This window comes from Struthio camelus, chromosome 1 (assembly GCF_040807025.1).
Source record: "Struthio camelus isolate bStrCam1 chromosome 1, bStrCam1.hap1, whole genome shotgun sequence".
NCBI lineage: Eukaryota > Metazoa > Chordata > Aves > Struthioniformes > Struthionidae > Struthio > Struthio camelus.
Window position 1 is genome coordinate 83,742,531 of NC_090942.1, and position 144,179 is coordinate 83,886,709.

The following is a 144,179-nucleotide window of genomic DNA, read 5'->3' on the forward strand; positions in this document are numbered from 1 at the left end:
CAAAGAGATTGAATTGACAGAGCAGGAACCAACTGAAAATGATCCCTTGGAACCTGCTATGAGGAGATTGCTGGGAGAGAAAGAAAAGATCATTAGTTATTCTGCCCTGCCATTTAAAATCAGCTATATGGGTCACCTTCACCAACCTGCTTTCAGATGTCAGTGGTATCCACTGATTCAGACAAAGTCTCGTTCATCCAGGGAATGAGGTTTGACTACAAAAAGAGCCACCTGAGAAATGGATTAGAACTTATTAGAAATTAACCACAGGAAATAACCACCAAATAAAATAGAAAGGAAAAATACACTGAAAGAAAAACAAACAGGAGAGAGCTGCAAGACTCAGAAACTACATTCATTTCTGCTGTATAAAAGTGTGCAAGTTTGACTTAGTTGCTGTTGGTCAGATAGGAAGCTTTTCTCCTTTAAACTCACCAACATTTGTATGCATGTTTGAGAAAGATTGGTTTTTACCATTTTAATCACTAAAATGTCATTTTTTTCAGGATGGTAATGAGGAAGAACAGAAAAAGATTCCTAATATAGATGCTTTTCTGTTAAAATTTGTCCATCAACCCTTCCATCCTGCTTACATGTTACTTTGCTAGTTATTAATCCATAAAGAAATCCATTTTATACTGTAAAGGGAGGTGGGTTTAAGAATTTTTGGTTTTGAATGGTGAGGCCTTGAACGATAGTTTGTGCAAAATCACCAGAAGAGAAGGATGAGAGAAATCAATTTTTGAAATGCCTAAATTTCACAGCTAGCCTCATATGGATATTAGATCCATATGACAAAAAGTATTAGCTCATCTTGTCAATTTCTGGACAATTTTCCATTCATTTCTTTTGGAAGATATTCAAAATGTGAGATTAATAAGAGAGCAAGCAAAGAAAACTTGGCATAAAGTGATTTATTTTAGCTAAAACTAAGAACAACATTTCAGTACTATAATCCTTAAATAAACTAAAAATACATATAAATAATAAAGGAAATAAAAATTAAGAAGGCAACAGAGGAAAAAAAAAGGTTCTTCCTTCCAACCCAGTAAGCCTGGTCAGAATGCATTTCAAAATTACACACATGGAAGATTATTCCAGAGTGTGTCCTTGCTCTGGTGATCAATGACCCAATGAAGCACCAGTAGCTTCCTGTGCACATCCCATCCTCAAATGCATGTGACCTGCATGCCACGTGTCCCCAGGATTTTCCGGCTAACTCACACTGCTGCAATGTGACAGCAAGAGGGTGTTATAATCAGTGGAAGTATTCTATCCGCTTGCATTTTGTCCGATACTTTTCAATTGTGAATTTCTCTCCCAATAGAGGCTGCCTCCACAACATCTTAGAAGCTTCCTCAGCCTAATGTAAGGACATGCTACAACTTTAGTAGAAAACAGCCATTGTGCTCCAAGACTCCATAAGAGAATACACCTTTCATGTTTGCAGACTCCCTTCACATCCACAGAAGATTGAAGAATCAATTACTGTCTCACCTCCAGGGTAATTTTCTGTGATTTGTTAAATATAGAAATAAGGAAGCAGAACCTAAAGGCCTCTCTTCATTCGGAATGTCACAGACAGCAATTAGACCCTATACTGCTAGTCTCTCATTCCTAAGTGTCATGTTTTTTACACTGTGATCAGGCATCCTTTTGTGAAGTAGTCCTAGAAAATGACCTTCTTTCTGCAGAGATTACTTTCTTCAGGCTACTTTTCTCTCCACACTCCGAAACTCCCTGCATCTGTTGGCAAGCTCAGAAGAGTGGTCTAAGCTTTCTTGGAAGAGTGTCAGAATTTGGAACTTGCTAGGGGAGAACATCAGAATACTACAAAAAACACTCTGCTTTCAGGAAGGGGTAAAAATTTGTGGGTTATGAGTTGGCCTCAGAGAAAGAAAAGAGAAAGGAAAAAGAAATGAGAAGTAAGAGGGAATAATGGCAGCGTACAAACCAAGAGAAATGAAAACAGTTTTCCTCCAACTTTATTAAACCTGCTTCAAACTTTGAATGTGTCTCCCCTTAGCAGAGATCAGCATGAGCTAGAGAGTGAAGGGTCAGGGGAAGAATAGGGGGGAACTATATCCCACATCTTTCCCTCCTGAAGTTCTTCCATTTCCCTTGGGTCGCCCAGTACCAGCCACTGTCAGATGCAGAACTCTGGACCGGAGGAGCATCAGATCTGAATGAGTATGTTGATTCCTACGTTCATCTGAGTGAACTTCAGTACAGTTAGGGTGGCAAATAGGCTTCAAATTCATGGAGCTGACATTTTGAACTAGATAATCTTTTCCATTCATTTGCGGGAATTGTGATATACCAGCATTAGAATCTTGAGAAACAGATAGGGAAACACTTTCAAGAGTAAAACCAAGAAATCCCCACTAGTATTATGGTGGGAAGTGAAGGTTTTTTCTCATGTTCTTCACCAGAAGACTGAGCAGAGGGCTTCCTGGCTATCTGTACCACATTAATATCTTTGTGATTAATGCTAAGGAAAGAATGAGAACTACAAGGAAAGCCTGGCTACTGAGTCCATAGGTGTAAACTGGAGTCATCCTGACTTACTGCAGCTGAGGAGCACTTCTTGTTAGCTTTGCTAGTTGCTGTTTTATAGCAATAAAATCCCTTTCTTCACAGACATTTTGCATTCATCCCAAGGAGAAAAATTAAAGCTGGGAAAGAAATATGGAAATGTGTTGGGGGTTTCTTCTTCTGCAGAACTTGACAACAAGCACATCTGAAACACATTTGCTGTGTTGTTCCTGGAAAGGAAAGAGTGGTTTACTCCTCAATATTTAAGAGTGTTTCAAATCTTTACAGAATAAAGAGGTTTTGTAGCCATGGTAACTTCTACATTCATTTTTAAAAAAGCTATAATATCTAAAGATTTGTGACTTGATGCAGCAAGCATGTCACATTGTGTAGGCTTATGTTATTCTTGAAAATTCAAATAACTTGATGTGACCTGGCACAATGTTATAGATATTTAAAATTTTTCAAGAGAAGTTGTAATTCTAGAGCTAAGTATAAGGGACAAGTTTTCATTTAGGGTTAGAAAAGAATGTAATCAAGTAATGTTGTTAAAGAATTCTTTAAAAAACATGCATTTATGTAGTAATTTCACAACATGGACAGTAAAGGATTACAAAACATTGTGGCTGCACAGTAAAAAGCTCTTTATCCAACATGTGGCATCACCACTGGGATTACACTGCTACTGTAGTAGGTGGGGGATGTATGTATTCTTGTCATTTTCAAGAAAGCTAAAAATACCATGATTATAAAAATGCACTGCAAATTCAAATCTAACTACTGAAAACTTTACCTTGAAATAATTTTTGAATATGTGTACTTGAAAAAGTATCATTTTTACCATCATTAGGGCCTCAAACCCTGGATCTTCAATTCAGACCATTATTATTTTAGCTGTAGGACTACCCATAATATCCAAGATCAGAAGGTGACTGCTAGTCCAAAAAGTTTTTATGATGCTGCTCAGGGGAAAGACTAAAGGGAACTTGAAGCATTTTTATTTTTCATGTACATCCCCACACTTTATGTTTAGGAATTTCCAACCCCAAGAAATGTCCTAGAGGAGGAACAGATCGTTTATCAAGGGGTCCACATGTGCAATCTGCAAAGAAGGTGGAATGTATATCCTCTCTCCTCAAGCGTTGGTCCTACAATATAACGTGGGTCATTAGACCCATGCATTGTTATTACAGGAACCATCTTTAGCAGAGGGCTAGTATTTCCAAAGAAGAATTTGTCATTATGTTACAGTAAGCCTCAGCTTAATGTAGGACACTTTTTGTTAAGTTACTATTTTGTAAGTTGCCTGAGAAACAGCAAGAGATGAGAGAGGCACTATCTGTAACCAGTGTCACATCTCAGTGAAAGCAGTATTTTGTGGAACAAACCAAAAGCACTCCTGCAGTGCTCTGACAGAGAGCAGCAACCTTCTCCTAAGTATTTGACAGAAATCAATTCTAAGAAAACAAACCACAAAACTATTTATAAGGGAGGTATTAGGCAATCGCTTACTCCAAAAATTCCCATTTGGAAATTGTGTTCCTAAAAGGAGTTGTAGAAATCTCTCTCCTAGACCTTCTGGCAAAATTTTGGAGAACTGCATTTGTAAAACATGCTGCATGGAACAGTCTTGCATTAGTCCTGGGAAGATAACCATTATTTATTGTGTTCCTTGGAGGAGCAAGATCTTGATTGGATGGAACTATTGATAAATGGCTAAGAAAGATCATCTACTGCACCCCACAGTCCTGTGGGACTGGTCTCCAGGACTAAGCCATCTTCCTGGCTTTCAGAGGCATTATTCTTTCTGTGCCAGAGATGAGCTCTCTGCACAGTGTGTTCTCTGTAGTATGAACAAAACAGGATGCTGCAGTAGGAGCAGCGGGAAAGAAGTTACAGCACGCTTGCTTCTGCTTGCTGTTGGCAAGCCAGGTTCCTGCAGGTATTTTCCACCTGTGTCACTCATTAGTGTTCATCAGTGCAGCTCAGACCATGTTTGTGCTGTGATCCACTGGTTCATGCCCTACAGGTGGGAGAACATTGAACGAGGTGAGTTAACAAGCTTTTTCTCCTTCACATGCTTCAGTGACATTGGTTCCTTTCAGGATCTGCCAGAAAATATTTGTATCATCACCCACGGGCAATAGTTTCTGCCTTAACTGCCTAAGTTTATGACCACTTGATAAACTTAAAGCAGACTTCCACTCAATAGACTTTAATAGCTAATATTTGCTTGGAGACCTTTTGTCTGCCTTCCAATCAGGACCTGCTCCCTTTTCATGATAAATCATGGAAGAGATGAGCCATAACTGAGATGAGCCATAACTGGAACTGTCCATTTGAATTTCTTTTCTTCATCTTGTGCCATTGCCTAGAACATACCATGTGCTCGTAGACACTGACAGAGATTTGAAAAATGATCTCTTCCCCAAGACAGGACAGTCTCGTCTCATATAGAAGCTTCCCACAAAGAGTTATGACTTAAAATCTAGCCAATGCTTCATCTTCCTCCATACAGAAACATCCCCATACAAGCCTTCCTCCCACTGCCAAGAACCACCTGACCTTCAAATGTAGCTCTCTGTAATGCCACCGTAGAGATTAAAAGCATTTTGATTAAGAAGGAATCATTATGATGACCTGCACAGCAATGGCCTCAAAAACTCTCTTGAAAAATTCCAGAATCATGCCCTGACAGCTGACAGTCCATTTAGATATTGATAAATCCCATCCAGAAAGAATCAGACCTTTCAATTGCTCTACAAGAGACATACTTGAGCATACTTGAGTAGATGAAAGGACCAGTGGCTATTCATCAATAAGGCTCACACCAGAATGAGATCTTTTGAGGCTTTGATTGATACATCTTGGGGGAGTGGCTGTTGAGCAAATAGACACCTTTCTAAATTCTTATCACTGTTTCCACTTTTCATTTTTTGTGATTTATTAGGCTAAATCCTCATCCAGCGTGAATTGACTTGTCTCATCTGACTGCAATATTGCTACAGCATTTTAAAGGCAATATAAGTTTGTTTCATTGTACCCAGTTTGCTCTGATATATAACAAATAAAAGAGTAAGTTTTAAGATCTGCCCTTTGAGATATTAGTTTTCTTTGGAATCTAAATTTAAACTGAATCGGTCTCTGGTCCCACCAAGGACAAATATTTTAAAACTGCAGCCAGCCATGCCTTTTAGCCTGCTGTCTCCCTTTTATAGTTATTGATGTTGGCATTATACCAAGAATCATTTTCTTGGTATATCAATAGAATTGTGTTTAATTTGACATTTTACTTTCTGAATAAAAAACTGGGCTCAATCATAGTATCAATTTCTGTGGGTATTTTCAGACAATGCAATCAATTATTCGTGCATTTTAGCAGCATTTTCCCTCCTTGGTCTCATTAAGAAAATCATTCAATAATATTCCACTAAGCAGTTTCCAGAAAGCAGGAGGTTAGTCACAACAGATCACATCATGCCGAAAGGCCAGATAGGCCTGAGAATTGTCAGTGAGCCCCACAGCTTTTTGAAGTGAAGTCAAACCTGGATTAGAACCAGACACCTGGCTCTTCCTGGCTGACGCATGCTCTGAAAAGAGGCTCTGTGATCTCAGCCTAGTTCCTAGTAGGAACATTTGTCATCACGTTCAATGGGCAGAAAGAGAAGATAATCCTTTTCTTTCACAAGCCTATTTTGATCATGTCCCCAGATTATGATTAGCTCACTCTGCCATGTTAAACTGCAAGAATTTTGGGCAACAGCTGCATAAACTATTTATTAAAAATATACACATCCACATTATATTGAATTAAATGTGCAATTCCTATTTATGCATTGTATCTGTTCTCACCTGTTTATTTTCCAGAATGTGATAACGTCACATGCATGAAGTAAAGCTCCAGGCACAACTTTATTAGTGGGCCTATGAGAAGTTCACCAGTTCTGTCTATACAGGAAACTGCACAACCCTCTGCTTTAAATACCGACATGTTTTGCCTCATACCCCTCCTATATGCTCTGGACGCTGATCTGGTCCACCCTTAACTTGAAGGTTGCCTCAAGATGCTACAAGTTACTGAACGCTTAAGGACATTTGTTCCTGGGTCTTATTTTAATGTAAGGTGGGAATAGGTCTGGATAAATGTCTCTGGTTTTGTCTCATATCTGCTTAGGCAGTTGTTCCATCATAGCCACCCTTCAGAGCATCAATTATTCACTAGATATGATAAGACGACTAGAGCTCAATGAAAACCTCAATCAGGTTTCCAGGTTCTATTCAGAGGCTAACATTAGCTTTCATCTTTTAGATAATACATATTCAACTTCATTTGCTAACCTAGTATTTGACAAAGGAACTACCGGTTACATTAAAATTAATTTATGAAATCACTTAACTGAAACCTCACACCAGCCTTTGGCATTCACCTCTCCAAAACATTAACAGGCTATATCATGTATCATTCTGAACGCTTTTGGTCAGAATCAGCAACAATACAGGGCAGCACAAGGGCTGATTTAAAGATACTCAGGTGTCAGTCAATTTAGTTTCAAAGGCACTCAAAACCTAGCTTTGCCATCGTGACACTAATTCACGAGTCATTACGCTTGCATCTTTATTTTATGACCCTGCTCTCAGGTCATGATGGCACTGCCTCATCATATAACATATTGAAGAAACATGATCAGCTTTTGATGCAGCGTCACAATACTACTGTATTAACCAACTTCTCCAGTCACTTGTCTGTATTAATGTCAAGAGGATGGAGACATAGAAAGAAGTTCTCTGCTTACCCTTTAAAATAATGTTTGTACCTTTCAAGGAGCTCACATGGTAGTATTCAGATAAGATTTAAGGGAACAGAAACAAAATTCTGTAACTATAGAAGCCTGTGCACTCTCAGTATTCCTGCACCTGGAGAGAAAAATCAGAAATGTGCTGATAGAAAAAAAAAAGGTACAAAAAATGTGGCCCATATTTGGGTGCAGCTTTCCAAAAGGAAACTTTAGGATTTCTGTCTAGTGTGTAGAGGAGCAGGAGATCTCAAATTTCAAGTATTTGCAGCTTTCCTTTCTGTTTCTGAATTTTCTGAGGGAAATTTGTAATTTCCCCCTCCTTTAGATTTTTCTCAACCCCTTAGTATAGAAATGATCTTTTCCAAAATAGGAACAATTAAGTCAAGGGACTTTCAGATGCATATGGGCTTTCTTCCTTACTCTTTTGCTGGACAGCGGACAGACAGTTGTTCATGGAAGAGGCTGAGAACATTTCTCCACTGCTAAGCAGGGCAAGTTTAGCCTCAAAATGACCTTCAAATATGTCTTGCTAGACAGCTCACACTGTAAGCAATTTTGCTGCAGTTATGCTACAGATAAGTGACAGAGGAGCTTGCTGTCTTATTTAACTTTGCCTGCTTGCATCAGCATAAGAACTAAGTTAGACTTCCTGCTAATGAGCTATTGCAACAAGATACACAGTGTGTGGACCTCCTACCCCAAAACAAATTTAAATTCAATTTATGACAATGAATGACAATAGCTGGGAATAACCAAGCTCCCAACATGCAGAGCCTTTGGGAAGCAAAAAGGTCTCAACTAACCTGCCTCACATTTGAAACATCTCTGCTTAAGTTAATGGCCTCCAAGATGTCACTTGATCTCCCATGCACTATCATGGCACAATGATGTGAAACTTTACCTGCGCTAGCTTCTCTGGACTTACCCTAAAGAATCCTGAGGACAAAGGAATGATTAAGAAGGGCCCTCATGTCCTCTGAGATCAATTGCCATGAGTTCACTACTTTCTACCTACATTGATAAGTAATTTGAATTGAGAGAATAAGAAAATTGGGAGGTAACATTCCTCCTTTGGTTCTCTCTTAACAAACACAGACTCCTTGCTGTTCACAAGACAGACATGAACCTCAAGGACCCTAATTTCTGGTCAGTTTTATATTCCTTAATGCAGACTTAAGTTCCGGGGTTGTTTTTAGCTGTTGTCACGGAGGATCTTCAGGACCTGTCTACAGCGTAAATTTTACATGGGATGAGGACCTCATCCTAGAATCCTAATAAATAAATAAATAAATAAATAAATACACACTTAAGAAAAACACACACATATAAATCAAACTTTGAACCCATTGAAAAACTTAGAAAATGGTTCACTCAGACAAGTCTGCCTGTAGGGCCACTGAAAGTTAACCTACTTCTCTATAATCAGATCAAATATTATATAATAAAAGAATGTATTAGACCTGCTTTAGCAGGGAACCGACTGATTTCTCCAGGAAACACAGTTTCTCAGAGTTATTACAAAAGGCTTTCACTTCAAGTGTATGAAATATTGAAGATCAGGTGGCAGGAAAAGAACTGGAATAAGATGAAATCCCAGGCAAGAATCTGTCTTCCTCACCCTAAAGTGAAGAACACTTGGCACAATAGAGCTTGCATATGATCTGGCAGCAGAAAAAAAAACATTGCTTTCACACATTATAGCCATATGAAATTGGGAACAGCACAAGAGGAGATGGAAACAAAAAGGCTGCATAATAGTAAGCTATTACAACAAGCTTTAATTTTCTTATAAAGTAATAAGCAATCTGCCTGCAAGCTACTGATCTGCAAAAAGAAAAATATTTTCATGGGACGCTGCTTGAAGTTATTTTTAATGAATCTTCTCTCCTAGAAGAAGAGCCCACTCCTCCAGTTCCACTCCCCAAATCTTAAGTTTCTGGAATATAAAGGAGGATTACTGCATAAAGAAGAGACCATCTGTTTCTTTTCATCGCTAAAGATGCTTTCCACTGTACAGGAGATTGCAACTCTTACGATCTTGAGATTGTAAATACTTGTTATCTAAATACAAGCAGGTAGGAATCTAACAAGGCACTATTTCCTCTTAAAATGATTGAGTGAAGCTGCATTATCAATTAGTTCTCCTGATTTCTTCCTCATACAGGGTATGGGTGCAGTTCATGTAATCCTCAAATGATTTCAATCTAATCTTTTTTCTGGCTGTAACAGAGATCCTCTCTTCTTCCACATGGTCAGCAGCATTCTGATTTTATTCAGGCCAAGATTTTATTTTGTTTTTTTCCTGGAATACCAAATGATACTGGATATTGAGGCACTTTTTCTCGTACACCTTTAGAACCATTTATTTTAAAAAGTCTTATTAAAAGTAAGCTTTCTACCATTCTAGAACCACCAAAACTGCTGAATGAATTGAAAAGTCACATCCCTGAAAATGTAGACTTTTGACCCATACCTGATTTGTTCTTGGCGCCTGCTTCAAAATCCATTGAGATTAAAGGACTTGGAAGAAGACGAAACAATGTCAGCCTATATGGACTTACAGTGTCCTGGCTCCAGGCTGATGCCTTGGAGGAAAAATTGGAGGAAAAACAGATAGAGACATTTTGCATTTCAGCTATTAGTATCAGGCATCCACTGTACAAAATATACAAATTAAAACACCTTGAGAGTCTAAGCATGATAAGAAATCTTTACAATTACAGGACCTCCATGTATCTTATACCTATTTCACTGGAAAAAGAGAACGCTTCAGAGCAGTCATTCCAGAAGGTTTCCATCTGTCTGGGCTATGGGGCCTCTTTCTGTTCATTTTTTATATCATATACTCAGGCATATTTCCTTCAGGTAGCATGCACTGACTACATGGACTCTTTCACAGAGTAGAAAGCAATGTCTGCTGTGCTCTTCTTTTTGTTTGACATTCTCATTGTGTCCCCACAATTTGTACCCCTGCCTGCTTGCCACACATACCCTTCAGTCCCTCCCTCCACTTTGAGGTTACACTTACTACTGTTTTGACTATTTGTCTTCCGGGAATTCATGACACCTTCCCTCTCCAGCCCATGGCTCTTCCCACTGTGGGAATTTCACCCTCATAGAGGAAATCAAAGGAAAGAGCTTGCATGTGACCTTTGCTGCAAGCCATTTCTGCAGATACCACTTGGGGGGCCCTGCTGTTCCTCAGGACTTAAATTGGGACCTTTCAGCAGCTCATGATTTTACTTGAAAGAGAAAAAAAAGCAGGGCTGTTGAGAGAAGTTTCCCAAGTGAAACTTAGGACTCAGATGGAAAGGAAGGAAGGTTCTTTTTTTAAAATATAAACTGTTATAAACTATAGCACTATAAACTACTCCTCTGGAATTGAGATAAATTTAGTATGGATTCATCACCGAGAAGTAACTTCTCCTGGCATGTGAGCTGCATGTAAGCTTTTGAAAATGTCTTTGCTGGACTGTATATAGGAGTAAACAGAAAGGCATGCATCTCACTGTATATAGGAGTAAACAGAAAGGCATGTATCTCACTGTATATGTGCTCTTCCATGGGAAAATCCAATTTAATCCCTGGAATTTCAGCTCTCCATGTTCTGTTCTTAGCCAGTCAGCTGCTTTTGGAAAACGCTTTCATCCTCAAGCAAGACAAGGAATGGACAGCACTGACTACAAGTGATGAGAAACAATGTTTCTCCTGCACAGGCCAAATGCCCCGAGTTGTTTCAAACATTTGGCAGATCCTAGTTAATGGTATTTTGTGGGAAGAGGACAGGGAGCAAGAGGGAAAGGAAAGAAATTTAAAATAAAAGGGCTGATCAGGAATTCAAACAGATCTCTTTATGTCACAAAGCTCTCTTTAAGGCCCTTGAGGGTTTTTGAGTTTAAAGGACAATGTACATGACAGACACACTTTGCCAGCTCAACTCAATGAGTCAAGACCTTTACATTTGCAATTTTCTTTTTCCATCTTTCAGTGCCCTGCTGGCTGTCAAACCAATGAAAATTTCATATTGGATGAAGCAAAGCACTGGAGAAAGAGGGTAAAGAGCCACCGAGGACACTGGTGCTGCAGCTGATGTATGTTAAGACAGATTTTGGTTTTGTCGGGTCAAGTTTTCTTCATGTTGTGATCAGTTCAGTATGTTTGGTCTAGAATCTTCTCCCACTCACCTGATGTGACCTGGGATAACTTATTTGAAGACCAGCATTTAAACTTCTCTAAATGTTACAATTCAGAAGAAAAGGGAGAAAAGTTTTCCACTGACCCTTGCTTTGTGCACCTATTTGCACTTACACAGGTTGAATGCACCATTTCAGTGTTTTATATTCATTGCATATTTGAAAATCATCAGATAACCTTTAGGGTGGAGAAAAATATAAATGTAATCTATATGAAACAATTGTTGTTGGGCCACCCCTGACCACCATAACTCAGTGGGGAGCCAGAAGAATTCAGTCTAGGCTTTCACAGCAATAGATATAAAGATTATTCTCTTAAATATGAAAACATGAAATGCAATGAGTAAATAAAGAATAATGCAATACAAATGAGATAGGGAAATGTCATGGTATACAATGTTATGACAATGTCTGCAATCCGTGACTATGTAGAGAGTAAATAAAAATAATAGAAATATTGTTTTTCCTTTCATTTTTAAGAAGGATAGATAACTAAAGTTGAAGGGAAAAATCAATTTGAAGGACATCAATAAGGGATCCATCTGTTAGGGCAGAAAATTTTACCTAATTTGCCAAAGTTCATAGACTAGGTTTTAGGGAAGGCTGGTGCTTCTGCAGGTGGGACCATCTGCATAAACAGTAGTCAGTGTCAGAACGCTGCCCTGGTGCCAGGATGTTCTTATCTTAATCTACATAAGGGAATGAGTTGCAATCACACCATTTTATCTTAATGTATATATGGTGAAGGCATTTTTGCTGCTTATTTTGTGACCAAGATAATTCTTCTGACCTGTTAGATAATTCTTCTGGCCTGTTAGAGTTCAAAATAGCATGAAGTTCAAATTAGATCAGTGCTATTTATAGTAATTTCCTTTATTTACATGAGTTATGTTCTGTGGTATCTGACATACCAAAATAAAATTTCAAATACTAATATAAACCTCATCTCCCATTGAGTCTTCTGACAATAGAGGAGCACACACAAGTTCTGTAATGCTAGGATTAGCACACCAGAGCTGTCACCTCAGCAAGGCTAATATTTTTTCAATCCTATTCGTTATTCTTAACTCCACCACTAGTCTCAGCTGCTTGATATTTTTTCTCCCTATAGCACTGCATGGACAAACACTGCTGGAAACACGGGGGGGGGGGGGGGGGGGGGGGTATTCACTTTTTTTAAGGCAGTTGGGAAATTATACTGTTGGAAACAAAGGATGCCATTCCCATAACAGAGATCAGCAATACAAGACTCTTGTCCTCACAGGTCATTCTTCATATTTTCACACCACACCTCCAGCACAGAGTTAGATTAGCATTTTCAGTGCACGAGTGGGTTGCCTACCATTTCTGGAAGTGTTTTGAGATGACAAGGACAAAGAAAAGCCTACAAACAGGCTGAAAGGCATTGATGGATATGATCCACAGAGAGCTGACCAATGACATCACACCAGATTTTCTTCCACAGCATAATAAATGCAGAACCTATTTACTATCAGTTTCTGACTCAGTCATCACCGTGGTTTTCTCAGGCTTTATATCCTGGAAAATATGAGAGTAGATGTCTTATGCAATTTTGAATAGATGGAGACCTAGCAGAAGAACATGGAACAATGTTCTGCTGGATAATGCGGTTTGGGTGAATGGGGAAGTCTCATCCTACCTAACAGCAAAATTTTGTTTCACCCTCTTGGTATGATTTCTATGACATGTAATATAAATTACATTGTTTAAGTGTAAGTGTAATTTTATACTCATTCTACTCATGGCATTCAGGATCTTTTTTCAATTATGAAAAAAAGGTTATTTTAGAAACATTTCAGTTTGAGCATTCAAAATAGAAATGTTTTCAATTCCCTTCCCTAAAATATTTTGACTTCTGTCCTAATTTGGGACAAAATATATAAAAAAAAAATCAAAATGTGAAAAGTAAGAATTTCCCAAGCAATAGAAAAGTAACTGTCTATACAAGACAATGTGATATTGTATACCACATCAGGAGAAAGCCAAAAGTCTTTCTGGGACAGTTTGTGTTTTAGGTCACACAAACTGTGATGTGTCCCACAATCAGAAACGTTATATTAGAATACAGCCAAACTCTTCATATTATTTGTAGTCTGTCTTAAAAAGTGATTGTATTAATAATGTGACACTTGAGTGAAGCTGGTTTTTGTAACGTCTTTCAGGAAATACCATGAAAACTGATCTCAGTAATGTGGTTATTAGGGGCAATAGATTTATGGAAACTGTTCCTGTACAGACAATGGCTCTTTCCCTGAGACATTATCAGCAGAGCCCAGTTCAGAGACACTAATATGACTTGCACTCTGAGACTTTACTGAGGGAAGGAATAAGCTGATGAAATCTGTCTGTCTTGTGAAAGCAAGATAATACAGTGTCAGTCTTAGCCTCCTCATTCATTGAGATTAATTCATTAACTGTGACTTTTCTCCTAACAGAGTCTGTTGCTACAACTCCCAGCATTGTGCATGTGTGTGTGTTAGCTCCTCTTAACCTTCCTCTCATTTTAATTTTCCCCTCAGGGTAAAATTACAGAAGACACACTGCTGCTGTTGCAGATGCAGGGTTACAAGACAGTATTCACTGTGTAGCTGAAGTGCACCTCCCTAAATCTGTATCACCACCTGCATGAACCACCTCCAGTGGTCTGATACTGGGCATGCTACAGCACAATTACTGAAAGTTCATTGATTCTGACTAGTGTGTTTGAAATTGGGAGAAGGTGGTTTCATTCAAAAAATACAGGCCACTGAACGAGCACATCTGGGTTTGTCTCTGCATATGCAAAGTCCTTTGTGGAAAATGCATCCCCTAATAACCACAAAGCTCTAGACGAGTTGAACATCAGGTCTTGTTTCCAAAAGAGATGTTAAAGAGATTGGCTTTGGAATATAAGTTGGTATGATTTTCTCAGTTTCCACTGCTCTTGCATGCATTGTTCTGTGACTAGCAGACCACATTTTCAGTGTAAAGTAGTGAGACTCAACAGCTGTCTGACTCAGAGAATTTCAGGACAAAGATAGTTACTATGCCAGTATGGTGGGAAACAAGTTTGAAATAGCTACTGAAAGCACTGCACCTCCACAGGGTTTGAAGTAGTAGCCTTAAGCCACAGGATCGAATAAAGTCTAAAGAAATAGAAATCCAGTTCCCCCCCAAACCTACTTAGATCTTGGCAGGTTCAGGCTGGATATTAAGAGAAGTGTTCCACTAAGAGGTAGTGCAGCCCTGGAACAGGTCACCTAGAGGGGTGGTTGAAATGCCATCCCTGAGGGTTTTCAAGACTTGCCTAGACAAAGATGATCTGATCTAATATTGGCTGTGCCCTACTTTGAAGCTGGACTACAGACTTCCTGAGGGACTACAGATCTCCTGAGGGCCTTTCCAACCAACACATCTGTGATTCTATGATATTTACAAATACATCTAATAAAAACTGTTATACATCTTTGGTGTCAATTACAAGAAACAATAAGGTTGATTCAACAGCCTGCTTGCTGCCTTCAGAACACCCACAGTCCCATGCTATTTCTATATTAACAAGCACAGAGAAGGGATTTTATTGACTTTATTCCATCATCTATGACCCACCTATCTCTTCAGGAATTTGGTACATCTATTTGCTAAGCTGGATTGTGATATCTTTGGTGCTCACTTCTACACAGAGAAATAGAAGTGTTTTGTAGCCTGAAAATAACTTCAGTTCAACCAAAGCAATTTCTTCAGAATAAACCTGCCATGTCCTAGGGGAAAACCAAACAATATTCATACCTGATTTTCACCACACACCTGCTTGTCAGCCTTTTCTGGTTCTTGGCCCTCAGTTTTAAATGCAGAAAAATCCTTAGTTACTATCCCATATCTCATCCACCCTCTTTAATGTCTTCCTGCTTCATATATATACTTGTACTATAGTTTACCAGAAGATGACTTTCAAAAGGCTTCTCCTTGTGCCTACAGTGGACGCTATGAAAATCATAATAAAAATGAGCAGTCTCTAAACTAGACAACCACAAGTGTAAATAAGACAACTCGAACTTCATCTTTTTGAGGGTGGGTCGGGAGATAAATTGATGTTTTCTTATGTTTCATATCACTTTTATACATTTCTGAGGAGTAAATTGTATTCTTATTTGCACTGGTGCAGATCCTGAGAACAGTAATTCTCTTCATGGAGTTCTTCAGGACATACACCACTACAATAGAATAAGTGTTTGTCTCAATGGAAGATAAGATACTTAGTCTTACCAGCAATTCATATAGACAGAGTCTGGGAAGTCAAAGTTTTAGCCAAATGCCACATTTACTTACTTGCACTAACCTAGACTGCTAGTTTTAGAAAACTGCCCCGGCCTGTTATTTGTTTGTTTGTTTGTTTTTCCCATCAGCTCCTGTTTAGATTCTACACAGAAAATCTGTTAGATGATAAACAGTAAGTCATGCAAGCTGCCTCTTAGGTGTTTCAAAGTGCATCCTGGTGCACTAGAATGTTTTAAATAGAGTTAAAAAATAAAAAAATAAAAAAAAGAGAGAAAGAGAGAGAAGGAGAAATGTTCAAATTATTTTGCTATCAGACTTCTCTCCAGGACACCAAACCTTGCTTAACAAAATCCTAGTTTAAGACAAGATAAGCTTGCTCAGTTATTAACTATGGGACTTTTCATGATTATCTGTACTTTGAGGTTTTGTTTTCAATACAGTCTTTATTTGCACAGAGATTTCCAAGGAACACTGACCTGGGAGTGCCCACTTGGCACAGCACGCTGGAAAAAGCCAACGAGAGAAAATAAGTTCCTCAGCATTTAAATATCTTTACTCTTTCCTCTATATGTACATAAAAAATACATGCAGGGAGCAGGGAGGTTTTTGTCACGCTGATGAAACAGGAAGGACATGGAAAAATTGAACAAAACCCTAAGCAACCCAAAGGCTCCCTTGGGACTAGTGCAGAGCCTGGGAATTCCACACCTGCACAGCCAGGCCCATGTGTGCACACCATGAGATGGAGACAAGGCACTGTGAAAGCTCTAGATGAGAAAGTTTTGCCTCTAGTATCTTTCTCATAACTCATCACTGAATAAAAGCAATTTTTTTTTCTTTAATCAGACAGGAAAGGGTTTGCTGTTATATGCTGTTTGCCTCTCTGCCTAAACTGTAGAAAGAGAGAGACAGTTGAAAGAAACTCACAGTGCGTCAGGATAACTAATTCTAGCATACACTGTTATCAGGAAAATGTTATTCTGTTTTCCTGCATGGGAATTCTCCACTAACAGATAGAATTTTTTTCAGTCTTGTCTGTGATTGTCTGATGAGTTGTTTACATGAATAGCTCAGCTCCAAACCCTTGGAGGCAATTGTAAAGTTTGAGGGAGCTTCTATTTGTAACTTGGTAGCCACGATATGCCCTGGCCACCTGAGTTACACGGATCTTTTTTGGTTACTCATCTAGATAACTTCTACATCCTCAGCTGTCAAGACAGCTACAATAACCCTTCTAGTGCGCAGACCCCTGATCCATAATTATAAATCATTATAACCTTAAGATCTACAAAAAGTTGAATCGTGCAAATATGTGAAAAAAGCAGAGTTCTAAATACTTGGGTGAGTACACAGAAAAGTAAGAAAGACACCTGGCATTTTGGTCAGCTTTTCATCTTTTTACACTGTAGGGATCTGCTCTCCTCAGAATGTCATTCTGCATTTCTACTTCCAGGGAGTGATCTTGTTTAAGATAACCTCAATTACTGGCTATCCTTCCCAGAGGTCTTTAACCTCTATGCATCTGAGGAATGATACCTGTAATTACTTTATAAAATAGTTCTTAGCCATATATAAATAGCAATGAGGCTGCCACTACACCTTCAGCTCCCAAAGGCTGTTCAGCTCATTGCTCACTCCTTGGTACTGCTTTTCTTGAAGCTTCACTGCCTCACTGCTCCTGAGCTGAGCCAGTATACTTGTGAGAAAGAGTAGCGCTTTCTTCCCAAAAGCTGCTTTACACTTTACTCTCTACGGAGAGAAACTAAGGGCCCTTCATTCCACCGGGACTCAGCACAGCTCAATGAGGTCCTTACTGTCTCCCTCCCCTGGTCAGCAGAGAGGAGAATTAGGGGTTATGTTCACCAGAGGACCCCTCTGCAGCATTACTGGTCTTTCTGCTGCCAGAGTGGGCCAGATTTTGCTCTTCACATGCACTGAAGCTTCCCCATGGCCACAAGCTTCACAATAATTTAGTACTTACTTAAAATTCAGCGAATCAAAACATCAGGTTCAGCTATGGCTTGAAAGGAGATGTTTTTAAACCCAGAAGAACATGAGCACAGAGCTGCTCTGCTCTGATATTACTGGGGAGATAGACAGCTTCAAGGCCTGGGCCAGAGGTGACTTTAATCCAACTTTTGGAGTGAAGTAGGAGGCTCACTGCAGAACTGGACCTGCTAATCTTTGCAGCTAAGAAGATCACCCTGACCCCATCTAGCAACCTTCTGTTTTCCCCTTCTGCCTTGCTATGAGGCATTATGTTATGAGGGCACTCCTCTGGAATCGGAAGAGAGGGCTGCGGCTGCTGCTGCCTGTGAGGGAGGAGGGAGCAGTGAGTGAAAAAGCCTGGCACAAGCGAGCAGCTTTCACCGCAAGGAAAGTCTCTCCAGCCAGGTCTGCATGAGAGAGAGCAGGGATTTTACTGGGAAGCAGAAAGGTGGAGGTTTTGCTGGGATATGTTTTTGGTTTTTTTAAGCATGATCTAATTCTACTCTCCAGTCGCCCCTTCCTCATATTAAGCTCTCAAAGATGAAGAGTCCATGGGACAAAGGATAGGTTACCAGACTGAGCACACAGGGGTTGTAGCAGCAATATCTCAAGCATTTTAAATCAACACCAAATGTTAACATCCAAAAATATCCCCTTCCTATCATTAACAAAACATATTTGGTCATTATTGAATTTCTCATCCTAAAGGGACTTTGTAACCTACAGAGCTAGAAAGTATATGCAGGTGCATGCATTACATATAGAGAAAGGACAGTTGAAATCATTTTAAAGTTGCAGGATTCCAAGCTGATTTGAAAAGGAAAAAAAATTTAAAAAGAAAAAAAGAAAATCAAACTCCTTATATGTCTTGCCCAACCTCATTCTCCAGAAATAAGCAAAACCAAGCAGTTATTGTTTGGGCTGTGACAGAACCCCAGAATCTGGCCACACTTAATGAACAGAAACGAAAGCCCTTCTCTCAAGAGCACTGCGTTAGTATTTTCTGCCTGCATCTGCTGTACCCAGGCAAAAATGCCTCAAGGCCTGCCCCAGCTGTACTTCCCCCACAGTGCAGTTAATCTGCTGAGAGGCACTGTTTTGGTCTACTAATCTTGTTCACACATGTTTCCGCTATATTTTATTTTCTGCATGCCTGTGCTGCAATCTTGTTTACCAGCTTTTCAGCCCCAGAGGTAAAAAAATAAAATGAAATACCAAGAACAAAAAAGAAAAGGCTGGAAGCTCACAGGAACATCTTTGCTCATCTCACATAGACAGTAGTATGCCCTGTCACTATTGTCCTTACTTCCACGTGACAAATTACACCTCCATACTGTGTTCCCTGAGTGTTCCCTGAGTCCTGCCTATTTTTTTCCACTAGGCAGCACACAGCAAAGGGATTTGTGGAGTGACAATTAATTCAGATAATTGTATTTTTCCACTGTCCATGTCACGGAGATGATGCCTGTGCTCTGAATGAAGAGGATCAAACGTGCCCATGCATGCTGTATGTAGTGTACTGTGTTCCTGCAGCTGTCCTTCTCTAGTCCCATCTGTTGGAAATTCATGTTGATTTTGCTCATCTTGCCTCCTAAAAACCCAGCAATAACAATGAATGAACTTTGTGTTCAGCGGAGTGTTGGAAGCCGATAGCTGGGCATATTGTGGGCTTGGGCTGTGCAAGGTTTCTTTCTGCAAACACAAACAAATTGATGGACCTGAATCCCACACTGAAACATCCCCTGGTAGTCAAATCCTTGTATCATATTCAAATCTATAGATTTCAATCTATTACCTTTCTTACTATTATGGGGCTTCTGTGCTGTGTTTCCTACCTATCTTGAACTTTTCTCCCTGTAATTATAGGCTTAAAGCCCAAGGATAGTGCTAGAGCTGGTTGGGGAGAGAGTCAAAGGGCTTTTTGCAAAAACTTTTTTATCATTAGAATATGTTAGTTTATTAAAACAAAAACCTGTTAGCAAGGAAGTACCTCTGGAGTTTGTGGTGTTGTCAAATGACAATTTATTTTCCTATTTTCTCTGATAATTTCTAAAAAAGATGATTGTATTTTCAGATCAAAGATACTTTCATTTCATCCAAATTAGATTTTCATTGTAAATTAAAAACTGATAAATAGAACTAAATTGATCTGATTCATTACCCTAGTCTGACATACCAGCTTTCTGAACCATGAACGTTTTTGATATTGTAACTTTTCATTCCAGCTCAAAGTGAAAATCGTTCTCAGAATCTCTTAATTGTCAAAGAAGGAGTAAACCCACGTCTGCCACCAATGTGCTCTGATCTTGGCATGTAATATCTCAGGCACTCAAATCTACCACGGAAATATTAATCCATGTAGATATACAACTCCTGTTGTGCAGCCCACATAGCTAAGATTACCAGTCTTCAAATTAAAGGCTTTTGTTGTTATCCTTTGCTTGAGCCCCCTTCCCACTTTATTCCTTAAACAAGAACCTCTGTACGAGAGCAAATCAAAATCTACTCATCCCATGGCAGATACTTAAGGAAGAATGTTAGAAGCAGAGCACATCCTCCTAGCCTCTGTCAATTAGAGGGCTGCACCCTACAGTAACCCTGTTTCTAACTCAAGATTTCTATCCAGGCAGTTCTTTTCTGGCTTTACGATAGCAGGAAATAGACAGAAAGTTCTGGGTTTTTTACCATGCATATTTTGCAATTCCATGCATTTGTCAGAATTTTGCAGAAGTTACAGCAGTAAATTAATTATAAAGAGAAATGTTCTCTTTGGATTGTGCAAATAGAAAACACTAGGCATGATAAACAGTGACTGTCCTGGCAGCACGCATCAGAGGAGTAGGGCAAGAAAAGAAATGAAGTGAAAGGCCATTGGCTGTCCGTAAACAAAATAATCTGTGCAAGTAAACAAGTTCCTCCAGGACGTCAAAACTTGCTTTCCAACTTCTAATAATGATAAGGACAAGTTAGAAATAAATTAATGAATATGCTTTTGGCAAAATAGAAGCAGTCATTCACCTAAATGAAAGAAGACGTCATATACTAGTAATTCTAATTATAAGCCAGCCCCAGCTGCCTGTTTATATGAATGTATCATTACTGGATTGCAGGTGTCTAGATGTGTGTACTGTATCTCTGAGATGCAATGGGAGTGAGAAGCTGTCATTTCTGTTACAGGAAAAATGTGAGTGCAGGCAACAGTGTGGTGAGGAAGATAAGTCTTGCTGGAGGTGAGTCAGACTAGTCACCTGTGCAGTCTAAGGTCAGAGCTGTAGCATGTGTACAATCCTATATCAAGGTGCGCACCTGGAAGGTAGAAGCAAAAGCGACCACAGTCATTTCTGTCAGTCCTCAAACATCTCTCTGGAGGTCCTATTGCCCTTCACCTGTGACAACTATACTGAATCAGTTCAGACTTCATTTGATTTAAATGAGGCAGTTTTCAATTTATTCAGAATCCTGAACACAGGCCTGGAGCACAGCATTAAATGGACAAGGATGAGAAATGTCTTTCCTTCTTTGAATGCTCTGTAAATTAACTATATTTGATGAAGTCTTATCTACAGCAAAGATGTGTTCCCAACCCAGTGAAATTGATAGAAAATTTCCCATTGACTTCATTAAACTTTGGAGACCCAAAGGAATATTGTGGCAGTAAAAACTACCTTAGTACAATGGCCTTGACTTTCTACTGCTAGTAAACATTTTCTAACAAATCTGCCAAGAAAAGCCACACAGCAGAAGAGACATTGGAGGGTATGTCCTGCTGTAAGGGATTTTAATGTCTATGAATGCTCATAACCCATCGAAGTTTGACAAATTCACTCTAAGATCAAAGCCTATTTCCAGACACTCAAAAATCTACTCATTAAAGTCACAGTCCTGCAGCTATTTGTGCATCTGTGTAGTCTGTTCACATCAGCTAGGGCTACTCTTAAGCATAGAATTGAACACCTCAGTCGTCTTCCACCACAAAAGAGAAGCAGAGAAAATTAAGAGAGTGGAAAAGATGTTGAACATCCACATGAAAAGGATGCAAGCCTACCAGTTAAAGGACCGAGGCTTGCATCAGCCCACAGATTTCCCATGTCAAATTGCTCTTTTACTTTTTCCTTGCTAGAGGTTAAGAAAAACTTGCATTCCTTTAAAAGACTGTGTTTCATATAAGCAAGTTTCAGTTAAATGCAGCTAAGCTTTCAGGTCCTCAGTAGGTATAAATCAGAAAAGTTCCACTAATGTCGAAGAAATTAGGCTAGTTTATGCCAGCTTAGAATCTGTCTGAAAGACTCCAAAATGGCTGAGCCAGGTTCAAAAAGTGGCACAAGAAAGTATTGTCCTCAGACAAACTTCTCAGGGACTTCTCTTTTGAGTGAACTTCAAATAGTGAAGGAAAAAAACCTCCATCCCTTCGGTCTGCTGCTTTGGTGCTCACTGAGCTTGTTCATTGGAAGACCTTGATATTGTCCGTGCTCTGCCTCAAAAGTAGGGTGCATGAGCAAGTAAACAGGATTAAGATTCTCACAGATATTTTATGTACCATACTCAAATTATTCAGTTAACTTCCAATGAGAGCCATATGCTTGAGGCTCATCTAAGACAACTGCTCACTCTCAGAAAGAAAACCCATGCTAGTCTGTTCAACCTAACCCAGGTCTTTGCTATTCCAGGCCCATGGTTGAGCTACTGGGTTACATTTCTTCTTAATCTTACAAAGACTGGAACTCCAAAAGGTTATGCTGACACTCCTCAGAAACTTCTATGTTCTGTAACAAAGGACCTACTGCGGTCTTTTATTTATCTCTGAGCTGCAGTGACAAAACAGACATGCAGCATGATGAGATGGGTACTGCTTCATTTACTCACATGGCTAATACCAGTTCTAAGCCTTAGCCGTGGTGCAAAATGTAATAAACATACACAGAGAAATCTGCTTTTCAGATCCAAAATAGCCTTATGGAGACATATTCCTGAACTGAGATTACTGGTCACTGCTATATTGTCACCACTTCAAACCCTGCATCAGGAGACTTTCACGCTGTGATAGATAGATATAGATTAGATATAGATGTAAATATAGATGTAGATTAAGCCATTCATAATTATCAATCGTTATTATTCAAAAACTTTTATCACTGCTATGCACAAACAATGTGGTTCTGCAGGAGGGGGAGACAATTTTATTGAGTTTATAGACAGAGCAAAAGGCATAAAGAATACAGGTAATGCACATTTTTCCAACAGCAATATAAACAGAAAGAAAAATGTTCAAGTCAAAGTCACATGAAAAATTAGACTAATCTTCAGATGCATTCTAGACTTGTATGTACATCATTTTTATGCTAAAAGTTGAAATACTAACTCCAGAGATGCAACATATCTCAAGAATACAAAATAAATAAACAAAGATGAGTACCAAAAAAGAAAAAGCACAAATACTTGAACTTTCCTCCAGAATGATGAGAAATTTGGATATGAAAGAGCCATGGCAAAAGATACCTAATGTATGAGAAGAACTAATTCATGATATATTTCCAAACAAAATCTCAAGTAATAAAGCCTCCTTGTGCCTGAGAGTGAGTTCACAGTACTTTTTAAACTTTAATGGGCCTCAGCATACTCCTTTTGCAATGTTGAACAATTTCCCTATGAGAGAAACCTCCAAGCAGAAGAGATTTTCAACAATTTGAGTAAAGAAATCCAATTCACTGAGAATGTATTCTTGATGGAGTCATCACGGTTATTTATCCAGGTGAAAGTTTTTCAGCAACATCTCCTAACTGAAGATGGTTTGAGAACAAGGAATTGGTTTCAGTCTCTGCAGTCTCTAATGGTCAGCATCTGTAGGAGAAAAGCAATGAGCCTTCTGTAATGTAAAAAGCTATAGTCAATATCAAGAACAAATCATTAGGATCCACAGCAGATACAGAATGATGGTTGAGTACAAATGAAAGATGCACCATTATTTCACTTTCTTTACAAGAGAGTTAATATTAATTGAGTGTCACTAAGCACCACAAGGAGATTTCCTGCTAGAAAAGTCTCCTTTACCAGTTTGTTTGCATCACCAAATATCCTACAGAAAAGCTTTATTTTTCACCTCTTCTTGCAAGTTAGATTTTTATGGCAGTTTTTTTCCAAAGAAAAATAGTTCAATCTCCCTGAAGTAATATATACAAATGAAGGCCTATGTTTCTGCTTGCCACGAATACAGTGACTGCAACTATCCCTTCAAGCTGGGTATTTGCACATGCTTATTGATTCAGGTGGTCAAATGACTATTTGCAATGGACAGATTTCTCCTGACTTCAAAGTTGAACTGAGGCCTAAATACTTAAGCTTTTTCACTTCCAAGCGCCCTCTCTGAAAACATGGACCACAAATATCCTCTCCCATGAGATTAGCCCTGGAACTTTATTAGGCCTAAAGTTATGATCAAACAATGTCCTAATAAAAATAGTGGCTATTGAATAGTAAATAAAATGTGTTCCAAAGACAACAAATCATGATTACAATGATTTTTTGCATAATTAAAAAAAAAAGCCTTGTCTATTGGAAAATAAAAAGACAGGATATACAAGAGTAAGTTAAATAGATGAAAATATAAACATTAAAAAACCTAGAAGATTGGTTAAAACCAGAATATATATAGATATACATATATATGCACATGCATATATACACACACAGAGTATATACGTATAAAGATATTCCCAAATAGCTTCCCAGGCAGCCTCTGTAAGAAAAAATTGAAAAAAAAAAAAGGATTATACAATGTAGCTCTAGTTTAGAGGATCAAAGAAATTTTTTTCAGTGGGATCTGAAAAGCACGAAGTATTCTGATCATAACTGCACACCTCAGTCGTACTACTTCACGTACACGTGCCTGACATAAATCTTTAAGTGACCTGGGATGCCCTGATTAAACAGCATCTTGTTTCAGTACGTGTGCAAACACCTCACTCTATCAGACACCCTGAAAAGGTAACAAGGAAGAAGAGCTGCACATTTACACGCTGAGCACTGCAGCCCTGGAACCACACAACCATCTCGCTGCTGGTCAGAAAAGGCTGCCCTGCCATTTGTCTCTTCCTCCGTTTCAGCAATGGTTTCCACAGTCCTGACAAAGCCCAAAGATGACTTACATGAAAAAAGGCAGCTAGAAGTCCATCTGGAAGATTTTTAACTGAATCTGTGCAAAATAAAATAAACATTTCTCCTTACCCCCAAATAAGAGAGACACTGAGCTTCAAACAAAAGAGCTGCCTATGTGGTAATCTGCAGGGAAAACTCAGTGCCAGAGCTGGTGCCCTTTGAAGCTAAGGAAAAGCTCCAGCTGCCCTTTACAATGCAGGAACAAGACCCGGATTCCTGACTGAATTGAAAAATAATGATGGTAGTAGCCTTCCTAAGCTCTGAATAGCTCTTTGCAAATCACTATCTTGCTCCATTGACTATAGGAGATATCAAAGTGACTGGGTTCCTAACTTAGATGTTTTACTTAAAACTAGCCAAGCTGAAAATAATAGCTGTGTAGAAAGCCTCCTGATTTTCTTGTGACTGATTACCTCAGAATAAAGCTCAGCCAGGCCAGCATGGCAGATTCGAACAGAAAAATAGGGAATGATATTCCAAAGTTAAACACTTAGCTTTTCTTCTGATTTTACTGATTCTATTTTTTTTATTTCTTTTCCTAATGATTCATGTTAGCTAGAATCAAATTTGAATATTTTGTCAGTTTTCCAGGGTATTTTTTTAATTTTCTTCTTCCTTTTCTCCCTCTGAAGGAAAGTATGAAGGAAGTAATATAAAATGAAAGTTGGAAAAAGAGAGGGACTCTAAAAGAGAAATAATTCCAAATTCATTCAATTGATGTTAAATTAATTGGAACCTTACATTTTTATATAAAATATAAAAATTCTGAATGCTGAAGAAGTGGTATTTTTATACTCTTTGTTTATATATTTTCTATTGCAGCATCTCCTTGATTAAGAATTTTCAGCCAATTTAAGCAGCACAAGTATTAAAAAGCCCCAGCAATCTGGCATCTTGAGCCATAATCTTTCAGAGTGGCATACAGAGAGATCTGTTTTGGGCAGTAGAGCATCTATGGTGTGACATAGTAGTATATGTAGTACAAGCAAGGATAACATGGGGTTAGAGATTAATATTCTGCATCGTACTGTGCCCTGTTATTTTTATCCTGCTGTTTCTTTCACTCACCATCCCATGACTCACACCCTCCCCACACTGGAATTTCTATCCCAGTCTCGTGGTTCACTAGTGCGCTGTGGAAGATGATGCTGTGGAAAGCCATCTGAAGAACAGCACAACTGCATGAGCTCCAGGTCACTAAAAAACAGAGAGAGACAACATCACTTACTGCTTTGGCCCACAGCTGCTCTGACTGTTGCAGTGTCTTTAGCAAGCTGTCCTCAGTATTTATGAGGGTTGCTGTTTGTCCTGTGTTTATTGCCTTGGTAATGTCCCTGGACAGGAAGGTGGTAGGCATGTTCAATTTACAGACAGTCATATGGGTAGCTGACACCATACAAGCTTATAGGGCTCCTCCTGTGAGGCGATGAAGTCCTCCTGTGAGACAGGTTTGTAAAATTCAATATCAGTAAATCAGTTGGGATAAAAGTAAAACTCTCCTTTACACATTTCTTCATTAACTATATCATCTCAGGACATGATCTTGAATGCCACGCTAGACAGACCACTTAGGATCTATGCTTCATGATGCCAAAACACAGTTACCTGATGTGGGAAGGAAGGTAAAAAATACCTACTAATTGCATGTGTAAGCATCATAATCCAGAATGTAAAACATCACAATCCCAAGCCAGTCTGCTGCTGTATAACCTTGCATTCATACTTCTTAGACGACTCGGTTTCTGGCCTCTCTTTGACCCCAGAAGTGACAGGGTGTTCATCAGTTAGGACCCTGAGCTCTATCAGGGCCCAGAAATTAGGATGGTCAGAGGAAACATAGTTACTCTCTCTTATAGCCCAGATGAGTGTTAGAGCTCTTTTTCCAGATTCCCAATTCCCGCCTTTGGCTCTATCTGAACTTTCATCTCCAGCTTCCTGGAGGCATTTCCAAAGCAGTCAGAAGCAATGATCACAGAGGGTTCACAGTTCGTATGAATAAGTGAATATTCCCTATGCTAGAGGGAGTACCTCAACACCATTTGAACCAGTAATTAGACAACATACCACCCTTACAAAAAGATTTTTACCAGGAAATGACAACTGACTCCAAAGCTAGAAGGCCATCTTTTTTTCCTTTTTGACCTCATTACTTTAAAAAATGAAATTCTTCGCTAGAAGGAGTCAAAGATCCCTTGCCCACAGAATATCTACAACCTGGTAGAAAAGGCATTTTTGCAGGGAAAGGGAACTAAAATCCTAACTCAGGGCTGTGGAGTCCAGTCAGTAGTAAGACTCCCATTTACTTACTGGAGCAGTGAGCTCTCCGAGTACTTTTTTAGTTATCTAGCTGAAGTAATTCTACTCAAATGGTAGGAGTGGCTTGCTTCTGGAGTAAGGCGAGCAGAGAGATCATTTGTGCGCCAGTTTGTTGTTCCAGCTTTCAAAAAGAACTTCACTAGAAGGTCTCAACAAACTTTTCATCTCATCTGTTTAAATTGCCTGGCCTCCTGCTTTTCCATTCTCTCAAAGCTAACAAGTAACACTGGAGAAGACAAAGCATGTTCTACTCCTATGTCTGTTTCGTTCTCCAAATTAGCCTTGGGGCAAACATATCCTGTCACCTCCACTCAAGTCTTTCAATTGGATTTCTGATGGTGAGTCAAGGAGCAATCAATGAGTCCTTTGTTGGTGAAGTAGCCTAGACACTTTGCAAAGTGTCTAGGCAAAGACACTTTGCTGTTCAATGTCCAGCTGCCAACTCAAGTCACTCATCACATCCTCTGCTCTCCTCTATTGTCCTTTCCCAATGTGACTGGCTACCTGGAAGGCAGTGAATATGCATGAGAAAGAAGGAAGACTGAAGGCTTGTACATCCTCACCACATTCAAATGTCAGGTTTTCCCTGAACACAAAGGGCAGAAGCTTCCCTCAGTCCACCCTCAATCTAGAAATGTGACCTCAGCACACGAGTCATGTCATTTCCCCGAGACAGTTCCTCCATCTACAGCAAGAGCTGGAGGAGGATGTGACTAGTGACCTGAAATGAAACCTGAGTAAATTGCAAGAGAAGCTTCCACCAGAATGTCTTCCATTAGAATCAGCACCTCAGGACAACAAATGCTGTTGCAGTTTGAAAGATGATTAAAAAAAAAAAAAAGCTAAGGGGAATTGGAGCAGACAGAGAAAAGCTTGTTAAAGCAGCAGCGTCTTGCTGTGAGCAGCTATAAGTTCAATAGATAATATCCCAGGCTTCTTGGTATTACTGACTCAAATAACAAGTTTTTGCTTGTCAAAGTCATAACAGCAATCCTTTAGAGTAATGTTTGTCCTGAGCTGCAGTCTCTTGTCCTGAACTTGTATTTGTCTGGAGCTGTTCTAAACTAACTATGAATTAAACAGGACTCTGACAACATATTTCTTTCCTACCTTGTCTTATCATCTGAGAGGCATGAAAGGCCAGGAAAGCAATTGCTCAGAACAGCTGAGAAAGTACTGGAAAAGAGGACCTCTCCATTCATACCAGGTTGGTACTGGGTTTCTGTACTTTCTCGCCCTCACCTCTTCCAGGTGATCCAAACACCAGGAAAGGAGAATGCAGGGACATACTCCAGTGAGTTCATTTGGAGTCAGCTGGTATATGCAATAGGGGCAGGGACTTTTTCAGTTAATCATCCTCTTTGGATGACGTTAGGTCCTCAGAAGAAATATTTTTTATGGAAACTGTTTCAATTCAGTGTTCTCTGGGAAAGTTTTTCTCGGTCAGATGGGAACAGAGGCCTACAGACCCAGTTATTAGCACATCTAGTAAACAATACCTTGCAGTTCCCACAAGCTTAAACAGACTGGTCCTATGACCAGTTTTGGAGGGTTGTGGTTTCTACCACCATGAGACCCTGTTTGAAGATTGACAACTGATTGGGAGAGATGGGATCCACCTCACTAAGTGGGGCACGCATGTCTTTGCCAACAGGTTGGCCAGTCTGGCAAGGAGGGCTTTAAACTAGGAAAGATGGGGGAAGCAGAGACTCATAGAGACAGGGTAGTCAGCAAAACGCAGCTCAAGTCAGGATGCCTCCAGCGGGTGCATGTAGCCAGGGAAATGTGCACAGCACATGGCTATGGAGGATCCTCTTGCACCTCTCCTTGCACCTCTCTGAAATGTCTGTACACCAATGCACATAGGAGGTAGAATAAGCAGGAAGAATTAGAGATCTGTGTGCACTTGCAGGGCCATGATCTCATTGCAGTTACAGAGACATGGTGGGATAGCTCACAGGAGTGGAATGCAGTCATGGATGGCTCTGTGTTTTTTACGAAAGACAGGCCAGGAAGGCGAGTGGTGGAGTTGCTCTTTACGTGAGGGAGCAACTGGAATGTACTGAGCTCTGCCTCGGGATGGATGATGATCAGGTTGAGAGCGTATGAGCCTTGGCTGCAGTGACCATGAGATGGTGGAGTTCAGGATCCTGCAAGGAGGGAGCAGGGCAATAAGTAGGATTGCAACCCTGGACTTCAGGAGAGCCACCTTTGGCCTCTTCAGGGACCTTCCTGGAGGAATCTCATGCGGTGGGGCCCTAGAAGGAAGAAGTGTCCAAGAGAGCTGGTTAATATTCAAGCATCACCTCCTCCAGGCTCAAGAGCAGTGCACCCCTCTGAGTAAGGAGTCAAGCAAAGCGGGCAGGAGACCTGCATGGATGAGCAAGGAGCTCCTGGCCAAACTCCAAGAGAAGAAGGAAGTCTACAGAATGTGGAAAAAGGGACAGGCCACATGGGAGGAATATAGGGACGTTGTCAGAGTGTGCAGGGATGCGACAAGGAAGGCTAAGGCCCATTTGGAATTAAATCTGGCAAGGGATGTCAAGGACAAGAAGGGCTTCTTCAAATACATCACTAGCAAAAGGAAGACTAGGGAAAACGTGGGTCCGCTGCTGAATGGGGCGGGTGCCCTGGTAACAAAGGATATAGAGAAGGCAGAGCTGCTGAATGCCTTCTTTCTTCAGTCTTCTCTGCTAAGGCCAGTCCTCAGGAATTCCAGACCCTGGGGACAAGACAGGAAGTCTGGAGAAAGGAAGACTCTCCCTTGGTTGAGGAGAATCGGGTTAGAGCTCACTTGTTCAAACCTGACATTCACAAATCCATGGGCCCCGATGGGATGCACCCACAAGTGCTGAGGGAGATGGCAGATGTTCTTGCTAGGCCACTCTCCATCATCTTGGAAAGGTCCTGGAGATCAGGAGAGGTGCCTGAGGACTGAAAGAAAGTCAGTGTCACGCCAGTCTTCCCAAAGGGCAAGAAGGAGGAGCCAGGAAACTCCAGGCCTGTCAGCCTCCCCTCCATCCCGGGAAAGGTGATGCAACAGAGCTCCTCCTGGAGGTCCTCACTAAGCATGTGGAGGACAAGAAGGTGATCAGGAGGAGTCAGCATGGATTCACCAAAGGGGAAATCGTGCTTAACCAGCCTGATAGCCTTCTGTGAGGGAATGACTGGCTGGGTAGGTGAAGGGAGAGCAGTGGATGTTGTCTACCTGGACTTCAGCAAGGCTTTCGACACTGTCTCCCATCATCACATCCTCATAGGCAAGCTCATGATGTACGGCTAGATGAACGGAGAGTGAGGCGGATTGAGAACTGGCTGGATGACAGAGCTCAGAGGGTTGTGGTCAGTGGCACAGAGTCTAGTTGGAGGCGTGTAGCTAGCGGTGTCCCCCAGGGGTCAGTCCTGGGTCCAGTCTTGTTCAACTTATTCATCAATGACCTGGAGGAAGGCACAGAGTGCGCTCTCAGGAAGTTTGCTGCCGATACTAAACTGGGGGGAGTGGCTGACACACCAGAAGACTGTGCTGCCATTCAGAGGGACCTGGGCAGGCTGGAGAGGCGGGCGGAGAGGAACCTCATCAAATTCAACAAAGGCAAGTGCAGGGTCCTGCACCTGGGGAGGAATGACCCCAGGCACCAGTACAGGCTGGGGGTTGACCTGCTGGAAAGTAACGCTGCCGGTACCGCAGAGAAGGACCTGGGTGTGCTGGTGGACAACAAGTTAACCATGAGCCAGCAATGCACTCTTGTGGCCAAGAAGGCCAAGGGTATCCTGGGCTGCATTAGGCAGAGTGTTGCCAGCAGGTCGAGGGAGGTGATCCTGCCCCTCTACTCAGCCCTGGGGAGGCCTCACCTGGAGGACTGTGTCCAGTGCTGGGCTCCCCAGTCCAAGAGAGACATGGCACTCCTGGAGGGGGTCCGGCAGAGAGCTACCAAGATGATTAGAGGGCTGGAGCACCTCTTCTATGAAGAAAGGCTGAGAGAGCTGGGCCTGTTTAGCCTGGAGAAGAGAAGACTGAGAGGCCATCTCATCAATGTCTACAACTATCTGAAGGGAGGGTGTCAAGAGGATGGGGATAGACTCTTCTCCATGGTGCCCAGTGACAGGACAAGAGGCAACAGGCACAAACTGAGACACAGGAAGTTCCATGTGAACCTGAGGAAAAACTTCTTGACTGTGCGGGTGAGTGTGCGCTGGAACAGGTTGCCCAGAGAGGTTGTGGAGTCTCCTTCGCTGGAGATATTGAAAACCCGCCTGGACGCGATCCTGGGCAACGTGCTCTAGAGGGCCCTGCTAGAGCAGGGGGGTTGGACTAGATGATCTCCAGAGGTCCCTTTGAACCTCAACTATTCTGTGATTCTGTGATTCTGGGACATCTCTGTCATATCTACTTGTTCCTATGTGGTTGAAAGAATTTCCCCAATGACACTTTAGGCTGAAAGACCACATAATTGCTGGCAATTGCTCTTGGTCAGTCTCACTGAGCGCAAGCAAACTTTGTCAGGCTTGGTCAGCCTAACTGAAACAACAACAAAAATTGTCTCACTCAGTGTGACTTCACAGGCCAACCACGAACACCACTAAACATACAGTAGAGGATGACAAAAGAGAAGTTTAAAGGGAGGATTGCTATGTCTTGCCACATTGGCAGATGCATCAGTCAGGTGGTCGAATAAAGCTTGACATATATACTGTTCTGTGTTATGTGTCAAGCACTGGGTGGGATTCCCTGTGAAAAAAAGAGTACCAAAAGTACAAACCCACTCTTTTTGCAGATATCTGCTTGGCATGTTGAAAGGCCAGCTCAAATCAAGTTGGCAGCATTCTGATGAGTGACTTGAACCTGAGTCTCTCGTGTTGATTAGATGTTCTCTCCTTTCCTTTCACATGAAAAATTGAGTGGTTGAAGCTTATGCAGGAAGCAAACCAGAAATTATGGGGTGGAAAGTACAATATACCCAGTCAACTTGACAGCTGATAGATCGTAAAGGACTAAGTCAACTGGCTGTCAAATAGAGCAGCCTACAGTGTTTCCTCATTACCGTCAGCCTCCTGGAGGGATTCGTCATCTCTGATAGCTTGGGAGGCCAAGATCAACCCTCCATACCCTTCTCCCCTTACTGCTCTTTCAATGAGAAGGTCATTAAAGCTCTGATTTTGTGGCTGGTGGTTTGTGTCACTACAGCCTTCCAGCTTGGCTATTTACATCCTTACCTAACAAAATGTCTTTTGGCACTGTTAAGCCATAAAACCATGAAAGTAACTTTTTTTTTTTTTATGAATTCACCCCATTTTAGGCCTACACCTAGCAAGCTTCACCCTAATCTCCTAGCAAATGTCCCTTATTCATTTTAAACAAGATTTTTCCTAGATATTCTGGAAAAATTAAAACTAGTATGATTTTATTTTAGTGATTCACGAGAAGGAGTTGTGACCTAGAAGGTAAACTAAATCCTAAAATATATACAATGATTATTTATTTCTGGATAACGTTGATCAAATCATCTGACATCTGTACACTGCATTCCCTGTAACTGCACCTTCATGGGAAATGGATGCCAACCATTGGATATGAATCCTGTCTGGCACTGAAAGCAAAATAGAAGGATACTAGTTTCTTGCTCAGTGCATCACTGGAAAGCACTTAAAGTAACTGATGCAGCCTTAAGGATAGAACTGAATCTTTAAAGTCAAAGAAGTCTGCCTCATATATAAAGTGCAATCATTTTCATGACAAGTATTATAGTCAAGTATAGACAAGTAATATAGTAATATTTGGAACAAGAATTAACAGGAAAGGAATCTGTAAAAAACAAACATCGCTTCTTGATATTGTGGCATCAGAAATGTGTGAGAGAGAATTTTTCATCTTACATAAAGCTCCTGCCTTAAGATGAAAGGTTTATAGTTTACTTTTTCAAGAATCTACAAGTATATTTTGGACTTATTACTATTAAGAGATTTATGCAACTTTTATTCTTATTCTGTACGTGAATTAATTAGTGGCCAATCTCACTGTAATTTAAGTAAGATCAGCACCAGATGGAGAGCAGACTTCCTTATTAAGGGATTTTATCAAAAGAGCAATTCAGCAAATGCACCTTTGAAACTCAATAGTGATATAAAAGATTGTAACAGGCTTGCCTAAGGAATTAGCTGATGGCAATTGGAATCAGTATTAAGTTATTGACAAATATTCTAATTTCATAGAACAGGGCAATAGCAAGCAGTTTGTCAGTATCCTACCCTTGAACTGCGCTCTTGCTAAAATAGGATGCTGAGCTCAGTTCTGATCACTGTGCAGCTGATGGCACAGCACCAAGAGTCTTCAACTGGATCAGGACCGGGACTATTGTTTTTAAGAAAGATACTGATAATTACTGAAACTGCACACTTCAATTGCCACCATAAGGTAGTCTCTTGTCCTGAATTTATATTTGTCTGGAGCTGTTCTAAGCTGACTATGAATTAACCCATTCCATGCATTCAGTTTAATTAAATCATACCTGGTATTTTCAGTTACATGAGAGCCCTCATTCTGTGGCTTCATTTTTCCTCTCTCCCTGCTTCTGCACGGGCTGTATGAGGGCAGACTTCTTTCTCTGTGAGCTGGGAAAGAAGTTCAGGAACACAGGATCATAAGAATAAGGCAGAGACTACTGAAACAATACCATCCCTCTCAGTACGAAGTAATATCAGGTCATGTTCCTGGTCCTACAGCTGCCAGCTGCCTGTCAATAAGGGCAGATGCAGGCTGGTGAGGCAATGTGTCTGACAGAAAACAACTTCAACAGCCACTGGAGGAACCCTAGGAGGTGATGTCTCTCTGACCCTCACAAAGGCTGTCAAAACTAGAATGACAGTTTGATAAACCAAACTCACTCACGTTTTTGGTAGTTGTTCAAAGAATCAGGCCATTCACAAATTTAAAACAAGGAAAAGGATATTTCGGTAGAGTTCAACACACATTCACAGCCAAGAGATGCAGCTATACTTTCACTATAACACTTGAACTTCTCCTCAGAAACAAGATTATTGACACCGGAGTGGCTAATGGAGCCAGTCAGTGCCCTGTGGAGTCCTTAATCATTCACTGTCATTCCTCCTAACTTATGTCACTTGCCAGCCTTAACTTGGCCTCCTAGGAACTACAAAAACATGCCGCAAAATCAAAACAACTAAATCACAGCAGATCATAACAGTCCATTTCATACTGAAAGGACTGTCTTCCAGTGACTGCATTAGTCATTTCTTTCTGTGAAGGCTGCACCTGCTTCAAGGTCAGCTGCCACTGATACCTCTGGTGTCCTCATGGGAGAAGACCAGGCAAGGGTCCCCAACAGTCTTGTTTCACCAAATATGTATAATTTCTCTGGAAAGGTAGAGATGAGATAGAGAAGCTGGCAAATGCCCAATTCATTTACAGTAGTCAGGACAAAATGGAGTTTTTAGCAACTTCAGAGAAAGAGGAAAGAGCTAGATGAATACACAACAAAATGGCCAGTGAAATTTGTAGCTATATAATTTGGAAAGGAAAAATACTCACATGAATTACAGGGATCTAAATGTTTATATACATGCTGAAATATGTATATAAATGTATGTGAATATATGTGAAAAAACACACTCAGTTTAAAGAGATACTAGCCGGAATGTTCAACATCAGCTTCTAAATCTGAATGAGCTCAACCTTTACCACAGTGATTATCCAGGGGCTTTGGCAGCAACCACCTCAGGCTGACGTTCCACTTGAGTCACAGATAGAAAGAAGCTTTTGTTTTTTTTTTTTCTTTGTCAAAAAATCCCAGAGACAGTCAATAAAATATAAGGCAAGAAATTTAAAAACCGGAAAAAGAAACACTTTTCTACACAGCATATAATTAAATTGTGGAACTCAGTGCCAGAGGAAATTTTCCCAGACAAGAACTTAACTAGATTCAAAAGGGACAGGACATTTATGGGAATATCCAGATTATCCAGAGTTGTTATAAACTACAGACAAAAAAAATATGGAATAGATTGCCATTCCAGCTACCTTTCTAAACACTCATCCCATGTACCGCAGTTGCATGCTGTGAGATTATAGAAGGCCTTTCAACATCGGATTGTCACTTGTAACCCCTCAGACACATTTTCTTAGGGAAAGTCCAGAGTTCCATTTGCCTCAAATTCTGTCTACCTTCTGCAGCTCCCTTTTTCCAGGTTAAGCATTACACACTGCCGGTGACACCCAGTCTTATATAATGCAGTGTGATACCTTTCTAGAGAGCACAGAAACAGACTGAATCATAATCTAGGTTCAGAGCTGACAGTGAATAATAACTATCTCATCCTCAACCTTCTCCCAAGTGCTTTCTTTGTGATTTTTTTTCACTAGTCCAGAGCAAGGCTCAGACCCATTCCTACTCTCTCCAACAGTCCCTGGGAAAGGCTCCTGACAGCAGCAGGAGCCAGTTCTTGATCCTACATGTGTTGAAACCTGTAGCAAAATCCTCATTCTCTTCTATAGCAGAGGATCAGTCCTTTGGTGTCCAAACACAACTCAAAACAAAGAAAAGTTGAGCAAGCTTCTCTGTGGCCCAAGTTCTAGTCGTCGGTGAGTTTTGCAGGTAGGAATGGTAAAGAATGTTTCAAGTCCTATAAGATTAAATTGCTCTCCGTTCATTACCCATGAAATGTGATGACAGCTATGATGTTATCTGCGCATCAGGCAGCACAGGTCATTCCCAATGTTTCTTTGGATCTGATTCTTCAAGATACTGAACTCAACCTGAGAGATACCAATTGCCTTCAACACCTACAGGTGACAAAAGGAACTTTGCACCTAAAAAAAAAATTGCTCAGCATCTTAAAGAATTATGCTAATTGCAGCAATATTATAATAATGGCATGTCTCTCTCAATGACTTTCAATATCTTTCCTGAGTGATGAGATGACTTACAAACATCAAGACTGTCTACTTAGGGAAAGGCCATATTTAGTCTGGTTAGTGCAATCAGACCAAGTCCTTGCATAGTCAGTCGCTCCTTGAAAATAATACAGTTTTAACATGTTCTCATATTCCAAAGTGGACTAAGCTACACTGAGTCAGGCTTACCTTTATTCCAAGTGTGACTATTCATAGAGGAGCCTGCTCTCTATGAACTCATCACATTTCAAAATCAGCCTTTTCCCCATTCATATTAAATTTCCCAGGTGTTCCAACCTTACAGCTTTAAAAAACCCATCTCCAATGCCTGATCTTTCTCTACAGCAGGAAAATTATTGTAACATCCTGATTGTAAGGTCTGAAGGGCCATAGTAAGGTCCCTGTTACAAACGTTGCCTTTTCCCCAAACAAATATAGCTATCACAAACAAATGGCAAAACTGTGCCATAGAAACTTAGAGATGATTCTCAGAATATACACATTTTGTGGCAATGCCCCCGATACGCTTCTGTCCCCAAATAGCTTATAATTTATCACCTTGGGGAAAAACAAAAGGTAAAGCCCAATTATGCGGGGATTTGGCCTTTTTTTCTGTAAAAGATGCTTTTCTAAGACAGTCCCTGCTTTTAGTCTGTGGTCATATAGCATTATTTTGAAAAGTCGCTACGCAGCTGGTCCCCAAATGTGAGTTAATTACTTGTAGGTAGCTTTTGGGGAAGCTTTTGAAAATCCATTCATGCAAAATGATTTCACAAACTGCCTATGTGCTATTCTTGGGCTATTATAGCAGACTATTTCAAAATGATCAAGAGAAAATGGCAGGTTCTGCTCTATTTGGTTTGCAGCAGACTCCATTCTATTTATTCTAGAGTGAAGGAACAAAAAGGAAGACAAAATCATGCACAAGCTTTTACTGAAGGTTTTTCTACAACTTGGAAGTCTGCACTTCACACAAGGCCAGGCAATTTGGGCCTCTGCCCCTCTTCTGCAGCCCTTCTGCAGCAGTTCTTACCATTCAGAATAAGGCTGTTTTTTCAATGAATAAGACAGACTCAGTATTTAATAGCAATAGCAAAAAAAACTCCACAACATCATAAGATTAACTTAAAAATCAGATTTTAAATATGAGGCTCTTTCTGTTTACCTTCTGATCATTACAGATTCTGTCTTCTTTGCATGATAAAAAGCTAGAAATGTTGCTAGTGTCTGATCTAGTGTTCATTTTTTAACAGATGCTCGAAGAAATCCTTCACTGCACTTATGACAAATTGCTATAGTCCTTTTTAACAACGGAAGCAGATCAAACATGCCTTCTAATCCCCACATAGATTTTACCTTATGTGAAGCTATCAAGTTTAAGTGCCCTACCTTCAGGATGATCAAAAACTTTGGCCCAAAGTATTCAGAAAATCAACTAAGAGCTCTAAGTTGATGGTTACAGTCGGTAAATCTCTTCCTCACGCATAGCAAAACCATCTACCATGAAAGAGCAGGAAATAACACTTCCTACTGGACTGGGCCAAAGTTTGGAGGATAGAGAACAAACTTCAGGATGCACTTTCTGACCTGACTTATCAGACATCACATATTGCTAATACACGTGTATCTACATTTTCTTTTTAAAAACCATAGGTTCTCCACTGCTCACACCTCTCACCAAGAGGAGAGGATGAGAGAACCAATACTCCAAGGACATAAAACATGAAGGAAAAAAGTGTGACTATATGGTCCTTAGGATTAAGGTATTAGCTTCCCAATCAGGAAATGTGTCCTGTGTTCCACACCCATGCACTGTGTGATCCTCGGCAAGGTGCTTAGGGCTCAGTTATGCTTTTTAAGGACAGTTTTAAACACAGCACAGTAATCTGCTCCACTTTTCTCCCCCTTCATACTCTAAGTAGGCCAGAAGGTCCTATAGTAAATGCCACCAGTGGGCGTTACAAATATGGATAGCTGGTGGTTGAGTAAGGAGGAATCAACCAACTCTCTGTAGGGTGCTTTGTGCTTAGAAAAACAAATAGGATGAGCAATTACTCAGTTCCAGGAAATAAAGGGTCATCAGGTGAAACTGCTGCTGTGCTGGGCTGCTAAGGGGCATGCAAGACAATCTACTTAGAGCCACTCTATTTCAAGTCTAACAGTAAAGAGCTAGTCTTCTTGCAAAGTCTCCCCTCCCTTCCTCTTACCCCTCCAATCTCTCCACTTCAGTGCAGTAGCAAAGAACATAAGCCTTGAGCTGCTCACTTTGCTTCCTTAAGTTGTAAAACACCATGATGGCATGAGATGGACCTCGATGAATCTGACCCCAAACGCACTGAAGTCAAGGGGAGTCTCTCTCTCTCTCTCTCAGTTACAACAGACATTGGAGCAAGGTAGAAGTCTGAAAAATGTTTGGAAAGTACTGCTAGAAATAACTCTCTCTACATCTATCTATCTATACAAGCCATTAACTGTTATATTTCTAAACACAAGTCTGCTTCTCTCTGTTATTCGGCAAACCTCACCTAATCAGGATTTGCTACACTTCAGAGAGGAAGTCTGTGAATATACCCTGGTTTATAAAGTATTTCATTCACAATGTCTTTCCTGTACTGGTAGACTAAGAGTTCAGGGGAGCTAATATCATAACTTGAACATAAGAAGAGGGGTATTAATTTAGGTCTTTCTTGCCTCTGTGCGATTGCTACCTTCACAGAAGTTGTAAGAACATGTTTTTGTCAAGGCTGGTGTCCTTTTTGCAAAATTTGGTTGAAACTGGACAGTAAATTCAAAAGTTATTGACAAACAAAATAGAGTGACTAAAAAAAAAACCACCTTGTTTCCCTAGGAAACCACCAAATCCTTCTACAGAAAGAACCACAGTGAATCCAGTTCAGTTCAACATCCTATCTTGTGCAAAGCCAACATAATCTATTTCTGCCCTGTACAGCAGTTACAGAGCCAACCCATCAACAAATGATGTGTCCACATAGCTGCATCTAGGCTTCCTTCTAGGGCCACCATTAAATCACCATGTCACAGTGTAGGGGGCATGCATGACACGAGCCTGCCTGGAGCACCCTACCAAGGCCAGACCATGCACTTCACAGCACGGAGGTCAGCATGCAGCACCGGGGACCGCCATGGCCACGCAGGCTTGTCCACACGCGAGCATAAGGTGGGCAGAGGAGAGGTGATGCTGCAAAAGAGCACTCTGGATGCAGCAAGACACTGCCAGTCAGCAGCCTGGGCTGAGCACTGAGTCCAGCTGGAGCAGCAAGGCCCTGCCACTCACTGAGCGCTGTTTTGCCTTTGCACCAGCTCCTGGCTCCAGGCTCCCACAGAGATCCAAACTCCATGGAGCCAACAGCTCAGCGGCAGCCAGCTGTAGCCCTGGATGTAGACATAGCCAATCTGTTTTTGGAGAGCACTGATATTGCTCCCTTAGAGCATGTCCGGCACTGGTTTAACCCATGTGCAACCCTATTCACTTAGGGTGGGCTGCTTCTCTGCAATGCTGAAGTAAGGGGGATGGTGCAATGCTAATCTCCGGGAGCAGCATTTGAGCTGCACAGTGTGAAATGTTGACTATCTGTTAACAAAGCATTTAGTCTGATGAGGCAGTTAAAATGCGTACACTGCAAAGTTATTGACATTCATAGCATTTTTAATCAGTTGCACTCATCCTCCAAACTCTACCATCTCCCTCCGAAATGGAAAGCTGCAGGCTTGATTCCCAGTATATCAGCTCAGCTCTGTGCCCTTTTGTCCCTGTCATATCAGCATAAAACTGGAAGGCACAGCTATGAATCAGGGCAAGAGATTTGTCTGAACCACTTTTTTTGCTGCTATCATAGTTAAACCTTGGAAAATCCTGTTTTTGCCAGGATCTAATGCTCTAGCTGTTCCTTCCTCTGGGAAGGAGATACAAAACTGGCTGCTTATCATCCAGTCGGAACGGGGAATTGAATGCATCCTAACTGAGTCAGAACCTGTTGGAACTCCTTCCTGCCCTTTTCTTAAATTGAGAAGGCATGCATTACCCATACCTGAGTGGACGCACTTCGTGACTAAGGCTTTTTTTCAGTAACTGTACCTGGCTCACATTTTCTATGCAACGGAGCCTCTAAAACTTCACAGAATCAGCCATTGGCAGCACTCCCAGGATATTTTTCCATTCGCACATATTTCTAAAAATGTCAACGCCAGTCTAACCATTCTCATCTGGGAAGCCTGACATCAGATGTACGTTAGTTAGCTGGGGCGGGGGGGGGGGGAGATCCAAAATGAAAACTCCTTCTAAAAAGGAAAACAAATTCAAAATATGTTTCATTGGCTCCTGCCTCTAAACCTTATGCAAATAACATGAGGAAATTTTATACTGTGATTTTACAGCCACAACAGTTCAATTAGAAAAATCAAGCCAGGGAATGCTATGGGTTTTGGGGATGAGGAGTGGATGGTATAGGAGGTTTTTATTCAGGTATGATTCCTACATGTTTGGTTCATTACCAAAGAGCAGACAAAAAAGTCCTAGGCAGGGTCTTAAGAGCCATGCTTACTTTGCAATCCTGGAATTAAAACCAGACAGCTAAACAAGACTACATCTGGCTGTGGGAGAATTTCCCCAGGGAGGAAGCATTTTGGCTTGAGCATTTTGTTCCAGTCATCAACCGCAAATTATTTTCTCTTCCAAATTTGGACCCTGCACACACCTCCCCAGAATCACCTGCTTTGCCTGGGAAACAAGTGTAGAAATATAAGACATGCTACACCACCATTTTACAAGCCGAGCTCGGGCAATATCCAGCATTTCATCCTCACACTCTCTTCTTCCCTCAGCACATGCCCTCTGAATGCTATCACTGTAAGATAGATGCCTACTTAACTAGGTCTATCAAGATTCAAGTGAAAACAGAGGATATGACTGCAATCCTCAAGCCTATCTGAGCAGGATTCCTGACTTCAGTAAGGTTAATCCATAATTACAGAGTGAACAGAGGGCAGGACATGCTCCTGAATTATTTGAAATTTATATTGCGCCGCCCACATTCACTGCAATAATGTTTTTAAAAACATCTCTCTCCAGGGGAAGTCAATAGAAAGACCCCAGCCCCTTACTGGTTCCAATGGTAATTTTGTTCACTTAATTCCAAGATGTGTTTGCCTCTTAAATCATAGTTTTGCTTCCATGCCTTTTCAGAGAAATGGCCATTTTTGAATGTTTCCTGTCTCTAAACATTGAATAGTACCTAAATGTGATAAACAGAGTCTTTGAAATTACTCATTGCTCAAATAGACCTTAAAGAGGATAATGTACTGACATAAAAGGTTTCATGAAACTTCCCAGTTTGAGGAAGTTCACTTTGATCCAGTGGTGGATCTCAGCTTTCCAGACCACAAGTTCTGATGGTTTTTCTGCATTCAGATAAGATATGACTCCCACCCTAAGCATTTCTGCCCAGTCATGTGCTGGAGGTAACCCCCTCCACAGTAGAGACTCCTCAGTCAGCAAATTCCACAGTTTAGAATATTTGCTTAAATTGTCATCATTAAGCAGGCCTTCAGTATTCAGAAGTCTTGTCCTGCCATTTCTGCTAGGAGAGTATCAATTTCTGTCAGGTGACACAACGGCCAATACTGAATCATTAGGAGATTCAGTACTATGTTCAGAGGAAGATCATATGGGACTTCTGTTTCTACAAACCTTAAAAAATGAAATTCCATTGACAAATTTACTTGTTCTTAGTGCTTCCTTCAGAGAGACTTGCTTCTCATCCATTTGCTGGGGTGGCTGAGGGCGTTGACTTTGTAAATTACTGCAGTTAAAGCTGCTGAGATCCCTGAATTACAGCATCAAACAGGATTTCAAGTGGGAATTTACTTCTCAACATTTATTCACACTTTTCACTCTGACAGAACTTAACTAATGTTCCATTCCCTGGGGACCATAACAGAGCAACTGTTGGCATATTTCCCTTGGAGCTGCAGAAGTCTAGAGATGGTTCACTTCCTGCCCTTACTGGGTGGCCCATGGTTTCTACAGCACTGGAGCAGTGATAGTTGCATGTTCTTGTAATAGTTCTGCTTCCAGTATTACATCCAAAATCCCAATGCATAGCAAGGGAAATCTGGTGATGCTTTCAGATCAGTCCTTACTTGGCATTTCGTTGAGGTTACCTCACATGAATTTGAGAAGACAAAGCCATTTGGCAGCTAACAATGCCCACAAAGTACGTATTTATTTTGACTCTTCCTTATTCCCTTCTCAAGTTGTCATTAATTTAGGATCAAATTATCCTCTTAACATATATGCAAAGGGAAATAAATCTAAGCCACGGTGTAAACACAATGGACTGACAGAGAAATGCCTTCCCAGTGTCAGGACAAGCAAACATCCGCAGAGAATCATTTAGGCGTGGCTGACCATCAGTTTGGGAAGGAAGCTGGTGACACTGGGATCCTTCCAGGTCTCATTCTACCTGAATTTCTTTGCATGTAGGTAGGAGCATATCCCCCCTCCCCATCTCCTGCTCTCTCTTCCTCTTTTTTCATTTAAATTTTCAATTATTTTCCAGTGCAATCCACCTGATAGCAATAACAGAGGAAGTACTTGGCCACTAGGACCTTAATTATATCACAATCCACAAGATACTGTAGTTAAAACACAATGTATAGCCAATGGTAAGGCTGTGCAAACAGGAGGGTCAAGCAGACAAAATCCTACTCTCACTGTCAGATTCACCACTATTCTTCCATTTGCACTCAGAAAGCTGGGGGCTGTGTGTGGTGACTTTTGGTTGAGCTGCATGTGCCTGAGTATAGGTGGAAGCAGAACTGGATCATTACTTTATTATATGATTATTTTATTATTTTATTTTATTATTAGATCATTATTTTGCTACTTATTGGGACTTGCTCAGGGCTGCAGGAAGATGGCAGTGTCACTGCAGAAATACTTCTGTTCAATCAATGGGAAGTGATTACTGTGTAAGGTCAGAAGGTACCAGGAAGGGTAATATGTATAGCTTGTAGGATACTCCAAGAAATTGTTCCCACGTCCATTTTTTAAGCTATGAGCCTGCAAGCAAGATGCCATGCAGCAACCAAACAGGGCAGCCTCGTTGCCAGTGTACAAGGCACAATCTTCAGCCCTCAGTGTGAGCTGAGGTTGAGAGAAACTGAAGCTGTATCTACTTTTCTTAATTAAACAGTTCAAGGGAATGTTTCTGAGCAATTAAGTACAATCATCTATATTGTTAAAGGGCCCTGGAACACTTTCAGCCTGTACTGGATAGCTCTCTACTAAATACTTCCTAGGCACAATCTAGGAATTAGCACAGGCCAGAAACTATGCCTATTAGGCAGTCTGCCTCAAGCCACCTCATTTTGGAGGGAAAGATAATCTAACAGCACGAACATAGGCTGTTGTATGCCAGGTGGTCTCAGTGCCAGAGAATGGTCCCAGGCATGTTTCATTTGCTAATACAGATGTAGTCTGTACAGGCAGGAGAATTCCTGCCTCCTCCTCAGTGGAATATCCAGCTTCCTTATTAAGGAGAGGAGCTGCCCCATTTTCCATTCACATGAAGCTATACAAATTCCATTGTGAAATGCAGGGTGTTTCCAAGCTTTCCAGATAGATTTCACTTTTGTGCTCCAAAATCACATGGTTCTCAGCCTCCACTCCTTAATCAGTATACTTCATTGAGATTCTGCTTACATCCCTTAGTATTCTTCCAGCGCTTCCCAAAGACAGTTGCAATTTAGAATGTCAGGAAGATGGCTGAAATGTGGAGATATCAAAAACAAACACACAACCCCCCAAACAAACAAAGAACCAAGATAAGCTTCTGAACATTCTATTATACTGCCAAATGAATTCTGCACTAAATAGAAATACAGCTATGACAGCAAGTTAAAAATATTAGCTCTAATAATACATAACTTTTTCTCAATGTTTAATAATAATAATAATTAGCACTTCTATAGTAGCATGGTTCAAGCATGGTACCTGTTCAAGCATGGTACATGAGCAAGCTAAGCACAGCTCACAGTGTTCATGTGTGTTTTGTCAGTCCCTAGGACAGAGCATGAAGAATCAGTGCTGTTCTCAGTTCCAGAGCACAAAGCACTGACCAAAATGCCTTTGCTTCCTTTTGCTCACAAGGAGGTTTTGGGCATCTCTGAACAATGAACACACTGACATAAGAGCCAAAAAGGGCAGAATCTTCAGCCAAGGAGGGGATCATTGGAGACACTCTGTGAGAAAAGTGGCATGCAGGAAAATGAATGAAATTTTGCTGCTTACTGGGACATACCCATGCAGGCTTCAAGAAGATGCCAGTGTCTGCTTGGGATCCACAGTTTGGCCCACTATCCTAAGACAGATACCTATATCCTTTCTTTCAAAGCACTGAGCAGACTTTTAAAATATGGTCCTGAGTGATATTTTGCCCAATAGCTGGCATACAGAAACAGACCTGGGAGCCAACATTGCTTTCACCTTCATCCCTAGGTGAATGGCTTGACTTCTCTGTTACAGACTTCTGCTGTTTGCTTTGCTCAGGGAATCTTGTCTCCTTCAAGGCACTGTCTCAGCTTAACTAGAGGGTGTCCCTTCCCAGAGCAATATCTTTCACTCACCAGACTGATCATTTCTTTGCATCAATTCTCTTGCACGGCTGGAATTTCCCAGCACACTAAAGATTATATTCCCTAATTAAAGCATTCCAGGGTTTAATTGTATAATAATAAGATAACAATAATAACAACACGCATTTCACATTAACCTTTCTTGTCTTTAAATAACGCTACTATGCAGCACTGCCCTGAAAATTAGTGTTTTCTGAGGTAAGAAAATCATAAAAATTACTTCACAAATTCACATTAAAGCCTTCCCTCAATTACACCCCCTCAGATTTTCAAATTATTTTAAACAACAGAGAAAAAAAATTGTATACGGCTTAAATAATTCAAATCACTTTCAGCTGCTCCCTCCCAAATCACATGCTTTTCTACTTATAATTAAACAGGGAGAAGAGAGAGGAAGAGGAGGTGGAAGAGATTTAAAATTGTGTTGAACTTGCTTGAGAGAATTAAGTATGGTAGAATCTAACTAATCCCTTCCAACTCTGGAGGAAGCAAATAAAACCCTGCTATGGATTTGTGAGACTTCTGAGGGAAATTACTGACTGCTAGGAAACCACCTAGGATATCCCTGCTCCCTCTACACACCTCAGACCTTTAGAGAGTTGTGCTGTCCACCAAGCTAGAATATTTAAACTATACCTCTTTCTCCACTATCTGCACACAAACTGCAACCCTGGATAGGAGGATTTCTTATGCAGCTGTTTACTGGTAAGGACAGCTGCAAGGTTTTATTGTGCGCATCATCTACAGGAAGCAGACAACACTGCTGGGATTGGGCTACAGACATGATCTGAGTGTAGAGACCATATATTTCATCAACATTTATCTCTAAATTGGCTTTCTCAAAAAAATTTGAGATGGGTAGAATTGCTGCTGTCCGAGAAGAGAATTATTACTGATTTGCAACTCGAGGTGCCCGGTAGCTTCTCTAGCAATATATATTCCTATGTCAACTTTAAATACAACGAACTCTAGCAACATATCTATCCAAAACGGAAAGGAGGGAGCTGAGGAATTCCCAGGGCTAATCACATCTGTAGCAGGATGGCCCTGTCACTTACTGCTTTGTACTAATGGCTATTACCACTATCAAATGCCCTATGGGATAAAAGCAAAGGAAGGGAGTGAGTAGTGAGGTATAATCCAAAGGGTAAGAGCCAAGGGTAATCCAAGAGCAGAAGAATCACAGTTGGAAAAGTGCAGGATCAACAGAAGGCAAAACTACAAATCACCCCTGTTTGCAAGAGCAACTCTTCATCTTGGGTCTTCGCTTTTCAGATAATATTTGTTAAGGCTGGGAAACCCTGAATTTAAGTCTTTTCTCATGTGAGAAGGACTGCAGCAGGTGACAAACTCTAGGAGGGGAAAACATCACACAGCATGAAAAACTGCACAGTTATTATCCCTGGCTGCTTAAAAGCTGCTTCCCACGAGACAGCAAATGACATTCTCAATGGCACACCATAGTGGAAACACAGAGATGCGATGCATCTTTCACATCGCTCTCCCACAGGCCAGAAAAATGTTACAACTCGCACTGATTTCTCTGGAAACATCCTCCTTGTGACACTGAGCATGAGTAGATTACTAATACAGAGGAGAATTTACAGACTACTTTTGGTAAATTCTGAATTCTGTCCGGATAATTCATGGTGCAGTAATCATATAGATATCTGTGCTGGGAAGCCAGTGCTCTAATGGAAAACTTTCATTGCCAGCTAGGAAGGCTATTAATTTTACTATTAGATCAGGTCATTTCTGGAAATCAGATCACTTTACACTGCTGGAAATTTGAAGTAACATGGTTCCATTGGAAAGATTAACCTCATTTTCATGTCACACCAAGTCTAAGTAGGAGAAAGTGGCTGAAAACAAAGGATGTACACCCAGGCATGAATAAGAACAGAATTCAGGCCTTTAGCAAAGTTCTTAAAGAAACCCTCAAAACTGGGAATGCAAAGCTAGTGCAAAGTTGGACTAGCTATTCATTGCACCCTGGCAATGTGTCTTAGAGTGTAAAATCGCAAACTCTTTGCTGAGTCACATTTGACATACTAGCTATAAGACATAATTACCTTACAGAGGCCAGCTGAGCTGTAAATTCAAAGAGGATACCTGCATACAGGCTGGTACGAACACAGAATCAAGACCCATGCATTTACAGCAGTGGGGAATGCACAAAGTTAGGCAGTACTGATACTGTGCTGAGAACCTGGAACTGGAATTACTGACTTGGCTCCATAAGTGAGGTCAAAGAAGCTATGCTAATTATGCAGATATGCTTACTTGTAATATTTATAAAGAGAGAATAGTTTTTTTATTAGACTAACTGCTATTACCTAGTTAAATTAAAAAAAAAAAATTTGCAGGTAAACAAAATCTCTTCAAGTCACTAGTTAATAGCAGCTGAGGGCCTGTCCCTAGTTTAGTCTTTTTTTCCCCCCTATCCCCTGTAAAAATATCATACAGATAACTGGGAATCAAAACATACCAAATAAAGACACTAAATTACAAGAATGAGAAAGCACTGCAATGTATAATGCTAATTGTGTAAGAATGCTATTCTTTTTCTTTAAATAAGTTAATATTTATCTTTGTAACTTCTAATTTCAATTAATTCTTTAGCCATATCATTCCTAGCGTTACTTTTTTCCTACTCCAGTTATCATAAAGCTTCTTATGTCATGTGATTAGACATAATATTAAGGATATAGTATCCATATTTTTTACAGTATTTCATCATACAAATGTAGAGGTATTTTCTGCCCAGTGGACCCACAGGTAGTTACTAGAGAATTTCTGTGTGTATTTCTACAATGAGCTGACACACAAATGTCAAATAGCATAACCAAGGTTCACTGGTGAGTATCACTACAGATAAGTCCCAAATTAAGGCGGCAATAACAACAGAAATTCAGTAAGGTGACATGGAGGACCAGGGAGAGGTTAATGTATGCAGTAAGAAAGTGAAGAAGAAAAACTTACCAAAGATACCCAAAATGGCATGTTTTAAAAATACATTGTGGTGCTGAATATTACGTATGTCTTGGCACACGGATTCTGGCACACAGATTTTGAAGTTTTTCAGGCTATAGTATTATATACACCTTTTCTATTTCAGTTTTTGAATGTTTGTAGCTAACTTAGCCAGCCAAAGGAGGTTGGAGCTTCTGAACCTGATGGTCACACAGTGATAGCTAAAGCAACACTGAATGCAAGCAGATGCTGTCAAAGATTTAGCTCACAGCTTCCCTGCTGTCCCTCACCCCCAAGCGGATCAACCTTTAATTAAAGAGAAAGGTCTTTCCGACACCCTGACTGCCATACAATGTACCGACCCATCATTTGGGCAAGCTGCAATACTCAGGTCTCGATTAATTCTTTAAAGCCCTCCCTTCACTACTGCCGAAGTACAGCAGCAATCTGCCTGTAGGTCCTCATCAGATTTCACTATTGGTCATGACGTTGTCGAATGCCAAACAAATCTCATTCTTCACTACAGCAAAGTAGCGTTGCTGAACAGTGAAATAGTTTCCATGTTTTACCTTGGAATGGCCTGCACTGATGTTTTTCAGTGCAAGAAAGCCGTTTCCATACATACATATAGTGAGGGAGAGAGAGAAAGCATAATGATACTCCCTCCATTACCTAATTCGAGGAGAATGGCAGCGCACAGGGAAGGGAAGCTCCTTCAGAGCAGTGCTCAATGTACTGTGAGCCAGCAGCCCCTCCTCACCACCACCACCAAGGGGACGGCTGGAGGGAGCTATGTTTGCTGCTCAAGGAGCCACAAAACAGACAGGAAACGTGCCGTTTTCTCTTGACATAGTCCAAATAAAAAGAGCACACACAAGAGGGATTTAGTCACACTGCTCAAAGCAGTATTAACCGCTCCCTCTGTGCCCAGTGACCCCACCAGATGGGTCACAAGGCGTGAAGGCTGGCTTACAGCCCATGCCTGCAGAGCCACCAAGAGCCATGCTGCCACTGCTGGGAGAGTGGCAAGAGAGCAGAAAGGAGAGCACAGGGTACTTCTCTGTTCCCTTTCCCCCCTCTCTTCTCTTGGTGGCCCTTCATTTTAGATGTTACAGCCCAGGCAAACCCACTCATGGCTGAGCCTCATCCTAGCTCAGTCCCCCTATAAAAGGCACAATCCCCTTTTCCACAGTCTTTCCTCTTATCATGTCTGTATATATAGAAGATCATTGTAGCATTGTTTATAAAGTACTTGCAGACGAATGATGTTATATCACTGGTAGTTACTGCCTTATCATTTTTAAAATGACAGACAACTGCAATGCGAATGCAGTCTCCCCGTGGGGTCTGGCTGTGCAAAATAAACTTGGTGATCCAAGAGAATATTCAGTTCAGCACCCTCAAACAGGAATGTACGGTCCTTTGGTAGATATTGTGCCACTCAAAATAGTGGCACAATAGCCACTATTATTAGCCTTCAATAACTACAGCATACAGGCATGTGTGTGTAAGGAACCTCCTGTGATGTAGCTCACTAGTCATCAGAGTTTAAAAAAACGTGATGTTTTCCTGGTTTCCAATGATTTGCCATTCATTAAGCTCTGATATCTTGTGGCTTGTGATATTCCAAAGAGGTTTTATTCAGCTTATTTTTCATTCTAGGTCAGCTAACATAAAATCAATAATGGTTTGGACAGATTTCATTCCTGAAATGAGCCCAGAATTGGTATACTTAGCCCAAGCTATCTTCTTGTTTCATATTTATATGAACTTTTTCAGAGTGATTTGCTTCTCTTTCTCTCTTTTCTTTTGTGGCAGCAATTCGCATGTATATATCACTAGGCTTCTGCACTGTTTGTACCCCAGGTGCAAGTATATGGTGCCTACTCGACTCAGCGAAGGTTCTTGACACCAAAGTCAATTAGAGCAAGAGCAGGTCCTGCTGCTGGAAAGCGCAGTTACATTCTTATTCATGCCAATGTTGCAATTCTTTGCAAATTCCTGCAGAATCCTGCTACACAGCTTGGAATGGGTCATACCAAGAGGGCTGTTCTCATGCAGTGTCTGCAGTAATAGGCACTCTTTGTGGAACAACAATCTGGTGCTCTGATTCCCGTGTCCTGCAGCACCACTTATTTTTAGGCTCATAAAATGTTTCAGGCACCTAATTATTTCCACCAAAGTCCAATGGGAATCGATGGGTCTAAGTTTTCAGTAGGGCACATAGTTCATCTTTAAGTAACACTCAAACACCAGTGCATCTAAAAAACCTGCTGTATAACGCTTCACTTCAGCATGTGCTGAAGCTAAGCACATGCTAAGTGCTTTGCTGAACTGTGATCTAACCATGTTTTTGGTCCTATTACTCAGTGTCTGGCAGCAATCTCTCTCATTAGAAAGAAAATCCTTTACTGCCTTATAAGCCAACAGAAATGATGCATCCTTGTAAAGAAGGTGTCAAAGCAGAGTTCAAACTGCACTTGACAACTGTTTAGAAAGCTAAGCCAAACAAATATCTTTACTCATATTTTGAGAATAATTGGTTTTCTTTTTATTGCAAAGTTCTTTTGTTTTATTATGGAAAATCACAGCAAGTTCCAATGGAAGGCTGAGGAATGATTCAACAAGCTTGAATACAAGCCTTTGCAGAAATCAGAGTATTTTGCTCTCACAGAGCTTGACCTTGACTGCACAAGAGCCCACTCCTCCTACTGGGACAAATCCTCTCCTCAGTTCCAGCAGAGCGCATGCACTGGAACCCAGAGCTGAATTTTGTCGACTGGTTCCAGTGGGAGGTTAAGGGCCTCCAGCATCCTGCAAGACCAAGTTCTGCAGTATCTCTGCAAACACAGAGTAGGGTTCAATAAGCAGCTATGATAATATAACAGTTCACTGCCACTGAAAGGGAAAGATTTCCTGCCTCCCCTGCTTGCTCACCTTCTTCCACCACAGACCTTTTCCCCCCATCTTCCTTACACTGGCTCTGGCACTCACTTGCTTTCCATGAGACAATTATTCAACCCCTTAATGTGCCAGAAAACTATTTTTTGTTGTTAGGTTAGCTTCTCTACCAGATTAGTGAGCTCAAGCAGCTCCTGGAAGAGGAGTCTGTATCTACACGTGTACTTGCACAAGGATAGAACCAGTCCAGGGTAAGCAACAGAAGGACACACAGTAGGAGGAAGACGACCAAGGAGGAAGGAGGAAGACAGGAGCTTCCCTCTTCATCCCCAATGGACTTTTAAGATCAGCTCCAGCCGCTCTCCATAGGCCTCATCTGCTCTCCCCTACATTAGTTTTACGCTAGTGTTCCTCCACTGGATGCAATAATTACTATTACATATTATATTCACTGCGTTAATATCCAGAAGCCCTTGCCACGTGCGGGTTTCCACTGTTATGGTCCCTGCTGTGAAGTGCTGACAGGCTAACTAAGCACAACGTACAACTGGGAGAGCAATGGAGGATCAGCGGTCAGGAAGGGAGAGGCAACACTTACACAGACACATAGCCAAAGTTTGATCCTGCAAGCCTCAATTCATTGTTTGGGACTAATTCAGCTATTAGATAGGTTTAATCAGTTAAAGTCAATCAAACTAATTGCCTGATTAAAAAAAAAATACACACTCTAATTCTATGGATTTAGGTTTTAAAATTTGCCACAGGCACATTTCACCACCTCTTTGTTTCATTTTAGAGTCAGCCTCACCAAATGGCAAACCCTGGGGCAAAAAACTCTCCCTAAAGCAAACAGGAGATCTGCCTATGTCTGGAGTGCAGCAGGACTAGACCCTTAGTCCTGTTGCAGATGGTTCCTCAGCATGTTACAGCAAAATTCTCCATCTAAATAAACAAGCAAACTAACCAAGAAACCAATATCTAAAATTAATATAAAGAATCCTGTGCTCTGGTTGTTAAATTCAGCCTCTTCCCCCCAGCTTTGGACTGAGCTCTTGTGACCGTTCTTTGTACAAAGCATGAACAATTCTACCTGCCTGGCACTTGCCATGACCAATGTTTTACTGAATAGGAAGGAAAAATATCATTCACTGTTCCATTATTATTATTATTAAAAGTCATGGTAAAGGACAGGTAAGCAGGATTTGTGTCTGGGCTACAGAATGTTACAGGAGCATTTTGCAAGATCAGTTTACCACAGTGCATATATATCTCATGCACTTGGATAACTTACAATCCTGGCGTAATATTTACTTCAGTGTATTAGAAAATTAGATAAAAACAAACCTTGAGTGTTGACAACCAAGACTTCTCTTTCTGCTAGTCTTATTGTGCCACTGTACTTGGTAAAGGCAGGAGGCATCCTTCAGCAATGCAACAGGAGTTTTGAGGGGAAAAGAGAGAGAGATGTCCTTTGCAAAAAAAAAAAAAAAAGGATAACACAGCTTTTTCATCTAAAGTAAAGAAGCAACTGCATCAGTCTTGACTTGGAAGCTGCACAGTGCTGTGTTATCATGGTGAAGATGATTTGTCATTCGTCTTTCAGCAACATTTTAACTGTAAAATCCACAGCACTGAAAAGGTTTTGTTTGGAAATAAAAGAAAACAAGGACGTGTTATGGTGAAAGGTGATGCTTTCCATCTCAGTACAAGATATAAGCCACACAATGGTCATTTAAGTAGCACAGCATGCCATGTTAGATTCTTGAAGTGCCATCCGTTCCCAGTCTATGATAATTAAAAACAGTGAACCATGTACACAAATGGCATGGAAACATAAAGGTGACTGAAACATATGCCAAAGCAATCTGAAGCATACAACAAAAAAAGTTTCGCAGATACTTGATACTGCACTCATAATTAGCTTTCAGGTTATGTCTATCCATCCCCCTAACGTTTTTTTTTTATCTGTTGTGCACTTGGATCAAAATTAGTAACAGCAGGCAATAACCTTTTTCTTTTAGTCTCAAAAATTTACTGAAGGTATAAAACTGTAAAGCTGAAAAAAAAATCTTAAAAAAAAGCTGCACATACTTCTTTCCTCGGAGAGAAAGCACAGGACTGAATTATTTAGAAATTCTGAAACAGTAAGATAATTAATAAAGTTATTTAAAAAGAAGTATATCTACAATATTTAATAATTTAAGGCTCACAAGAAACTAACATCTCATTGACAACAAGTTTTCTGCTATAGGGTTAAAAGCACCAAATTCACTTCACATACTAGATAACCAGATCTGTACTGATCACAAGTGGAAAATTCTGAAAGTGCTGATCAGCTAATTTTCCTAGTGCTTTAATGAAGTCATATTTCACAGGAATAAGAAATCCCCTTTCACCCATAAATACAGTTATACAAATATAAAATATACTGGAATAATTTCAGTTTGAAACTACAGTACAAAAAAACTCAACCTCCCCACCCACCCCTAAATCCATTCACTCTCCACACACACATCCCCCAACTCTTTAATACTAAACTTGGAACAACTAAATTGGTTACAAATGACCCACTTAAAACCAACTACCATTTGCTAAAATAAGTGTCTACAAATTAGGTTTTGCACTGTCATAATTTACCAGCTCCTGCATCATGGAGTGTAGATTATTCTTAGTCTATTTTAAAAATAGGTGACCCTTTGTGTCATGGAAAAAGAACATAAAAACATGTATTACTGGAGGTCTGCTCAGGACAGTGATCAATTTATAAAATATAGCCTGATTTAAAACACTAAGTGGTACCAAAAGAGTAATATTAGTAGTAAGTTTCCAACACCACCAAATCCTTCTGCATCTCTGAACTCAAACTCTCTCCTTTCCTTACAGGTCTGTTTCCCTATTGGTGTCCAGACAGAGAGCATAGAGAGATTTTCTGAGATCTACATTACTTTTAGCTTTGATATTGCTTTTCTCTAAAGAACTGGTACCATTGTTGAACCCCTCACTGTTTTCCAAGTGCACAACAGATTTGTTCAGAGAGTTTTTACTGGATCTTCTTTTTGCATCTCCCCCAGCTGTGCTACCCTGAGCACTGCTGTGTTCATCCTTGAGGACAGCTTGCTCTTCGTGATCAGTCTCACGGTGGTAGAAGTAGTTGAAATTGGATACAATGACAGGGACAGGCAAGGCGATGGTGAGCACGCCAGCGATGGCACACAAGGAACCCACGATCTTGCCCCCCACCGTGACAGGCCGCATGTCACCATAGCCCACGGTGGTCATGGTCACCACCGCCCACCAAAAAGCATCAGGGATGCTGGAGAAATGAGACTCGGGGTCATCAGCCTCAGCAAAGTAGACAGCGCTGGAGAACAGTATCACCCCAATGAAGAGGAAGAAGATGAGGAGGCCCAGCTCCCTCATACTGGCTTTCAAAGTCTGTCCCAAGATCTGCAGCCCCTTGGAGTGCCTGGAGAGCTTGAAGATCCTGAAGACCCTGACCAGGCGGATGACTCTGAGGATAGCCAAAGACATGGCTTGCTGCTGGCCCCCGCCTCCATTGCTACTGCTAGTCCCAGGCTGCTGCTGCTCATGGGCCAGCTCGGTGCCCAGGGTGATGAAGTAGGGGATGATGGCCACAATGTCGATGATGTTCATGATGTTGCGGGAGAACTCAGGTTTGCTGGGGCAGGCAAAGAAGCGGACAAGGAGCTCAAAGGTAAACCAGATCACACAGGTGGTCTCAATGATGAAGAAGGGGTCAGAGAGGCTACTGGGTGGCTGCATGGGTGGAGAGTCCCCGGTCGTGCCATTGAAGACTCCACTTTGTGGGGGCAGGGGCACGGGCATCTCCCTCTCATCCCTGAATTCGGGCAGGGTCTCGAGGCAGAAGGTGATGATGGAGATGAGGATCACCAGCACAGAGACAATGGCGATGGCCCGGGCTGAGCCGGAGCTCTCAGGGTATTCAAAGATGAGCCAGACCTGGCGCTGGAACTCGTTGCGGGGCAGGGGCTTCTCCTCCTCCTTGATGAAGCCCTCATCCTCCCGGAACCGCTCCATAGCCTCCTCACCCAGCTGGTAGAAGCGGATCTCATCGGCAAAGACATCAATGGAGACATTGACGGGCCGGCGGAGCTTGCCACCGGACTGGTAGAAGTAGAGGATCCCATCGAAGCTGGGCCGGTTCCGGTCGAAGAAGTACTCATTGCGGAGCGGGTCAAAGTAGCGCATGCGCTTATCCGGGTCGCCCAGCAGTGTGTCAGGGAACTGGTTGAGGGTGCCCAGCTGGGTCTCGAAGCGCAGCCCCGAGATGTTGATCAGCACCCGCTGGTGGTGCATGGCCCCCCGGCTCGCCGCCGCCGCCTCCTCCTCCTCCTCCTCCCCCTCCTCGCCGACTGCTGCCATGGCCATGGCCATGCCCAGGTGGTGCCCACCTTCCTCCGGGGGGCCCATCTCCGCCGCGCCGGGGCGCGAGGCACGCGGCGGCAGCCGCGGAGGGGGCAACGGCGGCAGCAGGGAGGCTCCGCGCACCGCCCGCCCGTCGGGGCCGCCTCCACGGGGGGCAGGCAGCGGCGGCTGCTGCCCCTCGTCCGGCGGGGGCAGCGGCGGCGGGGCACCCTCCTTGCCGTCGCTCAGGCGCGGCGCGGCGGCGCAGGCGATGCGGAGCAGGTCGCCCCGGCGACGAGCCCGGGCGCTGGAGCAGCCGCCGCCGCCGCCGGGCGCGGCATCCTCGCCGGCCGCGATGGCCGTGGCGCCGCCGTTCTCCAGAGTCACCAGCGCGATCTCCATGGGCAGCGGCGGCGGCGGCAGGCGGCGGGCATGCTGCGCGGCGCTCCCCGCCCCGCCGCCGCGGGCACCTCGGGGCGGGCGCCCTCCCCGGCGCGGCGCGGCGCGGCGCGGCGCGGCCCGAGCCGCCTCCGCGCTCAGTGCGCGGCGGCGCGCAGCCGAGGGGACCGTGGGGGAGCCGCGCGGGGACCCGGATATGAACGCGCGCTCATTATTAGCGCTTGACGTCAAGGAGGATCCCGGCTCCTCCGCGCCCCCGCTGCCAGCAGCCCGCAGCCCCCTCGCCTACCCGGCTGCGGCATCCCCCCGCCCCGCCAGCCGAACCCCGCGGGGACTCCGCGCCGGCGCCTTCCGGGGAGGGGAGCTCCCTGCGGACCCACCTCCCCGCCCCGCCGGGGAAGCCGCGGCGCATCCCCAGAGGTGCCGGGGGGGAGGGGGGGGGGCTGCGCCGGGAAGGGGGGCGGCGCCGAGGCGGTGGCTAAGCCCCGCCGGGATGCGGGGGGCGCTGCGCGGGGCCGATTCCGGGCGGTCAGGGGCAGCACCGCGGCCGCGCACCGCCGCGACCCCTCCACGCGGGCTCGCGCGCCTTCCCCTCCCCCCCCCCCCGTACCCCACCAAGGGATTATGGCGCAGCCCCACTCGTGGATTACTTGTTAAAGGGAGTGGGCGGGCTCGGGGAGGGCTCTGGCAATAACCCCCCCATCACCCCCCCCCCCACACACACACTTACCGGTAATGACAATCGTAATCGGGCCAGTGAAAGCCTCGGGGGTTCCCTGAGCCTCTTGGTTCCCCCTCCCCGCGCCATATAATCACAACAAAGAAAAGGTTTAGAGGGACGTCAGTTTGCTTTGCTTTGCTTTTCCTCGCAAGCTTATTGTGATTGTGGTGCAGCCCCAAAAGCAGCTTCCAAAGCCAGTGAAAGACATGAGCCAGGCCACCTTCCTGCCTAGCGTTTTCCTGCCTAGCGTTTTAGCGTATGCAACCCAGGAGCATGCATTCACTTCGATGCGCTCTTAAATCCACATCCAAAGCTGATAAATTTCAATAGGTGTGCATTTTATTAGAGAAAAGGGCTCGAACCAGCTTTACATGATCACTTTAGTAACAGATCAGTAATACAATCAATGCTAAGATCTTATTTGTTTTCTATATCCACATCATGAGCTCATCTATTCTAGTCTGCAGGGAAATATAATACATACAAATACAAATACTATAGGATTAAAACCTATAGACACATGTATTCCATTGGAGTTTTTAGGTTTCTAACAAAAACTAGTGTAAAATATATAAAATTAAGTGGAAAACCATTTTGCCTTCCAGCTGGCATCACTGCAGTGACATTCTTACTGAGTTTACCTAGATTCACAGGTATTAATGGGTTTTCACCTAATGTAAGATATTACTTCTGTGTATGAAATATGCCCAAGAATATTAAAAACATTGCCACATATAAAAAAAAAAAGTAATTGATGGGAGAAGTCATAAGTGAGGATTTCCTAGTGACATGGTCATGTTCTATAATTTCCCTCTGATAGCTGAGCACAGAACCACTGACTTGTTACGTAGCTGTGCAGGTGAATACAGGAGCCGCTTTACTCACAGGAGTAATTCCTAGATGCAAAATTGCAGGTGTGTTTTCTAGAGCAGCCCTTTGAAAACAATGGCCGTTTGATTTACAGGAGCAGTTATTTAACAGGGTAGTATATCAAACCTGCAAGATATAGTATAATATCCTTAGGGAATGGCAAACTAATAGTAAACACAGACACCTGTGCACCCCTACCAATAACAGCTGATCTGTTGTTATCAATGCATCTCAGGGATAATAACCTGAGGAAGGACTTGCATACTGGAAAATTAGTCTTTTTTTCCAGCTCTATCAGCTGGTCTAAAGCAAGATATTCTCCCTCCAAGCCTTGCCTTGAATAATCATTCATTTCAAGAGGAAACATCCCTGGACATGTTCACATAGACCTCACGGAGGTAGTGCCAGTCCAGAATTAATAAATTGCACACCAGGAACTCTGGTGTCCAGCCAGCACTGTGTTCACTGTCAGAGCCTGCTCCATGAGCATTTCCCTTTCACAGGGCTGGTTGCACTCTTTCGTACCAGAGACATGCAACTGTGCTCTCATCTGCACATTAATATAGCCAGTAACACAGCACGAAACGCGCCAGCTCCTGTGCCTGCTCGCTCACCTCTACGTTTTTTCATTCAGCTTGCTGTTCCTGCACATATTTGAACATATACACCCTTCTTCCCACCCCCATCATTCCTTCATCAACAACAGGGAGAGAAGCCACATTCTGTTACACTCTGTAGCGCAGCACTTCTTGAATGCCTGGAAGAGATGATACTGAATTTAAATTCTCACTTGATGAAAAACAAGTTTGTAGTTTGCTTTCTCAATGTTATAGGACGGTGTTTCACATCCTGAATCTACAGGCAGATGGGATTGTGCTAAAGTGCTAAGAGACAGACTCACTCACATTCATCTCTATGAAAACCTCATTGAAAACTCAATGAAGAAAATGTGCATTATTTATTGATGTAGCCGTAAAATACAGCTGCTCTGTATAGTATTTGAACAGAAAACTACTACTTCCTCTACAGCTCTAGCAACATGGAGAATTTAGGACAGGGTATCTGTGTAAGTGTGTGCAAGGAAAGAGGAGAGGAAGGGTCAAGAGAAGGTGGGAGGGTGATATTAAAGAGGAAGAAAACTCTCCTCTAAGTAGGGAAGTTCAAAGTTCAATTGTTATGTAGCATCTCTGATTTTTCGTGTGTGGTGAAATGACTCTGAACACTTTCTTGAAGAGCAGTGCTACCGGCAGAAAGCCAAAATACTGGAGAGAAAGGAGAGCATGCAGAATAGTGTGACGCTGCAAGTGCTGTGATGCACTACTAATGTCTTAACCAGGGGCTCCCTGGGGTTTCATACACTCCAGCACATCCATGCTAAAATTTACCATTCTTTCCAGCTCCTGCTTCTATCCAAATCTGTCAGTTTTTCTAATCCAGTCATCATGTCTATTGCTATCCCCTCTGGAAGAGTTTTTTTTTTTTCTTTCTTCCCCCCTCCCCCCTATTGGTTCCTCACAGCATCAATGGTGGCTTATCCTGCAACCTCATTTGAGGGTTTCCTGTGGCTGGATGGGGGGCTAGTAAATGGGACTGTGCTAGTTTCTTAGGCAGCATCAAGAGGCTGCCTGAATGTGATTCGTCTGAGATGATACCTCATTTTACCAGCTTTTGCCTGTGTGAGGCTTACATAAGAGTAATGCTTTGCAGAAGAAGAAACTCTGTTCAAACTAGCAAGCCTCTATCCTTCCATGAAGGCAGATCTGCATCCCCAACACTAACTTACCAACCCCTCCACCAGGAGAAAAGAAGGACCACACCCTCATGCCCCTTACAATATCGTGCCAGAGACTTAAATAATACAACCCCATAGTCAGACTTATGAAATCACGTGCACCACATGAAACTTCTGCCACTGTCTCCCATCTTTCGCTCCCTCAACAGCCAGCCTAGCTGTGATGCATTTCCAGCATTGCACAGCAGCCTCTCCCTGTGCTGAGGTGCTGGGGTGGATGTAACTGGCTGATCCAGGCCATGATGAGCCGATGAGTAGCACCTATGGATGGCCTTACGCAGCAGGAGTGGTAGTGGTGTGTATGGTTGCTGTTCAGTGGGGCACACACCAGGCCTTGACCTTCTTACCAAACGAGTTACACATCCTGTGTGGGGGTCTCACATGTTGTGAAGTGAGAAACTGAGGTAGTCTGCAGAGACTTTGCATTCATCTACCCATACTCACGCATGCACACTACAGATGCTCTTGTATACCTGACTAAGGGCACCTTAGGGACACTTCATCTTTTCACAAATACTCCCTCCTGGGCCAGCCCTATCACTGACAGCTGCTGTGGAGTTGCAGCATCATGAAAATAAACATACGATGCTGAGATGTGGTGAGACATCCACTAACCTCTAGGGGCTTGCTCTGCCCCCAGGACTAGAGACTAGTAGGTGAGACTAGAAGGTTGTGGGGACGGGGACCCCACAAATGTGCATCCTGGGAGGCTACGTGTCATGCCTCTCTGTCTTCTCCAGGCACTGGCTAAATAGCACCCCCACCCTGGCAGAGGGTGAGAAAGCCATTTGAAGCGGAAAAGGACCTGAAGGGGTTAAAGGCCAATCTGTTCCCCTTCCACTTTGTTAATTCTCCAGCAGCCTGATCCTGCATTATGATGATTCAGGCCAGAGCATGAGCGAGCAAGAGAGTCTGCCGCAGTCCCTGAGGGAGATCCTAGAGCAAAGACTCTTATTTCCTGTCCAGGAGGATTAAGTGCAAGGCCATTGACAAATCACAGTAAACATCTGGATGTGAGCACTCCATCTATCAAGGCCTAATTCATGAAGTGATTCATTAATGAATTCAGCAAATTCACACTGTTCTATTTATACTGTTGGCTGATCTATTTTAATGTTTGGTTTGGAGGTGTTTTACATCTGTATCAGCAGATTTTTGTTTATTTTTACATAGCAACCTACTGCATCCTGTTTTTGCTTAATTAATTGTTTAGAGTCATTCTGCCTTTTTAAAATTATGCCATATTTTCTGGTAGTATCCAAAAAAATCCAATAGCTAAACCCAGTCATGTTCCAGTATTTTATATGGCTTTGCAATTATAAGCCTGAGTTCCTCTGGAAACTTTCCGTCATGCACTGATGGTGGGGGGAGGGGGGACATCAAATAATAATTGATTTTATCTTCTGTATTTTGTTTTGGTTAAAATAAGAATTCCTCTCATATATCTTAAGAGAGAAAGTAAGTAGTGAGTAAATGTTCTGGTTTATTCGAAGATAATTTGGTCTCATAACATCCATAACTAACACTGACTTGAACAGTAGGAAAGATGCTGCGCACTACCAGAAATCAAGCCTATTCATTCAAATAGACTACTTACATTATGCTTGACGTCCTGTGAATGCAAAGTGCTCTAAGAAGGTGTAACGACCCACATTTTTTGAGGGGGAGACTTGCACACAGCTATTCTCTTAAAAGTCATCTGTTGAGCTTGAATAACACCCAGGTCTCCTGCCACACAAACCAGGCCATGTAGCTAAATGCATCTTTTTTTGCATGCGGCTGTGCCATCTTGTTTCCAGTAAAATCTGAAGACTTTGTCATGGATACTGGTGGCATCAGCATTTGGCCCAGAGCAATTGCCACAGGATATTTTCAGCTCAAAGCTTTGGTCTCTGCCAAACAGCATGAATCGTCCGAACTTGCAATTTATAATTTCTAGGCCTTTTGACTTACAGTACATTTCTGTGATGTAATCTGTAACTCTAGGCACTTGATCTTAAAGGGCAAATCTCATTCTATGCCTTTTTTTTCCTTTTTTTTTTTTTTTAAATTCCAGGAGCACATACCTCTACTCTGGGTTTTGCTCTTGCCACAACAGGATGCCCCAAGCAGAAAATACCAACTCTGATATCCTAATCTAAATCAGAAAAATGAAGATGGAGGAATACAGTCTAAAGGAGGAGAGAATCAAGATGTGCAGAGCCACTTAGCTGTAATTGTGCAATTTTATCTTCACTGTTGCAAGCACTGTCACAAGTGGATTTTGTTTGCATTGATGCTTTTATAATGGTTATGCCTCGTATAAATACATCTGTGTATGCAAAGCGGGATGTCTCTAGGCAGACTTAATCCTTCTTTATCACCCAGGTGAAAATACTTCATTTTCATCTTATGAGCACTGCAGTCAGGACAGAAAGCTCCTGCCGGCACAGAAGTGCAAGATCAGGCCACTAACCCAAGCTGAGAGGAAGAGGGACAAGGATAGGTAGACTGAGAATTACATGACTAGGACAAATAGTAGTTACCGTGTGGATGATGGGTCATTCACTACAAGTTGTCAAATGGCAATTTGAAGTTTTCATATTTCATTGCAATCCGTGAGGCCAGTCCTGGTCCAGAACCCATTACAATTAGCACTGTCTTACACAGATACAAATTTAGCTGGATGGGCTACTTCAAAAAAAAAGCTAGTTGACATGTTTAAAAATTTAAATAAAAGGATTTGCAAAGATGTTGAGTAATCTCATCTGACTTTCCAACTCATTTCTGATTTTTAAGCTGTCCTGAATTATGAATAAATCAAGGAAAATTAAAATACTTGAGTATCACTCTGGAATAAAATTATTAGTGAAGCCCTTGAAATTGGTAACTACAAACTGAGAAAGCTTATGTGAGGAAAAACTCAGGTCAAGATCTGTTTATGATCACCTCACATACAGGAAAATGAGCTGAAATCATTAGATTTCTTTTTAAGCACAGATAATTTAGCCAGCTGCAGGAAGAGTTACGTTCTACCGTAAAACTGCATGGCCAAATGCAGTGATGATTTAAGCATCATAGGGCCATAAGTGAATCATTTAATGGACAGAAGTAATAAAATAGCTTTACTTGCACTAAGCGTTCAGTGTTGGAGAAGCCTTTGGGGAAACCTTGAATGTGAGTAGAGTGTTAGATAAACAGCAGATTATTTTCCCGCCTCACCAAACAAAGGGAAAGAATGGAGGATTCACCCAGAGGTTTATTGTTCAAAGCTCTAAAAACAGTAATATTCTAGTATGCAAAAGCAGCACAATTTATTTAGTGGGTAGGGCAAGGAAATACTTGCCAGGAAGAAAAAGAGCTAGCAGAGAGATGTAAAATAATCTGTGCGTCTCTTTTCATACTTACCAGTGAAAATTAAAAAAAAAAAAAAAAGACGACTGAAATCAGTGGAATGACGTTCATAATGTATTACTGTGGTAGCACAAACAAATCCTTTCTGTATGTGTTTGAGGGGAGGAGGCAAAGGAATGGAGGAATACTGGTTTATCTTAAGACGTGTATATAGTAGCTAAGGGAAAGGTATAGCATATGCATGCAGACTAGTGATGAACAAGATGCATTTGTTTTGCATAGCCACTGAATTCCAAACTCAGTGCAAAGCACACAATTTTTTGGGTGTACCCATTTTCTAGGTACAGGCTAACATACAATCCTCTAATTCCTTTCCAGAGGAGTTAGGCCTGTTTAAATTAAGGTGAGTTTCTCTTGGCAATAGCAATGTCCCGAAGTTACTAATTCTAAAGCTAAAATTCTCCTTTAGGAGCTTTCTGTAAAAAAAAAAAAAAAATCACTACTGCGTAATAGTATTTTTAAAATAAAAAAATAGAATAAATAAATATTATTTTATAGTTTAAAATCTAAATGTAGGATTTCCAAAAGTGCTACCATATCAAAGCTTTAGGGGTATTTAAGTGCCTGTAGATGAACATAGGGACCAAATTCTAACTTTTTAACCAATTTAGGAGCCAAAAGGTGCTAATAACTCGTATCATGAAGTCAATGGAGCTATGCAGCTTTACACTAGCCAGGGAGCTGACTTGGTAAATTTTGTATTAATACAAGTAGAATTCAGTCATGAAGGTGGTTGCTTACGGTGGTGTAAATCATTTTTACCTTTAATGAAAGATTAAAATAATAACAGTAATTACAAATTGGAGAAGAATGTTGTGAATGGGGCTCAATCCATTCTGGCTGTTCAAAAATGTGGCATCTCAAAGCAGTAATGACAAGTGATCCTTGTGCATAAAAAGTTTTCTCTCTAGCATTATGAGAGCAACCAAAGACAAATAAGTGTTCCAGAAAATGGTCTATGATGACTCTCACTACACTAATTTCTTGCTTAGGGTGAAAATGGTTGAATGACAGACCAGAGACTAATAATGCCTTCTCTTTAGTTTCAGAGCAGAGTCAGCTTTTCATACAGAATGTCCAGTTTCCATCTTGTTTACACTAATGTAAAGTGAAATCATCAGGCCTATATAGCTGTAACTCATCCTAGTCCTGGTGAGGGCATTTAAGAGGAAAGGCTGGGATGCAGCAAACAATAGAGCACATCCTGCAGTCCCCGTGAGTTCCTGACTTCTGCTGTTACCTGAACACTGCTCTCAGGCTGGAGGAACCTGACCTTGCCTGATCAACGAAGATAAGCTGAGATGGACTTATGAATGGAAACAAACCCTTTGTAGTCTAAGAAATGAGCCACGGAGTCATGGTGGGATGCTAGACCTCGCAAATTGAGCTGACAGATGGAAGGGCAGGAGGGGATCCTTTTAGGCTAATTTCACAAAGGCTGCTATGTTGATGACTATTTGGCTTGGATTTGCATCAGCATCAAATAAGTGAGCTCCTCAATACTCTAATCCCGGTTTTTTGGTATTTCCTCTTCTCTTCCTCACTTGAAATATTTTAATGCACCCAAGAGTCTGCACATATAACTCTCCCACACTCTTTCTAAATACATTTTCTTCACGCAGTCATGGTAGAAGCAGCAGAGAATGTGCAAATTCATCAAACTATGCTCACTCTCCTCTTTGGTTTTCTTTAAGTGAGCTTCTCCTGTTTTCCCCTAATGTAGGTTCGATAATAGAAGCGTAGAAAGAGAGTGATAAGGCTGAGAATGTAGAGGAAGACTGCAGCGTTGAAGCCGTTAGGGAACTGGCACTCTGTGAAGAGGTTGTAGGAAGAATGAGCAGCAATGGCCACAAACTGGCACTGAAAGAGGGGAAGGAAAGAAGCAGCCAGATTAGGTATCCTACATAAGAAATACCCAGACTGAATATTTGGCCAAGAATGAAGAGCATCACTCATATTAGTTGTGTCCTCAACCCAGAGTACCACCTGCACACCTTGTAAAACTTGTCTTTTGAGCCCAACAGTGTTTTGCACAAGATAAAGGGATATCATATGTCCACCAAATATTAAGCCTTGCCCACTGCTACGAGAAGCAGTTCTGGAGTTCAGCCTCTCCCATGTAAGAACAGACCATAGACCTTAGGTCATTTCTCTGCCACTGGCCAGCAATTCTTTTTGGACTATGGAGAGCAAAGGTGGGAGACTCCTGTCCTCAGATGGCAATCAGATTATACCTGTAACGACTATGACTGATATTTTAGTTTATAGAAAGGAAATACAGATGCTGCTTTTCTTCATTTAAACTTGTCTCAATACCCTGAATTAATGAGTTCTACAAACTGAGAATTCATTAAATAAAAACTGATGTCCTGTGCTATATTTTGCATTACAAATATCTTTTGATTTCATGCTGCCCTTTCTTGTTCGGGTTTTACCATCCAGGATAAATAAGAGTTGTGGGCCAGCCTTTTATGCACTACTATTTTACATCTACTTCTCTTCTTTGGTAACCACACACTCTGTTTCCATAATCTCTCTTTGTGTGGAATTAACTCTCCCACATGCTTACTGTAATCATTGTCCTGGTCTAGAACATTGCTTTTATGCTTTATTTTTGAAAAAAAAAAATACAGAGTGGAATTGTCAGGACCTTTTCAGAGATGAGGAAAAGAAAATCCAAGGGGATTCTCCATATAGGGAATAAAACGCACACCTTTATTTTCTTTAACTCCTCTCTGTTTGCCTACAGTTAGCCATGCCCTTCCTTTTTGAAGAAACAGAATGAAAGCTGCCCGATTTCCTGCCCTACAGACAACCCAAAGCTCTACCAAGTTACTGCCCAACATCTCAAAATCAAGCTGCTCCAGTGGAGAAAAGGCTGATACATATAACAGGAGAGAAGTATAATTTTTATTTTTCCTCTCTTTTCTTCTCATTACCAAAATCAGGTTTATTATTTGGAAGCTAATGTAGTCACTGAAGGCCTCTTGGTAGTTTTCTGAGAGTAGTATTCAGAACACATCACTGATCAATTCACCTCTCATAGGGTGACATTAGGACACCTAAGAAACATGATCATTTCCACAGGAAATAAACAGAAAGAGTTGAGCCCCCACAGAAGGACAGACTCAGAGAGCAGGGGCTATAACCAAGAAGCGAAAGTGCAGAGATGAATACATGAATTGATTACCAGCTGCATGATGGTTAGATAACGCTTCCACCACAGGTAACGCTGCATCTGTGGTCCCAGGCTTGCCAGGGCATAGTACGTGTACATGAAGATATGTACAAAGGAGTTCAACATCCCAATAAAGAAGGCTGAGGAGTAAAGAAGTCAGGATGAGCAAGACACATAAACCAGTCAAAACTAACTTTGCAATGAGCTGACATCCACAGTGATAATGCTCTCAAAATACATTTGTGTGAACCTTCAATCTAGCCTCTGCTTAGGACGTATTTCATATTCTCCCTGTTCCCTCCAGTGTATGTCCATCCTATATCTAGATTTCAGAAAACTTCAAAGGCAGAGGAGAGAATTATTGATCTGGCCTAAGTATTTCATACCATTCTGATGCCAAGGCTATTCAGTCAAAGTAACTTCGCCTCCCAAAAAAAAGAGTACCCCAGCTTCTTCTGTAGTACTTGTCTAGCACTCTGTGTCAGCTTTAGATGCTTCTGTGTAAGTGGAGCAGAAAGAAGAAGCAGTCTGGGTACAGACCAGAAAGGGAGTGAGAAATAAGCTGAGTACAGTCAAGGCAAGAAAGGTAGTCAGAATCTGGGCTGCTGAACCAGGCCCAGCTGAATGGTAATTGAAGGTCTGGGTGAGGTATGAATAGACCTTGTATACTGTGCTGTTTTTTTCTGTTTGCACAGGGAATGACTGGCACATTCTTGTTCTGGATGAGGCAGTGAATATAGCAGTCTAAATAGCCCAAAGAACTGAGCAGATGGTATCCACTGAAACTCACATGTTTTTCACACCTTTGGAAATAGGTGAGATTCCTGCCTATCAGTCAGCCCATCTGCACTGCTTATGTTATCTCCAAAGCCCAGGAAAAATTGAAGCACATGATGTCCATAGAAACTTACCTTGTCCCCCAGGAACATATTTGACGCCTGACCACCAGTTGAACAGCATCGTGCCGTGGTGATATACATGCAGGAAAGTCACTTGTTCTTGTTTCTTGCGCAGAATAAAGAAAACCTGGAAGAAACCCGGCAAAGGAAAGTCTTGAGCTGATGTGTTTAGACAGAGGAAGATATTATACCAGAAGGTGATAAGAACAGTTAATGATGCTTCCGAATCTTCCCAACCCCATTTCCTCTGCCACTGATTTAAAAAAAAAAAAAAAGATGATGAAAAGCAGCTTCACTTGCTGATGAGAACACAGAGAGGATGGGCAAACCCACTGCCAATAGGTCTGGGTAGGCTCCACATGTTGATTCACAATGCAATGTGTTGTCAACTTATCCCCACAACGAGCACCAGACTGTGGAGTCCTACACAAGCTAGAATACAGCCTTCCCTGGCCAATCAAGTTGAGAAGTGTGATTCCCTTCTTAGTTCAGGCTCAGTTCTCAGTTCTTTGAAATATAGGAGAACAACTAACGTACAAGCTGTAAAATGGTTGTGCCTTCACAAGGACTTTTGATTTCTCTTGGGATACAAACCTTTAACCTGCAGCTTTGGAATAATCTGCAGCAGCAGAACTACCAGGACACATGCAGTCCCTTTACTGCATAACTAACCACTGTCATTCATCCGGACCAGCAATGACAGCTCCTGTATAGAGGCAGATATTCCGGCAGCCTTTATCAACTGGTAACTAAGATTTTGGTAGACCATTTTTGGCAGTAGCTAAGGTTAAAGCTTCTCCCTTAGGGACTGTTTGTGATTTAAAGGGAACATCCACTTACAGAACAGGTGCTGAGGAGTGGAACGCGTATACAGTCACTGGGATAGAGACTGGCAAACTGGACATAGGTTCAGCATTTTTGTTTGTTTGGAAAGAGGCTTTTGAGGAAGCCTAGCAGCATGCTATCCAGTGGCAGTGCTGCACTCTTGCAGGCAAAATGTCTCTACGTAACCATACTCTGAAGCTGTGCCCTATTTTTTGACAGTGTCAGCTGTATTCTCACAAACAGGCAGAGCAGAACACATGAAAAAAAAGCATTTACTGAAAAGCATCACCCAAATCAATACAGGATCAACCCAGGACACTAGCTTTTGGCACTCTGCCCTTTCCTGACAAGGAAGTGATTTATTTCGGAGCCCCAGTTCTGCTATGGAGCCAAGGCCCCCCTTACCGTATCCAGCAGCTCGAGGACTTTGGAAAAGAAGAACCACCAACACACTCTTGCCATCTGCTGGGCAGCACAAGGAAATGCTGTTAGATCTCAAGGAAAAATCACTGCTTAGTTTTACTACCGTAGATTTTTAACTATTGATCCATGCAGTATGTGAAAGCTGCCCACCTGGGTTCAACAGCCAAGGCGAAAAACTAAGTTGGGTCTGTTATGGCTGTTGCTTTCCCCAGAGTGGGTGCTCAGGAAGGAGCAGGGAGGAGAAGAATTCATTTAGCATTTTAGTAGCTTTGGCTGGTTAGATGATTTGTTTGCTAAGTTGTTTGTTCTTTGGCAAGGCAAGGCGAGCTATTCAACAACAATTTCTAGCCTGATGGCAAGTACCTGGAAAGCCACAAAGCTAATATCCATGCTTGCAGCCATTTGAAGCCTGTTTTTATCTGGAGGCAAAATATAATAGCTCCAAATTCAGACAGAGAAAAAAAATCATGCGGTATTTTGAAAAGCTGAAGATGGTGAGACCCAGGTCCCCCTGTGCTAGCCAAACAAGAAATAGTTTTAGCCGGATCCTCCAGTTCACAGAAATTTTGAGTGAGATTTATGCTATGCAAATATTAGGATATAAAAATTGGTTTTCTAGTTGACAATGATCACCCAGAATCCTTACAAAATCAATAGAGAGTGCCACATATCTTTCAGAGGTAATTTGTGATACATATATTAGACATCTGTCCTCAAATGGAAGGATCACCCTCTCTCCACTGGTCAAAGAGGGAACTTAGATGGCTATATCAAATGAGGTGATTAATCTCTAGAGAGCTAAAGCTAAATGCAATTGCTAAAGCAGACAATTTAGTGAAATAAATTTACAAGCAAAACGCTTCTTAGGAATGCAAATTGCTATTTACCAGCAAAACAATCTGCATACCCAGAGGCAGAGCAGGGCCTAAGGCAAGCTTTGTACAGAACTGTACCCTCATTCCTAGTTCACTTCGGCTGTAATCCACTGGTTGGCACAGGTAGCTGTAGTTGTCCAAGACTGAAGTTACCAGAAACTGAAAGAAAGAAAAGCAACAGGAATTCATTTTCTGTTCAACACCATCCATTTCTAAAAGATGTACAAATTCATGATAAAGGCCACAGGGTCTCAATCTAGCATTCACTAACTGAAAATCCATGCAGCTTCTGTGGCTGAGCAAAAAGTAAAACCTGAAAGAAAATACTTCATGTCCTTGTTGGAATCAGAAAATGAATATTCAGTTTGATCAAGTTTGTAACTCTTTATGCAATTGCTGGATTGCTCAAAAATACTTTAGTGGGAACAGTGAATTCTAGGTTTCAGAGTTTCTCTAAAAAGTGTTTTCATTTGTAAACATTACACTATTTGGTTTGGCTAGTTGCATTTGCCTATTAACTGGAAAGCCAAAAGCTATACCAGGTAACCAGTATAACTGAACAAGCATGCATAGGCAATCAATTTTCATACCTATCCTGAGATCTAGCAGTATTTCCTCAAAAAATTTACAATTTGCTTTAACTAAACCTAAGAATTGGACCATAAATTTAACTGGCAAATTTGTTCACATCAAGTTGTTTATCAAACCTGTTCAGCCCTACCTATTTGAAGAATATTCAGTGGTGTACATAAAATAAGCCAGTGGGTCTCAGCTGAGAATATTTTAGAATTGTCCACACATCAAACCAGCAGAAAGCAATGCAATCAACACTTATGGAAGCAGGAAGCTGCAATGCACTTGATATGCTTGGAGAGGATTGTGCAAGTCTGGAAAAGAAGTTCCCTCATTTTCAGAGGTGAGCACCTTATCAGGCAGGTTTGAGACAAAATGAGGAGTCCTGCATATGCTCTGTGACTACCTGGGAGATTCCAACTTCTAGCTTGGTCATTAAGTAACCTTTCACCATTAATTTTGTGAATGAGAGGAAGATCCAGTCTCCTCACCTCATAAAACATATAGCTTGATAATGTCACCATAGCGAGGTTGTAGGTAATCAGCAGACCTTTCAGCTTCAGTGGCTCCCGCTTGCGCATGAGGCATGGCCCCAGTGCCACAACAAAGAGGTAGAAGGCAAAGAGAAGGGTGACTGGAAGTGGAGAGTAGACCAGGGGCCATGGGTCTGTCCTTGGATCTGAAAAGCAAAACACATAGCTAAACTTGGCACGTCTTGTTTGCTCTATGGTAGATATATTTCATTGCTTCCGTCCCACATGTCCTCTAGCAGTAAACTGGTATCTCATGCATCTGTACAAAGCAGATCCTTGGCTTTTCTTCCACCTTGGGACTCCATGTGCCAGCCTCTGCTAAAAGGCTTTAACACTACATTAGGGCTGGGGCTGTAGGACCTAGAAGAGCCCTCTGCTGAGTGCAAGTCTTTAGCTGTATGGTAGTGAACAGGCCTTTCCTGATACAAGCTGAGCTCCTCATGACAGGCTGCAATATTGTCCCCCAGGCGAGAAAGAAGAAGCTCAAGACAGGTTCAGCAGGGAAGCACAGAACAAACTAACCATTTCCGGGATCTGCGAGAGCTTAAGTCTTTAAAGCTCAGCAATAAATTATTTCAGTCATAGAGACTACTTCCTCTTTTCTCCACAATGTTCAGGCCATCTGAAATTCTCCATACCTTTCCTTTTAGATCTACTCATAGAGTGGACTCCCTTGAAAGCATACAGTTTCACTGGAAAATGACTAAACACACGTCTCTCTTGAAACTGCTCCTCAGTCCTTTAGGAAAGGGAAGTTCAACAGGATTTCTGTCCTGTCACCTCCCCCAAATCCTAGGGGAAAAATATTCTAGTTCTTATTTACACATTCTTCTCCCATTCCCACTGAGGTCACTGCTCTACTAAACTCTCTCAACATCTCTCTTCACTTCCTGACATGCCAGTCCCAAGCCCCAGATCCCATCTTACTATTCTAGTCCTTGGACCCTCACAGAAATCCTCTACTGAAATTCGGTCTTTGGCTCACTGGTAAGTTACATGGCACATACACTAATGCTGCATCCCCTTCCTGTGTTCTTCACACATTCTTGCCAATGGGCATCAGGGTTTTTTTAAGATGTTGTTCCTGTCCACACAACTCTATTAATCTCCCTTCCTTCTAAACCTGCAAATCCTTTACTATTTCTGCTATGATCTCTGTGTCAAGAGCTCTTTGATATCCCAGTTCTGGATTTTACAGTCTGTCAGAAGTCTTGAATTAGACTCTCTTCTGAAATTCAAGTCCTGAAACCTACGCACTTGGCCCCATATCCTTCCCCTCTCAGGGCCACCATGCAGGCCTGCCATTCCACCTTCATGCCACTATGTGGCATGTTCTGACATTTAACTCCGAGGGTGCCACAGGGCTCTGCTAAACTGGACCTGCAGAACCTCTAGCAACTGAAGCCCTGAGGTCTCCTAACTGCAGAGAGAAAAACCTTCAAACACTGAGCAATGGCTTCTATCAATATTTTATTAGATAGCACATCTTACTGACATCTTCATGAGTTTAAACACATGAAGTACTAACTCTTTGTTTTACTAAGGTTTCCCGTGATGCATCAATATGCATGTTAAAAAATTCACTTTTTTATAATATCTCAGATTTAAAAGGCAGTCCTGAACATGTCTTGTTGGTCAGTCTGCCATTGTAGGTGAGACAGAAAGTTGCCAAGAGTTCCCCACTACGGACTGGGGAAATCCCCAGCCCCTTCAGTCCTTACTGTGATCCTGCTGGAGTCTCCCTCGTACGTATTTCAAGACTTAAAGGAAGTTCATGATCATAGGGAGGAAAAAGTGAAAATCTGCCTAGTGAAAAAATGCACACTCATATAAGGATCACTTTTCTTCTAAGTTTGTTCTTTGTGATCACACTACTGTGTGTGTATGTATTGATTTCTGTTTAAGGCACTTACCTCCGCTTTCAAGGACCCAGCTGTAGTATTCCTGAGTTTTCTGCCAAGCTGAAGCCATCACAAGTCCTGGAAAGAAATCAAAATGAGCATCCACAGGATCAGTACAACCCCATTTATCCTAGTTTTGACTGAGTTCTGGGAAAGGAGGCTCCTTAGATAAAGGCTCAGGACTACAGCTAATGAAAAGCAAATATTTTGCTCTATGTATAAACTGAAATTTTTGACCAGGGTTAGAGTTATGTTTAAAAAAGGGAGAAAAAGAACACACACATACACACAGAGTGATGATTAGCTTTCTTTTTATAACTTCTGTTTCCATATTTCAATATCTTGTTGATGTTCATCACTAGAAATATTCTGACTAGCTGTACTCAAAATACCGTAGCCAGGAGCCCTGTGTACCATGTGGGGAAATCAACTGAGTGATGTTATCCTAAAACAGTACAGGCACAACATTCTGGCTGGGACAGGCAGCAGGTGTCATAACAGTATTTTCATGCAAGCATTCTCAGAGATTCGCAATGCTAGCAGGCAATCGGGGACTAATTCATCACTAGTGCAACTCCATAGATGTTAACTGAGCTGTGTCAGTTACTTGATGCCCTGTTTACCTATTAGATATGTTATATTATATATACTAGCTAAAGCAAAACCTAATATATTATAATATAGTATAATAACCATGTATAATTTGATATTCCTTCTTGTTCCTCCTTTCCCTTAGCAGGCGGACTTCTTCAATGGCATTTGGAAAGGCCAACGTTCAGCTAGAAAACTCCCTATTGCAGGTGCTGACAACAGCCTGTGTTATCTGGCAGCAAGAGCAGTAGCGTGTACATTACAGGGAAAGAAAAACTCTAGCCTACTACAGGGCCCTTTATCATGGTATAAATGTGTTTTAGGGACCTTACTAGTGTAAGCAGCTTTTTAATCCACAGATCACATACTTCAGCTAGAGCTACAAATGCTTAGAGCATGTCTGACGCTCCTGGCCAGATATATTTTGCAAATCTGAATCAAAAACTGTTAAAATTTACATGGTCGACTGAATCCTGATTATGTACAGATTTACTTGTGTGAAATGTAACAAGCAACACAATTTGGCTATACCTACTGACCTCTCTGCCTGCTAACCCTGACATGCAACTGCACACAGCGGTTACCGTGACATGAGCACACACACACACACACACACACGTATTTCTCTTCTGCAGCCAATTGTTGCAGTCAAAACACTTTTTCGTCTGTTTCTCTAGCATACAACTCAAGACCCTCACTGCAAATACCTCTGGTAGGCACCTTGGCACAGAGACACACAGCCATGTAATCTGGGCAGGATCTGCCAGCGGAGGGATTAGTCAGTGATTATCACCTGGCTCAGAGTCAATCCAGGCAGGATTTCAGACAGTTAAATACCCTCAGACACTTCATACACATCCCAGTTTACTCCACTTCCTTTGCTTCCCCCAAACCACATGCTTAAGCCTCAAATGAGAGAGAAAAACCCAGGTAGCAGGAACAAACTTACCCCACAAGTATAGCGAGCTTCGCTTCTCCCTTTCTCCAGGAACGTCCTGGAGTCTGTCCTCCTGTCACTCTGAGTACACGCAGCAGACAGCAAGGCAAGAAGCTGCAGGAGCGTGCGCTGTTAAGCGCACCGTTTTCTTCCCCACAAGTGAAGTGAGTCCATCATCCGCTGGGTCTCAAACAGACATGCTCCATCTTTGCTCCTTTTTAGCACGATTCAGGGTCTCCCGGTGGTACCCCGAATCACAGCAAGTTGCAGGCACCGTACGGTTGAACGCAGTCTCTTAACTTAGCTGGAGCTGATTTACATCACGGTCCCCTCCCCTTCCCCCTCTCGCCTCTCCTCACATGATCTATCAGATTAAGGGACTCTGGAAAGAGGAGGGAAATGAGTGCTAAGCAGGACTGAGATTCCACAGCAGTGAGCCACTGATCTCTAGCCTCGTGCGTGGGAGCCTGGCCAAATCTTCTTGCAGGAACAAGGCCAGCATTTCTTCTGCATATTTCTTCAGGACGTGTCAGGGAACCTTTTCAAACAGTAAAAAGATGAGGGATCATGCCTGGACAAGGCCTTAGAAAACAATCTGTTTGGAGCACTCCTTCAGCCCATCACAAGGGGCTGTTAATTTTCCTTTGGTATGCTCAAAATTGAGTAAGTACAAGCCAGAAAATAAGGGAGTGGAGAATGGTGGCAACACCCACCACTCACTCAGGGAAGGCAAAGACACCTCACCTGGAACAACCCCCTCATACCCAGCCTCCATCCTTGGAGGAGTCACATTTACCATTTTTAAAGATACGAGAAAATTCTTGAGGAGTTTGACGGCGATGCCAAGTTTTCCCCTCTGTGATCTCCTGCAACCATATCAGGAAACAATGCAGAGACTCGTCAGCTAGCTTTGGCTCAAGTCAGTATTTATGATGTATGGGATTCAGTGCTGTGTGTATGTACCAACTCAGCTCCAGCATCCTGGTCCTGTCCCACCAAGAGACAATATAACATCAAGAGCTGGGATTCTGCTTAGGTAACTGGGGTGTACCTGCACCTGGGGTGTAGACATGCCTCCTTATTTTCCCAGTGGACACAGTTTATTAGAAGAAGTCTGAAAAAGAGATTAGCACCATACCTTGTAGCACTGTGTTATGTCTGTCACCAAGCACATCACAAGCCCTTCTGAAGGACACAAAATCACAGCTCAGTTTTTAGAAGTGGAAGAATTAGACACAGCATGTGCTGATAGTTTTTGGTTGAAACATAGTGTTCTTTTGATTCTCCTGGATAGCTAGTATCTGTGGAAACTACAAGAGAAATTAAAGAGAGATTCTTGGAAAAGGTGGATTATAGTGTGGACTTTTCAGTTCAGGGGTGAGGGGACCCACAGAGCAGCAAAGCTTTGGAGAAGGTTTGGCTGAACTTTGGTATAATATCACTGATGATTTGTTCATCCAGGCTTCAGGGAGAGGATGACAAAGGTGTTTTCTCAAAATTTTTAATCTACTCATTAACCAACAGGATCCATTTCTCAAGTTTTTGTGCCTAAGTTCTCAAAAAGGTTGGGTGATTTATCTGGGTGAATCAGTGAAGGTAATAAATTGGACCAGCTTTTTCTATTTGACCATTATGTGGAGACAGAACTGCATTCTATTACTCCTATCTGGTAATTTTAAGTGATATTTGTTGAACACGTATCAGACTCAAATAGAGACACGAACTTTTTCAACAAACCTTTTTACCCTTGGGAGGCAAAAAAAAAATAATCAGCTGAAGTGAATTTTCACAAACACATTTCATTTTGAGCAAAATATTTTATTGCTGATGTAAACTGAAAAGAGCTATTCAAAAAACACTGATGAAGTATATTTCATTTTTTAAAAACCTGCCTCATTCCTGAAGTATTCCCAATGGTACTGTTGCAGATGTTCTATCCATCTGTCAGTCATGGTGGTGATCACATCACTAACATGGTACTTTATTCTCTCCACAAATAAGTGTCCTCTGATTGTTTTCAGTACAACTTGAGGGCAATTCAACACACACAACAGGTATCGGGGCTGTCAGTTTCTGCAAAACCTCAATAGAAAAGATAGCACTGTTCTTTCCCTGAAACAGTATTTAGTGAGCTCTGCATGCCAAAAAGAATTGTTTTTCATTTGGTCAGTTGTCAAGAAAAATGGGTATTGCAGGAACATAGATTCCAGCCATAGTAATAAGCAATGTATGCACAAAATGTGACAGTCAGCTTAGGCAAGTCAATTAGGGAAGATTTAAAAGACTACATGCTCAAAAACTATTTCAAAACCTGGATATCTCCCCTACGTTACGTGGGTGCTTACTGTGAAATAATTATCAGTAACAAAGACCAAGGGTAAAATAATTTTGAGTGCTTTTGCATAATGCAGTGTTTGTTGTTTGGTCCCTTGATTGCTGTTTCTTCCGAAAAAAACTGTATAAGAAATATACATTACCAAAACAGACCTGTTTCAATACTTGGGAAAGACATGGAGCAGTGGGCCATTTTAATCTAGATACCTAGGCTGCATCCTACTGATGCTCTCAGCATCACAGTGGGGGCTTATCAAAGATGACAGGCCTGTGTGCTTTGTGTGGCCCACCTACATCTTTTATGAAAGAAATGCACTCCAGTACATGTCTAAAGTCCAAAACCTAGCGGATGCTAACCTCATCTCTTATAGCAATGCTCTTTGTAGCTGTGAGCAATTTAGCTGACCTGCTTGCAAAATAAGATGAAAATTACTCACCCACCTAGCAACTTTATTTTAATATAGCTAAAATTTCTTAAAAAAAGACAACTGCTTCTTGCTATTAAGCAAGCTGTTACATCGAATTTAAGTCCTATTTGTAACTTTTCCAACCTTTAAAACATCATTATAATATTATTTCAGTTATCCACTGACTCTAAACCAAGTCCTACAGGGTAGGAAAGTCTCAAATCCAATATCTCATTGTAGTTAATTCCCCCACTGTTAAAAAGTTGTAAGCCACATTCATTTCTTAATTTCATACAATGCCAGTAAAGCAACAGTTAAATCTACCTGAAAAATGTGGCTGAGATGACAACAACTTTACCAATCAAACAAGCTGCCTTTCAGCTCTTAAACTGCAGAGACGCATTGAATGGTAGTGGAAAAAAATGAAAGACAACACCAGTCTCTTTCTGCTGAAGAGGTATACACTACAATAAAACACCAAGCAGTAACAGCAGAATTTTTAAGCTGGGTCAAAGAATATCTAGCCAGTTAAGGCACTCCAACCTTAATTAGAAGCACCCATTTAAAGAATTGAGGTATTTAGAAGGTATTTACCTTCTAAAACTTACATATACCATCACCCTTGGAAAACTTGAATGGCATCAAATTCACTTATTTTGCAATTTAACTGAACTCTCAAGTTTTTATGCATGTGTTAGTTACATACAGATATTTAAAATTACTTGCAACTTATGTATGAAACTTATGCTTCAGGCCACCTCACCAGGAACAAGGTCCAAAGGAGAACTTTTGCACTAGTTTGCAGCACGCATCCCTGGTGACCATGCAGTACTGCTGCTTCTTTACTGACCAGTTACATCTGGCATGGAGTAGGAGAAGGGCTTCAGTCAGATGTGCATGTGAGAGGTGCCTATGCCACAGCACAGAAAAGCCCCAAAACCCCAAGTGTCTCATTCAGCTCATGTCTACATTCTTGCTAAACAAGGTCTACAGCCATTCATGGGATAACATACCTCCTAGGGTGAGTGTACCAAAGTCATGAGAAGTTCAAGGATGACAAGATCAGATTATCAACAGTACCAGATGAAGCACTACCTAGCTCACTGGCAAGACTGTCCTCCAAGCAAAGCTTTCAACTTCTGAATTGGCATCTTCATGAGCATATTTGTTAAAGGAGGTTCATGCAATCTCACCCTTCCACTTTATGTTAATAATCACATTAGCATTTCTGTTAATGACAGAAATGAATAACGGCTGAGTACTCTCTCAATAATGGGTAACCTAATAATAGATGTTTTTACAGCAATAGAATTTCCTACAAAATAATAATTGAATCATTCAGTTTGTTGTGTTAATACACAATTACCAGCTCATACATGTCTCTGGAGAAATACAGTGAAGCGAAGTTTTTCAAGTAGATTTCAAGTGACAATCAACAAACATTAAAAGGCTCTGAAAACCTAATCAAATTCTGAATATAATTGGGTCTAGGTCTAACCATCCTCAAAACTTTTGCACACGAAAAAAAACAAACTCGCGCTTATTTAGGATGAATAGGAGCCCATTAAGAAGAACGGTCAAGCAGTTGAAGGAAGAAGTTCCTTCTGGCACAGAGATTCTGTGTCTGTATTGCATCACTGATATACCATGCAACCAATAGCACAGACCTTGGAAAGATTAGCACAGACTACAAGAAGGAAAGCTTTGGCAGAGGTACTGAGTAGTCAGCCTCTGTGCATAGGATTGGAATGGCAGATATTTAATTTTTTACCAGATATTTAATTTTACCAGCATAGATCTTTCAGCGTAATTATTCTACAAGAAAAGTTAATCATCTTCTCTATGCCTCTTTTTCAACATCTTAAAAACAGACAGAAAACTTGCCTGTCTTACAGGAGTGTGGTGAAGGTGACCTACAGTCAGAGGATGCTAATATCATCCATATTCAGGCGCTATAGATGCAAGATCAAGGTTCTGTTTCTGGCTCTGATGCTATTATCTTTGTGACCTTGGGCAAGTGATTTCAGGTGGGAATCAATTCACAGGTTAAGACATTGAAACTTAAGCGTCTACATACATGTGTCTACATCTAAGTTAGCTTCCGTTGTACTCAAGGGATGTCTAGGGACTGATTCAGCTGCCCACATGCAGGCATCTAGTGACACCCAGGATGCTCTAGGATGCTGCTCCAGTAGGCAAAAGATTCCTGCAGGTCTTGTGCCATATCTGTGAGCTCCAAATGGATATCCGAGGCATCTCTTCAGGCATCTCAAATGACACTACATAGCTATAGGTGGCTGAATTGAGTTCTCCCTGCTTCTATTCCCACCTTTTTGTCAGCCTTACCTACTTTCATGACCAGTTCTTTGAGGCAAGAATCTTCTTTCATTATATGTTTTTGTGACAGGGCCTCAATCTTTATGTAGTAACCTGAAACATTTGTGTTCGAGAGTGCATTTCTGAACAAAACCTAGGCCTAAAGAACTCAGAAACCTTTAGCTCTCATCTCAACATCTCCTAAGAAAACAGTCACTATGACTTGAATTAGTATTGCTCCAAAGCTGGTCTGATATGGAGGAGTGACTTAATACCAATCCCAAAGAGCATTCAACAACCTTCCAGAAAAAGTGGAACTGATGAGCTTTCATTTAGTCATTCGGGTGGGATTATCTCACCTACCTCTATATGCCCAGTTCTGAACTAGTGAATCCAGGACCTGTGAATAGTTGCACAGAGAAATAGGATCCTCTAGAAAGCTACTTATTTGCCATAACTTAGATGTCAGTCTTAGAGAGCAATTGCCTTCTGGACTTGCAGATCTCTCTCCATTTGCTATAGAAGGAGTCAATGATGATGAACTCTGAGTTAGGGCAATAAAACTAGGCGGGATGCATCCCAGCCCAGTGACAGGAATATTGTTCTAGTTCTAGAGCTCTACAAAACACACAGAATTAACCGGCTTGTTCAAAGCCTCTGACATTAGCTGCACTTTGGATCCTGGTACCTATCTCCAAAATAGATCTCATAACATTTACATAAGCATTAGCTGTGTGTTCAACATACATTTTGTTGCTGCTGCCACCATTGCAATACCCACATAATAAAGAGTTCAATGTAATGCCTGCCTGATCCAAAATGATGACCCGTATCTCTTGTCTTCCCAACTGAAATCAAGGGAGTATAAAATATTGTAAACCTCTCTCCTTGTCAGACTTAATCGTTTCAATTTTTTTTAGAGTTTTCATCTTCCATTTCACTCCCATGCAAAACCAACAACAGTAAACTTAGGAATGGATTCTGACTAGCTCTTCCTATTGGAAGGGAAGCACATAATTCTACTTGCCACTGAGCATCCACTGCCATTGGAAAAGGGATTTAGGTTTTCCTACCTGCACCTTAAACACTGACATTCCCACACTATGTGCACCATCAAACATGCCCATCATACTAGGTGCTATTTCAAAGGCATGCACAGACTTCGCACAGGCCGCTTGCAGATGACTGGGAACCCCACTGCAGGAAAGAGGACACTCTTGTAATTAAAATGCTGGCATTAGAAGCAAATCACATGTATTTTGGGTCTGGCCCTGCTTCTTATTCCCCTTCTGACCTTGGACAAGCAGTGCTGCTTGTGTCTAGCTGAGGTACTCCAGTTATCCAGTAGAAACAATATCTGTCTCACTACAGGGTTTGAAGATGAAAAAATTTGAAATCAGATGCAATGAATTACCACATCAAAACCTGCCAGACACATAGGGATTCTGAAGATTTCTAGATGCAACCCTCTCTTCTTCTGGTTCACCAGATACTGATTTCATCTTCTCTCTGCAAAAGTTTCTACTTCAAATCAGTTCTGCCTAAATCTCTTTACAATGCTACCATGTGTTCTTCCCGTTCTGTCTTAGTCCCACACCTGGAGAAACTTCCCCACAGAAGTTTGTAAGGCTACCGTCTTACTCCTTTTTGTCTTCAAATCTTTCTCTCTAATAACACCTGCAAATCGCTGACGTGGTGGTCAACAGGCAACTGGCAAACCAGGACGTCTCCATAGCTCTAACCACTTTATTCCTTTCGCCTACTCCTACCTTTATTCTGCCCATGTCTGCAAAGACTTCGATTGTGTCTAATATGAAGACTGCAAGCTCTGCAGGGTCCACTTCCCTGCAAAGTGACTACTTATAGTAGCAGTAAAAATTTTAGATGCAAAATCTTCTTTCTTACTTCAGTGATAATCTCATACATGTGCTCCCTGTGATCTGGAAGCAAGATACAGAAGATATTTATAGGGGCCATGAAATGAACAATTCAACTTTCCAATGTCTAATGACAGACTGTGTAGCCAATAGGTAATACGTAGTGTTCTGATCTCTGTCCCTGAGATGCAATTAGAGTTAGGGAAACAGCAGACACATTCCTAAAATTGCACTTGCATTTACAGTTGCAAAAGGTATTCATTTTTGTTACGCCTCATCCTTGATCTGTGTATCTGTGTATCTGTGTATCTGTGCAAGGCCTATGTGAAAAAAAAGGCTTTGCCTTGAGTTAATACAATCCGTAATGAAAGGCATGGTGATGTGAAACTACTTGCTGTGGCAGCACATCTTCCTTCAAACTGAAACAGTGAATACTTGCTTACTGGGAAGGACTTCAGCTGGATTTTATATACTGCCATCATATGAAAGCAGCATGGGGGAAAATGGTATTCCCCTGCATACATAGGTATAAATACATATCATTTACCTCAGAAAAAAAAAGATGCAGTTCTGACCCCAGTGCTGGCAGACTTTTCAAACTCATGATGAATCAGTCCGTAACTAGCAAGGCCATATGCAGCCAAATAGCTGCAGAATTGCATCCTAGAAGTGAGTGATGTGAGCCCTTTGTAACTCCCTGAGGTGATCTGAAGTTTAATTAGTGTTTATATATGTTTGGAGATCCTTAAATAAAAGACAATATGTTCATGGGAAGAATCATTATTATCACTGTTGCTGCTGGCTAGTACAGTCCTCACAGTGGTGACAACAAATTAGATAGAGTAACATGCAGGAAGCCTCTCTCCAGCTGCTGCCTTGTGCAGCAGTGGGAAACCTACTGCTTTGCATTCCTCTGCAATAGCATTGCATACTAGGGAAAGCTAACCTAAATTACAGTCATCTTTACAAGCTATGGGACAAAACTTGAATGATGACGCCGACTAGCAATACTGCTTTAGTAGCTGAGTAGACTAACATGCAATGTACTTCAGCCTTTCTTCCTATTTTCTTATCTACAATAAGCAGTTCAGAACTTGGAAGAGGTCTGCTGATCTGTTTGGGACTGCAGAAGCTCTTGGGCTTGCATGTTTGTCCTTGTTGCCCTCCAGTGCTTTGGAACACAGTTTTCTATATATCAGTTTAGGAAAAACACTTGCATACTCCTAACTGGAAGTCAACGCTCTGCTCTCTAGAGACGAAAATGCTGATCTCCGCCACAGGGGATAAAATGCAATGCAAAGCAGGCACTGACATTGAAAAGAAGGACTATTTCTGAGTATGCAGATCACACACCTCTGCCTCACTGTTTGCTAAAAAAGAGGATGGTGTACGACTTGTTCCCTTCATGTCTAACATACCTGGGAAGCCTTTCAAATGACTTTTTGTCATGAGAAGATTTAAACAAGTAAAACGTGACTTAATGACTGTACAGCTAGCAATGCCAAAAATAATGATATAAAGAAAGCAGGTAGAGCCAGAAGGGAAAGGACTTTTGTTTACAAAAAAAGAGTCTATATTGTCCTTAGGCTTGCTTAGGGTGAGGATGCTGCTGAAGATACTAGAGGATATCTTGACAAAGTAGAATAGAACTAAAGGTACAAAGAAGTTATAAGGCTTGCTCAAGGTTACCTAGAAGTAAGATTGCAACCCTAGGTCTCTTCACCTCCAGCTCCTTCAGTAAGTTTTCTCTGTGCACCTAATTTAGGAGAACATGCTGAGCCCCAGGATGACAATTTCCTCTCTATATCAAACAGATAAGGCAGAAACACAGATTTAAAAGTTTCCTACTGCTCCATGCAAAAGCATATCCAGAACTGCATTTAGGGTTCTGAGAAGCGAAAGTGTGTTGACAGCCTAAGTAGCCAGGCACCTGGCTGTTCTATGCAGTGAACTTCTGGCCAGTGCAGTAATAGTTCTCCAGATAATCTATCAGTTATGTAGGTTGCTCCGACCTCACTTACAAATAGATTCACTTCATAATTTCACAGCCTCATCTTCCCGCTCTTGCTCCCCAGGAAATAGCTTAGCTAAACAACAGCTGCTACAGTAAAGGGTGGCGATTGAAGGACCTAATATGACATCTGAGTGCTTCCAGTCATATTCTGGGAAGCTGGCAACACAGCAAGAAAATTCATTCTGCAACAGATGAAGGAAAGAAGGCTCCTACCCCCATGAAAGGCACTGATTGCTCATAAAGAGGCTAGACCAGTTTTGGTCCTAAATTAACAGAATAACCCACCCCTGTGTAATATCAGTGAATCACTTCCATTGTCTTCCCTGCACATCAGTTAAATGGATTATCAGAGCTCAGGCTAAAATTCGTTCTCTGTGAGCTACCGGGAAGTCAGCCATGGATGCCAGGACTCAGTTGTAGAATGGGGACTGATGCCAGTTATTTTATTAGCTGAGCATTTGTTTGCACTCTAGCCATGAGCCTTTATTTATGTGTCAGACGTCACAATCTCATTTTCTGTACTTGGGAACATTAACCAGTTGCAACTACCGCAAACATAATATGTTTTAAAAGTTGCTCTAAGTTAGTTTAGCAACAATGGCAGGAAGCCCTGAAACCAAGATTACTGTGCTAAATGAAGCAAGTTTCATAGCATATCGGGACGCTACTTAATACTACGGCAGGATTTTTTCACTTGCCCATGAAATTTCCTGAAATGAAGTGATTTCCAGTAGGCCACAGGATTTCATCTCACTGGGCAGCAACTGAATTAATTGACTCGGTGTTCAAACTTCACTACAAGCAGGTATGGGAATACTGGTAATACAAAGTAAATGAAAAACAGTGGTTTCCAAGCTCGTAAATGCAGATTGCTTCAAGTCCATGTGGGGTCGTGAGTAGAAATGTTTGAAGAAATACTGGTGCTCTGAGAAACCAAAATGGTACAGCTCACACATCACCTGGGCAAGACAGAGTGTAACAAGGAAAGCCAAAAGAGAGCAATAAAAGAATATATGAAAGGATGAGCAGGTTCTTTTTAATCTACCTTGCAAACTAACAATATAGATATTTGCTGCCCTCTCTGGTAAGTAGAGGTAAAAGGATCTAAAGAAGTCTAAGTACAAGAGGATAAATCTTATAGTATCATACTCACTTTCAAATGTGCTATTCTGACTTGAATGTCTACCTCAATAAAATTTTACCTTCTTCTGCTGTCATTTATTCCATTGCCTATGCTGCTCCTACGGTTCAAAACCCAAATGTCACACTAATACATGTGGCCAGCCTAATCTGCACTCACAAAGCCACAGAAACTACTGCAGATGAGTAATTTTTTTTAATCTCTTTTTAACAGCCTGCTGTGTGGTTGCATGTGGACTTTGCTTACCCATCCTCTCTGTCATCTGTCTTCCAGAGTTACCTTTTCCATTTTGCTTAACTTTTCTCCCCAGAGTATTTGTTCCCCAAGTATTTAGCATCTCAACTGTTCTCCTCTGAGCTGTCTCAAATTTGCCTACTTCTTCACCAGAATGTAGTAGACTAATGCTGAGGACCTACATGGAAAAAGGAATGGAATAATTTATCTAAATTACTTATAACTCTCCTCACTTATTTTACATACAATATTCCTATCAATAATGTTTAATACACCATTAGCTCCCTTAAAAATATAGTAACAAAATGAGATGGTGCATGCATTACCTATTAGAAAGCCTATATCATGATTTATACCGCTTCAATGCAGTTCACTACGATCCTACTGCCCATACCTGTCAGTTATTCCTATGTGAGCCAGGCTGCATCTACCTTTACTCTCTCACTGGCCTTATGCCTATAAAATAAGGATAAATTCCCTACATCAAGTCTGTGAGCCTTACTAGCTCACTAACGTTTATGCAGTATTTTGAGATCCGTTCATTCAAGGACAAGGTACGATGACAAGTGGCCTTGTTACCGTCAGGTTTTATCAAATATTTGCAAGTATTCCTATCTCTGTTTTTCCAAACAGACAAAATTTCCCTAATATCGCTAATCTTCCATATCTTTCATTAGGACTCTCTGCTTAATGTTATCCACAACACAGGAATCATTACCTTCACATCTTCCATATTCTCCTTCTTTCTGTTCTTCACCTACAATTCTTGACTGCTTTTGCACACACACTTGAGAAGAAAGTAGGTAATGGAAACAGCACAGGCAGCTATGGAAATGGTACAGAAGTCCCATTCCTGGGGATCATAATCATATCGTATTTATCTCAGTAATGAGGCTATGGTTTAGAGTTTTATTCTTAATATTAGAAAATATTTTTCCTTTAAAAAGAAAAAAAATCAAAACCCTGAGAGTTGATTAGTTGCCGTCTTGTACTTGGTGCAGTTATCTATCACTGGGTAAAATTAAATATTAAATGCTACCATCAACTTGGCAATATCATATGCTTCTTTTCAGGGGCTGGAAGGAGGGTATTGCTGGAGAACTAACCACCTGAAAACTTGTCAGGGATACCAAGCAGGCAATGGCCAGAATTTGAGATGTACTGGCAGGGCACTGTGCACACACAGAACTGGCAGAAAAAAGAGTGCTGGGGCTTGAGCTTTGGTACAGTGTGGCATGGTTGTAACCTGTCAGGCCTACAGAGAAAGATTGAATTGTACTTCTTTCTTCTGGATAGCCCTTGAAATTAATTGAGTAGGATTCGAGCTATTCATGATGTACTTTTTTTAAAACTAGTTTACTTTTCCATTGTGTTTTCCAGATTATCAGAAAATTGCTCCTGACATCTTGGGCCTCTTTAGAATTTCCATTTCCCTCAAGTGAGCAAACTAGCAGTTTAAATCTATAACCAGAAAGCATTATGCAGTTTTTTTTAGGCTACAATAAGAGCTATCGGGAACTGTTACACAGATAGCATCATCACATATGTATATATTCTTTATTTCTGCCACTAGAGGCCTGTGATGTGCTGCATATTCGGCAAAATCCAGATTATCTGTCAACAGTGCAACAGTACTTTGAGTACGAACTTGCTTACATTTTTAAAGAAATCTCTATATATTTCATTTTAACTTCCTAAGACAACTCTCTGCTAATGAGATAAAAAGTTTAGATAAGCAACTATTTGATGGTTTCATCATAAGATCATAAGAGAGGACCTTTAACAATCAAATCAAAATGTTATATTTATGCACTTAAATAATTTCACCCAGATGAGGAGCTCTCTTTAGAAATGATGGCTTGACCAGTCATGTAATACTCCTCAGACTGAGATTTACCAAATCAGTTCTAGCCAGCTTGTTTCAAATCAGGAATAAATAGGAGTTTAGGAATAGGTCTTCACATCTAATATGCTTTTGCATGTGATTTGAAGATACAGCTTAGCTGAATCCTCCTTGTTTTTGGCAGTCAGTAAAATGTAGCTCTCCTGTGCACAAATGCTACATTAATGCTATTGGAATAATGCTTTTTCCCTTCTAAAACAGTCATAAGAGACGGACGTTTCCAAAATAATAGTTCTATTTCTAACATTCTTTCATGTTGATTGGCCATTTGATAACTCTGCTTTGCTCTGATAGGGCTAAATTTTCCTCAGCTGTAAGTAACACTTTTCTGTGGGTTTCAGAGACCACAGTCTGTAACTGAATCTCAGTGTGTGATAACAAACCAAATAGGCTGGTGGTCGTCTAGGTCTGACATCCTCTAAGCCATCTCTCCAGGTCTAATGGTTACTCCTGTGCTCTCAGACTCTCCCACAAGCAGGCTGCTTGGGTCTGATGTAAGCATAGCCACTAACATTGCACAATATTCATTTCTCTGCTTCATACTGAAGAGCACATTTCTTCACAAGTCACCTCACACATTTCACTGGAAGGGCTTACAGAGTAAGGTAAGAGATGGCAGCATAAACTGCTTCCTGAGACGGGCTTCATCTCATCTAAGTTTAGCCACCTAGAAGTTAGATGTCTTTGACAATCCCACAGTCAGTGGAGACATATTAGTGTTATTAGAAGGTGAGTCATGATGCCTATCTGTTAGATCTATCTTAGGGTTGCATGAATCACCCTTTAGCAGTGCCTAGCTTTTTTTTTTTTTAAACTAACAAATGAAAGCGCTTAGGCAATTAACTCAGACTTTATGCCTGAGTTAGATAGTATTAGATAGTTCAAGTCAGGTGAAACGTCCCTTTGCCTCTGGCCTTGTATACTGACAGCAGTACCAAGAATATGTGCGTCTAAGTCTCTCTGCTTAGCACTTTTGATTTTTAAAAAGCAAGAGTTTGGCTTGTGAAACATTTGGGCCCACAAGAAAGGCTCTTAATTTCTGTCACAGAATTTCTGTGCTCTTAATTTCTGTCACAGAATTTCTGTGCTCTTAATTTCTGTCACAGAAATGTAGTGCAAAGCAAGCAAAGTCTAGTTGTAAAGCAATGGGGAAGCTTTGTTTTGCCAGTGCTTCCTCCCCTACTTCTGGGTGTAAATGACTGCATAAAGCAAGGGAGAGTCAAACTTACTGATGGCTCCTAGGCAAGTCCTTTACCAGATGACTGAGCACCTAGCAAAAAGGCATGATTTTGAGATCCTCGTAGCAGGAGCAATGCCTCCCTGTTCTGCTCTTCCTACATCTGTGGAACTGCCATCATCCCTCTCTGAGTAGAAAGAAACAAAGGTCACCACTGAGTCTCAGAGCAGAAAAGCAGTGGCAAAGCAACAGGAGGGGGAGTTTGGAAGATGGAAGCCCCTCCTTGCTGTCCAAGCCAAAGCCTGAAGGTGACTCACATCTGCCCCTGCACTGTTTCCTGCACTGCTCCTGCAATGCGGAGCTTCATGGGCCATTCTTCCCTTCCTCTTCTCCCAGTAAAAGTGATCCAAAAAGTTTTCCTTCTCCCTGTGAATGACTTCCCTAGCATTCCCTCCTCAGAAAACGCTCTCTTCTGCTTGGTCGCTAGCATATCTAGGTCCCATTATTCTGCTTGCCACCACATTTCTCCTTGCACCATACAAACCTTTAAGCATTTACCACAAAATAGCATAGCAAATCTGACACACTCGGTAGAATATGCATTCAAAGTCAGGTTCTCAGCAGGTATAAATGACATAGCTCCAGAGAAGAAATGACCCTCAATACAAGCTTGAGACAGCCAGTGAGAAATGCTACTATAAAGACTTTGGACACAGGCTGGTTTAAACGGGGTACAGCTTTGCTGATTTTAAACTGTGCTGCTTCTAATTCACATCAGCGTGGGTACGTCTGATAAGAGAATTATTGTGCGCTTCAGTGCACAGCAAAACCCATCTTCCCACACACGGAAAGGGAAATGTCTTCTAAAATTAAGCATCACTCTAGCTGGCATCATTACATGCTGAATTTTCACTTTGCATATCAAAAAGCTGAGAAACAAATCTTCAGTGTTAAAGCCTCAAACAGGAGAATACAGCAAAGCAGAATTATGCTGTCTTCCTCCCGCTGTAGAGTAACTCTGGGGAATAAAGACCATCTAAGTCTCAGTGTCCCTGGCACCATAGCATATTTACTTATTCTGGCAATGTAGAAGAGTCAGAGGACTTAGTGACCCTGGGAAGCTAATCAGCTTCTAACTCCAGGAAATTCTTGCCATAAGAAGTCAGCATTCCCTTGCTGGGGTTGCTAAAGAATGCATGCACTCTGGAGTCACTGAGGAAGGCCTGCTTTCTCTCTAAAAACTTGATCAGCAAACTGATGGAAACTCTGCAATAAATATGTGGGAAGTACAGAGCCATTCATTCTCTCATTTCAGAACAAGTCCTTCAGCCTGACCGAGGTGGCCTTTCAAGCAAATAGCTTAGCTTTGCATACAAGAGATTAGCTCCCTCAGCTGCTGGAAGCAGGTGTTGTTGCTCCGACATCAGTGGGTACCAGCTGAGGCTCAGGTCAGGCCTTTCTTGTGGGCCCAAATGTTTCACAAGCCAAACTCTTGCTTTTTAAACAGTCACTCAACTCATGCAGCTAATAAAAAAGCATAATTAAACGTACTGGCAGAACACCTCAGCATGAATCAGTCATGAATTGTTCTCCTGCCTACTCTGGGAGGACCAGGGGTGAAATCTGCCACCCTAAATCTAGCTTTCACCCCCAACTCTGCCACAAGCTTGCTTTGCCACTTCTGGGAATCCCTTGCCTTCCCACAGTAGGATATTCACACCGATATCCTTTAGAAAAGCAAGCTCAAAGCCCCACTCAGAGATGTTGTACAAGTATCAGCTTCTCTGCTTCTGTCCAGTCTCTTTGAGAGGGAAGTGTTTATACCGTCTAGCTGGGAGCTAGATTCCTAACCTAGGCTACTAGCTTAGGTGTTTGTGGTCTGGAGACATCTCCTCATTCCCCAGTGACTGAGCAGGGAATGGAGAGTCTTTAGGGTCAATTCTCTGAATAGCTCTCTGACCTGCTCCTCAGGAGATTCTTTTGCTCAGCAGACTTCCCTGTGCAGCCTAGACCTGCACTGACTGATATAAACAGCTCTGTATCAAAGCTAAATCATGTATCATCAGTGTGTACTTAGCATCAGATTTATCTGCACCTGATTGTGCAGACATTCCCATGGACTTCTGAACTGCTATGGTAGGATATATTTTGTTTAAAGTAGCCTTTCTGAGCAAAAAAAACTGATATACTGAAATGAAAAAGAAAAAGATTGGGTTTTATTATTTCATGTGAAAAAAAAACTTTAGAAATGTTTAAAATAGTTAAAATAGAAGTTGTCTAAGTGCAAATGTTTTTTTTCCTAAGTTTAGAATGACTTTGAGCTTCAAATTTAATTGAAAATTAATTTCATTTTAAACCAATCAACACTTTACAAGAGATCCAAATTCAAATAAAGTACTTACTTAAGAATTAACCAAATAAAATTATTGCAGCACAGCCAAGGAGACCCATGAAAGCCTAGTAAAAATATTCTGCTTATTTGATGTGGAATGGTCAGAAGCTGCAGCAGGGGATTTGCCAAACAGATATAAGGAAAAAAAAATAACAATGAGAGTGGTGCAACACTGGAACAAATCTCCCAGAGATATGGTGGAATCACTGTTACTGGGGATTTTCAAAAGTTGATTGGACAGTGCCCTGAACAACCTGATCTTAGCTTTGATTTGGAAGTTAGAAAAGAGACCTCCTGAGATCCCTTCCTGACCAAAGTACTTTATGGTTCTCTGGTCAGGAAAGATCAGCACAAGAAAGCAGACACAGATTAAAACCAGAAGGATGGTCAGAGGGATGAGGCTTTTAAGTGAGAGGACTAGGAGAAATCATCTTGTTTAAATTAGCAGAACAGATGAGAAGAGGGGCGGAACGCCCACAGAAAGTCTATTGGAGAGCAGATATCTACAACAGGAGGAAGACTCCTTAAGCTTAAAAGCAATATTGGCACAGGAGGAAATGGTACCAGTATTATCTGTCCATAAATCAGTAAATTATTGGTGGCTGGAGATTCTTCTGTAACATTGAGGAACAAGTCTCCAGAAGAGCCTTCTGACTGGTGTAACAAGGGCCAAAAACTTACTGTATTAAGCTGGCTGCAGATATGTTTAGGAAGAAGCTGATAAGACACCATTGCCTCTATTTGGTGTACAGGAAGGTCTTGCTCTTACAAAACATATTCAGTATCAAAAGCCAAGATATATCAATTTCAAAAGCTTAGAAATGCTGATGTTACAGCTTGTTTTCTTCCTTCCATCCCTTCAATATCTAACAAAGGTTTGTGTAGCAGACCTCTTCCACACACAGCCAGCTCTGTTCCACCACTTTTACACCATCTTTGATAGGTGATCTTTGGCAATTAAGTGCTTTTGAATTTTTAAAAATGTCAGCAAAACACCATTTAGGCAAATCTGATTCTTAATTGTACGAAGAAGATTCCTGCTAAGCACTACATTACATAGTATGTTACAAAGCAGCCCAACGTAAAGAGGCAGCAAAGATCTTGGCTATTCCTCTCTAGGACTTCATCTTGGGCATTGCAATCATTCCAGCCAGGACTACACTTAGGAAACAACAGTGCAGATAAGTAAAGCCCCAAACCGTACCTCAAGCAAGTGCTTGATAACTCCTCTCTATTTTTCAACCATCTGAGACCCAGGATAGTTATACTTTGAGAAACGACTATTGAACTGAGCTCTACAGATGTCACTCTTCTGTGATGCTGCATCTATTAGAATTGGTTTATAAGGTTTAACTGACATTTCTGCAAAACCAGTCAGGATCCAGCACATCTTTTTATAAAGGCTCCATAGGCTAAATTCTGTTTTGGTGACATCTATGAACACCATACATTTATACCCTGTTGTTTGGCGCAGCTGTAACTGAGAGCTCCAGCGGCAGGACTGAAAGAACCATGTTTCATGGAAAGGGACTGCGCCCATCTCCCTCTGCACCCTGGATCCATTCTCAGTCCATCCGCTGAGCTGCGCTAGCTATGCAGGGAGCACAAGAGTACAGCTGATTCATTTCAGATCTGGTACACTGGGAGCAGGTGTCATCCAAAGCAGTTCATTTTTTTCCTCCTTCTTATATAGGCCCTTTTTAGAGTAAACCACACTTTAATCCTTGCAGCAGCACTGTATCTCTATGGGGTTAAATGATCTGCTCAACATTATAAAAGTAGTCTGCAGAAGAACTCCATACAGGCTCATCGACTATTACCAAGATTACCAATAAGCTATGTCCACACCACCTGAGCAGGAGAAGGCAAGAGATGGCAGGTAGTTTTAAAACAGATGGGCCTTTATGGCTGCAACTTTATTCTCAGAGCAAAACTGAAAGGGATGGGGTAGACAACAGGAGATATACCCATTACACAAGCAAATTACACAAAAGAGTTGAACTCCTTCTGTTCATGATCCCCATTTTAATTACAATCCTAACATTTTTTCCGATGGACTTCTGGATTTCCATTTCCGCACCTGTCCCTTTATATCACACAACTCAAATTTAAATCAGTAAAATAATCCAATCATGCTCCTTCCCCCTCCAAAAATAATTTAAAAAATCTCTAAAGATTATTCTTTACAAGTATACCTAAAATTAACATTTTTCAGTGTTTATAGTGCAGGACTTAAATGAACAAGCTGTCCCAACAAAGCCTATTTAGTGATAGGGGTAATTATTATGGGACAGAAAAGACATAAAGGATAGAAAGCTGTCTTTTTGTTGTGAGTTCAGCTGATGAAAAAGGCCAGTATAAGCCAAAATAACTTTGTGAAAAGCTACCTGTCTAGAAGCAGGACAGTGTACTGAAGATGAACAAGGAGTGTGCTGGAGCTATACATATTCTGTAACATAAGGTTAGCCAGTGCTTAGATGTTGCAAGCCAGGAAATCACCAAATGTTTATAGCCCTAGGCAGGCAAAATATTTAGGAAATAAAATAGACAGCACAGCTACTGCATTAAAAACACAAACAACCTCTGCCTTTTATATTAAAAGAATCTGCTACATCAAAATATAGTTATGCAAAGACATCAAGCCTGGCAGGAGAGTCATGTGCATTTACCAGTGCTGAAAAAAAAAAAATCTGCCCAATGAATGCTTTGCCATGATACTGACAATTCCCGTGTGATCATTCACCTTCCTACCAAGAGAAGTATGACTTCCCAAGACTAGTGGGAAAAACAGAGACTTGCAAATATGCTTACTCTCATTATGTATATACTCAAACATAAAGATTTTTATTTGTTAACTGTAGTCCATGCAGTAAAACATATTTACCTTTGAAATAATGATAAGTTTCATTTTTTTCCCTTTCATTTCAGTTTCTCAGTTTACGAATATAATTAAGGTACAATTCTACTGAAGTTAACAGAGGTTATGTTTCTACTGTCTTTCCTTTTAGCAAACATACTCAGAACTCGCGCAGTTAGAGAGCAAAACAGGCTGGTAAAACACAGAGATTCCCTGCATGCACACACAGCTTACGTATTTGGTGGAAGGGGAAGACTGCAAAGGGCATTAACAATGCTCTTGCTGCAGTGGCACCCTTTCCGCTCCCTGCCAGGAGCGGAGAGGGCAGCAGAGATTCAGCCTTCAGCTCACACTTCTCATGCTTCCAGCATCCCACCCAAGCCTACACAGCAAAGTCACTAAGGGGAAGAGCTTGGGATGGGGGAGGCAAAGAAAAAAAAAAGAGGAGAAAGTAAGTTCCTACAGGGTTATGAAACCAACAGCTTGATTTAAAACTTGTAAGAAGCCACGGACTCATATTTTTCACTTGAGTCAGGTTCAGAACAGGCAGGTGCTGAGTAAACCGCCTCTGCAGTGCTGTTAATGCACTTTGCTCCCGAGCTGTGCTACCTCAACAACTTGGCAAGCATGGACTGCTCTGGCATTCGCTTCACTTGAGATCTGCTGTTCACTTGAGGCTGCAGCCTGTCAATGAACAGGAGAGCACTTTGGGGGTCTAGTTCCCTTTCCCCCCTGCTAATGACCTATCCAGACTTAGAGGGGAGATGATGATGACAAAAGTCACATGGGGCAGAAGGACATGCTGCATTTACTTGTATTGCTGCGATAGGGAACTGTGGAAAGCGGGGACAAAGGCTTGTTTAACCCTTCAGGAATCTTTCTCCTGAAATGTAGACCTGAATATCTAAGCCACAGCTATGGCTTAGATAAGTCTTTGATAAGTCTTAAGTCCAGTGCTTCATGCTGAGGTTTACTGTTGTGGTCAACAGTATTAAATTCATGTAAAGATGCTGTAAGTAAAGGCAGAATGAAAACCAGTCATTTCTTCTCTTTCCCTTTTATGGGACTATTCTGGAGGAAGGTGGGGTAGAAATGACAATTTTCTCTCCTTTTATAACTTTTGCCCTTCTTGGATATAGTCAGGTATTTGGCTTACTTAGTCTAAAACATTTTTTTCTGTTTTAAATAGAATTTGCCTAAAGTTCTTAGGAAATGAAAGAATGGTTGTTTCTGTGGAAGCTGCCATTACCTCAATTTTGATTTGACCCTGACTATGCTGGCTCTCAATTTTTTATGGGAAATGACTGCAAACCATATAAAATCTTCTTGGGTTTTTGAGCATCAGTGGCTGAGAAGAGACCTGCTACACTTGTGACCCAAAATTAAGTCACCCTAAAAATCTGTCCCCCCCTCAAAAAAACCCTGTGCACCAAGACCTTTTGGCACTTCCTTTACTTGCAGAGAACTTTCATACGCTTTCTATTAAACTGTGAAGGAATCCTATGGGCTGTTGGCATCTCAAATGCACAGGAAACATTGCTTTTGTGATTCCATATGGACCCTTATGCTGCAATTCTCTATGCATAGAAGATGACACAATTTCCTCTAAAAAAAAAGAGAGTTCTCATATGTCCCTACACTGGTAATATCCTGTGGGATTCCCACGAGAATGTGGAGCAGCTTATCTGTCATGTGTTGATCTAACTTCTTGGGATTTTTAGAGTGAAAACTGTCCTTTGAACTTGACAGTAAGTGACAGTAACTTACTTTCTAAAGCATGTAATGAGGGTTGCTCTGAGATGCTGGACAACAGGAGTGTTCAGTGTGATGGTAATTGGTTCAGGAATTTTGATCCACAGACAGGATTTTGAAGCATTTGTTTGAATGCTGTCTATACAAAATGAGGGGGAAAAGAGGTGCCGTTAAATCTACTATACACTGCCATAGAACTCGCAGCAAAAGATATATAAATGTTTATAGCTCCAGGATCAGCATCACTAACTGAATTCAGTGAGGTGTGCTGACTCGCACTATAGCAAACATGACCCCAAAACCTTGCTTTTTAATTCATTTCCCCTCTCTGCTTCATGTTTCTAAACAGCAGAGTACATTAAGGGACAAACTCTGCCTCCCCCTCAGCAGCTGTTGGATATGATGGCAAAGACCAAGCTGTTTGGTTCTCTGCAAAGAGGAGACAACGACCAGGGGCTGGGATGAGGAGAAAATGCGGATGGAGTGAGTCCATTCCCTTCATCCTTTGCAGATGACCAACAGGAGGTGGATGGAGCTCCATTGATACCAACAGCATTGACATCACCTTTCTCATCAGCCCGTATGACAATCTGACCCTACCAACTATTAACATGTTATCCTGCTTTAGACATCAACACATAATTTTATGCCTATCCCACTTCTACAGGGGCTTGCTAGCTACCTATCCATTCAACTACTCCAGAAAAAAGATGCATGGTGTCCAGTTTCAGGCATGGTGTCCTGCAATTCGAATGAGCACTGGTTAACTCTGGTAAAGCTATCTATTTTCACCTCAGAGCTGCTGTTCCTCCAGATGGCTTCTATTGAACTGTAACTCTTGTCTCCCTTCACATGACTATATCATTCCTAGAAAATGCAGTTGACTTTATAATGGAACAAGTCCCCTTTGTAGTTTAAAGGTGCTTTCTAAGACACCATAGCTTTCCTCATCCTGTAACAGAATTCCCCTGCTGATGCTTGGATGCAGAGTGGTGCAGCACTGAATGGATTTTGCATGCTCACAAGCACGCAGAACTAAGCTCCAAACCACAGGCTCCTTCCTCTGGCTGGCTGTTTTCTGGGACAAGGACAGAAACCATAAGCCACAAGTATAAGCCAAATAGCTACCCCAAGTTCTCATGTGAATCCCATCTCAATAGCATCCATACAAGGACTTTGTGGTTGTAGGTGAAATGTCCTGTGCAAAACCTTACAAGTGCAAGAGAGAGCTATCTCCTTTGCACACAGAAATTGAAGCAGAGGACACCTTCCAGTTTTCAAGAGGAGCAAGAACTGTAAGTGACATCTCAAAGGTATGTTATATGCAAGAGATTTTCCACACCTTGGTTCCCGGAATGAGCTCTGCTGAGAAAGGCTGACTTGGACTGCTACCTAAATCCTGCAGAAATGAAACAAGCAAAATTGCCAGATGCTGAATCAATGGTGATCATACTCCTAGAGTGGCCATCAGTGACCACTTTGACAGGAGTCCAGCGTTATTTGGTGGCACTTACCTTAGGGGACCATCATTCTCTGCAGCAGGGAAAGCTGTTTAAGCTTTCAGGACTATGTACGTGTTTATTACTTTGTTTCTGTTCCAGATTTACCCATATCACACCTTCTATTCTGACTCAGCTTAAATGGCCTGGGAGGAGTCATCTCACAATAATTAAGTAGACCAAGTACAGGAAAACCTGTGCCATTTCCTTCCCTTGCTTAGAGGAACGTCTAGGTACCTCTATGCTTTGGCCTGACTGTTTTTGGTCCCTGAAAGTGCCATCATATTAGCCATGATTTTTAAGACATGGCTACCACCCATTCTGCTGTCAGAGGTTACTTTCCCTGCAGCAGGGGGGAACAGAAGCAAGCATATATTGGCTCTTTTCCATTGCTTACCCGTACTATATTAACTTAAAATACCAAGAAGCCTCATCTCAGATGACCATGATAAAGATGGTATGCAAGGGTGAGGCTTTGTAATTTGTGCACCTCTATCTGTAGTCTGAGATATTAATCTGAGATATATAATCTGAGTTCCTGCCCAGAGCAATGCTTTTACTCTTCTTCTGTGGCCATGCAATGTGTTTGAAAATGAATGGAAACCGCTGAACTAGATACGAGCACTGTCTTTCAGGCAGTGCGGTCTTGGACGTACTAAGTTTAGTAAAGTGTTGAGCTGGCTTTCCCCTCATAAATCATATTTCTCATTGTACAGTCTAACTAGATTGTTCTATGAAGCAATAATGCTTCATAGGGTAGGTAAAGCTAACCTATGTAGAACAGGCTACCCTTCATTTCATTTCACAGTGCTTATCTCTTACAATTCCAGCTTTGCCTGGTATTTCTATGTCTAATTCAATAGCTCCAGATTTTTCCTGAGATGGCAGATGTGAGGTAACTATTACCAACTATTATTTATATTCTTATTAACAAGAAAAATTGTCATGTCTTCAGTTCATAGAGTGCCTGACCATCATTCCTCGAAATAAAGCCCTGTAGAAGAGTTTGTTCTCATTACTTAAGGATTAAGTGCAGCATTAAAACCTATTTCTCATTCAGATAAATTCACTGTGGTTTGAGAAAACTGGAAAAATATAGAGGATGAACTAGAATGCTTGATCCACTGGCACTTATGTGGCAGGGGTCCCAGTCTCTTTCAAGACTAGTAGGAGGATGACAGTTGATAGGTGCTCAGAACAGAGAGAAGTGATTTTCCCAGTGTATGGCAAAGATTAATTTGAACTGTATCTATATCCAGCAGAATCACTCATTCTGTCAGCTCCAATGCTCCTCCATGTGGCACATGAGTGTATCCACAGTGGCACCTTACCCATCCTGAGCAGTCCATCTCTGTACATCAGAAAGTGGCAGATCATATGGGAAGCACCAAACTGATGAAGCAAGAGTGAAAATGATAATTGAGTGCCACTTGGCAAGTGCCAGTGTTCAAACAGGAATACTAGCTTGCTGGCAAAGAGGACAACCTGTGTAAGCACATTGAAAGTTGGGCTATTCCAAGTAACCCAGACAGAAATCTGTTCTGAATAGTCTGAAAGTACTGAATAGTCTGAATAGTCTGAAAGTACTGGTGGCTTACTGGGAAGGCGGAAAGAAATTAGATTACCAAGTCAGAACTTGACACACAAGTCCCATAGATGTTGAAGGCTCTGAAAGGGCAGTGGAGAATCAGCCATCTGTTTTAACAGGCACAGCCTCAAGCCACTGGGTTTCATGTTCGACTGACAGGTTGGTTAGTGAGTGCAACAGACTTCCAGGCTCTGAACTCTTAAAGATTGAAGCTGATTCTCACCATTTGGTCCAGCATCCCAAGGGAAGGAGGGTCACAAAGCCATCTCTTTGGCTTCCTTTCCTTCACTGCAGGTCCCCTGTTCCCCTCTTGTAGAAACTGTGTTTTTCTAATGGTCTGTACAGCACATTTTAGAAACTTTCTGCCCTTTATTTCCTAGAGGAACTGTTTGTAATCTAGTGATCCTCATAGTCTTTGTGAGTGTCTTCCCTCCTCTGCCTTAGGAATATGTTCTACACACATTTTAAGAATTGCTTATGCAGGGCATAAGGAGGGAACCATGGATAGCAGAGTGCAATGCAAGTAGGAGATAGTGGCTGGGAAAAGGCCAGGACCAGAGGAAAAGAGTCGGGAAAGAGAAGGCTGTGGACAGCCCTGAGAGCAGAGCAGAGGTACTTTTTGTGTACCACAGAGTTGTGCAGCTGCCTCACAGCAAGAAATGCCAGATGGGATCAAAGACAGCAAATGATGAAGACACAACAGAACAGTACCTAAAAGCAACGTGTTTCTCTTTTCTGTGCTGCCTTCCATTCATGGTGTCATCTCACAGCTCCATGTCTGCTATTATCACTTCCTCCAGAAGTTCCCAGCAACATCTCTCTCACAGGTGTTCCCATGAGCACTCCCCTGGATTTCAGGAAGACTGCTCAAGGGAGAAGAAACCCACTGGAATTGATAGACCTTGGTGGTGTTGAGATGAAGCTCAGCACATGTGTAAGCATGGTCAACTCTCATTCACAGTGATGCATATAGCTCACCTGAGGTTAAACGCACTCTCTCACAGTGTCTGCTGAACTGATTCTCACCTGCAGCTCATGAGCTCATAGAAACAGGGATGGTGACAAATGCTTGGAGGCATTGCCAGTGACACACACACACAAGAAAATTCAGAGAGGAACAAGTGACACCCACTGGGAACCATCTGCAGTAGCACAGTCACTGTGAATGCCACTTTTTTGCCCTCATGGAGCACGTTCAAAGCAGAGGGGTTGTCACATGTCAAGAATACAGTAGCAAGAAGCTAATTGGCCCAGGTCTTAGCAGAAGAATATGTGCAGTGAAATGTCATCTAGTCCAAGAGAAGGCCTTTGAAGTTTTAGATCTGCCTGACATCTGAGAAGCCAGCTGCTTGACAGAGTTGGCAGTGGGAGCCGCTGTGTTACTCATACTCTTTCCCCACACTTGCTGCATGCAAAGCAAGGCTATATTCAGCATTGCCAGCCAGCCAGAGCTGCCCAAAAACCCTGCTTTTTGGGGCAAGAACACTCAGAGTCCTGCAGGATTAGTACTGTCAGTGCTAGGAAGACACTTTTTAACACAAAGAGCCCAGGGTTCATTTTCATTCCTGTTTCTCTCTCTCTCCCAACCAACATTGCTTCTTTTGTAGCTGGGATCCAAGAACACAGATGCAAAGAGAGCCCTGCTGTTCGTTTGCTATTGCTTTGCCTCCCCAGCTCTTATTACCATCCAACAGCCACTAGCAGAGTCCCAGCTTTGCTAAGGGAGTTAAATGCCCAAGGGCTTTCGGCTGGAGCCTGCATGCAGATCACAGATGGCAAACAAAGAGTGCCACGTCTGAGTGCAAAGCTAATCCTTTATTAGTAAGGCACTTTCTGGCTTCTCTACTTGGGAAGGTGGGCGAGATAGCTGAATTCATGACATTTTGGTTGCACAGAACTGGATCTTTGTAATTTTATGGGGTGGAAATGGTGCTGGATACTGCCAAGAAAAGGACTGTGCTCTGCTAAGGTTTCTCTGAATTAGATCCATTTTGGGATAGAGAGAGAGATGCTGTTACAAAATCGCTCCTATCCGCAAAGCCCTTGGTAACATTCTCCTTATGGCTCACACACTCTAATGTGTCCTTCATTTTTGACAGAGCTTAGAGGAAAACTGCCACTGACTTTAAAACACAAACACATGTTCACTTCAGCCAGCTGTGTCAATCCCAGAGCTTTTGCAAAGAAAATCCTTCTTAAGGGATTCAATTTAGAAGAGAACAGGAATCAAGTGCCTGGTTCCTCTTTGGATAATTTGGTCCAATCCCGTCCTGAGATCTGCATCACAGCTCCTCTCAGGTCATTTCATCAGCAATGCCAGCATCTGCAAAGTCATCTAGATTTGGCTGCAGCCTGCTCTGCTAGGCTAAAGCACATCTCCCCAGCTCCAGTCACTGCATTAGTGCTGGCAGGGCAGCAGAGAGAGCGTGGCACACAGGGAACTGAGGCAGTCTGACCATGACCTTACAAAGTTGGTGAGCTTGCACTGGAAAGGAGCCAATCTTTCTCCTTTCTTTTGTAAGCAAGTCACTTGTAGCTGGGGGCAGTTAGCAGCACTTGTCACAGGCTCCATTTTCAGCTCCCTGGTGGCTCTGCCCCCTTTTCCTCTTCTCTGATGGAGGACAAGGGAAGTTACTGCATCACCTGGTCATTCCAGCTGTAATCATGGCCCTGACTATTCTGATTTAATTCTAGGGAGTGGACATAGCCCAGCTCCAAAAGCCAAGGTCTAAAGACCATCAATGAGTCGTTTCTCTTTCCTCAAACTCAGATCATGGGCCCCTATCTACAACTCAGGTAGATATCTCAAGGTGGCTCAAACTATGAGAAGGTGGCTTCGCTTTTATAGATCACTGTCTTTTGGTCATAAGAGACAATTTCATCCTACAGGACCCTCCAAACAGGAACATCTCCAAGGGACACAGGACCACATAATAGTTGGAGCTAGAAGAAACCTCTGGAAATCATCCCTACTCAAGTAGGGCCAGCTAGAGCAGATTGCTGAGGACCACGTCCAGTCAAGTTTTGATTACCTCCAAGGATGGAGACTCCACCATCTCTCTGGGCAAACTGTTCCAATATTCAACTACCCTCAAAGTAAAATGTTTTCTTGCACTCAGGTGGAATTTCCTGTTTTCCAGTTTGTGCCCATTGTTTCTCATCCTATCACTGGGCATCACTGAAAAGCGTGTGGCTGTGCCTTCTTTACACTGTCCCTTCAGGTACCTGTACACATAGATAAGATCTTCCCTGAGCCTTCTTTTCTTGACAGTCAACAATCTCAGCTCTCTGAGTCTCTGCTTGCATGCTAGATACTCCAATCCCTTCATCATCTCATTAGCTCTTTGCAGGACTCACTCCAGTATGTCCATGTGGCTCTTGTACTGAGCAGGGCAGAACAGGACATAGCACTCCAGGTGTGGTCTCACCAGGGCTGAGGAGAGGGGGAGGATCACCTTCCTCGACCTACTGGCAACGCTCTGCCTAATGCATTCCAGGAGGCTGTCAACCTTATTTGCCGCAAGGGCACATTGCTGACTTGTGGTCAGTTTGTCCAACAGAATCCCCAAGCCCTTTTTTGCAAAGCTGCTCTCCAGCTTGTCAGACCCCAACCTGTACTGATGCATGGAGTTATTCCTCCCCAAGTGCAGGATCCTGCACTTGCCTTTGTTGAACTTCAGGAGGTTCCTCTCTGCCCATCTCTCTAGCCTGTCCAGGTCCCTCTGAATGGCACCACAGCCTTCTGGTGTATCAGCCGCTCCTCCCAGTTTTGTATCATTATCAAACTTGCTGAGGGTGCTTTTAGTCCCATTATCCAGGTCATTATTGAAGAGGTTAAACAAAATTGGACCTAATACCAAACTCTGGGGGACACCAGTAGTGATTGGCCTCCAAATGGACTTCATGTCACTGATCACAACCTTCCGAGCCCAGCAAGTCAGCCAGTTTTCAGTTCACCTCACTGTCTGCTCATCTAGCCCACACTTCATCAGCTTGTCTATGAGGATGTTATGGCAGACAGTTTCAAAAGTCTTGCTAAAATCAAGGTAAACAATATCCACTGCTCTCCCCTCATCCACTAAGACAGTCATCTCATAATAGAAGGCTATCAGGTTGGTTAAGCATGATTTCCCATTCTTAAATCCATGCTGACTACTCCCATTCACCTTTCCATCCTTCACATGTCTGGAAATAGTATCCAGGATTAGCTGCTCCATTACCTTCCCAGGATCAAGGTGAGGCTGACCAGCCTGTAGCTCTCTGCATCTTCCTTCTTGCCCTTTTTAAAGATAGGGGTGATATTTACTTTCTCCATTCCTGTGGAACCTATCCCAGTTGCCACAACCTTTCAAAGATAATTGAGAGGGTCTTCGCAATGACATTGGCCAATTCCCTCAGTACTTGTGGGTGCATGCCACCAGGTCCCATAGACTTGTGTATGTCCAGTTTGCTTAAGGGATCCCTAGCCTGACCCTCCTCCACCAATGAAGTAAGTCTTCCTTGCTCCAGACTTTCCTTCTGGTCTCAGGGGCTTGAGATTCCTGAGAGCCAGACTTACCAGTAAAGACTGAGTCAAAGAAGGCATTCAGTACCTTTGCCTTTGTGTCCTTTGTCACCAGGGCCCGACCCATTTAGCAGCAGCCCCACATTTTCCCTTGCCTTCCTTTCACTGCTTATGTACTCGTAGAAGCCATTCCGGTTTGTCTTAATGTCCTTTGCCAGTTTTAATTCCAGGAGGGCTTTAGCTCTCCTAACCCATCCCTGCATGCTTGGATAGTGTCTCTATATTCCTCCTGGGTCACCTGCCCTCACTTCCACCTCTTGTTCACTTCTTCATGGCTGAGTTTTTGTCAGAAGCTCCTTGTTCATCCATGCAGGCCTCCTGCCACATTTGCTTGATTTCCTGCTTGTTGGGGTGGTCCATTCTTGAGCTTGGAGGAGGCGAACCTTGAATATCAGCCAGCTCTCTTGGGACACCTCCCCCTCCTCGCTTCCCTCTAGGATCCTATCCCATGGGATTCTTCTAAGCAGATCACTGAAGAGTCAAAGTCAGCTCTCCTGAAGTCCAGGGTTGTGATCCTGCTGTTTGCTCTGCTCTCTCCTCACAGGATCCTGAACTCCACCATCTTGTGGTTACTGCAGCCAAGGACGCCCCTGACTTTCGTATCTCTGACCAGTTCTTCCTTGCTTGTGAGTAGGTGGTCCAGCAGAGCACTCTCCTTTCTGGCTCCACAATCACCTGTGTTAGAAAGTTTTCATCAATGCACTCCAGAAACCCCCTGGACTGCTTATGTCTTGCTGTGTTCTCCCTCCAGCAGGGTGGTTCAAATTCCCCATAAGAATAAAGCCTGTGAACGTGAAGCTTCTTCCAATTGTCTGAAGAAGGCCTCATCCTTCTTCTTCCTGATAAGCAGTCTATAGCAGGCACCCACTACAATGGCACACATTTTGGTCTGCTGGCTAAACCTGACCCACAAGCTCTCATCTTTCCTCAGGCAGACCTCCAGGCATTGCAACTGCTCTCTTCTGCAGAAAGGGCAACTCCCTCTCCTCACTTCCCGGGACCATCCTTCCTAAAGCGACTGTATACATCCATCACAGCACTCCAGTTGTGTGAGCTGTCCCACTACATTACCATGATTCCAATGTAATCATAGCCCTGTAACTGCACACAGAGTTCTTATTCCTCCTCTTTGCTTCCCATGCTGATACAGCAGTGTATATGCACTTCAGAGAGCACCCTAGTGTGCTAACTTCCTAGAAAGAAGACATGAGGGCTTTCTCTATCATGTGGTCCCATAGGTTCTTCTTTGTTTATATGCATATGCTTGCACTGGTAATCACATCAAGTCTCTACATTTTTAAAAGAAAAAGAGGTTATGTTCTTTTATTACCCACCTCTCCTAATCCAAACTAAGCTGGAAGGGAAGTATAGACAGATGTGTGAAGACATTTCACTGACCTTCAGTCTCCATATTCTCTGTATATAATGCTCTCATGCTTGCATAAGGGAAAGAGAGGGGTAAAATCTGAGGTGACAGTTGCACTATAACAGATTACTTCTTCCCCTCTCATACAGGCACAGAATTCCTACTTGCTAAACCGGGGACAGCACTTGGAGTTGAGAGATGCTGCTCTTATATACTTCAGTCAAAAGTCAGAGCTGATTTTTGTTTGAGGAGGAGGCAGAAGATGCCACATCAGCATTTCACAGTCCCTGCCACTGGCAAAAGAACAAGGAGCTTGGGAGGTACCTGACAGTATTTGACTAAAGAGCTGTGGAAAGCTACCGCTGCTGTGAATGCAGTCATTGTTACTGCTGCAGGAAATGGAACACTAGAGCCAGCTTTCTAGGGACACGAGGTTTAGCAAGGACAGATAAAAATGACAGTAATAGAAAATGAAATACAAGCCATTCATTGCAAATTTAATTCTCATCTTAGTGATGCATGTCCTTTTCATTTGTAGGCTGGTGCTGTCACCAAGGTCAACACAAATGTACTGTTAGCTGCAGCAAATTGGAGGAAAACTAAACACTTCTGATCATCCCCAGGATTTTTGATAGCTTCTACAAAAATCTCTGCAGGGCTTCATTGTCTCAGAAATTCCACTTGTACAGATAAAGAAATGGGTTTCATTTAGGCTAGAAAAGACATCCTCTCCATTAACCTGCCCTGCCTACCCCTGTCTCTAACTAAGAGAAGCTCTCCTCGTACAGCACTAACAAAAGGGTTTGCTGTAGGTTTATAAGAGATGGAGAACACTGTTCCACCATTTCAGCTCTCCTATTCCTAACAGCACCCCAGTAGCTGGGACAATTTGGTCTCCTGACTTGTAGTCCAGTTCTCGCACTGAATCATAAAGCTGGTCCAAGCCAGTTCAGTACCCAATCTCTATCACTGGTTTGTGCCAAAAGGATGAGTAACTGAAAAAAATCTGTGGAGCAAAATGGTGCCATTTCAAGAGAAGAGAATCCTGGTTAAAAACAAAAAACAAAAACAAATAAACAACAAAATAAAATCAAAAAACCCCACACACTTGTTGTTGCCTCCTGGGACTAACCAATCCTTTGAAATGTTGCTATTGCATTTTCTGCCAGCACCACGACATTGCAAAAATCTTACTCTCTGTAGGCACATTTTACAATGGGTGGGTTTCACCATCTGTCTAGTGTGTGCGGCAGAAAGCACAACAACTCTCTGCACATGCTGAGGCATGCATCAGCAGATAGCAATGGCTCCAGCCTCGGCTCAGAGTGGGCAGATGCAAACAAATAGGATTTATCAATTCATCACTGTGTTGCTTTAGATTTGCATTGGTATAACTCCACTGAATTCCACAGAGCTAAGCTGGAATAATACCTTATTGAATCTGCTGCTCCTTCCCCCCACAACCCCTTATACTCCTCACTCAAGCTACATCTTTCATGCAATAGCCTATGGACATGTAACAGCTTGTCAAGTGCTTTATGAATCAAATTATTTTAAGCAGCAAGCACTGGCAGAGGAGACGGCTTGGTGAAAGATTCTTTCTCAGTGAGGCTACCTATGAAATGGACTGGGGAACCGGTATATCAAAAATTAGACATAATATCTCTTAGTACCTAGAGAGCAATTTTTATCCACAGAACTCATTTCATCTTACAGCACAGGATGGAAATCATTATCTGTATTTAAAGAATGGATCAACAAGGTCATCCAACAAGATCAAAATCCCATATTTTCTGACTCCCAGATAGACTATTCCAGCTCCCTATAGACATGCTAACTATTTATGAAATCAAACACGCAGCTGGGTTAAAGGAGACGAGACTGGCCACCAGGTCTTCTTGTCTCCAAACTCATCCCAATGTTACATGAGTAGATGATGTAAAAGATGTCAGATTTACAAATGCTGCAGGTTTTTCTCTTAGCAACCCTGACAGTTGCCAGGAAACCATGACTCACTGTTACTACGGTGACACAGGGTACAAAAGGCACATGCCACACAACACCCACCTGCAAAAGAACATGTGAAACACTCTCCTTGATTCTCCTATCACTTCAGAGGTGAGGAGGCAGGTTAGGAACTACAGTCACAGAAATGATGACAATATACAACAGCACCAGTGTTCCTACCCTCTCAGGCCTGAAAGGGCTTTGATTACCTCGGCAGATCACCAGTAGGTTCGTTACTACAGAGAGTCCTGGCAGCACCCAGAGGATGTCACAGTGGCTGGGGGTGACCTGACTGACATGAGCACTAAGGAAAAGTTGCAAGTTCCATATGGTTTCCTAAAGGACAAACCTGGCTCAATACAGGATGGCAGAGGTGTATCAAGAAAAAACAGCACTGAAACCCAGTAGACACTGGTGTGAACAGAAGCTCCATGCTTTGGCTCTTTGAATGAGACCACAATGTATTCTCAAAGGAGCAATAGCAGGGAGAGGATGAGGCATTTTTTTCTTGGTTGCTTACTTGGCACATTTCAGTTCTTGAGCAGTGCCATACGTACCTGATAGGCCATAAAAGTACTAACTCATTTTGAGGGATTCTGCTATTCAGGCTACAGACAGGAAGAACACCACTCTGCAGTAGCAAAGATAGTCTGCTGCAGAAGGGTTTAGGAGCTGCTGCCTAGCCCGGCAGCTTGCACTTTCCCACTGTGCCAGCACACTAGCACAGAAGACCACAGGATGACCCCCTCCTCATGAAGGAAGTGGAAAGGAGGTTGCCTACACCTCCTCCAGGCTGTTGTGAGAGGAGGCCATACTGAGAACCCATGACCTTATGCAGGACAGCTAGAAGATTCCAGCTCTGAGTTTGCAAATGTGAGTGCTAACTTTGACTCCTTTGCCCAAGGAGAAACTAAGTGTCAGTCCACACAGAAGTTTCTGAAGAGCAAACTACATGCATTTACTAAAGGGAGCTCTGAGCCTGAATGCCAGCATACATTTCTGTCCCCTCTTACTAGGGGTTAAGCTGTTCCTTTACTTGTCATAGAGGAAGAAAAAGTGTCTCATGTTTCCTTTCTTGCTTAAATTGGTTGATTGTACCTCACACTAAAAGGGTAAAATAGGTGAAATTGGAGATAGGTATGAGGGCAGATCCACAGACATGTCTACTCTTCCTCTTCACTAGCCTGTGTGGAGGCAAGCCAAGAGGAACATTGTGTCCTACCCAGATAGATGGTGCAAAATCCTTCCCTCAACAACAGCAGGAGATTGCTGTTAGCTCCATGCAAAGTAGTGCAGCTCCTTACCACATTCTAGCCAGCATATGGGATCAAAAGCTGGAAAATAATTCAGACCTGCCACTTTGCCACGCACCACAGTCCGGAGGATTATTTCAGTAAACACAGATATTAAGCTCTGATCATCTTGCTTGAAAAGTACAGTTTATCATAATATGAGCCAGGGGAGAGGGGCAGGAAGGAGGGCAGGGAGAAAGAAGACTGACTAACAATAAACAGATTATACAAAAACTTTTCTCTCAAAATGGGGAAAGATACAAAAAAATGACATTTTTGATCAGTTCAAAGGCTGGTTAGAAACATTTCTCTCAAAACTCTTCACAAAATAAGAATTTTTTGTTGTCGTTGTTGAGTCTAAGCCCAAATGAAGTGTTAGATCTTTTGGTTTGATCTCCTGATGTCCCATCAACTTAAATTTCATCTGTTTGCTTCTTCATTGACCACAGGAAATATTCAGCTAAGGCTTCCATTTCCTGAAAGCCATCCAGTTTTTAAAACATGAAGAGGTGAAGAAACTTGCCTTGATCATTTTCTCTAGGAAATAACTTCCAGTTTCTCAATAAGCCCTGATTTTCCATGCACTTAAGCTGCAGATGAAAAACATTAGGTCAGTTTCGACACTAACCAGCAGAGGGCTCTAACAGACACATCTACCTTCTACCATTACATTAAAATTGTTAGAGCATTTCTAAGACATTCATCACAGGGACCATTTATTATTTATCCTGCTCTGGAAGAATATGAGCAACTAGCTGCAGTTGAGCTCAGAGGCATTCTTCTTTCATCCTACCTGATTTAAGATCAAGGGAACTCCTGGCTGAGCTTTCTGAACGTGGGACTAATGCCATTAGACCTCACTTGATGCTTCCGACAACCCTATTTATGAAGCCATACAGCCTACTTCTGTCTTGGGGCAGCTGGCCAGGAAGCTGATGGGTAGGTCAGTATTACAGTAAGTTTGATTCTGAGGTATGATTTGTGTTAGGAGTTCAGAGTTTCTTTTCTTATGACGGAAATAAGAAAACCTGCATGTTACAGCCAAACCGTAATATTTGTGAAGTACCTAATGTTCCAGATGGTCACCAGAGAAATCAAAATCATGGATTTTCAAAAGAAACTATGAATAAAGGCACAACTCAAATTCAATGAGAGTGAATTTGCTTCTTTCCTTGGGAAAGCCCAACTTGAATAGACAAACTCAGCATTTAGCATGAATCTTCAAATACCAACCAGGGGACAGTGCAACTGGCATTTATACCATGGCTTGAGCTGTCTCTGATATTTAAGGCAGACTTAGTAAGGAAAAATTCTCTTTGTGAGAAAAATTCTTGAACAGATTCCCCGTGATTCACTGTGTTCCTTGCTCCATCTGTTTCCCTTAATATCTAATGTAGCTACACATTAACCTCACATTTTAAGAATGAATTATGAAGGCTGTAGCCAGCTTTATATTCTCAAGTATATATAAAACTAAACTAGAAGTTAACACTTCTAACTGTTTTTTTGCAGCATAAGCCTGTCAAACTCTTGCAGCAGTACAATATTAACCTGTTTTAATATGCAATAAGTTGTGTCAACTGTTTGCTTTTGGTGTGTTGCCATTTCTTTGCTTCTTCTTTATTTTCCCTAAATCCTTATTTTCCACCTGTGAGCTAAACCCCAGGCCTGGGTCTTTCATCAGCCCTACAGTCACAAAACTCCACCAGGCTGTACTGCCAGGAGCTATTGCCTCTTCCTGTTGCATGCAGGAAGTCCCCTTATATGCAAGGCTAGCTTGAAGCCATCTCGATTGCTGGCAGCTGGGAGGTGCTGTAAAAGGAAGGCTCATCATTTCTAGGCTGGAGTCAGACAGTGCAAGAGCAGGCCTAACAGAAACTGAAAAAGAGCCACTGAGGCGCTATGCAGCATAGCCGAGCCCTCAGGAGGCGATGCACCAGGGGAAGAAGCTTGCTGGAGGCAGTTTTGCACATCCTCCCCTACCGCACAGCCTCCCCTACCGCACGAGAGGGAACTGGTTCTCGCACAGCCTTGAGTAGCCAGCCACCCCACCCTGTCTTCTCAGGCATTGTCCGCACAAAGGAAAGCTCGTAGTTAGCTGGTTTAACCAAGATTAGGACTCCCTTTAATTTTCACAAGAAATAATATTGCACTCTTTATTTTCAAAGAAAGCAAGTAATGAGTGGAAACAGAGGGCAAAACTGTGTTCTCCTTTACATCATCTTACATTTGGAATATAATGAATTTGTACAGACGTATATCGGTAAATAAAACTACTACTGGCTATTATAGGAGCGGAGATAGCTTGCTCAGAAAATACATGTCTACGTCTATGCTGTAGATTTCTAAAGTTAAGTGAGATGAATCCTGCTCTGGCTGCCTCCAAGATTACAGCAGAGTATTTTGATCAGATTTGTATCCCTGAAATTATAATTAAATGTTAAATGTATCACAGGTTGATTTCCTTGCCTCTTTGGAGACCTCCAAATTTAAGGTTCTACCCAGGATATTTCCTATCTAATGTCCATCTTAAGAAAAAGTTATAATTGTCAGGATCCACTACTTCATAATTTCTTTAGAAGAAAGCATTTCTAAGTACTCAGTTTAGATCACTGTCACTATTAGGCTACTGCTGCTTTCCCCTAACTTGTATCACACAATGAAATTATAATCATTTTGGCAATGTCTTCCTCTAAATTTGAAACAACAAAGCTCCCACCCCTTGAACAGAACCTAATATCTGTCTACCATCTCAACACAGATCCTGCTGCTGGATATTGGCTAATTAGTCAATTGATACCTTCCCAGATTTACTCTTTTCTAAGGTATTTATCATGAGATCATTCAGACAATCCCCAAAGACTTCATTAGCATAGCACTATTAATTAAACATTTTAGATGAATAATAAAATACAAGACATAAGTTTCTTACCACGCGTTCTTCCTACTTCCCTCCTGTGATGACAAAGCACAGTGGATGAGGCATCACAAATCTGTTTCCCTTCTTCACCCCAAAGATTGTTTCTGATTGTATCCAACTTTGATGAAGAAAACATTGCTAGGAATAAGGCTAGAAACTAGAAGAAACATCTTTGTTTCCTAATACATTGAAAGCCAATCCAAACCAGTCCTTCAATGATCTTGGAAGGTGTCAGTTAGAAGAGTTAACATCCTTGCAGAGCTATTGTGCAGGTACATCTTTGTAGGTGGTGTTGGTAGAGGGGGCTGTGAGTGAGTGTGTGAAATAATCAAGTAGGGTAAAATCTCTAATCTCATTGGTTCTTAAATAAACCACCCCACTGAGGAAGCTGGTTTTGCTTCAGAGAAGGGAGAGGGGATCTGGTCGCTGACTTCCCCAGCCTACTGGCATATTACAGAAAGGAGGGGGCCAGAGTTTCCTCAGAGGCACACAGCGGTTGAGGGGCAGCAGTCACAGATTGCAAAAAGTGAGATTTAACTTAGATATAAAGAAAAAAAAAACTTCCTCCAAGAGTGGTTCAGCACTGAAACATGCTGTTCAGAGAACTGTTGAATATTTCAAAGCATGGAGATTCCAAGTTCAACTGGACAAGGCCCAGAGCTATCTTATCTATCTTTGAAATTGGATCTCTGAAGTTCTTCCCACTTCGAGCAGATGGCGGACCATGTGACTTGTAAAGGTCCTTTCCTACCCATTATTCTATGATTCCACGATAGTAAATACATTGCACCATAATACAGAATACACAAAATGTCATCAATAGGCTTAAAATAGAAACTAGGGCATACACACAATTTCAATTACCATTCTCTGTAATTTCTGTCGATATAGCACATGGGAGGAAAGCCTGTGTATCAGACCTCAGTGCTCACAAGATGTTTCTCCTCATTTTCTCCCTGACCCATGGCAAAACAGCTGATGGACACATGACTTTTTTGCAAAGCCACCTCCTTATCCCTGAGAGGGGCTAGTCCTACAAAACTAGTATTATACAATTTTAAGTTAAGTTACCCTTTGGGATTGACCATCTTCCAGATCTCTATAAGACAAGTTCACTGGTTTGGCCCTCTAACTGCTCAATACAATCAAGTCTGATTCAGCTTTGTGAAACAACCCCATCCAGACATAATAAATTACAGGTCATATAAAAACTTGAATCTACCCACTCAGAACTTTACAGGGAACAAACTTTAGGTGAGACCCACAAAGAAATCTGCTTCCTAAGTTTTTCCTTTGATTTATTTCTTCAGCTCTGACAGAATAAAAAGGACAACACACTTTGAGCAAATTTGAGATAGAAGTGCTGAAATGATTTCCAGAACTCTCAAGGTAGAAATGAAGAACCACCCTGACAACAAACTTTTATTTTCTGAACTAAGGATAAATCTGAATACAAACTTCCCTTCATGATGAGGCACAGGTATAAATGTATGAAAAGATGAAGCTGGGATATTCAGTACTATGTAAGTAAAAGTCAATGTTGTATAATTATTTTGGAACAGCTACTAGTTATTACGTAACATCTCCTTACTATGTACCCACAGGCATGCCTGGCTTAACCACTGTCTCATACGCAGCACACAAAGCAAAAAAAGACCAGAAAAGCCAAATACACTGATGCTATATATGGCTGCCAATATCTTAAATCTAATAGATATATGCTTAGTCATGCCAAGGATGAATCTGACCAAAAGTTTCCTTCAATAGTTAAGGATTTTTATCTATCAGTAATTGTAATGTGGGTAAATATGGTTTGAGTTGTTCTCCCAAATGATTTGAATATGATAGTAGTACTTTAGTATACAGAAACTGCTATGTAATTATTTAGCTCAGAGACTTTAAATGTCTTCTTTCCAAAGCAAGAAACCCAGAAAATGAGGTCATCTGAAATACAGGTAACATAGACTTGATTCTCTCTCCTGGATTAAAAGATTTTTTTTTCTTCAATGATTACACCCAAATGTGCTGTGTAAGCCATAGGTAAGTCCACATCAAAAATCCATATTCAAACGTCAAAGAATTTAAGGAAAACTTAGAATATAAATACACTCATCACTCTAATGGGGAAGGTTTCAAACGCAGCGTAATCTTTTGCCCAGCTCTTCATGAAAATGAAATAGACTCTCTCAGGTCAGTTGTTGCTACTTCGAAAGACTTCTGCTTAAACAGTAACATAGCTGAGAAAGAAAGAGAATGGTTAAAATTTCTGATAAAGATAGGTTGATAGACAAATCTTAGAGTCCCAAAATCACTGCCATCCAAGTGACTGTGTTTATAAGTGTCCAAGAGGATTTTGGTCTCAGTAAAACTGTATTTGCCTGCTTGAATTCTGCTTAAGAACTTAAGAACAAAGTGCTCCTTGTGATGCTCAAACTGATGCCTGGACAAGCTTGGCATAAGAATAAGCCTTTTTTGCCTCAGGAGAGGTCTTGAAATCAAAGAGGAGACTAGACTAAAACAGGCAAGCAATAAGCCCCAATCTTATCTAGATAGGAGTTCATTTTGAATCACATCAACCCAGTTTCAACACATTTACAAGAAGCTAATCATCCTCTAAAGAAGAAGAGTTTCCAACTGGCATTACCAGCATGTACATCTTTCAATCCTGACAGTCTTGCATCACTTTAAGCATCTTGGTAGCATCAAGGCACTAAGATACCAGCTTGGTGGTATCAGTCACCCAGAATCAGTGATTAAACACACTAGAGTAATCCCATGCTTCTCTCATCATATGAGCCTATTGTGAGAATATTGGTCATGTAATCTTAAATTAGCCTGCTGCTGGGGAGACTCACTGAAGTTTTCCACTCTTCTTTTTAAGAGCTATTTTTTGTTTGTTGGTTTTTTTTCCCCTGCAAAGAAAAATGAAGTCACAGCTGGCTCATGCTTACCTTTCTTAAGGGAAATGGGTTTGCACAGTAAATAATACACGAGCTGAACTAGTAAAGCATTGATTTTTTTTAATGTTTATAGGAAGACAGACAAGAAATATAATCATATTGATGGCATCCTTACTTTCACCAAGTCACCTGGCATCTTGCTTTATTATTTCTTGCTTTTAGAATTTCACTCAGCTAAAAATAATATGGCAAGTATCAACTCAGAGTAAAGAGCCTTGGCTAAAGTCAAGGGACAAAGTGAGATTCTTGAAAGTGCCTAATTCTTTAAATCAAGTTACTTAAAGATATCATCATAGGCACAAAGCAAATCATCATAGTCACCAGAGCGACTTTGAAACCTTCAGATTCAACTCAGGTAGTTCGAAGTCTAAACCTTTCCACCTTTCACTGGCATTTAGGCTCTTGGATGCTTAAAACACTTTTGAAAGTGGACCTTTACCAATGAGACTGAGGCTCTTAAATACTCAGTGGCAACTGAGCCACTAGGCCCTCCGAAATGTTTAATTTAATCTCCCTGTACCACAGTTTCCACCTGTAAAGTGAGGGCAGCATCAGGTTAAGCCTGCTCCCACAGCTGGGGTGCTCATATACACGGTACTGGCTATTATACCTAGAGTTTGTACAGATACTGTGGGCCCGAGCAAGGCAAAATGCCTCCCGATTCTTCCTGATGCTTTCAGTGCAAGGCTGTGGTGAAAAGCTCTGACTGAACCTGAAAGTCAATGGGGCAAGACTGACAGCTAATGGTATCTAACAAACACCATGTCTCACTCCTTCCCTTTGCTTTAAAAGATGACACAGTCCAGCAGCCCTGCAGAGAGCAGCTATCTGTACAGAGCCCAGTGAAGTTACTGGTAGGTAGTGCTACTTTAGCACACAGAGGGCAGTGTTTAGAAACCGTTTTGCTTGCAGAAGGACTCACTGAGCGGGAAGGGCTTGGGGCTAAGACTTCCTAAGGGAAGGACTTTTGGCTTATGCAGTGTAACTTGCCACTGATGGCAGAAAGGTGCTTTTGGGGGCTCTTACAAGAGCCGTATGAACAGACTGCACTGCATTCCTCTTTTCTAGCTCCCAGAAACCTTCTCTGGAAGAGAATTGTCCCTTTCTGTAGAGATCAATACAAGTTGCAAAGTGGGCTGTCAAATTCCCCTTTTTGTTAAATAAAGACATTTTCAGACACTAAAGTCATGGAATTTCTTGTCTCCTCTGTGAGTTTATCTTGTATACAGGATGGTCTGGCATACAATATTTATTTCCCTTTATTTCCTCCCATCTAGCTGGTCTGTCATTCTAGTGGGCGATTAGTTCAGCAAAAGAAAGAACGGCAGCCCAATTTATTTGAAAAGAAGCGACGGAAAATGTAGCCTTTGCTGACAGTAGCAGCACAACAAGGGTCACACACTGGTAGAAGTGATGAAAGATCCCTTCAGGTCTATTCAGTCTGGCCACGGCCATGAGAGTGAAGAGATTTGCTGCAGGACGTGAAGCACAGAGAGTATACAAATATTGTTTCACTCCATATCAGTTACAGATTCTGGCAACTTGTGTAAGCTAATATTCTCCCAATTTCTTTTGGGCTCATTACAGCTCTTCTTATGTTACAGCTCAGGAACACAGTTCTGCCTCTGTTTCAACATGAGAAATGCACTGCCTTCTGCCCCTAATATAGACCTATAGCTGTAAAGGACAGACTTTCAAGCTTAGAATTACTTTGAATTTGCATCAGCAGAACTATCAATTCCATTCAATAACTCAGGTTTCTCATCTGCGTGGATGAGGAAAGAAGACCAACCTTCATGCATTTGTACTGACCAGTAATCTGAGCAGTACTGGCGCCCCCTGAATCAACACATCTGAGCCTCCATTCACACTAACCAGAAGATATCTTAACACCACCGTTCTCAACGGGATTCATGCTGGGTCTCCTCAAGCCAGGTACAACAGTGCTGCAAGTCTTATATTGAAAACAATAATGGATATATTCAGCAGGGAATAAATATTTGATTTTTTTCTACCTAAACTAAATAAACAGGTCCTAACTGTATGAAATCAGTGAGTTTTTCTGGTTCTATTTCTTACCACTTTTCTGACAATCTGTTCCTGCTGCAGTTGGTTAGAGTTTGGCCATTGATTTCAAGGTAGCAGCATAAGAATCATACCCCAGAGCACTGATCCAGAAATGAGTGCAATTACAATTGTGATGACAATTTTTTGCAGCTGCTGCATCTAAGCAACCAACATTCCAAAGCACGGCCCATACTTCGTAATACTGTGAATATTGTATTAATTACTTATTCATCAGTGATAATTAAGTGAAAGTAAAAATGATAAAAATGCTAGTTCTGCCTCTCTATTCAGTGCTTGTGAGGCAGTATCTGGAGTACCATGTTCCTCCGTTTAAGACAGATGGCCACAACCTGTAGAGGGCTACAAGAATGTAGCCCCGTGATGTGCACGGAGAGACTGAGGGAACTGGATTTGCTCAGCCTGGAGACGATAAAGCTTAGGGGGGACCTGACTGCTGCTTTCCACTAACTAAAGGAAGGATGGTAGGGGAGGTCTACAGAGAAGACCAATAATTTCCAATAATTCCCAGTAGAACTAAGATCTTTGGGACTATTTTTTTTCTCTGAAAAATTCCAAGTCTCAGTCAACCAGAAGATTTTGCAGATTTGTGTCATCTGTAAAGCATTGTTTTAATTAAAAAGAAATTTTAAAAAGTGAGAAAAGTATCAGCATAAGTCAACCTATCTTAATATGTTTATCTACAATATTGCAACAAAAATGCTTTGAAATTTATTTCCTTTTTTATGAGTATATGCTGAAAGATAACAGACTAAAGCAAAATGTACCACATTTCCACGTTTTCTATTTCAGAAAGGTAGGGTGAAATGTTTTATTTACCCAAGCTGAATTTTTTTCCAGATAAAAGAAGCCCAAGTGTTCTGGATTTTCTTTGCAATTTCCCCCCCTCAAATATTTGTTTTCCTGGTGCTCTAAATGACTGCTGCTTAGACAAGACTATGAACAAGTATTAATCGCTTGTAGAAGATGCAAAACATATTGTAAGAACCATTCCAAAGCAGAAAATGGAAAACATTTCTGACTAACCTAAGACAATAAGTAGTTGAGGTTTTCTATAAGATCTTTTCTCCTCTCATTTGGGCCGTAGCAATAAATATAGCAACATTTTTTAAAATAAAGTGGCTGATAATATAAAGTAAAAGTAAAAGTCACATGTTAAACCTCTTTTAAAATTCTCTGTTACAAGAGAAATTATCTCCTCTCCTGGGGAGGTACTATGGCACTGGCAGGAAGGGCAACAAACTTCTATCAACATATTACAGCAGAAGTGATTAGCTGCTTACACACAGATAGGAAGTACCTATTACTGGATCCCTCTCAAATGAATAATACTGTTCTGAAGCCCTTCAGGCCTCAAACAGGTAGCAGTACATAGCATTTAACTTCATGCACTGCTATTTTTGGAAAATAGTTTTATTCAGCATGAATAGAAGTGGTAGAATACACTCTTAGTGACAGCCATTTCTCTCCAGATGCCCATCTGACCGCTTTCAGGTTTGTAACATTCAAAGCCATATTCAAACCTGCAAGTGACACAGTCCATTTTCTACCAAGCATGGTTCTGCTGAAGAAACTTTCTTCAGCTCTGTACTGAAAGAATGGACTTTGAGTTGAATACTTATTGTACTGAATTAAAATCAAACAAAAAATATGCACACACAAAGGTAGGTGCTTTACCTAGGCATATGGTAAAATACAGTAAGGTCTTGATTCCCTGTGCAACCAGAAAAGGAAGTAAAGGCCATAAAAGCGTTTAACACATCTCACAGTCTGTGGATACTGACAGAGACTTGAATAGGCTCCCCAATACTCTTTGGCATTATACCGTTCTGGCCAGATAACAAATGCATAAATGCCTTAAAACAGGGTTCAGTAAGATGATCCCCAAGCTCACAAGCACCTTGTTGGTATGTCTATGCACAGAACAGCAGCATGCAGACACTAAGAATCACAGAATGATTAAGGCTGGAAGGGACCTCTGGAGGTCTGTAGTTCAACCCACCGCTCCAAGTGGGACCAGCTCCAAACTTAGATTGGGTTGTTCAGATTGTACTGCTGAGTTCTGAACACCACCAGCTCTGGCGACCTCTTGCAATGCTGAAGTCCCACTAGGAGGGGAGGCAAATGAGCAGGGTGCAGGCAGTGTGAGGAACCATAAGAAGTGACTTAGCCATCTCTCCTGACCTGGAGGAGAAAATGGAAATACCTTCTTTGGGACTAGCCTTTGGACAGAGGGTGGAATTGATAATGCTCGTGTCTTCAGCTCCCATGCCCTGTCTTGTGGTCATTCACTACTCTGAAGAAACAAAATACTCATTCCATCATAGGTAACGGGCATGCTGGTTGACTACTTATTCAATCCATGTGTTCAGTTTGCATTCTCTTTCATCACCATCTGTCTAACTCTATCCCTTAGTTTTATTTTGGCTTTGCAAGAAACAGAAGCAAGCCAAGCCCTTTACTTATCTAAATGCTTGTTGCATGATTCTATGCACTGAGATCCTGGGGAGATAACAAGTAACCTTCACTGGCAGTCAAATACTAATGCCAGCATCAATTAGCAACCAGCGTAGAAAACAAAACCTCTTCCAATGTGTCAATGCAATAAACAGGGATCAAATTGCACTCAATGCAGGCACACAGCGATTTGCTTTATTCCCTAATGATTTTAACGTTACAGCTGCTTAAATCTACAGGAAATGTGTTGTCTTGTTTCTAAAGAAAGGAATCAAAGAATTGTGGGTATTCAACTAAATAATCAGGAAAAACACAATTCCCTCTCTTCCCAGAGACAAATGCAGTAACCATATAATCTACAAAACAGATGAATCTAAACTAATTTCTAGGGTGCTTGAATTTTAACAGTAAGCACTCAATTCCAGCAGCAAGCTCCTGCTCAACTCTGGATTAAGTGCTGCTCTGGATCAAGAGCTCAATATTTCAGATCCATCTCAAATACAGCTATTTTGAAAAAAAGCTGTTCTCTACTGAAAGCATGTTCCAGGAATTGCACGCACAATTCTCCTTTCAAATACAGTAGTTAAGCAAAAGTCAGTCCACTACAATGTATAGAGTTATACTGATTAGTAAATGAAGACAGCAGAATTCCCTTTATGATTCTCTCCTAATCTATCCATCATGATTCTATCCAAATCATTTCCAAATCAAGTCTAGAAAGGCAGGAGGTTGACCTTCATGATGAAATAATACCACATTTTGGCCTCAATTACAGTTGTTTAAATACAAAGGTTATATATTATTTTCCCACAGAGATCACAACAGTGATGAAGCAAATCAGTTCACACTACTACAGTGTTGGTCCATTCTTTTCATCTTGATCACTTACTGGAGGTGCTACTGAAACTGAGTTCTGTCTCTGAACACCTAAATCCTCTTTACATGTCCTGCAACCTGCTTTTAAGACCGTGAGGGTAACAACAGGCACTAATTGCCCTGACCAGCCTGTAACCATCTCTTTCTGTAGCTTCCCATTGTGACTTCCCCCACATCCACAGCTTTGGCTGCCTGTATTCAATGTCCACTCTGGTATGTCTCAACTGTGTAACCTGGGATCGCACTGCTGGAAAAAACAGCTAAGCTGAGAGAAGCCTCAACTGCAGCATTCACCCATGCTCATTGGGTCCGCAGGTGTATTTAAGCTTAGGTCCTTGCCCTTGCTCTGAGCTACACCGTAGGTACACTATGCCTTGAATTATATCTTGCTGATATTAACCTTGGTCCTGCCTCGTAACTAGACTTGTTTGATTGTTCTACTGCTGGCTGACCCTAGTTACCATCAATGGATCTGCTATGCTCTTTAGGTGCTGTGCAACTGCACATGTTGTCAGTGAGGTCATGGCCTCTCCTGGCCTTGCTATCACCTTCAACTCCCAGGTTGCCTTCTTTTGCAAGATAGACCTCTCTTGCTGCTCCCTCACACCTGCAGAAGTCAGACATGATCCATTTCTTCTGTTTATACTTTCAAATGTACTAAAGCATGTTAAGCCAGAAATCCACGGTCCCCAGAGTCTTGTCCCAAATGTCAATGAGGCCACTCAAAGTGAATATACAGAACTTGCCATAGTTTTGAAAGATTAAATCCTATGCTAAATTAGTTTTGTTTAGTCTCAAAATAGCCTGGAATTGAGAGGCAGGTGAGTATTTGGTCCTCCTGAAGTTTCTGAGAAATTAAATGAGATTCTAAATTTTCACAGGTGAAGAGATTTGTGCCCAAGTTTTTGCTGTAGCACACAAAGCAATCATAACTCCCTATCTGTTCTGAGAACACTTCAGGTGCCAAAGCTGTAAGAATCTTGTATTCTTTCTTCAAAAGATTCTTGCTTCAAAAAGAATTTATCACACAAGAAATAGAACCTTTTTCCTTTGTTGATAAGTTATCACATGTTCATAGAAAGGCAGGTTTCTCCAGCATGGCTTCCACGACATCATTTTGAGATCATCCTATGCAAAATTGCCTCCACCATTTCACCAAGATCAAGTTTCACACATAGTTTTTCTTCTAAGATCGCTTCTACGTTCTTCCAGTGTTTTCTTCACAACCCATCCTCTGTCGTCATCCAATCCTGTTCTTTCTAATTTATGTCCCACTGTAGAGCTAGAACCCCAGAGTCCAGTCTCAGCACACTCAACAGGGGTCTTCCTAAACTGAATAAAATCAAGTTACGGCTTTCATTCTCTTGAGAGCAAGTTCTTCTGGTTGGATCTTTCTATAGCTTATTCAGGGCAGCCAGGACTGTAGATTCCATGGCATTTTGCACAAGAGTAGATCTATCCTAAGTCCCCTGATTCTTTTTTTCCCTCCTCATCACACTGCTTTGCAAGTGTTAAAGCTTCTTAACTGCACCTGAATCAAAGTTGGAAGATATCTTAAAAAGTGCTGTAAAACCTGTCTCCCTTGCCTCCCACAACCCACACATCACCAGCTCTCCTGTCCCATCTCCAGTACTGTTCAACAAGTGCCTTCTGTACACTTCAGTATGCCCCAAACATATTCCACAATACTGGCTACAGAATTCAACCTGCTCTGTCCAGTATTGTCATAAAATCTCCTGACAGTACTCCAACTTAGCAAGGAATCTGTCTCCACTATTCCTCTGTTCTCCCCCTTGCAACACCTTAATTCCCCTAAACATTCCTTATGTTTTTCTCTCTCATTTCTCCCACCTGCCTTCAGCCATTTTTCCTGATTGACAAAATATCCAACAGGACTCTCCCCTGTACTGCTTCCAGCATCCCCACAGTGAGTCACTAACATTTTCCCAGCTTACGCCTTCATATTTTTTAACATTCTCCCAGTATATCCTACCTGCTGATTTCCTCCACTGAAATGACCAACCATTTCTCCATCATGCCATCAGCATTCCCCTGGCATGCAGTACTTCAGGGAGCCTAAGAATTCCTCTAGCAGCATGCAAATATTTCTTGCATTAAGAAAAATCAGGGATCATAAAGCTAAGTTCCCTAGCACTGTCTACACAGATTCAGCTCAACATTTTGTATTTCAGAGGTAAATACTCTAAAATATACTTCCATTTTACTAATCCTCTACAGTGATTTCTACCTAATATTGATGTGTGTGATGCATTTCCCTAGCGTCATCTCCAGTTCTTATATTTTCTTCCACAGCTCTTCTTCCTTAGATGAGTTGTTCTTAAAGTGGAGAGACTTAAAAAAAAAAAAAAAAAAAACCAACAACAACAAAATCAGTTCCTAACAAATAACACAACAGTGAAGATTAAGTTTCTCTGCGTAGCTCTTCAATGCAATGTTACCCCATTTACTGCAACACTTACACCCTAGCTCACTCTTCTGGCCTTAGTATCCAGGAGACAGAATACAGTAATGAGAAAATTTGAAAAGTAAAGATAGATGATGAAAATATTTCTCATGCATTTCTTCTGTATTCTTCTTACATGTCCCCTTCCTACTTTTTTCCTTCCCAACAGACTCATTTGGTTCGAAATATTTCCACTTTGTAGAATCCTAGCAGGATGGATTCATATCTTGATTATTTTAGAACAAACTATGCTTTCATTTTAAAATGTGAGGTTCCGTCATACAAGACTTTAAAACCCAAGGGTCTGTCTCCACTGCATGAATGTACTAGGGATCCATGGTAAACCTTGCTTTCTTCACCCCATTGTCTCCACCAGCATCACTCCATAATCACCTCAGCATTCCCATTACATATTACTGCAGCATTTTTCCTGGGATCTCGCCAGAATTCCTACACATACCTCTGCAGTACTTCTGCATTTGACATTCCTTAAGCATTCTTGCATTTCTCAGCATCTCCCAGCCAAAACAGCATTTCCTAATGCTCTCTCAGCAATCCCGCTCCACAGAGGATATAAATTTCACTGACAGGGTCTGAGTCCCTCTCAACCTTTCATGTCATCCCCATGTCATATAAGGTGCAGTATGAAAGGGGAGAAGGGGACAGAGAGACCCTAGAAAGATGGAAAAGGAGCTGGGCATGCTACGATCAGAAGAAGCCAGCGCTCCCATTTCCAAAGCCAACAATGTCTCTTTTAACATAACCACAATTTTTGCAAACACTACATGCCTAAAACAGCTTGGTGTTAATCTCCAATGATGGGTAGAAGGTCCAAATTCAGAAATTTATATTAAACTCTCCAAGGTTTCCAAACTAAACATGTTCCTCTAGGGTCCTTTCCCCAAGATATACGAAGCCAATGGTGTTGGACAGGATGAATACAAGCAAAGGCTGGAGGACAGGACTTGCATGTCCCTTTGTTTTGTCTCAGTCTACGTTGAGGCATCTCATCTGCTCAGGCCTTGTGGATGTCTTAGGTGGCAGGCAGGCTAATCTTCCACCTGGCATAACTTCTCTACTTTCCTCTCAAACTCCTCAGCAGTTTCAAGAATTCAAAACAAGAAATCACCTTTACTATTCAGGAATTCAGGATTCTAGATCAGTGAACTTGGGTACCACCATGATTTAGCTAACCTGTTCCCTCTTGCTGTTTCTGCTGTATTACTCCGTTGGCTAGAATGTGGCCTTAGGGCCACATTCTTCTATGGCCCTGAAGACTCCCATTAACTTTTGTGCAAACACACCTGTAACTAAATAAAACATCGGGCAATGAAGAAACAAACCTTCTCTATCAACGTTCAAAAGCCAATTCCAACAGTACTGCCTTCCTCCTTTCTAGTTTCTTTGAGGAAATGTATGTACTGTTTGCAGACCAGCATAGGGTGGTTACTTTTGCAGCCATACGCCATTGTAAATCTAAGCCTGAATCTCTTTCCACACTCCTGACACATAGTCATATTGAAAGCATTTATGCTATCAATCAGTATCAATGCACACTGTATTTTCTTTAACCTTTCTGTTTTTTAAATCAGCTAATTCAGGAGGTATTTATACATCTTACGACAGAAATATCTTGATAATAAATGCATTTAATTTACAGCAATAGTATCAGCTGGACTATAATTATACTCCTGTGCATTTTCACCTCTATTTTTAGCAATGCTTTTGGATTTTCCTGTCTAAGAAAAGATTTCATTGCTTTGTATCTGAAGAAGGAAGAGTACACAGCCTGTCAAGAGGAAGGATTATTAGTACAAAGTACAGGATCACTCCCAAGAGATCAGCATCAAAGTGCAGAGGGACCCAAAAGAATTAAAAAGACAAAATCCTCCTGTAAAGGATCAGAGAGTATGCTTTTCTATTAATCACATGTATCTATTCATGGTGTTTTGAGTACAAATAGGATTTAAATTGCGGCCAACGACTGTTTTGGAAGCACTGCTGAAGTTAGTTGTATTCATGGTGTAACATAGACCAGAAGGAGCACTATAATGAGTCTGTACAGTCTATGGATAAAATGGGATGCCTACTTTCATCCCTATTAAGGTACCTCAGTGTATGGCCTGACTTTTCAATGAACTAGGAATTTGAAGATGCCAATTAAATTGATAAGATTCTTGTGATTTTCAGGATCAGAGTGTGAGTGCCAATACGAAGGTGCTTTGGTTCAGATGTTTTGAAGACTATACAGAGTCCTACAGCTTGCCATTTCCCACCCTTGCTTTCACTTCAAAGGGAGACTTCGCTCAAACAAGGATAATAGAGAAAAGATTAACAAAATCTAAGATGGAAAAAGGCCAGCCCAATTAGATACAATTCCCCTCCCTCCATAACTCATGATCATGTTTTCCTTAAAGTAAATTATTGCTAATTTGATATACAAAGAAACACAGCTGATGCTTACCAAACAAATCTCTGCTCAGGAATGACTAGACTCAGTACTGCACATCACAAGAGACTGAGCCATGCTTAAGAAGGAGCAACATCAATGGAAAAATGTGTCTGCCACATGAATGATTTTTGGATAGCGTGCAAGCCACCTAGCTGTCATAAGGAGAGGTAGATGAACTGACAGATAAAGAATGGCAGAGAAGAAAATATGCTTGTTATTATTTAAATATAAAAATAAATGGTCTCAAAGTTAATAGTACACATTCTTAAGGTGAGCAATAAAAATATATAAACAGAAATACATAGAACCAATGTCAACAACATATACAAATACTGGACATAGATGGTGAGAACAGAAAGGAGCTTGAGCAAAGATCATATCTCCCTCAAAATCCCCATAAACTTTCTTAAATGTTGTCCTTTTGACATGATCCTGGTAATTTCAAAATAAAACTTCAAAATGCACCTGTGGAGTCAGCAAAAGGAAACTTTTTATAATAATCATAACATTATGAAATGTGTGCCTCCTACCCCATTCATATTTCAAGACAGCTCTTCTAGGTTTTGCAGGAGAGAATGATCTTGAGTAAAATCTCAAGAAAGGAGAGCCCAACAGCTGGACTAAGCCCATGAAGGATGAGTTGTACAAAGTAAGAATTTCCCTTCAGTAAGGTTTAACTGGATCCCTTCCCCTGAAAAATCCTGTCTGCTTCTCTTCTTCCCATTAAAGGCAAAGGTAGAGCAGCAATAGCAGCAACAAAGGCTAGGACAGGGAAACCTATGTTCCTTAGAAAACCATCCTTTTTGTTCTTGCCCACTTTCCACGGACATAATAGGCCCTACAAAGGAGGAAAGTGCTCCCATTGACTCCTCTGGGTCCCAGGGCAGAGAATGAAGTGCAAAGCCAGCCCTTAACCCTGCTCCTCAGATATGGCAGTACAACTCCCAGACAACCATCGTTACCTCGCCTCTTCATATTTCCACACTTGGACATCCACTATGTGCAGCAGCATTTCACAACAGCTAAAGAAACCCCTTTCATTTATTCCACAACACTGTGCCCTCCTCTATCTTATCCCTAGGGCAGAGCTAGAAATGGCAAGCCGCCCACACAGTTTCACATCAGTTACTGAGATACCTTGAGCAGAGGAGGAATACAAGGTTAGAGATGAATGTTAGCCAGGTTTCACCCACGTGAAGAGAAGGGAAAACCCTGAATAGCCTGCTGTGAACAAAGCTCCCATTGAAACAAGCATGTGGTGGGGTATTACATGATTGAGCCAGAGTCTGTGAATTTCAAAAGAGTATTGATTTCCTATTGAGACATTGAAAATATCGGGGAAGAAATGTGCAACTGCATTTACATATTGTATTTGAGAGATAGAGACTGACTGTACATAATTATTTCATGGAAGCTCATTTTGCATAACCAAAATCCTGAGAAAACTCATTGCTTGTCATATACTGGAATGTCTCACTCTAGTTATCATATTAAGTGAAGCACTCATACCACTTGGAGCCCTGCTTGGGCTAGTTTTTGATCACCATAAAGAACTTTCCAGATTAACCTCACTGGCTTTAATGGTGTATAAAGACTGTGCTTACTCAAACACATCCTTTTTAAGAATATCTCAATCCCTCCCTCCAAAACTAGCCCAAGAAGTTATTCCAGTATATTCATTGAGCTATAGTAGTGCCACCTCATGCACTGAAATCACTAGCATAACTTGCTCATTACCAGGCTACATGCTGCAAGAGGCAGGAGTAAAACTAGACCTAAGACGGCTGGAAAACAGATTTGTTCATACGTAGCCACCATATCATCCCCTTCCATCAGACAATGCCCACACTCACAAACCCTACATCACATGCATAAACTAGCCCACACATCTAAACTTAGCTATATACTACCTCATGTATGCAGAGACATACTAGATATACATTCTGCTCCTGTGGGTGCTTGGTACTACTAAATTTGACATCAACAGTGAATGCCACCCCCACCAAATAACAGATAACCTAACAAACAGTAAACCCGTCTTCGACTCATTTTTTAAAAAGTGCTCTTTTCCACCTGAATCTGGTATATTTTTGATAAAGTATGGCTTAGCCTTTTATCTCTCTTAGTGTATTTTTGCTGCACTCATTTCCATAGCATTCCCTGAAAGTTCAGAAAACTGAACTTATTTACCCCTCCCTTCCACTATCCACATAGGAGTCCACAGCGCTTTCTACTTATTCTTCTCACCCCCCTTTCTCTTGTTGCACTTGTGCTTGACTAGAATCCAATGTTTACCACATAAGCATTCTCCTGAATTATGCAAAATGTGAAACCTGATGTTAACAGGATCTGTGACAGGGAATTAGAGAACAGAAAAAGTCCAGCTATGTTACCTTCTCCATCTCCCTACCCATTTATCTCAAGCACTTCTGTTGCTCCTGTTTCAGCAGTAACTGAGGACTTCAGTGTCTTCCAGTGACCCAATATACCCTTATAAGGCTCCATGTAGCAAGGTATTAATTGTCTGTTCAACACTTAGCATTATAAGCCTAGAAGTCTGAGCCAAAAAAGGGACTGTGATGTTTACAGTGAGACTGGAAAACAGATGGCCAAAACCCAAATGGTAATTCTGAAAAACCAATCCAACATGACATCCAACACTGCAGGCTCTTCAAAGTGCCTCAAAGGCACTGCAGTCTTTATTAGGCTGAAAATTTTTATCAAACCCATATCTAAGCTCTAACAGGTTCTAAAAGCTAGGAGTGAGATTTGTCCTGGTTATCTTTGAGCATTGACACAAACACTGAAACATCTCAGCTAGTCATCTAAACTCCTATTACACTCACCAAATCAAACAAGCATTTCTACCATGTGATCCATCTTATTGCAAGGTCAACATTTAAGGTGGTGAGTGAATCGCACCCAGCAGTCCTTTTCCTCTCTACTGACTAGAAAGGCAGCCTGGAGTGATCCAAGTATGGTGCTCAGAGATCAAGACAAGAATCTTCCCCTCTCCTCCTCCCCCAGTTCCTGGTGTTTTTCTGCCTAGAGATGTGCTAATGTGAACATATATTTTATCCATGCTACTGCCACTGCAGTGCAAGTGAGGTAGAGCTACAGTTTGCAGGGATGCAAAAGAGTTCATTGTGAAGGCAAATGACATTTAGCATTTTTAATTCTCAACCTGAAAATAATGTGCAACTGTTTCTGGTTTACCACAAAATAACAGTATTCTTGCATAAAAAAAACAAAAAAGCGAAAGTTAGGTAAAAAGTCAGAGAAGCAAAAAGTAAAGATGTGACCGATGTGACCTTTACTTTTCAAACTTTTGCGTTCTTACTGAATGATTATACTCCTTAACTGACACATCAACCTGCCTCTGAACTCATATCGCTTTAAAAACCTTATTGCTTGACACTGGATAGGATTGATTATATAATAATGGGCAATGGGCACAAACTGAAACACAGGAAGTTCCATCTGAACATGAGGAAAAACTTCTTTCCTGTAAGGGTGACAGAGCACTGCAACAGGTTGCCCAGAGAGGTTGTGGAGTCTCCTTCACTGGAGACAGTCAAAACCCGCCTGGACACGATCCTGGGAAATATGCTCTAGAGGGCCCTGCTCGAGCAGGGGGGTTGGACTAGATGATCTCCAGAGGTCCCTTTGAACCTCAACCATTCTGTGATTCTGTGATTATGATGCTAGATACCCTAAGATTGCTAGATCTCTATAGCACACCACTGAATAAACAGTGCTCTTGCATCTGATTGCATGGAAATGAGCATGGTTCAAAAGTATGCCCCTGCAGCAACAAAGGCCAACCATGACCTGGGCAGGGGGGAGAAATGACTATTGCCCCATATTTACCACTTATGAAACCACATCTGCAGATCTGTGTCCGGGTCCTTCCACGTGAAAACCAAGAACAACTGGAGACAATCCAGCTGACCATCCAGGACTGTCAAGATGGTCAAGGGGATGGAAGATATGAAGTATGAGGAGAGCCTGAGGGAAGTGGGTTTATTTAGGTTGGAGAGGAGAAGGCTAACAGAGTGTATGCTGAGGTGGCAGCAGGGACACTAATTGTAGTTTTCCACTTTTCTTAGACTGTTCTCAAAAACCTACAGAGAAGAGAGAGGAGAAGGGAGGGGGAAAAAAAAGAAAAGGAGCAGGTTGCAACAAGGAGAGTCCTGACTGGAAATGAAGGATAAGGAGAAAAAATTCCCAGTGAGATTGATGCAGTAATGGAACAGGTGCACAGAGGGGCTGCTGGATCTGAATCCTTGGAGATTTTTAAAACTCAACTGTACAAGACCTCGAGCAAACAGATCAATCTTTATAGTTGGCCCTGCTTTGTGCAGGAGACTGTATTAGAGACCTCCAGAGGTCCCTTCCAACCAAAATTTCTCTACAGTTTTACGACACTGATATAAGGTCAAAGTCTTGTAAGGCAGGAACGTGGTAGTAGAACGCTATACAAACAATATATCCTACCAGTCAGCATGTCCTCGTGGCATAACCCACTAGTCGCCTACAATATAAGGGCAAAGAGCAATATTAAGTCATATGGATCAATCTCAGATTATTATCAATTTGGAGTCTGGCATCATTGTCATTATCATTCATTAAAAAAAAAACCAAACACAGATGGCATTCAAAGGGCATACAAATTTGGAAACATCAAACACCAAGCAGGTCAGTGAAATGATACAAAAGGGGTTTCAGAGATTAGAATTTTAAGTAGGAAATAAAAATAAGATTCACACTTGCTCTGTCATTCCTTCTTCCAACAGCAAAATCAACATGACTCAGCTACCTTGGCAAACTCAGATCCCCAAGTATTATGTATAGCATGTAGCTAATAAACACAAGAAGTAACTTCCTACCCACATTGCAGCTCTGACTCTTTCTGCAGCTCTGACTTTTTTTGGCAGCTTAAGTAACCAGAATGCGGTGAATGTCACCAAATGCCTCAGAGATTAGTTAAGAAGGATACAGCTGGATTCTGATACATTTAAGAATTCAAAATGTAGATATTCAGTGAGAAGAAAAGAACTGGGATAGCACCAGTACTGAAGAGTGGCACTGAAAGTCAAAAATGAAGTAGATAGAGCAGCCAGTCTAACTATACCACTGAAAAAAAAATCCTAGGCCAGATTGTACAGGAGGATACTATAGTTTCTAAATAGTTCTAGAAATGGAAAACATTGAAAGATACTTAAACTATAAACACTTTTATCTACATCTTATACAAACAGACAGACAAACTCTCAGGTCATAAAGGGGAAAACCAGTAACTGTCTCCAAGCATTTGGTATAGGCACAGGACAGACACAGAATGGCGTATTAGAAAAAGGAACTATAACTAAAATTGATGGAGGGAGTTGCAAAAAGCAAAATTGTGGCCAGATATCAACAAAAATATCGCAATGGCAAGATCAATGAAATAAAATCTCCAAAGGGAAAGGCTAGAAGCAACAACACATCAGCCACTTAAAACAAATCTGAGGAACATTCTGGAAGGCATAATCCCACTATGCTTGGGAGTGCAGTGTAACTAGGTCTTTCTAATCCCAAGCTAATATCACATTACAGTTAATCATGTCTCCCTCTAAGTGCTGTCTACACCAGCTACTAAAACGAAGTAGGTGGAAAGATTGAGCATTCGATTCTTGACCCACCTGGCTGAACTCAAGTCCCTTGAGTGTATCTGACTGAGGTAAATTAAACAGCAAGGACCCACAGAAAGGATCATGCAGATGTAGATCTTCTGAAGGAGCTGTTCTTATACTTTTTCCCCTAGTATAATTGAGGGAATTTGCAGAGTGGATCTGAACAATCCTACAAAATTCAAAAGCAATAAAGAGACAGTAGGGAGAAAAAAAACTAAGGGTAACTGCCATCTCTAACCATCTTGTTGGCTGAGGCTGAAGTGAGGAGAAATCACACTGTACTCTCCTAACCCTGCTCTCCTGGGATCCCTGCAGATCCCCCTGGGCCTTTCAGCCAGGGCCTCTGCAGTGACAAGCGAAGACCCTGCTTCCTCCTTTTGCAGGTCTGCTCAGAGTGCACTTCCCATTCTCAAAAACCTACAGCAAACAGTAACTGAGGAGTCAAGTTCCACGTAAAAGCCGTGGCGAGTTCCTCTTCGTAAACTCTATAGTCTATCTGGATGCAGGATACGGGGGCCCATGAGAGATAAAAAAACAGTCTATAAACTAGTCTTGTTTGAAAACATATATATACATATATATATATAAAAAGATGTTTGATGCAAGGACATAGATCATGCTGTTACTCATGAGATGATGACTCCTGTCAGTATTTCCATTACATTTCTGAACAGTTACTGCCAGCAGTGACAGTGACGGATTCAATGATACAAGAAACCTTTTTAGCTTTTGTTCACAGAGCTGTACAGAACAGGTTTGAGGAATCTGAAATGTTAAAAAATAAATCACCCTCAGCAGAAGTCTTTTCCCTGTTGAACCTTCACTTTCTTTCAATGCACTGGAAAGAAACCCTTCAGAATATTATTACTATTAGCATGAGCAGGAAAAATATGAGGCTACTATTCTGTGGCAAGACCACAACTGTCCAGCACCTGTACTCCGTTCCAAAGGAGGGAACATTAGATCCATCTGTACAGAGAGCCAGCACAGCCCTCAGCAACATTAAATTGCTAATTTGAGGACTTAGATGCTGTGTAAATAATACAGACTTCATACTGAACTTCCCTGAAAGGGAAGTCCTGGTAGAGGCGGTGGGAAAAAAAACAACCTATATGACCTCAAAGCATATTTCAGACCTCAGAAAAAAGGAACTTTACATGATTAGTTCATAATATGAAAGACCAAAAGATAGATAAAAGTATTTCTTTTAATACATCTTTTATTTAAGAGATCTACTTTTTTTTTTTTTGAAAGTGTCTAGTTTGGAGTTTGAAAACCCCCCTCCCTGTTACTTGATTAATTTCTCTCAAAGTTTTAGGGCATAACTGAACTCAATAATTAAATCAGCTACCAAAATAAACATATGTCCTTTTGTCCTTAGGCCTCCTATCTTGCTTGCTGAGCTACTGCATTTTGTAATAATAATCTGAGTGTTAATTTTAATATCTATTCACTAAGGAATACTAATAATTTTTTTTCTGATGTTCTTTTGGCTGAATTATTTGGGGTCAGCCAAAAATCATTTTCTTCGGTAAGAAGTTTCTGGAACAAACAATCGTTCTAGGGGAGACCTTTTCATTCAAATCTATTTGTTTAAGGAGGCAAGTCTAGCACAAAAAAAAAGGCAGAAAAACAAATGAGGATCAGTTGCATGTTTTAAATGATAATATTAGTAAATTGAATTTACAGTAAGCAGTCATTCATTTTAATGTGGCCCTCCAGGCCAAAAACATATACTTTAAATATTCTTCTCAGGAATCTGGATCAGCAAACGTATGAGCAATGTATCAGTTTAAATAGATGCATTTCTTTGAATCCACTTAGAAGTATGCATAAAAATGAGTTTTGACTAGAACATATACATATTATTTGCAAAGTCCAGCTATTAGCAATCACACAGATATTTCTGCAGCATTGTTGATCACCAAAGATAACAGCTTCATGCATCAAAGTAAGAAGAATGAAGTGCTGCACTATCGTCCGTGTTTTTCTGTTTGCACCCAAAAAAAAGGGACTCAGCATTATCTAACTAGAAGCGTTATCTGATTAGCAGTAAAAAAGCCAGACAAACCATTTTTATTATAAAGTTCATAAAAATGTGCTTGGAAGGACCTAAAGCAACGCCCATGCATGTTGATGCCTTCTTCATTAATAAGGCCCTTCCTCAACATCTAGTTTTACCTTCCACATAACTCGCAGTAGAATCTGGCCTACGTAGCTTTATTAAGAGTCCTAACCCTACTGGTAAACAGCCAGACCCTAAAGTTTCAAAATCAGCCCTGCAAGAGAGAAATTCCCCATAAAACCAGTGTTCAGAATTTGTATAAAAATATTGCAATCTCAGAGGGGCTAATATTACTCCTGGAATTCAGTCCAGAGGGTTCTTTCTTGTTTACGCATGAAAAGCATATGCTTTCACCAACAGAAAGGAAAGTAGCAGCCTACCCACTTAACTAGATCCATACAGCTAATACCAAACGCAAGGGATGCAACAAAGACGTAAGTAGAACCCAGATTACCTGTGTACAATACATGCAGATTAACCACAAAATCAGTCTTTCCCAAGCAAGCCCTGATTAAGTACTGGAGATCAGTCAGATAATAAAATGAAGCATTTCTATGATTTAAGTCACTGATACACTTCTATTAGCTGTAAAGGTGGTTTTTTTTTTTTTTTTTTTTTTTTTTTTTAGATATTTCACTCTCACTGCACATTTGAAATAAACAAATGCATGAAGTACTTTAGGAGTTTTGTGCCCCCATCCCAATTCTTAAGCCACTCTCAGCAGGATGTAAAGGGAGTAAGTCTCCTGCACATCCCTCTGCCACTGTACGCGAACACTGATTTTCTTCTTCCAGCAGAATCACGCACAGGTGCTAAGTAATGAATATTGATTCAGCACTGAAAGCTCAGCAGACAGAAAGACTTGAACTATCTGGCATCAACATATCAGAAGGGGTTGATTTTACTGGCTGGTTTCCAGATTTTGTTTGCTTGCCTGCTCGCTTTTGAGCAAAAGAGAATGAAAACATTTGCTTGAGGAAGAAAAGGCACTAGGAACAGTCTCCAGAAATGGCCCATTTTCAGCCAATTCATCTTAATTTATAATACAAAGAGCCTGTAATAAGCAAGTGTGTAACAGTGAAAATGTAAAATGACCACAATGAATCACTTAATACATCTTCACATGAAGCAGAAGCAGCATTCCTTTGGCAGTCACCACAGTCCTGTTGAAGTAAGGAAGGCAGCTCACGGTAAGCCCACGCCATGTGATGGAATATAGTGCAGCAACGCCTAAAGCAAGCTCCAGCCCTACACTGGCCCATGCACGTGGGGGCCTGCACCTCTGGGCAGAGGTCGCAGCTTGGGCATCATATTAGCAGAACTACAACAGTTCACTGCCTGGCTGGGAGAGTAAATCCTGCCTCGCAGCTGCTGTGGTACCCCTATCACAGCTTGGGACTAGCACAGCCTTCCTACGTATGGGAAGATCTGCACTGGGGTTCTTTGCTCTGCTATGCCCCCAGTGCCTGAGCATAGTATTTTCAAGGTGAGGTTTCACAGTCACATTTAGCCCATCTGTGACTGCTGCTTGAGGTAGAGGTCACCCCATTTTGCCTTGCCTGTAGCTTCATCTTTCCCACTCTTCTCCCATTCCCATTTTGCACCAGCACCAATAATCATCTAGCTACACAATGAATCAGATCAGCAGGCTGATCCAGCTGAAAGCATTTATTTTAGCTTCACAAGTCAAACAGCTGCAGCCACAGTGATACACACTTAGCCAGTAGGTTGCAAACTTCTCTGGACTAAGGACCATGTTATCATGGATCTTTGTACTGCTCAGAACCAACAGGCACCCCACCTCAAGTGACACTGTTAAGCTATCTCAGCTTTTAAACATTAAATAATCATCATCATCCTAGATCTGTGCAGGTCATGACATGTTAGAATCCAGTACTTTCTCTCATACTGAAAATGGGCACATTTCATGGGTATGTTTCACTCCTAAGCATGCTCTGTCCTCAATAACCAAAATTCTGGTTCTTTTTCTTCTGAACCCTATTAGAACTTTCTGCCATCTGCTGCATCTTTGACAGATGCTTGTATAACTGACAGATTGAGCTAAATATAAGATATACACACCCTCATATGCTCCAACCATTCCAAATTTAGAAACTCCTATTGTAAGCCAGGCATAAATATAGTAAGATAAAACAAAAGCATATTTCGTATTGAAGTATTCTTCAGATTCCTGACACCTTAGCACAAGGACTCCAAAACTTAACAGGGAAGGGAGGGGATAAGATCTCCTGAGTACCTCCTGAATGTTGTTAGATTAAAAGTGTCATTTTCAAGTCTCTAACATTCCCTTCCCTAAATGATACTCATTCCATCAAGCAAAACAATCTAGTTTAATTGCATTTACCACCAGTAGCATGGATATAAAGCTAGCAAGCTATCAAAGCTTAATGTTAGAGAGCACACTGTAAACAAGACCCACTCAGCTGGGGAGGGATGGTCATATTTTCTGCTCCTGTAGGCCAAGAACAGATGTTCCTCATCTTGATCAACAGGGCAAAGTTGGCCTCTTTTCCAGGGCTCCCGGGAACAATACAGGCAGCAAATACTCTTCTGTTCTCCTCCTTCAAACACACAAGGCTCATATGTCCTAACCAACAGTAAAATCAGGCATTTGTGAAGTGAAGAGGGTAGGTGACCGATGAACACCATAACAACCATCAGTCCTGTAGAGCTTTCCATCTTGAAGTACCCCAGAGTGCTTTGCATATTGTAAGCAGCTACCATTTCATCCACCACTGAAACTCAGTTACTTATCCAGTGAGAGACAGCAGCTGCTTAACTAGGCTATCACATGAAAAAACATTTCACACCAGAAAAGGGAATGATACTACTGAGAAATAGCATCATGGGGTTCAGGGGGGCATTTAATTAAGGGAAGTGTAAATACCTACACTGTACTTTGGCCAGTGGACAAAAACTACTACAGCTACTCTGGCTTGAAAAATCTGTTACTAGCTATAAGGAGCCCAAATCCTTCATTTTATGTCTCAAAAACATCAATACAAAGATTACATGACCTTGTGGTGCCACTGAGGGCAAAGAGGCAGTATGGAGTCTGAGGTAACAGCAGAGCCAAAGCCATATAACCTCCTCCTTCCAGTTTTTGTTCAGGATTCTCCTCTTCAGGCACTGCTGGTGTTTAAACACAAAACAAGTCATACCATAAAGGGCAACCCAGTGGATCTCCCCCTATTCTTGCAGTCTTTCTCACTAGCAACAAAATTGACTGGTTCCTTCTTTTGAAGCCTCATCCAAATCTCAGTGAAGACAACAAACAGACTTTAGCTGACTTCAATGAGCTTTAGAGTGCACCCTCAAAGGGTGGAACATCTGTCTCCAGCAACACAGAGTCAGATATAAAGCTAGATGTTGTGCATTATCCACCAGAAACCCCTCCTCTGTCTGACTGCTGCAATCAGTAATCCAGGATACCAGAAGACAGGACTAGAGACAGACATACCTACAACATAATTCAGACAGAGTCTAGGTGCCCAGACCTGAACTTAAATACAGCTTCTTGTGCATCAGGTGTGTGGGTGGATGCCCCAGGTGAGGCTGTTCAGGGCAACTAAAGCTTGTTAGTTCATTCAGGGTGCTGACACCAAGCACAGGAGGTAGCTGGAAATTGTAGACAAGGACATAGAGAAAGGGTTGGAAAAAAATCCTGGCTTAGGCTCAACATAGCAAAATTTTCAGATGGCTGAAAGCCACAGGATACAAACCCCATACCTCAGAAAGCCAACAGGAAAAAATCCAGAAGCTTCTAGAGAGCTTAAGGCAGGAATGGTAATTGCATTGAGAAAAACAAACAAACAAAAAAAAATCCACCATCTGAATATAAAGCCAAGAGTGACTTGGTAACAGGGGTTTCACAGGCATCTGCTTGTCTACTTTCTCCCACAGTCAGTTCCAATTACTCAATGGTCCTGATGCCAAAACAGCTCTGCTACTGCTTATATGGCTTATCTCCAGCATGGGAGCCTCACTCTTGAAAGTTGCCTGTACTTCCAGAATCAGCAACTGGCCACTCTGGGAGGTGGAACGTGACCCCTAGCATCAACAACTCCAAACATTATCAAAGCGTTTGGGCCCCAAAAATAACTAGAAAAAGGGCATGAGAATAGCTCACCAAAAGAGGAATTCTGAGAGATGGCAATAGGTGCCAACAAGGAACATGTGAAAAGTCAGTCAGGACAGAGAGTTGATAGGGCTAAATTTTGAAAAATGCCACTCCTTTTCAGTGCTTTAGCTTTAGTCATAGAAAGTGGAATTTTTGAATCGGCACCTTGAATCTCAATCTTCTCTGGGATTGCTACAGGCAGCAAGTGGAGCAGAACAGAGTGAGCAGAGAAGAACATTGAAAACTCTGTCCATTAATACTATCAGACTAAACATAGTAGCAAAAAACATTGACATCCCTTTGGAGACCTTCACAAAAAGTTTATTTTTAGATAATTAAAAACTATGGAATACTTAAAATATATATATTTTTTTTTCCATACAAGCTGCCCTGCAACAGTATCTGCCCTTCTCCAACTGATTCCACTTTGTTCTTTAAACTGAATAATGAATATTTGCTAGCCTAAGGAAGCACTGAAGACCATCAGTGTCAAATTGCACACTGCTATAACTCCACCAAAAGACATAATCTCAACACAGTTTTTTAAGGAAAACACAAACTTTTCAATAAGTGAAACAAACTGGGAATCTACTGTCAAGAAATGCTAAGACCTAACAGTAATTCCAGCAAGCCTTATGGGGATCATACATATAAATGAGATAAATGAGTTTGTGTTCCCATGGTAATGACCTAAACAAACCATTAGAATTCGTCCATTAAATGCTTCTGAGGACATTTGCAAATGATCGTGGGGATAAATCTTTTGTCTCAAGGAATGGATACAGCATTGTCTCCTTTCTAGGTTCTTATAATATCTCCGTGGTATCTGAACTTGCTCCCACTGCGAACTCGGAGATATGACTACTGTCTGCATCCTTGTTCCCAGAATGATCTCTGGAGAGCAGAAGTCAACTCTTTTGCCTCAAAGGAGTCTGAGTGGGAAAACACAAAGGTAAGGCTGAAGGTAAAGTGCATTGAAGGGAACCATTGAGAGAAAAACTGCAGAGGCACTTACTGGCAAAGGAGAAATGGGGTGGCAAGGGAGTAAAGCGCAGCCATTGGAGCCGTGGTAGACTCATGCTGAGCTGCTCCAGTTAAGTACTTTCCTGAACTGTGCTTAGTCCTTTCCACACAAGGGCAAAATGTGCTACTGTGCTTAGTCCTTTCCACACAAGGGCAAAATAGTGATTCCATAGTCAGCAAGCAGCATTTCAGCCCTATCTAGAGTAAGGACAAAGTGGAGCTGGGATGGCAGGCTTTTGGCAGTTCTGAAGTCCCAGTACAGACGCGCCAGCCATGGATGTGCTACACTGGTGCTGTGTGTCCTCTCTGGTGAGGATGGGAGGATGTTTTAGCTCCTCACTTCTTGTGTCACCTCTGGATACTGTGGTGCATTCAAACTGGGTTTTCAAGAATCTCTTGAAATTCTGTTCTCTTAGAAATGACAAATGTCTGCCTGCCATTTTCGTTCCACCTACTTGCTCATCTTTCTCAACAAAAGTGAAATAAATGTTCCCAACTGAACAGTGATGGCCATGCTCCCACACGCACATACAGCAGCAGTAAAATCCCTGATGCCAAACCATAATCCTTTCCTCCAGCTCAGAAATATAAACTGCACATAGTGGAACAACACAGTACATGGAAGGGAGTGGAAACTTCTCCTTAGTGCGTGAATATGCACTTCATAAAGCACTTACACTTCTCTTACATACCATTTATACCTCTTTTCTTCCACTGCTGCAGCAATCCCTGGCCTGAAGCAGTTTGTGCAAATCAAGGCACAGCCTGTCTGCACCAGGACAGACTGGAAGATGCACAACATTGTAGTTCTCATTATTCACCTGTTCCTTCACCCCTAGTTAGTCCCATAGCATATTTTTTCTCCTGCAAGTCAACTTACATGCATTATTGGCATGCAAAAGATAGACAAGCACATTTCTGAACTACAAACTGCAGCTCCATGAATCTCAAAAGGATCTATGTTGTCTCCTTCTCACTCGTCTCTTTTTAGTCAGGTAGCATCTATTCTCAACACAGAAGCAGTGGCTGGAAGTGATCTCTAGAAGTCATCTAGACCAATCTCCTGCTCAGAGCAGGACTATCAGCAATGCCATATCAGGTCGGCTGTGGCTTTCTTTAGCCAAAAAATTAACTTTCAAAGTTTGGAGTTTCCAACACTCTCTGGATGACTCATTCCAGGGCTGAACTACCTACCTGGTGATTTTTTTTTCTTCCTGGTGTCCAGCCTGAACCTCAATAATATTACTGGAAACCTTACACAGACATGTTGTTCCATCTCAAAATCATCCCATTTTCAGAGAGTTCCCATCCTTGTCTATCAAACACCCACACTAACATACCACCGTGCCTTGCATTTTCAAAGGTTTTTACAGGACATACAGCTGTAATGCTCCTGTTAAATATGACTTAATTTGGTTCTAAGTTTAACATTATCAAAAGCACTGTTCAGGAACTGGGATTTCATGGATTTGTGAATGTGCAGTCATGTATTTTTAAGAAATAGTATTCACATGCAACATGTTCAGTAAGGCACTGAAGAACAGGGTGTCTCTAACAGTGTTTCTAGGGGATCACTGTTTGCCAGTGTTGTAGGATACCCAGAGGACCATTAAGGAGGACCATTTGTCTGTCTCATATTAACACAAAGTGATAATTCTGCTTAGGCCAACCTGCATCACAGAATTCTCATGGAAACTTGCAGACAACTTCCAGAAGTTAGAGTATTATTTTAAGAGCATCACAGAAAGATGCAGCAAAAGGTCAAGAAATCTGAGTACCAGGAGCAGAAAATGCCATACCAGTCCTTCCAAAAGTGAAAGAAGGAAGCCAGGCAAGCCCTGCCTCCACATTCTCAGTAGAATACAATAATCAAAGGAAAGCTGCAAACTATGAGAATATAACTTCCCTCAGTTGCACTGTGTAGCTTCCCCTGAAACCAGTGGGACCTTCAATCATGTAACCTGAAGGAGAACACACTTCTGAGGTGATGCCGGCGGGCTTATAGCATAGTTTTATTGGGGCGGGGGAGACCTGAAAAGACATGTTAGAAAGACCTGATTATATATTCTGATAGATAAATACAATGAATGAGCATAAGGAGGCAGGAGATGCAGTTTTCAGCAAAGCACTTAAGTATCTCAAAAATAATCCTTGAAACATAACCTGGACATAATCGATTGAAAACCAAGTATAATTGCATGAATGAACAGTAACAATGGACTGTACTCTATCAGGCAGCACTAACAAAACACTGAACGTGGTAAGAGCTTCTAAGTTCAGTGCAAATATCTTCATTTCAATGGAAGGAAGCAGCTTCAGCAGGGCAGCAGGAGAAATCAGAATGCACATAGAAATCAGAATCAGATAGCAACTACGAAAACCAACACAGAAATACCACAAGGTAATCAGGAGGTCTGATTTTGCAGTGACCGTACATCAATACTAAACAGACCCATTATTTCAAAACAAGTTGGCATAATAAGGGGCTGAAAATTAGGCCCTAGGGGGAAGAAACAGTTTGAATTTGCAATAATGGCAGCTCAATCCTGTTTTCATGGCAGTCAATGGCAAAACTCAATTTGGAACCAATTCTCCATAGCCTTTTACTGCTGTGGCCAAGCACACTTATGCAGACTGAGTGTAAAAATACTACTCCATCAGCACAGCCATTGGAAGCATCTCATGGAGTGGGTATTAAATAACAATGCAAAATATAGAGGAACTGCAAAGCGAGGCTAATGGCTTCAGTGGGAATGGAGTAGGTCCATTAGATGAAAGTGTCAAGAGATCTGGGATTAGCAATACTCACAGACTGTTCATGAGCTCTGTTATTTGATATGACTAAGCTGACAGTATCCTTCTCGGGGGCTGTCTACACTGAGGAATGCAGCAGTGAACAGAAACACCCACTTAATCAAGGAGCTCCAGAACCAGTTGTACAGCTGTACCAGAAATGAAGTGCCCAGAAGTCAACACATTAATTTAAGGTGCAGCCTCTCTGCAAACATAAGGTCCATTTCTACATAGCGCTGTAAATAGCAAGGCAATAGGGAAGCTCCAGCTGGCACTGTGTAAATATACCGCACAGACCTGTAGAGAAACTGTACCTGAAATTACTGCACTGATTTCTGGGCTCGTCTGTAATGAAAACATATCAGCAACTTGGAACAATTTCATCCAAGTGCAACAAAAAGACTTCAAGAGTTCTAGGAATTATGAAGAAATTATTTCTCCCCATCAGTCTGCTTTAATTTGATTTCTCCCACTCCTTCTTCCAGACATCTACTCAGTCTTATTGAAGGTTAAGCAGAGCCAAAGTAAAAAATCAAATGAAAGGGATAGACATATGTCGTACACTGGAAAGAGCCAAAGAGCACTGTAGGAAATGAACTATCACATAGTACAGGGAAAAGTCACAGTAAGAAGATAGCAGGGAAAAGAAAGTTTAGGATGGCATGTTTTCTCAGGATGAAAACTCTTCTAAGTATGGCAAAAGATGTATTTTTTTTGTCTCTCTCATGAAACCAGCACAACTGGGAATTCAAAGGTCCCATGATCAAAGGACTGGACTTGGATCCTCAGAGGTATGAATCAGGAGTTACTCTTGGGTGAGGGGAAATTACCTTCTAGAATGAGTGAGCAAGAATTCACAGAACACTGCATTTCTTCATTTCGAATCACTGTACTGATAGGATTCCAATTAGCAGGTACCTAATCTCTTCCAATCACATATCTAGAGTCAAGACTCCACTGTTGACCCTCCAGTAAGTTGTATTCCTGTCTCTACAAGATAAAGCTCTGATCTCTTTCCCCTTGCAAGAAGAGAAAGATGTAACTGGAGTGGAGCTGTCAGAGACAATACCCTCTGGAGAAGCTGTGTGTGTTCTGCAGCAGTTCTCCAGAGTCATCTTCGCTGGTAGGGAAGGATGAACAGGGAGTGGTAAATTTTTTAAGAATCAGTTGCATTGGTAGGAATTTCTACAGACTGAGGGGCTCACAATAGTGAAGTCAGCTAATTTTTTTTTTTTAAGTTCCCAGACTCCTTTAGCCCCCAAAAAAGTGATTGCCAAAAAGTTTTGAAATTAAAATTCCTTTTTTTTTTCCTTCCAGCCAAATATGTTCTCCTGGCAAAAAGAAAACTCTACTTTTTTCTGACATTTTGGGGAGAAAAGAAGTAGTTTGCATTTTAACCAGCTTGAGGTTTTACATGTGTCAAAAGCTTCTCAGCCAGCTTTCCCAAGATGAGATTATACTACTGGAAGTTAATGAACTGAGGAAAGTGAAAAGCTCCTCTTCTGCTTTAGCAGATGGTTTGTGAGACCATCAATATTTTTTTATTGTCATCCGCTTTTAATGTCATCCTCTAGGCCAAAGATCCTTGCCTCTTCCTTTCTTTGGTCCAATAAGCAGGGAAACAATGGTTTACTGCACTTTCAGTCGCATACCTCTGCTTCATGCCACCCCAAACCAGTTTAATCCCTTCTTTGTTTACTCAGACTTTTACACTAGCACCAGAACTTCTGCAACTGCAACTGAAAAAAAAAAAAGCCACATCTCTCCTTCCATGGCTTCTGGAAATCAGATTTCAGGTCAAAAGTCTCTAAATCAGAAGAATCTAAGCCTTCATTTTTTCTGATACTACCAAGTTACAGATTTCTAGTCCCAGTTGAGGACAAAATTCCCAGACTATAAACCTGGCTGTGTTTTTCACTGTAAACAATGATTGACTAAAATTAAGATATCACTGATTTATAATGGTGTATTTCAGTGTAGAGTTTGGCCTCATTCTCTTCCTGGATTTTTACAGTGGCGGCATCTGCTTTCCACGGCCATCAACTCACAGTGAAGTTTCCACTGTGTCCTCAGGGTATCATGAATATAGGTTTGCAAAGTTTCCCTGAATCCCACAGAGTAGTAATCAGCAATTATTGAAAACAGCAAAAACAAATAATTAAGACATTGCCAGGACATCCAAACACAGTCTACCCTGGGAGGCATGCTTCATACTGCCTAAGGGTAGAAATGTTGTCAGCACCATCCACCTGGTACCATAAGGGAAAGAGCAGCTTTGCCGCCGTATCTTGAGTACAACTCAAGCAAGCTGGACCAAACAGTGTGGATAAAGGCTTCAAAGTGATTTGACATTTTTACAGGAGGCAGGGGGCTTAAAAGTGACATGCTCAGTTATGGTTCCACCAACTGCATTGGAAATATGGGGTAGCACAACCAGCGGAATAATTCTGGCTATGCAACAACATAACTACCTTTAGTATCTGATGCCATTACGCTTACTACAGCAGATCAGCCCATGTCTTTCACTGCCAGTTTCTCCTAAATCCAATCAAATGCCAAGAGATTTCAATCTCCCACCTGTAATGCTACAAATATGTCTTGACACATCACCCGTGAGTCACTTGCTCCTGTTATTTTCTCTAGCCTGGGATCCCTGGTCGACCTACATTTCTCATAATGCTCAACAGTCAAGAGCTCCTGGAGGGAGCCGTTTGATACACAGTGTATATTTTGCTAATTTGGAATATTTTCCCACCTCGATCCTATCAGAAAATGTGGAGGCTTTTTGCATACTTTTGCTAATCAAATGCATCTTCTTTTCTAAATGAAATTGTTAGACAGGCATACAATTAGAGGAATACTACATGAGTATGTTTATATATTCAAGTGTACTTATCTCAAACTTATATTGTAACCAATAATTAGTGTACATGTATATGCATACTGAAAGGGTGGGAATGATTACTGAATAGCGTACGCATACATCTCCCCCCTCCTCTTTCCAGCCTATTTTTGCCCCTGAAATCACCACACCAATTTGCATCTGCTGTAAACCGGCAAAATTCAGAGTTAATCAATGGAGCTCCAGCAGTTCCCACTACCTGAGAGCCTCTATGCATACAGTGTGCATACGGGATCTAGCAGAGTTGATTAGACCACTGGTCCATCAGAATTCCAAACCTGAGGATCTCTTCTCCCAGAATTATCATATTTTCTCTTATCTTATTAACGTCTCTTCACATATGTATATTGGCACAGCACAAACTCATCTCCAGTAAATAGAACCAATTATCTCCAAGATGAGATCAGAATTGGATCAAATGGGTCTGGCCCACATGACTAATGACTACTTGAGGAGAAACACTAAAGATTTTGCCTCCCTACTTTGCATTTTGGTTCTTGTCTTGACCTTCAGAGGAAGAAGTATTTCTAAAAGGATGGATATATATATCTTTATGTCAAGAGTATCTCTGGTTATTATAACGAACAGTCTAACTTTTGGAAGGGACACTGAACATTATCCTTTGAGTTTTAAAGCAATCTCTATGTACCAGAAATCAGGATGAGACTGCATATGAGCATATATGTGCTTGCCTAGATTATCCTACACCTATAATCTCTATAATCGCTAGGATTTCTGCACCTTCCTTTGTAGCACGCAGTACTAACAAAACAGACTACTGGACTGCCAGGCACACATGAGCACAGACACTGAGCTTACAATCCGGCATGTTGTGTATATAGATAGGCTTCCAAATGCTTCTGTCTGAATCCACAGTGACCATGCTATTGCTGAGCAAAATATACCCACTTTCAATGTCCAGCTCCAAACAAATGGAAATAACATTCCCCATTCTGGATTTCCTGAGAACTGCACTTGCTTGTTATTTAAAGATTGCAAATAGAATGGCAAATATCCTTTCTTAGTACTAAGGGAGGCAGTATATTAATTCCCACCATATCATACAACTTTAAATACAGCTGTCTTTGTCCTCAGAAAGCCAATGGCAGGAAGCAGAAACAAGCAAACTAGTTTTGTCTTCCCTACATTATGCTTTCTTATCTTCCTTCCTGCCATGCTACTAACCCACACTTCTCTCTGCTCCAGAGCAATGATCCCTTCCCACTGGCCTGGAGTTTGGCATGACCTGGACCAACTGCAAGTCATTTAAACCCCAGAGAAAGTACAAGATTAGGATGAGGCTAAAGCCCTATGCTCGCAGCTTGCAAAACCACATTCTGCCCTCTGAGAAAAAATAAGTACCACAGCCTATGGAAAAATTCACAGATAATACCAGTTCCGAAACAGGGAACACAGGGGAAGGGGAAGGAACCGGATGCCATATAAAACTGCTCTTTATACCACATAATTTTTCACCATCCTAAGAGGATAAAGCTCTCTTGACTCCATGAGCCACATACCAAAATCTCCACGTGGCCAAGAGCTATTGACAGGTACAATACTGCTGGAGAACTGGGAAGGGAAGCGCTGGGAGTGGTTCCCAGTTGTTTCTTCTCTCCACTGCAAAATGAGGATGGGAAGCTGTGTCCCAAGGCAACTCATCTGTGCCGACAGCCCTTGCCAGCGTGCTCATTATGCATTGGGAAAACAGATTGTGCTGTCTTGCTGCCTGCCATGTGATGCAGCCCCATGACAAGAGCCAGGCCCAAGCTGCTTGCTAACTGCAATGATTAGAGAGATGACCTGTTGCACAACTTTGTGTCAGCAGTAAGGGAAGCCTTGTCAACTGCCCATTGCTGTGTTTCTGCTCATAGGGCAGGCTGAATTTCAGAAGCCCACACTAAGTACAAGGAAATCCTCCATGTCCTAGAGACTTGCTCATCAGGGACTTTTTATATCTCCATGTGCAATAACTCTGAAGAGTCAGGTAGTGATCGAGGCAGTAAACTCTTACCACTTCAATCTCTCAACCCTTTGCAGTCAGGGATATGGAGCTAAGATGGTAATGAAATTTCCAAATTTGGAATGATAGTTGCTGAATGAAATAGAGTCTAAGGTAGAATGGATTTGTCTTTTTAACAGGCCTCTACCGCCCAATCAAATCAGATAGGGTGTTAGGATGTAATTTTCCACTCCATGCACAAGGCAGCATCAAAATTACACATTTTTGAATAGCATCTCTTTGTGGAGGTACTGTAACATGTTCTCTGAGTTTCAGAGATAACAAGAGAACCAGGGACTTGAAACAGAGCTGAGGGACAAAACTGCTATGAGTATCTATATGTGGTAAACTCTCTTGTCACTTTGGAACCCTTCTACCAAAGTTTTCTCAGAGCAGAGAAGATTGTCACTCTGGTCATATGTGTTTTACTGTATGTTTGTATCCTTTTTTTTTTAATGTAGCTATGCATCCTAAAGACTGTGAGGGCTAAAACTTACTTGGTAGGCAGTAGTTTAGTCACATGTTATCAATAGATTAGAGTGCATCTGTGCAATATTTATGAGCAGGGAGACATTTACCAAATCCATTTCCTAGAGGATCCATAAAAGGACTAGCATCTTACTGCTTCTATTGAACATCATATCATGTTACTCAACAGAAATCCTGAAAGAAAAAGTAAAGCAAAGAGTAAACCTGTCTTCTATAAATCCCATAATGAGGATTAAACTGGAAAAGTTCAGAAAAATGACAAACAACAAGACCTTTTTTTTTTAACCTCTGTTTCCCTGTCATCGACAACCTCAGCTTCCACAGAGATGTGTTATTCATACAGGTTATAAACGGAATGAGGCAAAGAGCTTTCCTCCTATTTATTCATAAAACACCTGCCTCATTCCAGATGCTACTGGATAGAAATAATCAGAGTGGATTTTTATTTTAAGCACTAATCACCAAGTGATTATGAAAAATGAAAAAAATATATATATATCCTTGTTTTACTTGTATGTTTAGTGTAGTCACCCCTGGGACCCAGGACACCATTTTATACGGTACTTCACACCAACAGTCCCTGTCTTAGATGGAAGAATAAACATGCAGGTTTAATCTGAACTAACCACAGAGCATCATTTCAACCACAGAATCTGCTGCTTTTCTACTTGTCATTGTTAATATAATTCGTGCTTGGTAACATATTAAGAGGTGCTGAATTCAATGGGAATTTAGGGCACTTGGAAAGGTCAGCTCTGAAATGCATGGGTATTCACAGACAAATGCCCTCAAATGCCCTCTGCTGCCATAAGCTGCTTTTGTACTACAATTTTGTGGCTGATGCTTACCTCCCACTGGTAATCTCCCTGGGCCACTGGCTTCACTGGAACTCAACCCCTTCAAACTGACTGAGCATCTAGATGGTCCTACGTCTACATCCCTACCCAGCTACAGATACACAGAGATTTCACTCTATCCTCATCACTCCCGTGGCATCATCTTTGAAAATGAGGAAACGCATTCTCAACCAATCCCATATAGTGGGCTCAGGCACTTTCTACCATACCCCTTCCAACCTCAGAAGAGTTAGAACATGGACTAAGCAGCCCAAATTGCCCATGAGATTCTGTGCAGTAATGTTTTGGGATGTCTTAAACAGATTT

The 144,179-nt window shown here is 41.5% G+C and overlaps 2 protein-coding genes across 11 annotated transcripts; both read right to left on the bottom strand.

Annotated features, from left to right (window-relative positions):
• Positions 1-22,938: 22,938 nt before the first annotated feature.
• Positions 22,939-55,484, bottom strand: LOC104144409 (potassium voltage-gated channel subfamily A member 5). Of its 5 annotated transcripts, XR_011142759.1 has the most exons (5): positions 53,777-55,176; positions 52,041-52,165; positions 33,766-33,868; positions 26,172-26,380; positions 22,939-23,629 (listed from the first exon to the last, which is right to left on the bottom strand). XR_011142759.1 is itself a non-coding variant. In XM_009675408.2 (3 exons), exons 1-2 carry the CDS (start codon positions 55,146-55,148, stop codon positions 52,080-52,082), a joined length of 1,458 nt encoding a protein of 485 aa, XP_009673703.2. In that variant the 5' UTR covers positions 55,149-55,176; the 3' UTR covers positions 22,939-23,629; positions 52,041-52,079. The 5 variants fall into 5 exon arrangements, 4 of the variants coding, with proteins under 4 accessions (XP_009673703.2, XP_009673700.2, XP_009673702.2 ...); XM_009675408.2 differs by lacking the exons at positions 26,172-26,380; positions 33,766-33,868; XM_009675405.2 differs by lacking the exons at positions 22,939-23,629; positions 26,172-26,380; positions 33,766-33,868 and adding an exon at positions 26,053-26,140.
• A 1,035-nt stretch (positions 55,485-56,519) lies between these two features.
• LOC104144410 (very long chain fatty acid elongase 4-like) lies at positions 56,520-83,292 on the bottom strand. 6 transcript variants are annotated; one of them, XM_009675410.2, is made up of 8 exons: positions 73,005-83,292; positions 71,477-71,542; positions 69,522-69,709; positions 68,470-68,616; positions 67,565-67,621; positions 66,347-66,461; positions 65,448-65,575; positions 56,520-64,117 (listed from the first exon to the last, which is right to left on the bottom strand). In XM_009675410.2, the coding sequence occupies exons 2-8, from the start codon at positions 71,532-71,534 to the stop codon at positions 63,947-63,949; spliced, it is 864 nt and encodes a 287-aa protein (XP_009673705.1). In that variant the 5' UTR covers positions 71,535-71,542; positions 73,005-83,292; the 3' UTR covers positions 56,520-63,946. The 6 variants fall into 6 exon arrangements, with proteins under 6 accessions (XP_009673705.1, XP_009673706.1, XP_068810020.1 ...); XM_009675411.2 differs by having other exon boundaries at positions 68,536-68,616; positions 73,005-83,291; XM_068953919.1 differs by having other exon boundaries at positions 56,520-57,829; positions 68,490-68,616; positions 73,005-83,290.
• Positions 83,293-144,179: the final 60,887 nt, after the last annotated feature.

Coding starts and splice junctions, on each gene's coding strand:
- LOC104144410 (XM_009675410.2), bottom strand. CDS start 71,534: ATGGCTTCAGCTTGGCAGAAAACTCAGGAATACTACAGCTGGGTCCTT. Junction 67,622..68,469: donor GTATGCAGATTGTTTTGCTG/GTAAATAGCAAT, acceptor GCTGCCCAGCAG/ATGGCAAGAGTGTGTTGGTG. Junction 66,462..67,564: donor TCCTCGAGCTGCTGGATACG/GTAAGGGGGGCC, acceptor GGTTTCTTCCAG/GTTTTCTTTATTCTGCGCAA.
- LOC104144409 (XM_009675409.2), bottom strand. CDS start 55,484: ATGGAGATCGCGCTGGTGACTCTGGAGAACGGCGGCGCCACGGCCATC.